Source organism: Saccoglossus kowalevskii, chromosome 10, assembly GCF_978046115.1.
Source record: "Saccoglossus kowalevskii chromosome 10, keSacKowa6.1, whole genome shotgun sequence".
In the NCBI taxonomy this organism is placed as follows: domain Eukaryota; kingdom Metazoa; phylum Hemichordata; class Enteropneusta; family Harrimaniidae; genus Saccoglossus; species Saccoglossus kowalevskii.
This window is the reverse complement of record NC_140650.1, coordinates 34,353,578-34,497,756: the sequence shown is the minus strand read 5'-3', so window position 1 is coordinate 34,497,756 and position 144,179 is coordinate 34,353,578. Positions and strand designations below refer to the sequence as shown.

At 35.8% G+C, this 144,179-nt stretch overlaps 8 protein-coding genes and 1 long non-coding RNA gene across 12 annotated transcripts; 4 read left to right on the top strand and 5 right to left on the bottom strand.

The window, feature by feature from the left end:
- Window positions 1-2,889: 2,889 nt before the first annotated feature.
- LOC144349991 (uncharacterized) lies at window positions 2,890-5,907 on the bottom strand. Its single transcript, XM_085504797.1, has 3 exons — window positions 5,864-5,907; window positions 5,381-5,522; window positions 2,890-4,117 (listed from the first exon to the last, which is right to left on the bottom strand). Exons 2-3 carry the CDS (start codon window positions 5,467-5,469, stop codon window positions 3,019-3,021), a joined length of 1,188 nt encoding a protein of 395 aa, XP_085360923.1. The 5' UTR covers window positions 5,470-5,522; window positions 5,864-5,907; the 3' UTR covers window positions 2,890-3,018.
- A 65-nt stretch (window positions 5,908-5,972) lies between these two features.
- Window positions 5,973-8,431, top strand: LOC144349992 (uncharacterized). Its single transcript, XM_085504796.1, has 2 exons — window positions 5,973-6,085; window positions 6,804-8,431. Exon 2 carries the CDS (start codon window positions 6,834-6,836, stop codon window positions 8,031-8,033), a length of 1,200 nt encoding a protein of 399 aa, XP_085360922.1. The 5' UTR covers window positions 5,973-6,085; window positions 6,804-6,833; the 3' UTR covers window positions 8,034-8,431.
- Window positions 8,432-19,975: 11,544 nt separating this feature from the next.
- Window positions 19,976-28,616, top strand: LOC146738027 (uncharacterized). The gene is made up of 2 exons (XR_014930814.1): window positions 19,976-20,088; window positions 28,446-28,616. It is a non-coding gene; the product is annotated as an uncharacterized LOC146738027 (long non-coding RNA).
- A 20,874-nt stretch (window positions 28,617-49,490) lies between these two features.
- Window positions 49,491-51,938, bottom strand: LOC100375468 (uncharacterized). The gene is made up of 2 exons (XM_002733704.3): window positions 51,594-51,938; window positions 49,491-50,714 (listed from the first exon to the last, which is right to left on the bottom strand). The coding sequence occupies exons 1-2, from the start codon at window positions 51,731-51,733 to the stop codon at window positions 49,640-49,642; spliced, it is 1,215 nt and encodes a 404-aa protein (XP_002733750.1). The 5' UTR covers window positions 51,734-51,938; the 3' UTR covers window positions 49,491-49,639.
- Window positions 51,939-55,844: 3,906 nt separating this feature from the next.
- On the bottom strand, window positions 55,845-63,002 carry LOC144349989 (uncharacterized). The gene is made up of 3 exons (XM_078008350.2): window positions 62,854-63,002; window positions 58,270-58,455; window positions 55,845-58,014 (listed from the first exon to the last, which is right to left on the bottom strand). Exons 2-3 carry the CDS (start codon window positions 58,407-58,409, stop codon window positions 56,910-56,912), a joined length of 1,245 nt encoding a protein of 414 aa, XP_077864476.2. The 5' UTR covers window positions 58,410-58,455; window positions 62,854-63,002; the 3' UTR covers window positions 55,845-56,909.
- Window positions 63,003-79,054: 16,052 nt separating this feature from the next.
- LOC100375169 (transcription factor Sox-3-like) lies at window positions 79,055-81,230 on the bottom strand. Its single transcript, XM_006815160.3, has one exon. The coding sequence runs from the start codon at window positions 80,956-80,958 to the stop codon at window positions 80,419-80,421; it is 540 nt and encodes a 179-aa protein (XP_006815223.1). The 5' UTR covers window positions 80,959-81,230; the 3' UTR covers window positions 79,055-80,418.
- Window positions 81,231-88,345: 7,115 nt separating this feature from the next.
- Window positions 88,346-89,407, top strand: LOC102803254 (adenosine receptor A1-like). Its single transcript, XM_006815162.1, has one exon. It carries the CDS (start codon window positions 88,346-88,348, stop codon window positions 89,405-89,407), a length of 1,062 nt encoding a protein of 353 aa, XP_006815225.1.
- Window positions 89,408-96,265: 6,858 nt separating this feature from the next.
- Window positions 96,266-115,308, bottom strand: LOC100375617 (pseudouridylate synthase 1 homolog). Of its 3 annotated transcripts, none has more exons than XM_085504553.1 (12): window positions 115,230-115,308; window positions 112,435-112,555; window positions 111,856-111,974; window positions 110,550-110,779; window positions 108,628-108,747; window positions 106,251-106,329; window positions 104,806-104,945; window positions 104,191-104,306; window positions 101,166-101,240; window positions 100,892-100,962; window positions 99,941-100,037; window positions 96,266-97,700 (listed from the first exon to the last, which is right to left on the bottom strand). In XM_085504553.1, the coding sequence occupies exons 2-12, from the start codon at window positions 112,534-112,536 to the stop codon at window positions 97,392-97,394; spliced, it is 1,458 nt and encodes a 485-aa protein (XP_085360679.1). In that variant the 5' UTR covers window positions 112,537-112,555; window positions 115,230-115,308; the 3' UTR covers window positions 96,266-97,391. The 3 variants fall into 3 exon arrangements, with proteins under 3 accessions (XP_085360679.1, XP_085360680.1, XP_077864475.1); XM_085504554.1 differs by having other exon boundaries at window positions 96,266-97,697; XM_078008349.1 differs by having other exon boundaries at window positions 112,435-112,598; window positions 115,230-115,275.
- Window positions 115,309-115,477: 169 nt separating this feature from the next.
- LOC100375761 (F-box and leucine-rich repeat protein 13-like) lies at window positions 115,478-137,369 on the top strand. 2 transcript variants are annotated; one of them, XM_085504551.1, is made up of 11 exons: window positions 115,478-115,557; window positions 118,647-118,750; window positions 119,175-119,505; window positions 120,771-121,042; window positions 122,213-122,295; window positions 124,410-124,458; window positions 126,605-126,838; window positions 127,957-128,181; window positions 131,299-131,454; window positions 131,746-131,928; window positions 134,863-137,369. In XM_085504551.1, exons 3-11 carry the CDS (start codon window positions 119,205-119,207, stop codon window positions 134,989-134,991), a joined length of 1,632 nt encoding a protein of 543 aa, XP_085360677.1. In that variant the 5' UTR covers window positions 115,478-115,557; window positions 118,647-118,750; window positions 119,175-119,204; the 3' UTR covers window positions 134,992-137,369. The 2 variants fall into 2 exon arrangements, with proteins under 2 accessions (XP_085360677.1, XP_085360678.1); XM_085504552.1 differs by having other exon boundaries at window positions 115,484-115,589.
- Window positions 137,370-144,179: the final 6,810 nt, after the last annotated feature.

Below are 144,179 nucleotides of genomic sequence, written 5' to 3'. Positions count from 1 at the left end.
AGCAGTGTGTTAATATGTAATGTTAACGTTTAGCAGTGTGTTAATATGTAATGTTAACGTTTAGCAGTGTGTTAATATGTAATGTCAACGTTTAGCAGTGTGTTAATATGTAATGTTAACGTTTAGCAGTGTGTTAATATGTAATGTTAACGTTTAGCAGTGTGTTAATATGTAATGTTAACGTTTAGCAGTGTGTTAGTATGTAATATTCATGAGTTGTATAGTATGTAGAATGATAAAAATAAAATATGATTAAATCACTCAAGTTGTTTGGTCTACCTGTTGGACAATTAAGTATTTAGTCGAAGACTCTGATCACTAACATTTCACTGACATTGCATTGTCATTTGAGTTTCCATTTCATCCTTGAGAGATTCTGTTATTTTAACACCCTATTTTGCGCACAAGGTGGACTTAATACACTTTTTTTTAACTTAAACTTACACCATAGCTTGAGACGCACTTTAAGGAGTAAACTGGATGGGTATTCTTGTTTTTGTTTTTCCCACGTATATTTACCCCTGATTACGCGTTTTACCTTTCAATGTTACATACCATAATCGTATCCATTCCCTACCATCCCAGTAATTCTCGGCAGTACCTGTGTGGTTCGAATCCCATGAACTACTCCCTAAGTTAAGCGACAATTACATTATGTACACTCAAGGCTGAATTCAAACTGAGAAACAACACAAATTATTGTGAGGCTTGTGGAAGTAATCGTCCACGCCGGCACAAGGCCTTTGTCGAATATAGATGTTATACTGCCCTCTGTCGGTAAGAAATATATAGCAGATTTCAATAGACACACTGAAGTTGTATTTAACATCACAATGTCTGGGTATCTTAGTCGATCTTGCCGGACATTGTCAAAATCAATAACAAAAATTAATCTGAAACACATCTACTGACTGGAGACATGATGTTTGGTTGATATCAGCCACTTTTACGCCTGACCGATCGACGAAAACACACTTAAGTAGGAGTTGAAGCACCTAGATGTCGTCATTGGACACCCCGTCCTCCATCGTCATAACACGGTTCTACACGAATGGCTGTAGTGACGTTTTTTCTTATCAACCGAAACAATATGTTGAGCCACCGCAGACAACTTGGGAAATCTGTAGAACTTGAAATAACGTTCCATTATACCTTGCTGATGAGAGGGGGGTTAAAGCGCAAATTGACGAGGAGTATTGAGTAGAGTACAGATACGTTGTTAACACGCTGAAGAGCAGTCGACGTACAACAAATTGGTTATGCATCAATCAGCGTGGCAGTGGAAAGCCGAGATTACGTGTAATGTTACCTTCGAGGAAATTTCCTACTACGAGAAGTACGAGACGGATTGCCGGAGTTAAAATCAAATCACACCCATGAGAACTCTCTCCTATAAAAACTCTCTAGAATTAATTTACCGAAGATGGACTGCTCGTTTGCCTTCTCCATGGTGACAAACCTTACCACTCCCGTGTTCGTGGTAAATCGTACCTGGTGCTAGTTACACGTCCCACTGGACTGTGGATATGAGTGTTTAGATAGCGAATATCGTCATACGAGGGGATTTGGCAAGCTAGTGCTTTGCTTTGATTTGCTCGTTTTGAAACTGAAAGATAATTATCAAAACATATATCTATTCGCATGAAAAAAGAGAGTTGGAAATACAATTGACAAGAAACTTCATCATTGTCTCAAAGTTCTACCCAGTGTAGGCAGCCGTGCAGAGACTTTACTAGAATGTCCATCAGTTCCATGTTGATAGAAAACAATTGTTCACATCACAGACATGAATCAATACATTGAGAACTAAGCTATAGAAAAGGGTTGCACAGAAAACCCTTAGTTATTAAAATGGGACCATTTATCGTAATAAGTCCATCTAACCACTCGCCTATATTATGCATGTTTATGTATATTTGAACCACTTATTTTAACAGGAAAAAGACAAATGCTCTGCGACTCGATCGCCAACCATGGATGAAGCCCAGGCGTCCCCCCTGAATTGACTCGTATGCCGGATTGCAAATGGAAACGACAGCCTGATATTCACCAGTTTAATGGGCACTAGAACTGTTTACACGATTAAACAATAACATTTAATCATATATATTAGAATTCCAATTAACCCGGTCAAATATGACCCTTCAATGGGAGGACTTTTCTCTCTCGGAAACGAGGCCCAATATCGCTATAGTATAATGAGACAGCACAATACGTGTCTCAAACCGGTGTAAAGTAGAACCACTGCCAGAAAATAATTAGCATTATCTTATCACATAATTGTTTGTGTAATCTCATGAATACTAATTGTGGATGACTCTATCATAATATTATAACAACCACCGACATCATCGTGACCAGTACGAGAGATGTACCAGTACGGGAACGTCAGTATTATTCTCTCGCTACAGCGCCATTTACGCATTTTAGAGAAACATAGCTCTATCCCAATTAAATCATGGTGCACTTACTATGTACGCTTAGAGTTCTAGAAAATGTAACTGGAACGAACCTTTGAACTTTAAATCAGTATTTTGAAAACATACTCTGTGATATTGTAAACCCCGCATTTCAATCCATACGTCGGGTCCACACCAAAACAGTATGCACTAGCATGCAAATATTACTTTAATTTTCATGTTGTAAAAACATAGAATTGAAAACTGACAAGTGCTGGAACGTCTAATGTGACTTTTAGCTGAATTAATGTCAGGAAAAAAATATATTCTTCATTTTACTTATTACGTTGGTTACTCGAATTTTTCTAAAACTATTTTGTCGACGAATGCTCGTTGTTATAGTGGTGTGTAACCTATATTTATCATTCGTTATGACGTTGTGGGCGCACTTTACATTCTGAAATAATTCCATGCGACGAGGCGGCATGACTTGTTTTAGATGTATATTTATTGCAAACTTATAAGTACACACAATCTATTGGGTATAAAAAAATAGGATTCTTAAAAATTATAATACGTGGTTTAATAAAATGTTTTGTTTAATCTCATAGAACAACTGTCAATGAAAAAGTATTTCTTTTTGTAGTAAAAAGATCTGTTTAATTTTTTCATATATCATAAGGTCGAATTTTAGCGCTTTAATGACGCCAGAATCTGCCCAGAGACGAGATTTGAGTTCGTCCACAACTTCTCCACGAGAACGATTTCTTTCGTCTGTCTCTAGATGGCGCTCTTTTTCAGCGTCGTATTGATGGTAGTTTTTCCACTTCCCGGAACACATTCGGTAAAATGGGTATTTGTACGCATGTTCAAGCAACTTTAACGTCATGTCCATCTCTTCCGTGATGCCAACTACAGCAAACCACTTTTCTAAATTGTCTAAAACGTGGTCGAGAACAGCGTACTTGTTCTCGTCTGAAGACAATGCCGAGCTCAACACCAACTCATTTCGATACCAGCAGTTGGTGTGTAGGGCTGCTTTTTTGGAGTCACCCGGCTTCAACAACTTTGAAACCATGTTATCATAGAGTTTTGAACAAAAGTCGGGATTATAAAGTAATTGTCTAAAGAAAAAACTTCCTTGATGGACAGCCCACTCATTGACGCTCAATTCTGAAGCATTTCTTACCTGACATTGAGGTTCCATATAGCGTATTTTACAAAACTCATACGAAGATATAACGCGTTCGAGCGGGTCGCGCATAATAGTAAAATAAGAACACGGGTGACTCGTAAAGTCACAGATTCTGAAAGTATGTCCACCGAAGTAAAACTTTTCTAACGATGATTTCTTATTTCTGAACCCGCCACGTAGCCGCATAGTGGCGTAATAACTGGCGGCGTTGCCGTTCCATATCAAACTTGGTTGCTTTACACGGAATCTCGACGATATTTGACGCATACATTCTTTAATAGTTGTTCCACCCGATTTTTGATTGTGAAGAAAAGCGATTGTACCTTGCTGGTAATGTGTATCCGGACACCATGAAGAGCTGACGTCTGGAGATTGTTTTCTTTTTCTGGTGTAAAAATTTGGTAAGAAATTCCGTCGCATTATCCAGGGTAATGACAAAGTTACATCGCTGTTTTGGGTTTGATTATTTTTCTTATCGTTCTTGTTACTCACATGGCGGTGTGAACTTCTTGTGACTTGATTCCTGTTCCCGAGAGATCAGACGATAAAATAGTTAATAGCACAACGATAAAAATCCTCCGTTTTTTACATTGTAAAATTCTTTCGCTGTTTTTGAGAAAAATACAGTATGTTTACAAAGTAATGAGAATATAGCAAATAATATTTAGTCTTTAATATTCTCGTGTAATCAATAATTATGATAATTATTATTGATGTGCATATCAAATTCAATTCGTCATGAGTTATTCTAAGTATATTTGACAATTCTGTATTCAAAATCAGTTGTTTTCACTTTTTTCCACACAAAAAAATTTCAAAACGGAAAGTATTATTTTATGTTTATTGCACTTATTGTTGCCTTTATAAATGTTGTACGAAAATTGTGAGCATTTTTAATCAAAAATCCAGTGTAAATGAAAATGAATCACATTAGAATCTATACTACCTAAAAAAAACATGTTCACTACATTGCCATGAAGTCTGAGACAGTTCGCTAAAGGCACCACGTGCACCATTTGTAGTTCAAATAAAAGCAGCGCCCTCAACAAAGTTGACAATAAATTCACCATATCCACTATGTCAAGCGTGTTGTTTCACTGACAGCTGTTCGTAATACGTTCGTTTACTCATTTTCCGTTAAATGTGACTGGTTTGTGCTTGTTGCACTTGCTGGCGATACCATGGATCACCATGTTGTTACCGTTCTGCGCATGTGCAGCATTGAAATAGCAACAACACGCGCGCGCAAGTGTTGTCTGTTAAAAAGAAAATATATTTAAAGGGCGGTGGTCGTCGCGCCACGCATGCGCGAGATATGGGACTCATATAAACAGAGATGGCGACTTTGACTGTTGCGCAGATCAACGAGTACAAACTGAGACGTTACTAAGCTTTAATTATGTATTTTTTTTGGTGATTGTAAGGTATCGACTGAGTTCCCGGCGGTCATATTCGTACTCGACGATCACCGCGCGACGAGCGTGTTTAATGGAAATCAGAGTCGAGATGTCAAACTTATATACGCACGTTTTGTAGCAGGCTATATATAGACGAGGTTTTTGTTTCGTTTTATATAGTGGGCGATATTCAACATTGGCTCGGTAGAGGTAAAGCGTTTTTTTACAACCACGATGTCGCCTGATAATACAATATATCTTAATCATGCCCGAATTTACGAAGAGTTGTGCATTGCGCAGACTCAGTCTGACATAAAACCAGCGTAAATATATCACTACAGTATCTGTACGATATAGTTTTGTTTATCAACCAACATTACGAGTCTTACCTGCCGTGTTTCTGACGTAGAACAACATCGATCAGCCAAATCAACATCAAGAGAACAGCAAACCTTTTCATACATTTGATTATTTTCATTTTCGGGATAAAATCCCAATCTGTACATCATCATCAATGACGATAGGAGTGACCTGTAAACAACAGCGTATGACGTAGTGATCTGCCATATATAATGTATGCAAAATGGCCTAACAGCTGTGTGCAGACAACAATGTAACATCTGCAAGAGAATTACGCACGCTCTTTTTCGGTGATTTTGTTGTTGTTATAATATTCTAATTGGATTTTTTATGAATTGAACAGAACAGTTATGAGTTATGTAAACTCTTTCAAATCATTCCTAATACCGCAATGTTCCGAAAGGACGTGGACGTCACAGGTACGGTCATATAAAGAATCCACATTAACAAAATGAAAATTCTAAATCTCTGAATTAATTTAAAATAAAACATTAGAATCGTTTTGAAAATACCCTTGGTGTGTGCACGCCTAATCCACATCAACGTGTCACCAGTTGACGATGTAAATCTTAGCGCAGTGTAACATGGTATACCCACAGTACAGCCTGTTACCAATGACGCCGGGATTCTTAAATTGTGGTGAGCACAATTAACGTTCAATTATATTTGCACGTTAGTTTTTGTGTCTGGTAAATTGCAATTGCATGGTATACGAGGAAGTGGCGTGATAGAAGGCAAGTATTCACTGAAGAATCATTGTAGTGTCAACTGTGTTGTATAAATGAATGGGGAAGAGAGAACCATCACGAGTACAGATAATCCTACACCAGATTTACCAGATTATCAGCGTGTGATCATAGTATCCGTGGCATACGCAGGCAATGTGTGTGAAACAAATAATATCAAATAATTACTTTCTCATAAGATACTAATTTCACGTATTTAGCGGGGTTGAGGGATTTACAGCTTATGAAACACGACACGAGCAGTACAAGACACTTCATTCTAACTCTAAAATACATTGTGTTTGCTATACATCTCTGGTATGTGTTTCATTACTAAACAGTGTATGTTACATCGCGCATGATTAACTATTTATCCTGCATTTTAATATTTATCAAACATGTGTTATATGTGTTCACTGAGTAGTCATACTTTTTATATTCGATAATCGATTATATTGCTAAAACCACCCAACATACAAGTAAATCAATACCGCATTGAAAACAATGTTCAAGTATTGACCTGAGAAGTTGCGAATATTTTATTTCAACGGTGTTGTGTTTTGTAATATTCTACGGTTGGGTTGAAAGCAACCATTCCGTAAATCTTTGCACAATAGATGCGAATAGCAAATGATCTAATAATTAAAAAAAAAAACATGACTACATTACAACCAGTCCAACAGCTGTGCTGAATTGAAGCTTACTGAGTAATTTAATTCTGTTGCAGACACGTTTTCATCGTTGAAGTTCGTTCACGATGCCGCGCAATTTGACGTCATTTCTACTGAAAAAAGTTGTTTTTCCTGTTACGTTATGTTGGTTTCTTCTCTGGGGACTGAAATTATGGGGAGATTTAAAAGGAAACTCGCTTTCTTTAGACCGTTTACAAAGAGACAACGAACTTGTGGCGTATGATTATCTTCTATCTGAATACCCGTGGATTAAACGCGGCTCTTGCATTCCAAACTATTATACTCGTGTACCAATGTGGATGAGGAAGGAAATAGGAAAAACTGCAGTGGTATATGTTCACCAGTACAAGGCCGGAGGAACGACAATGAAGACATGTATGAAAAAGGTTTCTGACGACATAAACCTGCAACCTATGCAGCAGTGGTCATTTCCTCGGGCTTTTTATGGATATGGTCATTGGCCACGTGGTATTCTGAGAGGGAGACAACATCTGCATGCGGGGGGCTGGACCTTTGGAGTTTGTAACCACATAGACAAACCTTGCTCTTATTTTACAATATTACGTGATCCGTACGACCTTATGGTGTCGCTCTACCTCGAATACTTCACTGGGTTACCCGTGAAAAAGAAAGACGGGGTGCCCCATACAAGTATTACCATAAATAAATGGGCAAAATCGAAAGGAAGTCACTTCTTCCACCAGTTGTTTACCGATATGAGTATTTGTTATTTACCAAGGTTTAACAGTCCAGGATATAGAGATTTTATTCATGAACAAGATCATCCAACGCTGAGATATGAAGCGGGAGCCGATCTCTCAAGTGAAGAATATAGATGTTGGAAATTTCAACGATTATATATGGAGTATCATTTAAATGTGACTGAGAAAATTCACCTGCTACGTTATTTTCTCGATAATATGGAAAATTGGTTTACTGTAATTGGAATAGTAGAACAGATGGATATGACTTTTACACTACTCGAAGACGCCTATAAACTTCCATTCCGAGACAACTGTTTGAGTCCAGACAATACCATATGGAAACTCAACCTTGTAGAGTCAAAGATGTCATCTGACCCCGAGCAGAACCTTGCTACCATAGCTAAACTCAAACGATCTTTGCTCAATGACAAGGGTGTGCGAGATGCATTGTTCTATGATATTCAATTATATAACAAAGCTAGAGAAATATTTGCTAAACAAGTAGAAATTTATCAGAATAATCACCCAGTTGTTCGTAAAGTTTTCAAACCAATAATTTGAGATAGTATGCATTGCATTTATTGATACTAGTAAGTTGTTTGAACTAGTTAGTCAGAGACTTGGACTAGTTAGTAAGAGACGTGGACTAGTTAGTAAGAGACGTGGACTAGTTAGTCAGAGACGTAGACTAGTTAGTCAGAAACTTGGACTAGTTAGTCAGAAACGTGGACTAATTAGTCAGAGACTTGGACTAGTTAGTCAGAAACGTGGACTAGTTAGTCAGAGACGTAGACTAGTTAGTCAGAGACGTGGACTAGTTAGTCATAGACGTGAACTAGTTAGTCAGAGACGTGGACTAGTTAGTCATAGACGTAGACTAGTTAGTCAGAGACGTGGACTAGTTAGTCAGAGACGTGAACTAGTTAGTCAGAGACGTGGACTAGTTAGTCAGAGACGTGGACTAGTTAGTCAGAGACTTGGACTAGTTAGTCAGAGACGTGGACTAGTTAGTCAGAGACGTGAACTAGTTAGTCATAGACGTGGACTAGTTAGTCAGAGACGTGAACTAGTTAGTCAGAGACGTGAACTAGTTAGTCAGAGACGTGGACTAGTTAGTCAGAGACGTGGACTAGTTAGTCAGAGACTTGGACTAGTTAGTCATAGACGTGGACTAGTTAGTCAGAGACTTGGACTAGTTAGTCAGAGACGTGGACTAGTTAGTCATAGACGTGGACTAGTTAGTCAGAGACGTGAACTAGTTAGTCAGAGACCTGAACTAGTTAGTCAGAGACGTGGACTAGTTAGTCAGAGACGTGAACTAGTTAGTCATAGACGTGGACTAGTTAGTCAGAGACGTGAACTAGTTAGTCAGAGACGTGAACTAGTTAGTCAGAAACGTGGACTAGTTAGCAAGAGACCTGAACTAGTTAGTCAGAGACGTGAACTAGTTAGTCAGAGACGTGAACTAGTTAGTCAGAAACGTGGACTAGTTAGCAAGAGACCTGGACTAGTTAGTCAGAGACGTGAACTAGTTAGTCAGAAACGTGGACTAGTTAGCAAGAGATCTGGACTAGTTAGTCAGAGACGTGGACCAGTTAGCAAGAGATCTGGACTAGTTAGTCAGAGACGTGGACTAGTTAGTCATAGACGTGGAGTAGTTAGTCAGAGACGTGAACTAGTTAGTCAGAGACGTGGACTAGTTAGTCAGAGACGTGGACTAGTTAGTCATAGACGTGGAGTAGTTAGTCAGAGACGTGGACTAGTTAGTCAGAGACGTAGACTAGTTAGTCATAGACGTGGACTAGTTAGTCATAGACGTGGACTAGTTAGTCATAGACGTGAACTAGTTAGTCAGAGACGTGAACTAGTTAGTCAGAGACGTGAACTAGTTAGTCAGAAACGTGGACTAGTTAGCAAGAGACCTGGACTAGTTAGTCAGAGACGTGGACTAGTTAGTCAGAGACGTGGACTAGTTAGTCATAGACGTGGAGTAGTTAGTCAGAGACGTGGACTAGTTAGTCAGAGACGTAGACTAGTTAGTCATAGACGTGGACTAGTTAGTCATAGACGTGGACTAGTTAGTCATAGACGTGAACTAGTTAGTCAGAGACGTGGACTAGTTAGTCAGAGACGTGAACTAGTTAGTCATAGACGTGGACTAGTTAGTCAGAGACGTGAACTAGTTAGTCAGAGACGTGAACTAGTTAGTCAGAGACGTGAACTAGTTAGTCAGAAACGTGGACTAGTTAGCAAGAGACCTGGACTAGTTAGTCAGAGACGTGAACTAGTTAGTCAGAAACGTGGACTAGTTAGCAAGAGACCTGGACTAGTTAGTCAGAGACGTGAACTAGTTAGTCAGAAACGTGGACTAGTTAGCAAGAGACGTGAACTAGTTAGTCATAGACGTGAACTAGTTAGCAAGAGACGTGAACTAGTTAGTCATAGACGTGAACTAGTTAGTCAGAGACGTGAACTAGTTAGTCAGAGACGTGAACTAGTTAGTCAGAAACGTGGACTAGTTAGCAAGAGACCTGGACTAGTTAGTCAGAGACGTAGACTAGTTAGTCAGAGACGTGGACCAGTTAGCAAGAGATCTGGACTAGTTAGTCATAGACGTGGACTAGTTAGTCAGAGACGTGAACTAGTTAGTCAGAGACGTGGACTAGTTAGTCAGAGACGTGGACTAGTTAGTCAGAGACCTGAACTAGTTAGTCAGAGACGTGGACTAGTTAGTCAGAGACGTGAACTAGTTAGTAAGAGACCATGACTAGTTAGTAAGATACGTGGACTAGTTGTAAAATAAGTTGACTAGTTAGTCAGAGACTTGGACTAGTTAGCAAGAGACGTGGACTAGTTAGCAAGAGACATGGACTAGTTAGTCAGAGACCTGGACTAGTTAGCAAGAAGCATGGGCTAGTTAACAAGAGCCGTGTAAAAAAATGGACTAATGATAATTTATTAGTTATTTTTTCAACTTATTATGAGTAGTAGTTTCATTTTTCAATGTAAATTACAAACTAATCTAAACGAATAGTAATAGTAATGACTTTGGAGAACATTTCAGTTATATAAAAATGTTGGTTTTCAATGAAAACGATATTGCATAGAACAAACATGGCTGGGCACATTTTTGTTAACAGTGCAATTGCATATAGGTTAATATCATGTTGTTTTGTGCATTCCAAAATTCCAGGCACATCGGGAACTAAATTTGAAGCTTATTTGATACATTTAGTATATAATAAAAACGAATATATCAAAATTATTTTGTTTGTTCGTTTGTTTGTTTGTTTTTTCTACCGGTGTATCTGTTTGGTGACATACGAACCACAATACATATTACAATGAAAGAGCATCGCTCACAAATAGCATGTTACCTTCATATCAGTACAAATAAAAGAGCAAATCCCACCAGACAAACAGTCCAACATGACGAATGGGCAACCTATAATTGTTTAAATAAGAATATGCACATTTGGCTCCACACGTGACACCCAACATATATCAATCTAAGTCATAATTACCTGGTGTTCCACATGATGATGATGCAAGTGGTTCTCAGTTCTCATATTTGTAATCGTACTACTTTATCATTCCTTGACATGACAAATGGACCGAGAAGAAAAAAATCAATACGGAGAGTGTTGAATATTTCTGTAAATGTGTTGACAATTCATGATTGTTTAATTAGAATAGTTAAACGGTCGGGTATAATGCACAACATTTATTTCGAACCAGTGACCAAAACAAGTCCACAAATCACTCGCTCACTTGGCAGACACATTTACAGATCTACAAATTACTGGAGTAGACTGTCCTCTGTGGACCATCGTAACTTATTTAACAGGATAGTCATAATACTATGTTAGCTAATAAATCACCAGGACCTGATGGATTGCCTGGCGAGTATTTTAAATCTTCTGTAAATATGCTATTGCCATACCTACACGTCTTGTTCAATAAGATCTTTGATTCTGGCGAAATACCAGCTGACTGGTCAAATGCAATCATTATACCTATATATAAAAAGGGGTCGAGGGTTGATCCAGGGAGCTATAGGGCAATTTCACTACTTGATATTTTTGGGAAAATTTTTACGTCAATTCTTAATGTACGTTTAAACTTTTGGGCAGATGCTTTGGGGAAAATAAACGAAGAACAGGCGGGTTTTCGTCATGGATACTCTACAACTGACAACATATTTATCCTTCAGGCAATTGTTCAAAAATATATAACCAAAAAACGGGGAAAATTATACTGCGCTTTCGTGGATTTCTCCAAAGCATTTGATAATGTAGAGAGACAACGTCTTTGGTATGTCCTACTTAAAGGGGGAGTAAATGGAAAGATGTTTAAGGTATTACATAATATCTATGCAAATGTTAAATCATGTGTCACAACTTTAACCGGATATACTGAATACTTTCAGTGTCCTATGGGTGTTCGCCAGGGTTGTATGTTAAGCCCATTTCTGTTCTCCTTCTTTATCAATGAATTATGTAATGAGCTGAATAATTCGGAGCAGCACGGTGTTCAATTATCTCCTGATTTAATTGAATTATTCTGTCTTCTATTTGCGGATGACGTTGCAATTGTATCAGATTCAGTTGTCGGACTCCAGAAGTTATTAGATAAACTAGAATTGTATTGTGAGCGCTGGAGTATGTCTGTAAACTTGGAAAAGACCAAAATTATTGTTTTCAAGGGCGGGGGACATTTATCAAGGAACGAAAAGTGGGTTTATGGAGGGATGGAGGTCCACACCGTCTCATACTACAAATATCTTGGTATTATGTTCTCCTGTAGACTACACTGGTCAATGGCAACAAAACTATTGGCGCAACAAGCGAAAAAAACTTTATTTTGTTCATTTAAAGCTCTGAATTGCTTACGCCCTCTATCCTACATAACCTATTTTAAGGTCTTTGATACAATGATATTACCAATACTAACGTATGGGGCGGAAATCTGGGGTTTTAGAGAGTGCAAATGTCTAGAACGAGTTCAATATCTTGCCTGCAGAATGTTTCTTGGTGTTTCAAATAGATCACCAAATAGTAGTATTCTAGGAGAATGTGGGAGATATCCTATCTATCTGTACTCAGCAAAACGCTGCATTAAATATTGGCAAAATTAATTTCCATGCCAAATTCAAGGTACCCCAAGAAATGTTACAATATGCTATACAATATCGAAAGGTCGGGAACCAGAACAAAACACACCTGGATCAGTGACATCCAAAATTTACTTTCCATTTGTAATATGAATGATGCTTGGCTTGCACAAGAAGTTGGAAATGTTAATGTTTTTATAAATACATTTGTGGAACGATTCAAACAGTATCTTTCTTTGGTATGGCGGGCTGACTTGTGTACTTTAGACAAGTTAGATACTTACTGCCAATTTAAAACTACCATAGAACCAGAAAGATATTTGTTTTCTGTTCATATTCGTACCCATATGCAATCACTATCTCGGCTACGATGTTCATCACATTGTTTACGAATTGAAAAAGACAGAGGTCATCTTGAAAGAGATCAACGTACGTGCGAGCTTTGCAATACGAATTCAATTGAAAACGAGTTCCATTTTTTATTAGTTTGTAATTTTTATAACCACATTAGATGTCTCTATATCCCACACTACTACTGCACCCCACCAACTGTAAATAAATTTATCGAATTACTGAAAACTCAAAATGATGTACTTCTACAGCGTTTAGCTGCGTTTGTATTTAATGCTATGAAACTTAGGAGGGAAGCCGCTGAAATATTGTAAATAATTTAAATATTTTGTATTTACTGTTTTGGGCCGATGGCCATGTATCAGTTAATAAAGATTCTACATAATACTATGTTAGCTAAAAGGTGTGCCAAATTCACTGTGGTCGTGGTCTCTTCCTATACTGTTTATATCAATACTTTTTTCATCAACATTACAGATATGTTTGCTATTTTGCACTAAAAATCTGAATTCATCTTCTGGGATTGAACTTCATATTGAATAGACCGTAAATAGTTTGAAGCGGAGGTGGTCGACATCTGCGCATGTACGGGGATCGAGCCATAAGGGATGATAACATCGCATGCTATAAAACGCATTGACTCATGAATATAGACAACACGTTATGGCCGCCTGCCGCATGCGCTTTAAGGAAACTGTCGTAAATAAGCTTCGCCGGGATTGGCCAGAACAACACATATACATTATCATGGTACCATTATGACGGCCACTTTGACATCTTGTCATTAGTATATATGGAGCTTTGTTTCTGCAACAAAACTCGTTGTAATCTATGCGCACTTTGCCACCATGACATTTCAAGGTGCCAGCTATAAAACGTATTTACGCTTATTATCATATGCATTTTAATGCTTCCCCATAAATGTTATGCTTACTTGCCGGCGACATGGATTAACAAAGTCCTTTAGCTTTTATATCATTTGAAAAGTAATGTTAATCAGCATATAACCATCCCATGTGACGTAACTGTCGAAGGTTTGCCGCTCACATAATATACGAGTATTTGAAAAATATCCCAGAAAATTGTTAAAGCTATTCTGAGCTAGTACTTCAGCTGAAAAAAACCTATGACGACAGTTTGTCACATCGTTAAATATAACAGTGTAATGATAGTTCATTTAGTAGACATTGTCAGCCATGCACGTGCATCAGCTGTAGTGAATTTATTCCCCGTTAATATAAATCCATACGTACGTGTCAAACACTGGACAACTTACACCATAATAAAATTATATTTTGATCTTCAATCATTTTCTTATTTTGTAAAATGCGTAAGTGTTTAGGGCCTGTATGTATTTTCTCGGCGACTTTAAAATATAAATGTATTTTGTACATCTTACAAATAAAGTCTCAGACTGAATGTGGCTTTCAATGCATCTCGAGCCAGAATGTAGTGTCAAGAAGTTATATTTATATTTATAATAAACTAGTGATGGTGAATCTCATGCCAAGTTTAATGAGATGTAATATTATATATCTATATTTTATTAAGTCTTTAATTAATAGTATAATTGTAAACACATTGTTTATTTACAATTGAAATTGATATAGTCTACGTCTTAGGACATTGCTACAACATTGTGTAAATTGGGAACCAAGTTGGACGACTGCATGACATGAGTTAATTCTTGGGATATAATATACGGCGACAACCAACAACACACCAACAACGTGCTTTTCTCTGTTGACTCGGGTCAGAAGGATTTCTAAGGGCATGCCACGTGTAGCCTGGTAAGCCTCTATCAATATGATCAATGGTGATGTCGTTCGGCAGCTAAAAATTATTTCATCATGTTATTACTTTATTATTTTTGTCATGGGTTTTAAACGTTAGTACCAAGCGAGTCTAATATAATATTTGTTTTACCTGTTCACTGTTGTGCAGAGTTTATTGATTAATCGGTTTGTATACTAGTATTTTGGTGACTGATCGCTCTCACTTTGACTCTACATTCTTCCATGTCTTTGACTCCATGCACCTTTGTCTCCTGCTTGCCAGGCCAGTTTGTGTGCTGCATGAGACGCAGGTGGGGTCGAGCGCGATTTCGCCACGTCGGTAATTTATAGAGGTTAAATTTATTTGCTTTATTAAAAAATGTTTGAAACTTACTACTTGTGTCATGTTTACTTGAGAATGGTCACGTGCGATAAATGTTTGACTCCAATCCTGTACAAGATTCAATTTAATTGGCAATATTGTTAAAGAACCCAAACAATAGATGACGTTACCTAATTTAATTTCAATTGCCCATGTGCGTGTATAGTAAAGGGTCCATACGCATGTTGGTGATAGCGGTAAGATTCTTGTGTCGGAAGTGTTTGGAAACTATACGCACCGAGAGAGAGGTCTATTCGTACGCACCTGCTCTGGTTTTGGAAATAAATGGGTCATTGAAATTAAGATAGTAAAACGCGACAAGCTTAGATGAAATACCTGAGCGGTATTGTTCAATATTTAATATATTCCTGTGAGAAAAAGTCAATCTAGGGTCGAGTAACGCCAGTTCTGTGATTAATTAGGGACGAGAAATTTATAATCCTTTCAAGTTTGCATGACTAATCTTCCCATACACTAAAATATATAATGATGGAAGACGGACAATTTGGTAAACTCGAGGGAACCCCAAAGAAGCCTGTTGGTGTTCGGGTTAGTATAAAAAAATTTCATGAAATTGGCATTGTGATAGGTTTGGAAGGAAAAGATTTGGCTAAATATGTTCAAGAAAATGTTTGTGAAATACATGCTCGTGAAAGCTACGAGCGGGTAGAATTTATGGCTCGATTTTTTTGGGGGGAAACTGCACTTTCTTGTTCAATTCAAGGTGAGATTAAAAGATTGAAGTCAACAAGCTAGCTAAGCTAGAAGAAATTGAAGCCGAAAATTAAGCCCGTTTAAAATTGAAGTTACAAAAACATTAGGTCAAAAGACAATTACTAGCGGAAAAAACACGAACGGGATATGATTGAAGCAAAAAAAACAATCTACTTTGGATACAGCTCAAAGTCACCTTGACAGACTCGAAGCCAAACATAAATATGATATAGAAAAGTTGCAAACAATCGCCAGGTTGAACACGATGCCACACTGTTTAAACCCACAGTCATGAACCGACAGGTTTTAGGGAGGAGGATGATATATATAACCCGTTTTGAAGTTTATGCCCAGACTGTTATTCATTGTTTAGTTCGAATAAAGGCAATTTATTTAACCTTATGGGTTCAATTGGCTGGAGCAGAAACTTTCGACTTACTGCTAGATTTGATTTTTTTTTAAATGTTAGTTTCTGTAATCCAGATTTGGTATTTCCTGGCGTGACTGCCGAGGCACTTGCGCAGAGAGCTGACTTGTATCAGGGGTCTCATCACTATGTAAGGCTCCAATCTAAATCTACTAGTGCCACTAAAGGCCCTAGTAAGCTAAGTAGCCAAAAATCGACTTTTAACCAAAACAGTCAGACGAGTCCGAGTCGGCCCGGGGGCAATATACAAACTGGTGAGACCAAAGCCACCTTCCACTGTTGTGGCAGTGTGGGTCATGAGTAAGCCAATTGTGGGTCAAAAACAACTTTTGAAAACGGTTAATAAGTGCAAGTATGATTGAGAATCATAGAGTAATAAACCCAAAAAAGGAGAGATTCTGGAGCAACAGTCCATTGTTATATGCTAAATTATGTCTAAATCCAAATCGGAATCTGGTACGGTAGTGTCTACATGACCCCAATAACAGAATTAATGAGTGGACATTTCAGAATTTCAGAATCTGCTAAATTTCAGAATTCTTTTTCTATGCCGGTCGAGAGAGGACGTGTCAACGGACTTGATGTAGACGTTATAATGGATACTGGTTGTAGTATCCATACGCATACGCAGACATAGTCTGCTTAGATGTTCAAAACCCATATTACACTGGTCCAGTAAAAGCAATTCGTATAGAAGATCCCGTGTACGATTAAATGATGGCAACATTAATGGTTTAGAACCACCTGGATACCCTGACACTGACGAATGTCGGTACCAAAGAAATAAGTTGTCGGAGTCTGGGTAGTGGCATAGGTCAAGAACCCGTGTGCGAACCCGTGTTATTTCGAAGGAAAAAGACGTGACAGTCCCGATTTGCGAGGGGAAAAAGCTCAAAAAGGACGGTATAATTAAGGGCGCAATTCCCCCCAAAAAATGCGACAGTTTCTGAGAGGCCGATTGCGAACCCAAGGGGAGTTCGAATCAGTGATGGTCTAAAAAGAACTGAAAATTCAGTGAGTGCGATTCCCCTACAAAATATGAACCCCGTCAACGCAGAGGAGCAAGGCACTGTGGTAATCCCGGGTGGTAATGGACCCCAGGCCTCCTGTTCAAGGGAGTGATATTAGTGATAACATCAAGGTGAACCCTGAGAGACGCAGGGGGAAACAAACGTTTTTAGCACTCTGGTATCAGCGCCAACAGGTCAGCGGAGTGGAGACCCGTGCACAGGTTAAGACCCGCAACACGGCCTCTATTGCGGGAAGCGCAACAAACACACCCTTCATTGAAAAAGGCCTGCGAGTTCGCCAAAACTGTTAGAGAACCTTTTGGGTTCCAGTATAGTAGTAAGTTTTCATGAAAACAATGGACAATTGTATAGACATTATAAATGCCCCTCTGTTGAGAAAGGGGAGGAGTACAACACAGTTGACAATATCCCATGAGTTTAGGTCTGAAGTAACGATTCGATCATGGCAGGTCATTTAGCAACCAAATAGACGAGGTATAACATTTTATTGGCCTGGTATGCATGGAGATACAGAAAGATACTGCCAGTCTTGTTATCTGTCAAAAGACATATTTGAAAAAATGCGCAAAGAACGTTCTGGAGATTAGGATCGATACATTTCGCCTTGTTGTTCGCATATAGAGAAGCCCCTCAGGCGAACCTTGGCTTTTCGCCTTTTGAGCTTTTGTATGGCCAACGGTGAGGGGTCCTATGACTATTCTTAGGAACCTAAAGAAAAGACTGGAAGCTACATGTAATTTAGCCCAGGTCGATATCGCTAAGTCCAGTAATATTTATAGGCAACATTTTAATAAGAAAGCAAAACCTGTAAATTGACGTGGGTGATCAAGTCCTACCCCTCTTCCCTATCGCAACTGATATACTCAGAATGTAATGGCAAGGGCCATACCACGCTAAGGAGAAAAGTTGGATAATAGACTATAGAATTGAAAAAGATGGAAAACTTAAACTATATCACAATTATGCTTTAAAGTCATGAAATTCGTCATGAAATGAAAAATACTCCAGCCTGCGATAAAACACGGGAAATAATGTTCGTGGAAGGGTTGATCAATAGCCGACCTGTCGATCATAGTATCGAGGGCCCGACAAAAGATTCACATATAAAGCTGGCAGAGTTTGTCTCACTATGATGTGCATATGGGCCCTGACCTATTCGAAAGTAAGATATGCGACATGGATATAGTGAAACTGTAACCGATGCCCTATGTAGATCAAAGGTGGGGTGTCATGAAATAAGACTGACCTCCAACAACCCTATAAAATAGACCTACCATTGTCGAGAGGTTATTAAGAATATTTCGCCATCATGCCAAAGGGCCCTTATAGGCAGGTTAAATTAGGTAACGTCGACTCTCGTTTGTGTTCTTTAACAGGATTGTTCGTGGCCAGCTTCAAGTAAAAAGAGGGGGCAATGGGGTAGCTGGTACAGTTTTACGGGAAATAAAAAGGGTTTTTACAATTTACAAGCAAAAAAGACGTTTTTACAGTTTACAGTGAAAATTGAATTTTGCAGTGAATTGTGTCACCTAGTCGTTTTACAGTTTCGAAAATGTAATTTATCTGACTTTTTTTTATTTGGATGTAAATTCTTGTACGTACCGAGAAAAATGATACATTTTTACAGTGTACGAAAAAATATTTGATTGATTACGTTGTACGTCTAGCCTGTGATTACAGAATTACGGAATTTATTTTTTTCAATTTACGTTGTACGAACAAAAAAATATTGCAATTACCCCCCTCCAAAAAGGACGCACAATATTCAATAAAGCAAGTAAATTTAACCTTTATAAATTACAGACGTGGTGAAATCCCGTTCGAACAATCTCAACCCCACCTGCGTCTCGGGCAGCACACAAACTGGCAAGCAATGAGGTGCACGGAAACAAAGACATGGGATAACGTCAAGTCAAAGTGGCGGCGGTCAGTCACCAAAATGTCAGGTTGAATAAATCAGACTAAACTCAAAAATATACAAATCGAGTAGATTAATCTATAAACTCTGCACACCAGTGAACAGGTAGAACAAATATTAAATTAGATTCGTTTGGTATGAATGTGTAAACCATGACCAAAATATTACAGAAATAACTTGATGAAATTAACTGACAAAAGTCCGATAATTTTTAGCGGCCGAACGACCTCTCCAAGGAATCGAACGGAGCGCGTGGTATGATGAAGGCTTACCGGGCTACACGTAGCATGTCTTTAGGAATATTCTTCTGACCCAAGTCGACAGAAACAAGCACGTTGTAGACTATACTTGCAATTTTCGTACTGTTCTGGTTGTCTCCGGGCACTAATTTTGAAATCTGATGACACGATGGATGCTAAATGTGCCCATCTCGATTGTATTCACACTGCGATATATATAGCAATTTTCCAGGTGCATTCGCGACAGTCTTACAGTGTTACCCTATCATAATATCGTCTGTTAGGAGTTCAAAGGACCCTTACGTTCAAAAGTCTCCCCTGTATATTTTTTATATCTTAATTACTCACTAGTTTATGACTCTTACATTCATATTTTAGCAGAAAGTTGTTTAACTTTATATTATCAACAGATACTGTTGGCGTTTCCTTATTTTTGCGAGACTCAATTTATTATTAATAACTCTTTTTCGTCGGAAACCCCGTTCTACTTCTTCAAACGTGCGAAAAAACCCGTCGATAGTTGACTACTAGCCTGAGGAGTATGAAAATGGCATCATGGGAAAACTTTAAATTTGTCTACCGGAAATCAATGGCCGTTCTGTTGCTGTTGAACCGTTCCGCGAATCTTCCACATAGATTGCTATTTTACATCACTGCGACTAAAAGGTGGGTAGTTATTGCATTCAATTTGTTAACAAATATGTACAAATACTAAATAATGGGAGGTAGGTGTTTCATGATTGTCTTTGGCACTGGAACCATCGTCAGCGACAACTGTCCACGAAGCGATTACGGAGTGCTCGTTTACTAGTGCAGTGATGTGATGGTGTGAGCTGCAGTCCGGGTGCTATGAATTGGGAGATACAATGCAATCAGCAATCATAGCTAGAATATAAATTGTTCATGTTGCTTCTAAAATATGCCCGACAAACAGCTCGTCGCAGTTTAGTCGGTCGCCACTTATCCTGATCATGGAGGTAAAAAACATCCGTGTCCTGATAGACAATCTGCATGGTGCTGTCTCCAGTGTTTTTGTAATTTTGGTAATGTGTTTTGAGAAATCTGATTTTTTTTAAATATGCCTGTGCGTCGTACAGCTCTGAACACGAAAATTAGAAGCAGACTGGCAACGCAAGCCCCATCAAGTCATTCCATGTGTGCCTCCAATTGATCGAATGTACAATGATACGCATTATTAACTTGTCGAGATAAATTGATACACTGTAATACCTCTACCCAAAGGAGGGCAAGTATGTTTGAGTTACAAATTTTGAGTTACAAACAAGTCTTATCATAATTTAAAGGTCACTGTGACCTTATTCAAAATTATTTAATTTGTACCCCATAAAAGTATATACTGAACATTACCATATGTTTTGTGTTATTGATGTAACATTTTCTGTCTGCATTTGGTCAAGATCTAAAGAAAAATATGTTTACTATGAATTTATTATTTTATTCTGTTTTAAAAAGAATGAGAACCTGTTTGTAACATTTTATATAATAAATTTAATTTAAGAAAAAACACAAACTGTACACACTTTATTCTTTTATCCAAGATTTTGTATGATCATATTTTTATAATTTATACTATTTTGAAGTACTGTTTTTGAGTAAACTTAAGGTAGCGAGAAGGGAAATTTTCATTTTTTTTCTTGATTTTTCAAAAATTTATAAAACGGTTATTTTAGACCTTGATACATCACCCCAGGTTTACAAAAGATCGAAATTGCGAAATAACGTTGCTCAAATTAGTGTTTTAAAACACTAGCAGAAAAGACTACAACTGCCGTTTCGTGGATATTTGCATAATGTTTATCTTTGAAAGGGTTTAAATGATAACATCTTATCTGTATACTCTGTTGTTGACGATTCTGATATAACGGGTGATAAGCTTCCAGTTGCAAACAATGCGTGTTTATCTAACGTCCATTGTCAGCATTATTGTCAGTCGAGACTTCGTCGGAGAAACATGGTCATACAGTACTCATTTCGCCCAACCTTCCGCTTTTACATCGACCGCTTATCGCTTAATTTCCGACCACGCGGCCTTGTCCGACCGGAAACCGACCGCATTTTAATCGCGTTTTTTTTTTTTTTCGCTCGCTCGCTCATTGAAAACATTGACCGCTCGCCCAAACACTGAAAACTGGCACATGGGTGGTCGAAATGATGGTTTTGATAGTAAAGTGTGAACATACAACTAGTATTAACTATTATTAAATTCTGTACGACACTTAAAATCTAGTAGTTGTATGACACTTGTAATCGTGAAAGCAACTGAACTGGGACCTCTTGTTACGTGTTTTGGGTGCTTGTTCTAGATGTAATATTTATTTTTTTTATTTTAATGAGACAGTTACGTGAAAAAAGCCTAGGTAACTCCTTTTGACAGAGCAGAGAAACGAGGAAATGTTAGTGATTAATTCCAAAAATAACGATACCGAATCCACATCGGTCCACGTCTGGTAAAATTTGACATTAAATTTTTAAAATTAAGTTACGATCATTGAATGAGCTCGGTTTATACCGTATACGTACCGCAAAAGTGTTCCCACAAAAAATATTTTCGACTAAAAACGGCCACATGCCCTGAAAAAATCGAACAGAGCTTGAAATGTATGAATAATTTATTGAGCTTAAAAGAAAAACGTGTCAAATTTAGTTATAGCCATAACTATTTGATGGCCAGTCGATGAACAATTCAAAACTCAGGATTCACACGGAAGTCCTTCAGGGCTGAAAATCATCGACGCTACTCTGGTTTACTTTATTTCACAACTTGCAGAGAAAACTGATTCGCGTGAATTCTAATGTATCTTAGCCTAGTATTTTCTTTTTGAACTAAGGTCAAATTCCATCAGTTTGTCAAAATATGTTTTTCAGCAAATAATTTTGAAGCCTGTCACAGCACAAAAAACCATGTGAATCGACGCCGGTGATTGGATTGTACGACGACCCTTCAATTAGCGTCAAATATGCTTTGTTACAACATCATTGATTGGCTGAGAGTCACCTGATCGGAGCACGACCTGGGTCACAGAACCATATTTGTCCGTATTATCAACAGGACTTTGCAAAATAACCACACCCATATTTTCAATCCTTTTTAGGGCGGAAGTTGCCAACAATGTTAAAAAAAATCGTGAATTTCATGGATTCGAATAAAATAAAGCAAGCGATTGATAAGGCTGATTATTAATATTTTCCCCGATGCTCTTCGAATTTTTATTTTTTTTATTTCAAGGTAAAAAATGGCTAGTTGAAGTTGCATCGTCTTCAATGCGGTTGTTTCACCGCGAACAACTCTAGCTCTGTTTTGGGCATGGTTTAGTTTTGCGATGTAAAATAAAATATATATTAAAATAATAATATTGATTAATTATTTGGGGTTTCAGCCCACAAATTACGGACATGATCCCCATGAATTACGGTCAATGTTTGTCTTCTCTCGGCTGATTGTCACGGTGTTGATCGACGCCCTTCCTAAACTCAGTATGGAGAAACCAACGGGGATCGACATTCCAAACAAACAATCGAAATTATCAACGAAAGACGAGATTTTTCTAGATATTTACAAACATACTGTCATGACAAACATATGTAAAATTAAAAATACACAAAGAGGTGTAATATTAGGTTTTAATTTAGGCTTAGAAATATTTTCTTTCACTCAGCTCATGCATGTAACTGCCATTTAGCTTTACGGTCCTTCAGCATCGGGGGAAAACAACAGTAATTATACAAAACACATTGCGAAGACTCAACAATCAGGAAAGAAACCCCAGACAACCATGTCGTACTTGTGTTGAAATACATTTTGTATTTCACGTCAGAATATTGTTTAAAATAAAATATTTAGTCCAAGCCAACTCGAAGTCAAAGGGTCAGGTTGCGTGCATATAATTATATATAGTTAAGACAAAAAGTATTTGAACTTTTGTCAGCTGTTCAACATCTATAAAAACCAGAAAGACAATTATAAGACAATGTGAACCTCGAAAATTATTCTGTTAGTCTGAATTTTAAATGCGCGCGCGCGAGCGAGCAGGTGGGCGGTGATATTTCGGGGTTTGCGCGGTCGAAAATAAAGCGGAAATTGTCGGTCGAATTCAACAAGCGGTCGCAAAAGCGAGAGAAAAAGGTGATTCGGAAGCGGGTGGGAGGTTGTGCGAAAGGAGTACTGTAACTTTGCACAACTTTCTTTTAAATCGTTTTATTTTCCAAGTCAATATTCTATTTTACTAATACATTTTTTTTCTAACGCAATGGCGAAGAAAAGAAAGAAAGCGTTGACAGACGAGGCAAAGAAAAATCTGCCACTCAGTGTCGCACTCTGACACAGCAATTTTTTTTTCAAACATCGGCCATTTTTAGATGTCTTATCAGAGACACTTGAAGGATTAGCTTGTTTGTAAATTGTCAGCGTGTACGGTGGGACAGTAATGTTTGTCAGAGGATTATCCCTCGTTGTTCGTTTGCATAACAATGGAAAACCCGAACTTTCCTGGAGTACGGACTCAAATGCCAGCAGTTTTCTTCATTTTTCACGCTCGAGCTTGAAATTATTCATTATCTGACACTCTTTATGAGTTCTATGATATCAGTGGTTAATATGTTTGGCCATTTTTAGTGTATATTTATAATAATGCAGCAAATCTACAGTGTTTTATTAACCAAAACTGTTTTTCGCGTTTTTCTCGAGTTGAAGTTTTGATCGAGTACGACTCATTGGGACCGCCGCCAAATCAAGTGCGTTCGGACTAGGACATTCAAACTCGCAGTTATCGTTCAAAAGATAATGATGGTGCGAAATATGTCTGGGTTTTTAAAGAAAATGCTTTGTCACAGAATAATAGTCTGTTAAAGGTGCCAAGTATGAAATAATTTGGGGACAAAAAAACAAACCTGCATAGAAATCGGAATAATAGGTCTTTTGATTATCGGAGACGCATTTCAATTGACTTGATTACGGACAATGCATGACGTAAATTTCACCAGGAAATTCCGCAGTGTGCTCTCGCAATCGCGGACTTAGTCATTTTTACAAGGTTCGCCATTTTTGATGTCACGTGATAATTATGTAAACAATGTCTGTCCAGTTTGTGCGAACTTGCACCTCTATACTTAGTCTTTTGATATATATAACCTAAATTACTGTTCTGAACGAGACAACAGACAGAGAATGTTTTATTTAAAAACGTCACAAAACCTTCTCGCTACCTTAAAAAACATTTTTTAGAGAAATTTAGAAACAATACAGCAAAGGAAACACAGGCGTACACTATTATGTAACACATATTTACAACAGCATAGTATACAAAACAGAAAATGTTGTATTTAAGTTAAACAATTCTCACATGTTGCGCATCTCCATACCTGTCATAAAAGTGGTATCTCCCAACTGCCTGCGAAACATGTATCTAAACTCCAAAGGCGCGGCCTTTGATCTGATTGAGTTTTGTCTAAACAATCATGTACATTTCATGATCGACCTGATCGCTTTTATCAAAGGTTCTAACTGGCAAATCTGCACGTCTGTGTTTCCGTTACTGATTTATCTGCATGATTGGTTGGAACTCCATTGACAATCCCATTTCACAATGTTTGGTCCAGCATATTGGTTACAAGTGTACGAACAGTCATATCTCTGCCATTTCTATGCCAATCTTCTCCAAACTGGGTATGATTAGTGTACTTATGGGTCCGGTGCTGACAATATATAGTGTGTGTGCTAATTTGCATATTTGTAAATTGTAATGCTTATGGATGAAGTCATATCTCTGGCATGGCTGATATTCTTCACACTTAGCATGATTAATGTAATTATTGATCCGGTGGTGACCATATATAGTGTGTGTGCTAATTTGCATATCTGAATATTATTTGCATATATTAATGTTCATGGACAAAGTTGTATCTGGTGTTTCTATGTTGAACTTCTCCAAACTTGGTATGGTTAGTGTACTTATGGTTCTGGTTCTGACAACATATTGTGTGTGTGCAAATTTGCATACGTTTGCATATATTAATGCTTATAGACCAAATTGTGTCTGGCATTTCTATGCTGACTTTTTCCAAACTGTATTGACTGTCACGCTTATTTTTAAAACTGTTGCTCTCAATTTACAAATTCTCTCTATTCACACTAAAGCTTTTCAGTGTTTAACTTAAATTGCAAGAACAAAGAGTTCAAAAATTTCTAGCAACTACATACAGATTTGTTCAGTGTAATCAACCAGATTTAAAAATAGCATACACTGCCTTATAGTCACTGTAATAGCAATGTAAGGTACCCAAAGCTGTAACTGCTAGTGAATGATTCCAATTTTCCATGAACAGCTTGGGAATCAACCATCTCAGATGGTTTTCTTGTTTTATTTACATATTAAGACATTTGAACAAAGTGATTTATTGAACTTAACACACAAAATCACCATTACCTGTAAATAGCATTTTATCTATTTGGAAACTGTACATGTATAACTAACCGGATGCAACACATACATGTGCGGTCAGAAGGGATTTAAATTTTGAGCAGTCTGTATGAAAAGGGGGATGATTTTTAGCAACGCTGTCGACTTTGTCGAGCGGAGCTTATCATATGAGTGATTGTCCGTCTTCGTCCGTCCGTCGTCCTTGCCAATGTTTTACTTTTTCGACTTCTTCTTGAAAACTACAAGCCTGAATGCTTTGATACTTGGTGTATATGTACCTTGGGTAGATCTCTCTTAGATTTGTTCATTTTGTATTGATATCTTCAATTTTCTAATTTTGGTGAATATTTTTGTCATTTTTGGTAAAAAGTGATATTTTCGGCTTCTTGTTAAAAACCACAAGTCTAATTGCTTTGATATTACATATATAGGTACTACATGTGGACCACTCTCAAATTTGTTCATTTCATGATGTACATAGATCATACATGTTAGGATACATGTTCCTGGCCGTCCGTGAGTTCCTGAGTCTGTCCGTCCGTGTGTCCGTCCGTGTGTCCCTCTGTCCAGAGTCATATTTCAGAATCCTGTGGACTGATCCCGTTCATTCTTTGCATGTGCCTAGTACCTTATGTGGGGCATATGCACATGCCGTGGTTTCGTGATTCGATTCAAAATGGCCGACTGGCAGCCATCTTGTTTTCTGAAAATGTTGTATTTTTGACATGCTTTGTCAGTTGTCATTCAAACTTGGTACATAGATTATACATATTAGGATACATGTCCATGATGATTTATTTCGCAATTGGATCAAAGATTGTTGACTGGCAGGCATCTTGTTTTTTTTATGCGGTATCTTGGACGTGCTCTGTCAGTTTTCATTCAAATTTCGCACATACATGTACTTTATACATGTTAGGATGTATGTCCATGACAATTTGTTTCAAAATCTGGTAAAGGATGGCCGATTGACAGCCATCTGACTTTTTGGCCTTACTACTATATTTCCACAATTTATGTACCATTTTCATTTGTATTTGGCATACATCATACATATCAGTGTGTTTCATAATCAGATCATAGATGGCCGAATAACGACTGTTTTTATTTTTGGCCATATTACTACTACACAGAACACGTGTTTTGATGTAAATAAACAATCTGTTGTATACGCCACTTGGAACTCAAGTTTCAAGGACACGCTCGCGACAACTCCTCCGCTTTAATATGACGAGCACAAAGAGAACTTTGAAAAATTTTACGGGGACTGTGCAATTTTCAATGACTTGTTTTTAATTGTAATTTTATCATATTATTTCGTAGTCATTTTATTTTATACCCTATTTATGCATTTCTTTATTGTGTTCTCGTCATGTTTGCAGTGGATTGTTCAATTTTATGTAAAATTTTATATTACATGTATATGCTGTGCATGAAAAACTATTTATGGATGTACTGTTTTAAATGAATAAATTACAAATTACAATTACAAATTTTGACCTCAAAACAAATCGATTTGTCCATGTTGTCAGCGATTATTTCCCCCAGCACATTTATCATCCCTATCCAACCACATCTGGTCTACTGGTAACTTCACTGTCCCTTACATGTGTTTAACCATTACACAACATAATTTTCAATACGCCACTATTAAACATCTGAACTCTGCCCCCCCCCTAAAAAGCATGGGCAGCAGAAGCATTTTCAAACAAGAGCTGAAGAAAATGCTTCTCAGTGAGTGATATTTATCTATGTACATAGAGCATATTCATTTTAAAAGTATGCAAATTTGAATACTCTTATTAAATAATTTTAATATCATTCATTCATTGTGATGATTGATTATACTATTTACTGGTTGATCTCATTTATTTAATTCATTACTTTTGTTTGTTTACTGTGACTTTTATGACGACTTAATTTTTTTATTTAATATTAAGCGCCATGGACTAGACTAGTCCAAATGGGCTATTTCCTTGGTCCCCACCAGTATTATACAATTTTGTCCCGTACATGAACATGTAAATATTTTGTTTGTATACTGTAAAATAAATAAATATAAATATAAATCTAGGACCAGTGATCATATTCAGACAAAACTCGGCAATCGGATAGTATGGGACAAACGAAAGGTTTTGTTACAAATCTGTGCATATTTAATCAGGGAAATTTGCATTATAATGAATTCTTCTGGTGCTAATATCTCAAAACAAAATCGCCACATACAACCCAGAACACTGAAAATTATATTTCTAATATCCAGATGAAATCACAGATAATTTAAGGCACTTATATAAGATCTAACTAGTTGTTCTTGTCAATCTGTGCATCATTAACTTATAACTTGTTTGTATGAATAAATTCTTGTTCCAATTGTACCTTGATAACTAATCTTAATATTTAAGTAGTAGATATGCAGTAACCGTATGTCAACAAGCTATTCTGATATCTGCATTAGGAGCATATATATTGCATGTTTTATATTATATATTTACTTCTCAAGAAAGCTGGCACAAAATAAAATGTTGTAGTATATTTCTGTACGGTTTAAATTAAGGTTCATTATACATTTCTTTTTATTCACAGGATAAATGCAGTACACCAATTAACTAAGGAGTTGTAATGAAGACCGGATTGGTGGAAATTTGTCAGATCCTGACCCTCCTGAACCTTGCATACATGCAACCTGATATTATTGTTTTGTTTTGCAAATGTGTGTTTAATATTAACTTGAATAAATGATTTTCTCAAATGATACATTTTAGGTGTTTTGTTTCCCCGTCTACTTCACGAATAGTTCAATAATTTATAAAACATGATGTTCAAAAGTGCCCTCAATAAATGTCTACTAATATTAATTAGAAATAAATGGAAGTTCAAAAGTATCTTATTTACGTTCAAAAGTATACTCGTAATATCGTAATGTTATGTATTAGAAGATTTCAATAAATGTCTACTAATATTAATTATAAATAAATGGAAGTTCAAAAGTATCCTATTTACGTTCAAAAGTATACTCGTAATATCGTAATGTTATGTATTAGAAGATTTCAATAAATGTCTACCAATATTAATTATAAATAAATGGAAGTTCAAAAGTATCCTATTTACATTCAAAAGTATACTCGTAATATCTTACAGTTGTTTAATAGAAGATTTCAATAAATGTCTACTAATATTAATTAGAAATAAATGGAAGTTCAAAAGTATCTTATTTACGTTCAAAAGTATACTCGTAATATCGTAATGTTATGTATTAAAAGATTTCAATAAATGTCTACCAATATTAATTATAAATAAATGGAAATTCAAAAGTATCCTCGTAATATCTTACAGTTGTGTAATAGAAGTTTTCAATGAATGTCTACCAATATTAATTATAAATACATGGAAGTTCAAAAGTATCCTATTTACATTCAAAAGTATACTCGTAATATCTTACAGTTATGTAATAGAAGATTTCAATAAATGTCTACTAATATTAAATAGAAATAAATGGAAGTTCAAAAGTATACTCGTAATATCGTAATGTTATGTATTAGAAGATTTCAATAAATGTCTACTAATATTAATTATAAATAAATGGAAGTTCAAAAGTATCCTATTTACGTTCAAAAGTATACTCGTAATATCGTAATGTTATGTATTAGAAGATTTCAATAAATGTCTACCAATATTAATTATAAATAAATGGAAGTTCAAAAGTATCTTATTTACATTCAAAAGTATACTGGTAATATCTTACAGTTGTTTAATAGAAGATTTCAATAAATGTCTACTAATATTAATTAGAAATAAATGGAAGTTCAAAAGTATCTTATTTACGTTCAAAAGTATACTCGTAATATCGTAATGTTATGTATTAGAAGATTTCAATAAATGTCTACTAATATTAATTATAAATAAATGGAAGTTCAAAAGTATCCTATTTACGTTCAAAAGTATACTCGTAATATCGTAATGTTATGTATTAGAAGATTTCAATAAATGTCTACCAATATTAATTATAAATAAATGGAAGTTCAAAAGTATCCTATTTACATTCAAAAGTATACTCGTAATATCTTACAGTTGTTTAATAGAAGATTTCAATAAATGTCTACTAATATTAATTAGAAATAAATGGAAGTTCAAAAGTATCTTATTTACGTTCAAAAGTATACTCGTAATATCGTAATGTTATGTATTAAAAGATTTCAATAAATGTCTACCAATATTAATTATAAATAAATGGAAATTCAAAAGTATCCTCGTAATATCTTACAGTTGTGTAATAGAAGTTTTCAATGAATGTCTACCAATATTAATTATAAATACATGGAAGTTCAAAAGTATCCTATTTACATTCAAAAGTATACTCGTAATATCTTACAGTTATGTAATAGAAGATTTCAATAAATGTCTACTAATATTAAATAGAAATAAATGGAAGTTCAAAAGTATACTCGTAATATCGTAATGTTATGTATTAGAAGATTTCAATAAATGTCTACTAATATTAATTATAAATAAATGGAAGTTCAAAAGTATCCTATTTACGTTCAAAAGTATACTCGTAATATCTTACAGTTGTTTAATAGAAGATTTCAATAAATGTCTACTAATATTAATTAGAAATAAATGGAAGTTCAAAAGTATCTTATTTACGTTCAAAGGTATACTCGTAATATCGTAATGTTATGTATTAAAATATTTCAATAAATGTCTACCAATATTATAAATAAATGGAAGTTCAAAAGTATCCTATTGACGTTCAAAAGTATACTCGTAATATCGTAATGTTATGTATTAGAAGATTTCAATAAATGTCTACTAATATTAATTATAAATAAATGGAAGTTCAAAAGTATCATATTGACGTTCAAAAGTATACTCGTAATATCGTAATGTTATGTATTAGAAGATTTCAATAAATGTCTACTAATATTAATTATAAATAAATGGAAGTTCAAAAGTATCCTATTTACGTTCAAAAGTATACTCGTAATATCATAATGTTATGTATTAGAAGATTTCAATAAATGTCTACCAATATTAATTATAAATAAATGGAAGTTCAAAAGTATCCTATTTACATTCAAAAGTATACTCGTAATATCTTAGTTAGGTAGTAGAAGATTTCAATAAATGTCTACTAATATTAATTATAAATAAATTGAAGTTCAAAAGTATCCTATTTACATTCAAAAGTATACTCGGAATATCTTACAGTTGTGCAATAGAAGATTTCAATAAATGTCTACTAAATTAATTATAAATATATGGAAGTTCAAAAGTATCCTATTTACGTTCAAAAGTATACTCGTAATATCGTAATGTTATGTATTAGAAGATTTCAATAAATGTCTACTAATATTAATTATAAATAAATGGAAGTTCAAAAGTATCCTATTTACATTCAAAAGTTTACTGGTAATATCTTACAGTTATGTAATTTAAGATTTCAATAAATGTCTACTAATATTAGTCATAAATAAGTTTACATTGAAATTCTTATTTTTCAACGAAGTTAAAAAGCATCATTTTTTGGCGTTCTAAAACCTTGTAATATTGCAAGTTTAACAAATCTTAGAAAGGGTATTGAGACCAGAAATAAAAATCGTGCACTGAAGCTCAAAAATTACAGTTGTACCAAATATGTCAAAACTCAAGATTGTTCTAGTTAGCTCATTGATATACTTAAAATAAAATATTCAGATATGTTTTCATGCATAGTTTATCTCTAGAAAATGGGGGAAACATTTATCATTCACCATTTTTCATGAAATTAAACAATCATTAGTATTGTAATTTGCATATTCAGATACTAGTAATTACCACTAGTAATACGGATGCAGACTGCATCAATGTATGTGCCTATCATATTTCGTCCAAATCTGTCGAGTTGTTGAGATAATCCATATTTAGTAATGTGCAAATGAAGCAATTTACATATGCAAATTATCTCTAAAAGTAGGGGCCATAGAAATGATGTCAATGTATATCCCTACCAAATTTAGTTCTATTCTGTTGATGAATGAATCCAAACTTAGTGAAAAAATGCAAATTGGCTAATTTACATATGTAAATTACCCAATAGTAATATTGCCTGCAAATAACATCAATGAGCACCCGTATCAAATTTGGTTCAAATCCGTTGAGTTTTCATGAGATAATCCCAATTTACTAAAGAATGAATATGGAAATTGTCTAATTTACATATTTAACATGAACAGATTTTGTATAAGTATTCATATTTCTTTTCAAATGTCTTCAAATTTCATTTATCTTCCTTTTAGACAACCTCAGAAAGTGAAGTTTATGTGTAAAACGCCTGCATTTGTGGTGAGCAGGCAGTAACATGAATTAAATATGCTATCAGACAGTACCTATGCAGTACCACCTAAGCTTCTGTTCATTGGGACATGGGACCCTTTTGAACGCAAGGACCCTTTTATGGAATATTAATTCAAAAGTGAATATCTTGTCCAAAACATTCAAAAAGTTATTTACATCATTTTGATTGCCGTTTTTATAGAACTGAATTGTCACCCTAATGTCCAATTGTTAGCCCGTTTCGAATAGTTCACAATCAAGCAATTCAGTCTAGCAAACCACTCCAATTGCCTCGTTTAATGCATATTTCATTGATTACCAAAGTGACTTTGCAGTTTTACAATACTGAACAATTTATGACAACAAAGAGATTTAAATTGAGAAACTCAAACAATTAGTGTACACAATGTCCTGCAAAGGAACATTCTGATTGGTCGAGAAATTGGGTTTAACCTTTTTATTTGTATGGCGTTTGTTTTGAATATATGTACAGCAAAATTTCAGAAAAACAATTTTACCAGAAAAATGTTGTTGTGTGTTGTAAGAAACCTTATTCTTAATGTAAGTAAGATTCTTCGGTTGATGACAGGATACAGATATGACAACAGCTTATTGATAGTTGAATAGAATTATTGAAACACTATACAGTCATCGTAACGATAGACTTATATAGAATCTGAATTCAGGCGGAAAGAATATTAATGATATCGTTATAATTAGTAATTTATGATGCGTTGTGATTGGCTACTTTTACATCCGTTTAAGTAATTGAGATGTATGATTAGGTGAGAGGCCAAAGGTCATTTTTTTCGTTCACTGCGAGATCCCGCGTTACTCCATGCTTGTACAGGTCATTCAAATACTAGTACGTCATCCGATCAATTGCGCCCTCTGGAGACGCGACTTTCTAATTCACTACGCGAAAGAGCACTGGTTGGTATATTGTTTGTTTTAATATTTTGATACATTATCCCGCGTGGCTATAGGCACAGCTTGGCAGATATAGCACAATGTAACTGGTATGTTATTGTTTTAGGGGATTGTAAACTGTCAGTCCAATATCTACTAATAAAATAAAATAATAAACTAAATAAATAAAAATCCCTTGCAGTACAAGTAATGAATAAAAAGGCAACAGTCGACAGCTGTTACGCTTCTCAATTGCATCCGCTATGTGGATTATAATGCCACCTACAGTTTATTTGATTGTGTAGATATGACCGTACTAGATTCATACATACCATGTCCTGCTAGTGATATATGAAAGGTGAGTCTTTAAATACTATTATACTATATTTCGCCATGTTCTTGTGTTACATTTTGTTTTTCGAGTCATTTGTCACAGTATGACCTCTGGGTCAAAATTGAGGCCAGGTATCATTCAGTATGATACATTGAACATGCAGATAACGACAACCAGTGGAACCACCAACAAAATCAGTACTCGGGCTAATTATTACATCTAAGGCCTTGAACATAAGCAGTCATTTTTGTTTTGTTTTTAATTTTGTGCCTGTAATTTCGATTACGCGTCTAGTTGAATTGTTCCAGCCGATGGCATTATACAACCTTCGACATAATTCGGACAATACGGGAGAGCAAAAATGGTGGTAGGCCTTCGCAAAAAATGTCACGTTTGAATGGTCATAATATAAATATGGGTAAAATCTTAAATAACATTGCCACTATTCAATGTTGAATGTGAAATCTCGCACGATCGTCATATGACATTATAACTGCACGATTACACGTAAAGTATTATAACAGCATATTAATAATAACACACCATATACCAGCCGATTAATTGTTATATATGAACACGTATATATATATATATATATATATATATATATATATATATATATATATATATATATATATATATATATATATATATATATATATATATATATCAGTTCTTTTTATTTAGATCATGGCAATTTTTTGGTCAGAGCGCCCTCTAGTTTTGTGGAGAATCATGTTCATTTGGAATGCTCTGATTGGATGGAAGTTCAAGCCTAGCAAGGTGTGATAGAATTGGCCTGTTATGTTCAGATTCAAATAAGCATGAACCACTAATTTGACAGGGAAGTGATACTTATAATGCAGCAAGCTGTTCTAATTGCTGTTGTGGTAGAGTTTTTCTATTTTCCTGTCAAATGCATTTATTGGTCCACTGAAAAATGAAAATAATGTTCCCTGTAACTTAGACTCTTATTGATCAAGGCATTTTAAAAATCATGGGTGTTAACTCCCCTCAAGTTATGACCCGTTGTCCCCTACAGAATAATGGTTGCATCTAATATTAAAATAAAGATGGCGGAGTATAGCGTTGATTCATCTCGTTCTACTCTGGATTACTTGGAGTCAATAAAGATCCTAGAAAGTTAGTATTTATATGCCTGTGTGTTTTGTGTTTTTTTTTGTTTTTTCACTGTCTTTGACTTTCCCAGTATGTTTGTTGCTGTTGACAACAATTCAGTCCTCTGCCAGGCTTCAGTCAATGTTTTTCTTCACTACCTACCCAACTCCTAGTCGGGCACTATGTAGCTGGTGTGGTATATTTATCACAGACAGTAGGGCAATTGTCACATTTAGTGCTCCAAGAAAATATTCTCTGTCCATGTGTATTTATATAAATAGGTGCAGTTTCTTTGGCTTGAATAACATTCACTGGCTTCGTACATACAGGTATACTGGTTTACCTGTTTCTAGTTGAAATATAGCCAATCTTATTAACCAAGACAGTTGGACATTTGCCACATGTCACAACACTCATTTCCAAGTGCCATAGCTTGAAACAAGTAGTCAAATCTGATATTGGCTGGAGCTTTAGTTTATATGGACATGGTAAATGGCAAACTAGATGGTCAGAAAGTAATAAAAATAATCACAGCTTTACTCCACCCACCCCACTATGAACTAAAAGGCTGTTTATAAGGCCATGTATGATGGTTTCATTTTTCTTATGGAAAACAATTTTAATTAAAAACTTTTATGCTCCTGTACCCAACCGTGGGGGTTCATCACACTAAACAACAGGTGTCACTATTACTAAGATAAATGTACTTTTTTTTCATTAAAATTACTGATATATATATATATACATACATACATACATACATACATACATACATACATACATACGTGGACAGAGAAATTAAGACACGACTACATGAGTAAGTTGACTCTACAGTACTGTTTCGTAAGGTATGTGGAGTACCTCACTCACCAGGAGTTAAGACTTTATTAAATAAACCACCGAAACAGACTACGTTAAGCGCTACAGATTTGCATAACAATGGAGTGTGTTTACGATATTAAAACTAGTTGTTGCATAGCGACGATTTGGCTCTGTGTCTACAGGAAGAAAAAAAGCTCATTTCTTTTATTTAAACTACAGTAATGTGGTTGGAAAATTATAATATATTTCTCTCTAATACATAAGTTGAAACGTTTGCTTGAAGTATTGTATGGTGCAGCACGCGATAACACTCTCCATTTGATGTCGTAATCGATGTTATTGTCTTTTAATGACCAAGCATATTTACTGAGATATATATAGGAAGGTAGTCGATTATTCTAGGTGAGAGTGCTCGATACTAAACGATGAGTTTGTACAGCAGATTTACATACGTGGACAGAGAAATTAAGTACTGTTTCTTCAGTACTGTTTCGTAAGGTACATGGAGTACATATATATTGGTATATTTATATATATTGCGAATTTCACTTTTCAGAGCCATGTAACGGTGATATATAATCACACTGTTACTTAGCATAAATTCAACCGATACATAGTGACATTCACTCTGTTTATTTTTATATACAGATGTGTTATTAATATGACATTAACACCACTACATGTACGATGCTCGTCATTCCTTCTAAGACGGGTCGCTATTGTTGTCGTGACAGTCGGACTGGTTTGTGTCTGGACGAAGAAGTATCAGGTAGATATCCAGATACAGACACCAATATCACTCCATAAACTTCAAGCGATCTCATGGAATGAAAATCACGATACTGACATCGATGTCGGAAGATTGAATGAGAGCAAGGTTAGCGTTGGTAATGATTCTATGTATGAGTATTTGCTACAAAGATACCCATGGCTAAGACGGGGGAATACAATTCCAAACGCTTACACCAAATCACAGGTACTATCTGAAAAGACCGCTGTCGTATTTCTTCACCATCATAAAGCTGGTGGGTCAACTGTAAGGAGATGTATGCGTGCATTTGACAGTGGGAAAGACTCTGGCGTGTTCTGGGTTATGACACTAAAACACATGTTGACTGGAAATAAAGGAATGTACAGTGACCGCAGCAAACTGTTCGCTGGTGGTAATGCATTAGGGGTATGTGACCACATACGACGTCCGTGTTCGTACTTCACCGTTCTGCGCGAACCACTTACTCGCATGTTGTCAGAGTACATGTACTCCACTAAGAGAATGCAATGGGTTTCAATGAATGGCAAACAAAGCGATGGGCAAAATGTAACATTCATAGAATGGGCCAAACGTAGAGGAAACGCACTATTTAACCAATTGTTCGCCGACATAGAACTCTGCATATCACCCAAATACATGAGTGCTGGATTTAAATCATTTATTGACGATTATCCGTGGACTGAACAGGAGGTGGGTCTCTCCCTATATGAAGACAAAGTCTTAGAATGCTGGAAAATACAAAGATTATATGCAGAGTATCATCTTGATGAGTCTGATAAGAAACTTTTACTGCAGTATTTTCTTGAACACTTGGAAAATTGGTTTACTGTTATTGGTATATTAGAAGAGATGGACCTGACTTTTGATTTGTTACAAGAGGTATACCGTCTTCCATTCAGAGATAGGTGCATACAAGAGGACCATGTGTTTCATTACAACGCTGTACAAGACGTTTATAATTTGAATGATGTAAACAAAGTGAACGTTTCATATGAGGAAACAAGTCACACTCAATTGGACTCTATATCACGTGATTTATTTGGTGATCCTGGGGTAAACAATGCAATGTACTATGACATTCAGTTGTATAATAGGGCACGAGAAATATTTGATAAGCAGGTAGCTATATTTCGAAGGAGCAAATCTGGAGATACTTGAAAACAAATTTACTTTTATATTCCACAGGAGCAGGATATCACCTTGGACATACATTAACAGAAATTTCATAAGCTCAAGTCGTTAAATTGTATTACGTTAGAATACATTGGCATGTGTAATTTTTGTGTAATATTCATCAAAATACAAGTAATTCAATTATTATTATTATTATTATTATTATTATTATTATTATTATTATTATTATTATTATTATTATTATTATTATTATTATTATTATTATTATTATTATTATTATTATTATTATTATTATTATTATTATTATAATATAACCTGTATTACTGTAGAACAAGTCAATTTCAGTTGAGCCTAGTTCAGTGTCAGAACCGTGACATTAAAATGCCCTGTTTGCAAGACACTTCAGGGGCCTAATTTAATTAACGGTTCACACAGATTGTACGCAGTAAGAATAAACGATGTAGCACAGCTGTTATAATTTCTAAATAAACTCAGTGTTCGGATAAGAGTATATTAGGCATCCACAGTGTTTACTTGGTATGATGCCGACGAATTTGTGTGGCTGCATTTTGTGTTCAGTCTTGATTTTGTATATGTACTTGCTAGTATCAATGATCGTCGTTTGGTTTTAGTGTGCTACGTAAACGTATTCTATCAAGTTGAAGGGTTACGATGAATTTAAGCTGGTTGCTATGCGAATACTAGGTGACTAACCGAGTTTTTTGTTTCGACAACAACTTGGCAGTTTCGACAGGTATGTCATTCAAGTGACATATGATATAATAATTTTATTTATTTTTTTATATATCGGCCTCCGGCCCATTACAATCATACAAATTAATTATTGACAAGGAATAAATTATATTACAAAATATGTATGAAAATATAGATGAAGAGGGTGTAGATAATATAAGCACTATATAATAATGTGATGGGGATATATATATATATATATATATATACAAGCTTATTAGGTTATTCTCATTTGATTTTTTATTAAAAACATAGTTATAAATAAATACAGCTAACGAGATAATAATTTGCCTTTTAGAGGAGCTTAATAATTGTACTAGAGTATTTGGGGGTTGTGTCACATTTGGGAGATACTTCCTGATTGTGTCCTATTTTTAGTAAAAAATGATATTCATCATTAATTTCTTGCAAGCACAAATGACAAATACGACCCTCTCTAGGGTTATTATTATGTCTGCCCCTTTCTATTTCTAAGGGGTGGCACGCACATCTTAATCTTGCTATTGCTCTGCGCAATTTTAATTGTGGCAATGACACATAGTTTTCAATCCTAAAATTTGTTTTGTATTGCCTATAATACTGCGTTTTTTCTCCAGAACAGACGTCTATATACCAATCTGTAATTCCAATATCCTTGACCCGTTCACAAAATGTGTACTGGAACATATCAGAGACCCCCACCCCTTGATTAAACCAGACATAACCAAAGAACATATCAGAGACCCCCACCCCTTGATTAAACCAGACATAACCAAAGAACATATCAGAGACCCCCACCCCTTGATTAAACCAGACATAACCAAAGAACATATCAGAGACCCCCACCCCTTGATTAAACCAGACATAACCAAAGAACATATCAGAGACCCCCACCCCTTGATTAAACCAGACATAACCAAAGAACATATCAGAGAACCCCACCCCTTGATTAAACCAGACATAACCAAAGAACATATCAGAGACCCCCACCCCTTGATTAAACCAGACATAACCAAAGAACATATCAGAGAACCCCACCCCTTGATTAAACCAGACATAACAAAAACATCTGAAAAGTTATACAACCATAATATTGCTTTTTGTTAATGGTGGGATCCAAGTTGTGAGCGTCGGTCGTTGGGTCGTTCGCCACACAAACCTAAACCACCGTCCCTCAACACCGTGAGGTGCCTAAACGAACGCCAGAACGCTGTGTTCTCCGTGTTGTGACTTTGAGATGGATTGCGAACCTCCAACAAAGAAAACATCTTTAAGTACTAGATAAGATTGACGGATTGAAGGACAAAAAATGCAAAAAATTATGAGTCACAGGCAGGCAAAATTGTATGCCACCAATAACAACCGGTGTCCCGTAGCGGCGTTTGAATTCTAGCTGACAAAATTGCAGTGAAATTGCATCCGGGTAATTGCCATCTGTTTCAAAGAAACACGGGACAACGCAGAATTCGACGACGATATATGGTATTGTAATTCTCCACTATGGGTAAATAAATTACAGGAGATGATGAAGGTAATTTCGAAAGCTGCAGATTTGTGCCGAGTGTACACCAACCACTGTATTAGAGCGACGGCGTGCAAAGTCTTTCTTTCGGCCGGAGTTGAGACAAGGCATATCATGTACGTGTCACAAAAACGATGCGAAAATCCGATCTTACACCATCAAACTTACCCCAGAACAACGACAAAACTTGTTAGTCATACTGTAACAAAACTTTGGTTATGTGACAGTATGCCTGCGGCTCGTGCATGTATGTCGTCAATTGTGCAATATCTCGTGGTATACCCGCCTTTGGCGGGGGTTATTGCTTAAGTATCTGTCAGGTCATCTGACAAGATTTTATTTTCTCAATTATATTTTCTCAATTTTGTTTATATCGATTACTGTGTTTTTACTGTTTCTGGAGTCTATATCAGTATATTACGCCTGGTTCGTATTGGCCTGGTCTCCGTCTCAATAACAATAAATAGTGATTTTGGGGTAGTATTGTATTGGCGGCGCTACATTGTTAAAAAACGTTTAAATTTTAAGTAATGATTTGGAAAGTTAAGGCGTTTACGATCTATTCTATGCGAAATCTTGCGTATATTTCAGATAAGTAATTAATTTTCACTTCAACACATCCCGACATGCACTGCAAGTTTGATTCTACTTTGAATGCACCTACGTAGTGGTGGATGTTTGTTTGACCGTGACTCACTATGGCAACCTGAGTTAAATAATCATGCTAAACATCCCGAAAGGCTGTACAGTAAACGAATTAAGAGCACGGTGTTCATTGCATACCAATCTGAAAATTGTTACAAGTAAAATTTTTAGCTTGTGATATGGCCATCTTCATATTCATAAGACTTATTACGAACCAGTTGAGCGAGGCTAACAGAGTCGTAAAGTCGGTGTGGTCTTATGATTGGTTGTCGACACATTCTGAATAGGCCACGCTTCCAATTGTGCCGTGCTTTCGGGCATCCGTTAATTATTCGTAAATGGAGTACATTTTTGTAGTTTTCTTCATTTATTTTAGTGATATCAATAAAATAAAAGTAAGTCTTTGGCGAAATTTGAAATAGCAACTAATATTGTTCAAGCTAGTATTTTTTATAGATTTTATTTGTTCATTCTTTTCGTCTGTTTTGGTTTGGTTTTTCAAATCATTTGTATGTGTCATGTATTTCACAAACATTTGTAACGTAATTACTGCGCATGCGTAATAAGCGGTCTCCAGTGTAGTGGTTCGCTGACAGTTGCTTGTTTATCAGCCAGGCAATTATCACTTGAATAGTTGACAATATCGCGTCGTCGACAAGATCGTGTCAACTCTAATCGGATTCTCCTTCCCAGAGTTCCTTCAAGTTGATGTTAGAACACCGAAAGTATCTCTGCCACCACACTACCATTTCGTGATGAGACGCCACGAGACTTCTATTATGTATATTCTTGGCGTGTTTTTGTTATTAGCGAGCTCTCGTGTTGATTTTTTCTTACTGGTAAACAAGTTTTAAAAATAATAATGATTCGTTTCGATTTTTTCATCGCCGAATAGCTAATTAATTGTTTTAAGCCCTTTTAGCGTGATCGCGAAACAATTGACAATTAATTATATTTTTTTGTAAAACAAAAAAGAAGTCCCGACTTTGCTAGTCTAAATAGCTTGGTTACTCAGGTGTTTACTCTGTTTTTCAGGCTAACCGTCACGTCCTGCCGATGACCACTCTCAACACAGAGGGCGTTTGGTAATAACAATACTGTAAAGGGGTTAATTATTCACTGGGTTTTAATTTTGCTTATTTCGCTGACTGGCAAATGCGCTAAATTAAAACCCAGTGAATATGTAAAATGGAGCATAGAACACATTATCTAAATGATAAAACCGTGAATTTAAAACCCACTGAATATGCCTGAAATGCTAAATCAGTGAAATTTAAACCCAGTGAAAATTAGACATTTTACAGTACCTTGCAAAACATAGTCTGCGATAAAATGGATGGTATTTACGTTTTTACTGAAGTCTGACATTAATAAATAGTTTAGATGTCACATACGTTTTTTTACACTTTTTGTAGTACGTTTTCAGATGTAACAGCTACAGGAAAATGGCCGTGGGAGATGGCTCGCTGGTAACACGACTCAAGTGAAGCGCACAATGTGAATGCGTAAACAAACGCGCAACTGGGTTGGCAGCGCGGCGGCGTCAGCAGATGACTACATGACATATAACATATTATTGTCAATAAATACGTTGGATACTAGCTCCTTGTGCAGCAATGGTGACCACGAATTGTTGTGCGTTTTTGTTGTACGCGGCACTACAGTGCTAGCAGCCCAGACCAGGGACATTCAAATCACCACACAAATTTGACAATTTAACTGACGTATTCGAGATGACAAAACAATTAATAACTTAAATTTTTGGGGTATATGAAGAATTGTCTCTGAGATGTGTATCGTCACATCAGGTAGACCAATCTTCATATATACCCAACTCGGTTTCTGTCAGACAACGTGTGAGGACAGTTAAGCGCCCTCTATCACCGAATTATTCCTTTCAATCGTGCCTAATTTTTAATGAATTTTATTTCCTCATTTGTTATTGTTTTCACTTATAAAAGGTTATTAATAATGCTAATAGTATTAATGTTTTGTTATTACGTGAATAAATTCGCTCGTGTTGTATCACTGTTGGCGTAAATTGTAATAGTGGCTGGTTCCAGGTTGATGTATATTAGATGCACAGTCAGCTGGCACACAAGTGCGATATTTACTCTATGGGAACCTCCGCCATCTTGATTACGACATGAAACTACTGTAAATAAATTGACAATTTATTTACTTTTATGCCGTATTCAAGATGGCGGCCCCCATAAAGTAAATATCGCACTTGTGTGCCAGCTGACTGGGGTTAGATGTAACCCATGCAAAATTTTGGCGAGGTGCTGGATATATTAGGTTTCCTGTAAATATGCTATTCGCAACAATATATCATGTCATTTTGTCAGTATTCTTACAATCTGATCGATGGCATTGAAGGGTGCGCTGAACACTAGCCTATTTGACAAAAAACAACGGCGTATTTGTTACATGTGAACTCGAGTGTACGTATTTTGACGCCTATAAACGAATGCACGTAGCTATAATGTACATAACCGCGAACTTTGTAACATGTACGAATTCTAGTATTGTACATTTCCCATAACTTTGTTCAGTGCACGATTTTTAATATTTGTAACACATACGTATGCTAATACTGTACATTACCTAGAACTTTGTAACACATACGTATTCTAATACTGTACATTACCTAGAACTTTGTAACATATACGTATTCTAGTACTGTACATTACCTAGAACTTTCTAACACATACGTATTATAATACTGTATATTACCTTGAACTTTGTAACACATACATATTCTAATACTGTACATCACCTAGAACTTTGTAATACATACGCATTCCAATACTGTATATCACCTAGAACTTTGTAATACATACGTATTATAATACTGTACATCACCTAGAACTTTGTAACACATACGTATTCTAATACTGTACATCACCTAGAACTTTGTAATACATACGTATTCTAATACTGTACATCACCTAGAACTTTGTAACACATACATATTCTAATACTGTACATCACCTAGAACTTTGTAACACATACGTATTCTAATACTGTACATCACCTAGAACTTTGTAATACATACGTATTATAATACTGTACATCACCTAGAACTTTGTAACACATACGTATTCTAATACTGTACATCACCTAGATCGTTGTAACACATACGTATTATAATACTGTATATTACCTAGAACTTTGTAACACATTCGTATTCTAATATTGTATATCACCTAGAACTTTGTAATACATACGTATTCTAATACTGTACATCACCTGGAACTTTGTAATACATACGTATTATAATACTGTACATCACCTAGAACTTTGTAACACATACGTATTCTAATACTGTACATCACCTAGATCGTTGTAACACATACGTATTATAATACTGTATATTACCTAGAACTTTGTAATACATACGCATTCCAATACTGTATATCACCTAGAACTTTGTAATACATACGTATTATAATACTGTACATCACCTAGAACTTTGTAACACATACGTATTCTAATACTGTACATCACCTAGAACTTTGTAATACATACGTATTCTAATACTGTACATCACCTAGAACTTTGTAACACATACATATTCTAATACTGTACATCACCTAGAACTTTGTAACACATACGTATTCTAATACTGTACATCACCTAGAACTTTGTAATACATACGTATTATAATACTGTACATCACCTAGAACTTTGTAACACATACGTATTCTAATACTGTACATCACCTAGATCGTTGTAACACATACGTATTATAATACTGTATATTACCTAGAACTTTGTAACACATTCGTATTCTAATATTGTATATCACCTAGAACTTTGTAATACATACGTATTCTAATACTGTACATCACCTGGAACTTTGTAACACATACGTATTCTAGTATTGTACATCACCTAGAACTTTGTAATGCATACGTATTCTAATACTGTACATCACCTAGAACGTTGTAACATACGTATTATAATACTGTACATTACCTAGAACTGTGTAACATATACGTATTCTAGTGTTGTACATTACCTAGAACTTTGTAATACATACGTACATACGTATTCTAGTATTGTACATTACTTAGACCTTTGTAACAGATACGTATTCTAATACTGTATATTACCTAGAACTTTGTAAAATATACATATTATAATACTGTATATCACCTAGAACTTTGTAACACATACGTATGCTAATACTGTATATTACCTAGAACTTTGTAACACATACGTTTTCTAATACTGTATATTACCTAGAACTTTGTAACACATACGTATGCTAATACAGTATGTTACCTTGAACATTGTAACATATACGTTTTCTAATACTGTATATTACCTAGAACCTTGTAACATATACATATTATAATACTGTATATCACCTAGAACTTTGTAACACATACGTATGCTAATACTGTACATCACCTAGAACGTTGTAACACATACGTATTATAATACTGTATATTACCTAGAACTTTGTAACACATTCGTATTCTACTATTGTATATCACCTAGAACTTTGTAATACATACGTATTCTAATATTGTACATTACCGAGAATGTTGTCCTATATACACAATTCAATACTGTACATTACCTAGAACTTTGTAACATATACGTATTCTAGTATTGTACATTTCCCATAACTTTGTTCAGTGCACGATTTTTAATATTTGTAACACATACGTATGCTAATACTGTACATTACCTAGAACTTTGTAACACATACGTATTCTAATACTGTACATTACCTATAACTTTGTAACACATACGTATTATAATACTGTATATTACCTTGAACTTTGTAACACATACGTATTCTAATACTGTACATCACCTAGAACTTTGTAATACATACGCATTCCAATACTGTATATCACCTAGAACTTTGTAATACATACGTATTATATCACTGTACATCACCTAGAACTTTGTAACACATACGTATTCTAATACTGTACATCACCTAGAACTTTGTAATACATACGTATTCTAATACTGTACATCACCTAGAACTTTGTAACACATATATATTCTAATACTGTACATCACCTAGAACTTTGTAACACATACGTATTCTAAGACTGTACATCACCTAGAACTTTGTAATACATACGTATTCTAATACTGTACATCACCTAGAATTTTGTAACACATACGTATTCTAATACTGTACATCACCTAGATCGTTGTAACACATACGTATTATAATACTGTATATTACCTAGAACTTTGTAACACATTCGTATTCTAATATTGTATATCACCTAGAACTTTGTAATACATTTGTATTCTAATACTGTACATCACCTAGAACTTTGTAACACATACGTATTCTAGTATTGTAAATCACCTAGAACTTTGTAATGCATACGTATTCTATTACTGTACATCACCTAGAACGTTGTAACACATATGTATTATAATACTGTACATTACCTAGAAATTTGTAATACATACGTATTCCAATACTGTATATCACCTAGAACGTTGTAACACATACGTATTATAATACTGTACATTACCTAGAACTGTGTAACATATACGTATTCTAGTGTTGTACATTACCTAGAACTTTGTAATACATACGTACATACGTATTCTAGTATTGTACATTACCTAGACCTTTGTAACAGATACGTATTCTAATACTGTATATTACCTAGAACTTTGTAACATATACATATTATAATACTGTATATCACCTAGAACTTTGTAACACATACGTATGCTAATACTGTATATTACCTAGAACTTTGTAACACATACGTTTTCTAATACTGTATATTACCTAGAACTTTGTAACACATTCGTATTCTACTATTGTATATCACCTAGAACTTTGTAATACATACGTATTTCTTATACTGTACATCACCTAGAACTTTGTAACACATACGTATTCTAATATTGTACATTACCGAGAATGTTGTTCTATATACACAATTCAATACTATACATTACCTAGAACTGTGTAACATATACGTATTCTAGTATTGTACATTACCTAGAACTTTGTAACACATACGTATTACAATACTGTACATCACATAGAACGTTGTAATACATACGTATTATAATACTGTATATTACCTAGAACTTTGTAACACATTCGTATTCTACTATTGTATATCACCTAGAACTTTGTAATACATACGTATTCTAATACTGTACATCACCGAGAACTTTGTAACACATACGTATTCTGATACTGTACATCACCTAGATCGTTGTAATACGTACGTATTCTAATACTGTACATCATCTAGAACTTTGTAACACATACGTATTCTAATACTGTACATCACCTAGAATTTTGTAATACATACGTATTCTAATACTGTACATCACCTAGATCGTTGTAACACATACGTATTATAATACTGTACATTACCTAGAACTTTGTAACACATTCGTATTCTAATATTGTATATCACCTAGAACTTTGTAATACATACGTATTCTAATACTGTACATCACCTAGAACTTTGTAATGCATACGTATTCTAATACTGTACATTACCGAGAATGTTGTCCTATATACACAATTCAATACTGCACATTACCTAGAACTTTGTAACATATACGTATTCTAGTATTGTACATTACCTAGAACTTTGTAACACATACGTATTCTAATACTGTACATCACCTAGAACTTTGTAACACATACGTATTACAATACTGTACATCACCTAGAACGTTGTAACACATACGTATTATAATACTGTATATTACCTAGAACTTTGTAACACATTCGTATTCTACTTATGTATATCACCTAGAACTTTGTAATACATACGTATTCTAATACTGTACATCACCTAGAACTTTGTAACACATACGTATTCTAGTATTGTACATCACCTATAACGTTGTAACACATATGTATGCTAATACAGTATGTTACCTTGAACATTGTAACATATACGTTTTCTAATACTGTATATTACCTAGAACCTTGTAACATATACATATTATAATACTGTATATCACCTAGAACTTTGTAACACATACGTATGCTAATACTGTACATCGCCTAGAACGTTGTAACACATACGTATTATAATACTGTATATTACCTAGAACTTTGTAACACATACGTATTCCAATACTGTATATTACCTAGAACTTTGTAACACATACGTTTTCTAATACTGTATATTACCTAGAACTTTGTAACACATACGTATGCTAATACAGTATGTTACCTTGAACATTGTAACATATACGTTTTCTAATACTGTATATTACCTAGAACCTTGTAACATATACATATTATAATACTGTATATCACCTAGAACTTTGTAACACATACGTATGCTAATACTGTACATCACCTAGAACGTTGTAACACATACGTATCATAATACTGTATATTACCTAGAACTTTGTAACACATACATATTCTAATACTGTACATCACCTAGAACTTTGTAACACATACGTATTCTAATACTGTACATCACCTAGAACTTTGTAATGCATGCGTATTCTAATACTGTACATTACCGAGAATGTTGTCCTATATACACAATTCAATACTGCACATTACCTAGAACTTTGTAACATATACGTATTCTAGTATTGTACATTACCTAGAACTTTGTAACACATACGTATTCTAATACTGTACATCACCTAGAACTTTGTAACACATACGTATTACAATACTGTACATCACATAGAACGTTGTAACACATACGTATTATAATACTGTATATTACCTAGAACTTTGTAACACATTCGTATTCTACTATTGTATATCACCTAGAACTTTATAATACATACGTATTCTAATACTGTACATCACCGAGAACTTTGTAACACATACGTATTCTGATACTGTACATCACCTAGATCGTTGTAATACATACGTATTCTAATACTGTACATCATCTAGAACTTTGTAACACATACGTATTCTAATACTGTACATCACCTAGAATTTTGTAATACATACGTATTCTAATACTGTACATCACCTAGATCGTTGTAACACATACGTATTATAATACTGTACATTACCTAGAACTTTGTAACACATTCGTATTCTAATATTGTATATCACCTAGAACTTTGTAATACATACGTATTCTAATACTGTACATCACCTAGAACTTTGTAATGCATACGTATTCTAATACTGTACATTACCGAGAATGTTGTCCTATATACACAATTCAATACTGCACATTACCTAGAACTTTGTAACATATACGTATTCTAGTATTGTACATTACCTAGAACTTTGTAACACATACGTATTCTAATACTGTACATCACCTAGAACTTTGTAACACATACGTATTACAATACTGTACATCACCTAGAACGTTGTAACACATACGTATTATAATACTGTATATTACCTAGAACTTTGTAACACATTCGTATTCTACTTATGTATATCACCTAGAACTTTGTAATACATACGTATTCTAATACTGTACATCACCTAGAACTTTGTAACACATACGTATTCTAGTATTGTACATCACCTATAACGTTGTAACACATATGTATTATAATACTGTATATTACCTAGAACTTTGTAATACATACGTATTCCACATCACCTAGAACGTTGTAACACATACGTATTATAATACTGTACATCACCTAGAACATTGTAACACATGCGTATTCTAATATTGTACATCACCTAGAACTTTGTAACACATACGTATTCTAATACTGTACATTACAAACCAATTTAAATATTTTACATTTCTAAGCATGTACTTCTACTATTACTACTTCTGTGGGATCTGTGAAAAACATTTACAACTAGAGTTACTGGAAGAATAATGTTATTTTATTTTTTACAATGCAATAAACTCATTCTTAGATTATTTCCGATTTCAAGAAAAAAATACATTTTATTCGAGAATTCATACATAGAAAATGTTGATCTTTGTTTTTGTAATATCAATATTTTTGTTGTTTATGGACCTATTACCATATCGATTGAGAATTCAAGTTATTTTAAGTTGTTGTAGTGCGCTGTTGATTTATTTAGTAATTCAGATTTCACTGAGTACGTTAACTTTGGTTGCAGTTTATATGTGTCATGATAAAATTCTTAGGTATCCAGTGAATTGTTTCGGAACAGAGGTAAATCATGTTTATTTCAACAATTTGAAGTGTTCTTCAATCTGTTGTTTGGCAGATATTGTAGATTGTCACGCGAGTGATCAGTGATTAAATAGCAGAACATTAATCTGATTGGCTGTTCCAAATACACGAGTTTGTTCGATACAACACTAAATATATAATTTCATATAATAGTAAGAGCACGAGTAGATGATATCTCATAACATTGGTATATGATAATACACCACGAGATTAAGTATTTGAAATCGAATCTCAGATTGTACAGAAACTGTACTGTGTTACACTGCGTCACTTCTTTACATATATATGTACATATATGGAGAAGTATTCCATAATAGGACATGAATTGAATTGCTACAGCTTTGCTACTCTTCCACTCGCGATTGATGTTCAACATTGGTGAAGTAAATTTGTTTCTGACTCACAAATATTTCCTGAATTTTCTGATATATTCTGATGTCGAAGTAAAGAGCTTCGAATACTTCTTGGTCGGCGAGAAGCTCTCGTTTCAAGTCAACTAGCAGTTCACTTTGCGATAGATAGTCACCTTCCGTTTTGAAAACCTCTTGTTCAACGGTGTCCAAACAAATCTTTTCAAAAGGTAACTTATAAGCATGTTGCAAAAGTTTCAGAAACGTGTCATACTCTTCAGTAATTCCAACAACACCGAACCACGTTTCTAAGTGTTCCAGAACAAAATCCAAAACCTTTAATTTCTCTTGTGAATCCATGATATGATCCAGATACAGTTTATTTCGATACCAACACGGCATAGTTGCAGCGGTGGGATCGTCTGGTTGTCGAAACGATTCAATTGTTGACAGGTAGGCTATGCTACAAACGTCCGGTTTGTGGAGCAATTGTCTGAAAAAGAAACTTCCCTGACGCATCGCCCATTCCTTCAGCGTGAGTAATTTTCCTTTCGCGCTCCGTGCTAGGCATGGCAACTCATTGGCACCTTTACAGTACACGTAAGATGCTATAATACGTTCATATGGTTCTCGTATGACCGTAAAGTAGGAACACGGTTCATTGGTATAATCGCAGACACCCATTGTGAAACCGCCAAGATACATCTTCTCAAGCAACTGATTGCTCCCGTCACCGCTCATCTCTGAATAGAACTTTGCAACGTTATTGTTCCATACCAGTGTTGGTTTGGGTAAAGACACATTGGCGGCAAGCAGTGACATACACTCTTTCATCACACCTCCAGCTGAATTATGGTTATCCACAAATACAATAGATCCGTTGGCGTAGAAGGAATCGGATGGCCAGCGGTTAGTACCAGAGAAGACTCGTCTAGTGTAGAAATTCGGAAGATAGTTCTTCTGCATCGCCCACGCATAGTTAGTCATATATGTAGGCGGGTTATCCTTGTACGTGTGGCTTGAAAACAACGCTGACTGTTGATCGTTGTATTTGTTAATGTTGACATTTCTATAATAAAATCAACATAATGTATACGATCAATTGCACCATGTTACAGTCATTATAGTCGTGCAGTGTATTTTCGGATTTTGTGAAAACATTGGTGTTTTTTTTAAGTATTGTTTTGCAACAATACATGACATATTGTTTTTGTTTTTTCAAGTACAAAATATGTTTGTTTGTTTTGTTTTTTGTGGAAAACGCCCCGACAAAATAATGTGAGTTTTATAGTTATTAATCGACGATAAAGTATTATTTCATGAAAAAACAAATTATTTCACAATAATTCATGTCAATTATACCCACATTCTAAGTACATACTATTTTTTCACAACATGTTACCAAACGAAATTGTGAGATATGATGACATGGGTCGATTGTAAGTTGGTCAAAATAGAATAGAATAGAATAATTTAACTTAAATCCAAATAGTGGTACTATAAAGACGTCGTGGTGTGTATCTGTTTGTCACTCAAGTGAGTGAATTACTTATTTTTAGTAATATACGGAAGTTATTGGATTTGTTCATACAAAATCATTTTGTTCGCTTAAAGGATTAAAAGGGTATATTCATTAAATTTAATAGTTGCCATGTTTCATGCTTATAACGTGACAAGGGCCACATAAAAATGGATCTTGAGAATAAAAAAAATAATTTTGTATAAAAACGTACATCGACGCTTAAAAGGTCATCGACATAATTAACACATCAAATGTACACCAGCGCAATGCGTTATAATTATATTATTTTCTGAATAAATAATACGTCCTAGTTTTTGTAGCTCCAATAATATTATTCCCAGTCATGTTTAAATGCGTGGATTAATAATACCTCAACGGGTTTCACATCAATAAATATAACGTAAACAGCATAAATATAATTCTTACCTTACTTCCGGAACCATTTTATCAATTTTCCTGTATGACACAGCAAGAACAATTAAGGTAAATATGCTACCAATTAAAAATACCAGGTTACCAGGGTTACGTGGAAAATGAAAACGCATATTAGATATAACGAAACTCATATTGCCACCGATCTCTTCTTGGCAGAGATATTAAAAGCTGTATTATGCGTCACACTCACAGTCCTATGGATTGAGTTTACGTTATAATATTCATGATTGACATCTTATGTCCCAGTGGTTAGTCAAAGTACAATACAATCCCCATCTTCGGTAGATTCTCGCAGCTTCAACATTACAAACCTCTGCCAGATTTGATACATTCGGCAGCATTCGTTTTTTTACTATGGTGTTTTACATAATCCTTTGTAAAAATACATCCAAAATATAATTGTGCTGGTGACATGCGCACATGTCACATCTGTGATGTAGATTAACTCGTCATGATATATAATTGTATAAAACTGTACACGCTGGCAGTTATCCCGATGTGTGATCAGATATGCGATGTACGTGTAATTTACAGCGTAAATAATACACACATAGACACACTTGTATGTGTAGTTTCAAGAATCTAAAATTATTTCCTAATTTTGTGTTTTAACATGTACGCCATTTAACATGTGCGCCATTAGGATGACGTGTTTGTGTGACCAGCTGTTACATGCTTGTTTCATTTCAATAACATACATAAATAGTCACCAATATGTGTTTAATAACGCTGTGTAAACACAAATATATTTAACTGAATCGATTGTTTGTTTGTTTGTTTGTTACATTGTTTTCTGATGTTCATATTCTTGCTTGAAGAATGTAATGCAATCGATGTGAATTATGACGTCATCTGGTGGGAGTACATTGGCAATGGGACTTCATACTGCATATGTTTACCTAATATAATGTTGCCAACGAGCTGGTACACCATAATGCATTGCGCCATTACAGACGCTGAATGCCCTTCGTTACAAGCTTCACGTGACATTAGAAAATGTATTCAACCTCCAAATTTAATTAGCTCTAAGAAATATATTTGGAAATTGTGATTTTGAAAAATTCTTTCTTTCATTCATATATTTTTACATCATCGCCCGACGACATCACCAATGCCCAGAATGCATTTCGGGCTCGGAAAATAGCAATAGCGGCGTGGCTGGAGTCGGTGCCCAATCCAGGAATTAAAGCGGGAGGGTCGTCACCTGCACACGCGGGGGAATTGAGTCCCAATCGACGATAACAACACACGCTAAAAACGCAAAGAATCATGGGTAGACGTTTGTTTGTAAACAATGACACGCCATGGCCATCTGACGCATGCGTAGGTGACGACCCTCCCGCTTTATGGTACGTTTATGATATCAAACCAAAGAATCAACACAGTGGTTATATCTTGTCGCGGATTGATTAAGTACACTGTATTCCAAACGCGACTAGCTATTTAATATAGCTGTAGATAATTTAATATTTGAGTTGTGAACATTTGCCCATTACATCATACAAAATATCAACTGCTATTGAAATTACTATCATTATTAAATATACATGTGTGGGCAACCTTATCGCAGTAGATTGTAATATAGTATTGTCTTGTGCACTAATCATTTTGTCAGAAATTCGAATAAATGCTAGCAAAAATGTAAATAAATGAGGCTAGAGTGCGCCGACCGATAGCAAAGAGCAAAACTTGTTTTTATTTCTAGTCAATGAAATGGCTCTGAATTCCAATTTATTAGCCCCCAAAAATAATAAAGTGCAAGCAAAAAACAATAAGAAAGTCGAGATAGTGGCACTCGGTTCAGAGGCAATTCAGGGTTGTGCTGTCCATAACGGAACACATTAATATGACCTCTTTATTTCATACCATTCATTGTTTTTTTACTTTCAGAAACTTTATTTTACTTGCATATGCACTCTTCATTCGTCTGTGTTTCGAATACGTGCCATAAAATGGAACAAAATAAGTTGCAAATTAACCTTAGTGATAATTATTGAAACTCCAATCTTTCAAGACTGGTGATCTGGCCAATATCCACGCCGAAAATTGGGATTTTGCAAGTGACAATGTACAGTAATAGTGCTGGGAATAAAATATAACTGAGTGTTTTGTTGGATTGCCGACGTCACAGTCACGACGAAAACAGTTTTATTCTCAGTACAGTGCAATTTTACTTACCGATCAGAAAATTCGGCTGAAATTAATATCTAAATATGCCAACCTGGGACACATGAAATTCTGTCATGACCACCATAGTGACTTTTTGATTTATTCACTGTCGTGGCCACTGTCTAATTGTGCATAATTACGACAGTTGCATTTGAATAATGATTGCTAGCGCAATTACTGTTTCCTTCACTCAAATGGAAATTGGGCAAAGTGTTTGTACGTTATGCCAACTAGCGGTTAAATTTGGACTTAACGTTGACATAATGAGTGAGACCTAGACGGAGAGATTTTCCCCCTGATAGAGTCCTAGACGGAGAGATTTTCCCCCTGATAGAGACCTAGACGGAGAGATTTTCCCCCTAATAGAGACTTAGACGGAGAGATTTTCCCCCTAATAGAGACCTAGACGGAGAGATTTTCCCCCTGATAGAGACCTAGACGGAGAGATTTTCCCCCTAATAGAGACTTAGACGGAGAGATTTTCCCCCTAATAGAGACTTAGACGGAGAGATTTTCCCCCTGATAGAGACCTAGACGGAGAGATTTTCCCTCTGATAGAGACCTAGACGGAGAGATTTTCCCCCTGATAGAGACCTAGACGGAAAGATTTCCCCCCTGATAGAGACCTAGACGGAGAGATTTTCCCCCTGATAGAGACCTAGACGGAAAGATTTCCTCCCTGATAGAGACCTAGAAGGAGAGATTTTCCCCCTGATAGAGACCTAGACGGAGAGATTTTCCCCCTGATAGAGACCTAGACGAAGAGATTTCCCCCTGATAGAGACCTAGACGGAGAGATTTTCCCCCTGATAGAGACCTAGACGGAGAGATTTTCCCCCTGATAGAGACCTAGACGGAGAGATTTTCCCCCTGATAGAGACCTAGACGGAGAGATTTCCCCCTGATAGAGACCTAGACGGAGAGATTTTCCCCCTGATAGAGACCTAGACGGAGAGATTTTCCCCCTGATAGAGACCTAGACGGAGAGACACCCTAATCGGGTACACGACAGCGTAAATAATGTTACAGTACTATTTTGCTATTGACACTGTTCCATTTAAAACCAGTCAATTGTGACATATTTGCGATGGCGCACAATTACAGAGATTGGTGCTTTTAAGGGGTTACAACCCTCTACCCCAAGATGCTTGTTTTTGTTCAAAATATATTTAGTGCATGAAATAACACTCAGTGTCATTGGCTTTCTTTCACATACATTGTTTAGGCCTGAAGAATGTATTGTCTCATTCTTATCTATTTGCTTGTACAAAGTAACATCCACTTTAGTAGTAAGTAAACTACGTACTTGGAGTATCAATTTCCCCTACCCTAGAGATCTTCAAGTATTTGTTCTGTGGTGTAATTTCCGTTAGAAAGCATGGTTCAGTATTTTCTATTCAAACATCCTCTGTTACCTTCTCCATACTCGCCCTAAGTTTAGTCACAGTCCCTCAACGGTGTGGAGGGACTGTGGTTTAGTTAAAGTTGGCTGCTGAGGCTGCAGACGACGAAGGGATTAAACAACTGTAAATAAGTGTAGTGAAGGACGAGAATAGTAACTTGATAAGTAGAAAAGAAGAAACGAAAGATGGAATGACCACTTCAACTTGAAGGACGTTTTAAACAGAAAAGATCCCGACCATCTATCAATGATGATGATGGAAATTATGAGCATATAGAAATTGAAGAAATTGATATCAGAGAACCAAGTAGAGTTGAAATAAGGAATGCAATTGAACAGTTATTGAGATGGCACCTGGAGTTGTTTGAATTATAGCAGAACTCTTTGAAGCAGATATTAACTTTGCAACAGACAAAGTTTAACAGCTTATTGAAAAGATAGGGAAAGAATACCTATGAAATGGAAACATGGTTTGATAATAAAACTATCTGGGAAAGGAAATCTCAAACAGTGTAAGAATTCGAGAGGAATAACACTATTACCAATCGTAAGCCAACTCCTGAGCCGAATCATCATAAACAGAGTAAAGAACGGAGATGATACAAGTCTCAGAAATGAACAGGCTGGAGTTCGGACGGGAAGAGGCACAGCAAAACAAATATTACGCAATATTATTTAATTATTTAATGGTAAGCAACACTAAACGTTAATTTTATTGACTTTGAAAAAGCATTCGATTCTGTGCACCGAGACAACCTGTGGAGAATAATGAGAATGTATGGTATACCAAAAAAGTTAACATGTCTTGTGAAAGCTTTTTATGATGACTTCAAAAGTGCAGTGATACACCGAGGGAAAACATCGGAAAGATTTAACATAAAACAAGGATGCAATATGTCGGTGTTTTTTGTTTCTCATAGTGCTCGATTGGATAATGAGAGACTGTACAAAATAGCGAAACAGGTTTTTTTTGAAGATGTCAACGAATTTGCATACCTTAGTGCAACCTTATCAGGAGGGGAATGGGAGACATGGAAAACTGTATTATAAAGGGAAATGCATTCAGGCAGCTCAATAAAATATGGAACACCGCATTGACATACGGCCCAGAAGGAAACGGATAGACCCAAAACAACTTGACGACGCATTGTTGAGATAGAAAAAAACAAAGTTGGGTGGAAGTCATGGACGGAAGCCAGAGTGGCAGCAGCTGATAGGACGAACGGAGATTAGGCATCTAGAGGATATATAGATAGATAAGTGGTTTTAGAGCGTTCAAATCAAATCAAGTCAACCAGAGGGCGCCCTTTCCATTCAAATACCTCTTAACTTGTATGTGGGACCGCACGAATTTTACAGCAAAAACCATAAACACTGACTGTTGAAATTGTTGTTTGTAGGAAGTACATACCAATTGCATTAAAGTAAGAAATGTTTCACAATTGTTCACGTAATTCAACTGCCACCTTGGATTTGCATCCCCAAACATGAAAATAAAATTAAAAGTAACATTAATTTAAAACAAACAGTTACAGTGGTATTTTTGTTTACTTTTACGTAATCTATCTTTTGACAGCCTATTAGTCAAACACAACATATATCACATTGAATAATAACACTTTATGGCATTTCCCTTTTACCTAAATTAAAAAATGATGCGACAGTGACCTTTACATCTAACTTTGTAAGCCCCAAACCCGCTTACCTTTATGGTTGAACATCATATTTTGTTCTACTTATGTCAGACCATAATCGGTTTTAGGAATTCTAGAGTGAATCTCCTTTTGGTTTACGTAAATTTCCTTCGCCTTTTCATAAATCCTCAGATCGTAATAAAGAATCTCTCGCACCACAGGATCTGACATAAGTTGTCTCTTAAGTCTGGTCACTATGGCACTTCTGTTTAAATTGGATTGTTCGCCTTCGGCTTGATATGCGTGATAATTACTATGACCACCCCCACAGAGTTTAACAAAAGGAAGCTTAAAAGCGCCTTCAAGAAGTTCAAACGTTTTCTCATATTCTTGTGTAATACCAATCACAGCAAACCAAACATGTAAGTGGTCCAATACATACTCCAGCAAATCCAGTTTGTCTTGGGCAGTGGCAAGACTATCGATCCAGAGTTTGTTTCTGTACCAACATGGTATGTCACGTGTTGGCATGCTCACGTTCATTGCTAATCTTATTTTTTCAATTTCCGAATCAAATTTTTTTATGCATATATCTGGGGTGTAAAGGAATTGTCGAAACAAAAAACTGCCTTGCACAATAGCCCATTCCTTCAGACTGGCTATCCTAGCGTCGTCCACTCTGCATTGGTAGGCTCCACGTGCGTCTTTGCAAAATTCATAGGAAGAGATAAGACGATCATAAGGATTTCTAATAACAGTAAAATAACCACATGGCTGGGTCGTGTAATCACAAATTCTGAACGTGTGTCCTCCAAAATAAAACTTTTGTAGTTTCGTATCATTATTATTATTATCGGCAATTTCGCTGTAATACAATCCAGCGTTCTTGTTGCAAACAAGCACTGGTCTTCCAACTTGACACGTTCTTGCTAGTGATCTCAGACACTGTTTCGCTGTCGTTCCTCCCGATTTCTGGTTGTGCATAAATACAATAGTTGCATTTGAATAACTGCTGCTCAAATAATCACTGTTTTTTTCAGTCAAATAGAAATTGGGCAAAGTGTTCGTACGTTGTACCCAGGGAAATTTGTTAAGTATTCTCTGATAGAGGGCGTTTTTGTCAATGTTCGAAACAGGGTATTCAGCTGATAAATTGTGAACGTGCATCTTCTCATTGATTTGTTGTTTGTTTGTGTGTTTCTGAAATCTAAAGAAAAGGAATAGTCAATGTAAGTTAACTTGAAGGTAAGCATATTTAGTATTTGTTCAATATTTACATACGACGGTATAAATATTCACAATGAAAACGCAGTCATTATCGCTTTATTTGCTCAAGCTCACCTAATACCCGGAAAAAAGTCTGCAATATTTGAGTCAACAGATAAAAAATAGACAATATTTTGACAACATGTGATCCATGACCAAATTAGTATTTGGTTGTGTATTGTTCTCAACCACCTACCTGGTTGTATCATCCAAGTATGTCAACTCTATCCAATTCCAGCCAAATCCAAGCTGGAGTACAAAGGCAGCCACCACGAGAAGTACCAGACACTTACATATTTTATTCATTGTATTTTTGTATTTCGAATAAAAATACATGAACAGTCGTTATTCTTCTTGACTATTAAAAGTGTGGTTGTAAATTCTGGTAAAATATAAACAAAAATAATGAGTTCACCTATATTTCTTATTTAATGGCATCTCGTCAAAATCTAGTGTCGTGTGAAATTAAACAGAATTACCCAGACAAGCGAATTGAGCGAAATATAGAGGTATCGGAGGTATTAATATTTTAAATATATATTTATCAATGTAAGACACTACAATAACACCAAACTCGCAACAAAACAAATATGATTACCGTATATACAGTGCACACACAGTGCTGCCCCAGTATGTTTTCACTACTTCTACCCACGTTTATTTTCATCTACAGGATTTTTTCGGCGAAGACGGTATACCCATGGTCACATCATAAACCACATATTTATTTGAAATCGCATCTTTTTTCGGAATAACTGAAGAAAATTAGGGCGGAAAGGGCACTTACTGGGTGGAACGTTGCAGACAACATTAGTACGGAAAGGGCACTTACTGGCTGGAACGATGCAGACAACATTAGTACGGAAAGGGCACCTACTGGCTGGAACGATGCAGACAACATTAAGTACGGAAAGGGCACTTGCTGGGTGGAACGTTGCAGACAACATTAGTACGGAAATGGCACATACTGGGTGGAACGTTGCAGACAACATAAGTACGGAAAGGGCACTTACGGGGTGGAATGATGCAGACAACAATAGTACGGAAATGGCACATACTGGGTGGAACGTTGCAGACAACATTAGTACGGAAAGGGCACTTACTGGCTGGAACGATGCAGACAACATTAAGTACGGAAAGGGCACTTGCTGGGTGGAACGTTGCAGACAACATTAGTACGGAAATGGCACATACTGGGTGGAACGTTGCAGACAACATTAGTACGGAAAGGGCACTTACGGGGTGGAATGATGCAGACAACAATAGTACGGAAATGGCACATACTGGGTGGAACGTTGCAGACAACATTAGTACGGAAAGGGCACTTACTGGCTGGAACGATGCAGACAACATTAAGTACGGAAAGGGCACTTGCTGGGTGGAACGTTGCAGACAACATTAGTACGGAAATGGCACATACTGGGTGGAACGTTGCAGACAACATTAGTACGGAAAGGGCACTTACGGGGTGGAATGATGCAGACAACAATAGTACGGAAATGGCACATACTGGGTGGAACGTTGCAGACAACATTAGTACGGAAAGGGCACTTACTGGCTGGAACGATGCAGACAACATTAGTACGGAAAGGGCACTTACTGGCTGGAACGATGCAGACAACATTAAGTACGGAAAGGGCACTTGCTGGGTGGAACGTTGCAGACAACATTAGTACGGAAATGGCACATACTGGGTGGAACGTTGCAGACAACATTAGTACGGAAAGGGCACTTACGGGGTGGAATGATGCAGACAACAATAGTACGGAAATGGCACATACTGGGTGGAACGTTGCAGACAACATTAGTACGGAAAAGGCACTTGCTGGGTGGAATGTTGTAGACAACATTAAGTACGGAAAGGGCACTTGCTGGGTGGAACGTTGCAGACAACATTAGTACGGAAATGGCACATACTGGGTGGAATGATGCAGACAACATTAAGTACGGAAACTGCACTTACTGGGTGGAACGTTGCAGACAACATTAGTACGGAAATGGCACATACTGGGTGGAACGTTGCAGACAACATTAGTACGGAAAGGGCACTTGCTGGGTGGAATGTTGCAGACAACATTAAGTACGGAAAGGGCACTTACTGGGTGGAACGATGCAGACAACATTAAGTACGGAAAGGGCACTTACTGGGTGGAACGATGCAGACAACATTAGTACGGAAAGGGCACTTACTGGGTGGAACGTTGCAGACAACATTGAGTACGGAAAGGGCGCTTACTGGGTGGAACGTTGCAGACAACATTAGTACGGAATAGACTCTTACTGGCTGGAACGTTGCAGACAATATTAAGTACGGAAAGGGCACTTACTGGCTGGAACGTTGCAGACAACATTGAGTACGGAAAGGGCGCTTACTGGGTGGAACGTTGCAGACAACATAAGTACGGAAAGGGCGCTTACTGGGTGGAACGTTGCAGACAACATAAGTACGGAAAGGGCACTTACTGGCTGGAACGTTGCAGACAACATTAGTACGGAAAGGGCACTTACTGGGTGGAACGTTGCAGACAACATTAGTACGGAAAGGGCACTTGCTGGGTGGAACGTTGCAGACAACATTAAGTACGGAAAGGGCACTTACTGGGTGGAACGATGCAGACAAAATTAGTACGGAAAGAGCACTTACTGGGTGGAACGTTGCAGACAACATTAGTACGGAAAGGGCACTTGCTGGGTGGAACGTTGCAGACAACATTGAGTACGGAAAGAGCACTTACTGGGTGGAACGATGTAGTCAACATTAGTACGGAAAGGGCACTTACTGGGTGGAACGTTGCAGACAACATTAGTACGGAAAGGACACTTACTGGGTGGAACGTTGCAGACAACATTAGTACGGAAAGGGCACTTGCTGGGTGGAACGTTGCAAACAACATTGAGTACGGAAAGGGCACTTACTGGGTGGAACGTTGCAGACAACATAAGTACGAAAAGGGCACTTGCTGGGTGGAACGTTGCAGACAACATTAGTACGGAAAAGGCACTTACTGGGTGGAACGTTGCAGACAACATTAGTACGGAAAAGGCGCATTAGTACGGAGAGGGCGCTTACTGGGTGGAACGATGCAGCAAAAAAAATCTCCGACGACGAGTCTCCACAGGTCGGTTTTCTGTCCAGAACTTGCCGACTCATATTGTCACAAAGCGCCGGCTACCTCAAAACGTGCCAATTTTGTCGTAAATGATTTCAACATGGAGACCACGCCACCAAAATACGTGAGCATAAAAGTTCAGAGGAAAAACGGAGGAATTGTTGTAGACTGGTACGCAACTGACGTCGGCCAGGGAGATGTGACGTTTACACAGCTATACGAGAGATTGGTAGCGGCAAGCGAGTTTCGTCCAGACAACTTTAAGGACATATTGTCCAGAGTCTGCAACGATGAGAGAAATGGGAGAGGAGTGGAGGTGTATGGTGGCCTAAAAGATGGTCAGGCGACAAGTCAGTTCGGTTAAATCAGTGTGGCCTTAGTATGGAAAGGGCACATACTGTGTCGAATGTTGCAGACAACATTAGTATGCCAAGGGTGCTTATTCGGTCGAAGGTTTCATTGTATTCAGTGATAGGGTCTGTAGAAATTGATAGTTATAACTGATCATTCTTTCAAGTCGTTTATAACCAAGTATGTACTGATCTCTCGAAGAAGTTTTCTATCTATTTTTAGTCAATAGGTTTATCCATTTTAATTTCATTTATTTGTTGCAACCCATTTAAATCAGGGTCCCATCAATAGAAGTACACACATAGGAATAGATCAATTAGAAGCAGCAAAACACATGTCTGAAAGTACAAATATTTATGAAAAGTTCATTCTTTGAACAATTTCAAAAATGCTATCATTTTTTTATATTTTCAACTACCTTGATGTTTCTTTCCAAGATTGTTTGTAGTGAATTTTGTTTTTATTAAGTAAAAAATGGAAATCGATACGAATTATTCAAATTAGATAATATGGCTTTTAATGTTTTACGGTTTATTAAGTTGATTATGTTTTGTCATGATCACACTATATTGAGAATGTCATTTCTCCCATAATTAATCGTGCTAATATTTTAGGGTAATATTTCTTATATTACCATATATATTAATTCATGCATAGAATTATTTGAAACAAAACATATCACATATATTGAGTAAGCAACAAACTGTAAAATTGTATCCCAATAACAAGTCCATAGATCGTTTAAAATGTTAGTCTTCCAAAAGTATGCTAGTAACTAAATAAAGAGTTCGAGTTTACGTTGGTTGATTGATCGACCACTGCTTTGCTTGTATACGACCTTGACTGAAGCTATTGAGTTCAGTAGTTATTGGAGTGAACGAGAATTGTCCCCGAAGTACCTAAGTGACTATTAAAACAAGAAGACGAATTTTACTGTCACGACTATGCGATGTTACATGTTATAGGAGAGAATTGTTTATACGTGTGTAAAATTATAGTGATTTCAAGCTCAAACAAATGTGATTTAAGTTGTGGCTGATTTTAGTATATGATTACGGGTATATATCCGCTGCTACACAAGCAACAATAACCACGGCGTGTACACCAGAGACCATAATCTGGAAACCATGCATTGAACTTAAAGCAACGAATCAAAGGTTATACCTACATCCGATTGATTAAAATGCTAACGTCATCGTATCAACTGAAAACACAAACATTTGATGTTTCTCAGCTTCGGTTCATTCCCCCTTTTTAACCTTATGGCATTTCCAAACCGTCGGTGGCAGGTGGAGACTATCATCATGCTAGACACATACCTTCGTTGTCCAGTAGTTACCAAAACATTCATCAAATATAAATAAAATGGTTAGTTCATCAGAGGATGCTTTCCTGTCAGTCACAAGTGTGTCGTTCATAAGGCGTGATATTTCAATATCAGTACAGGTAAAGTATCGCGGCAGTCCCCGTTTCATCGGGGCTGTGGTATTATTCAAATTAAAATATTTGTATTTTAATAACGGCTGCTCTCAAATGCAAATGATTATTTTGCAAATGCAAATGATTAAATTATTTATTTTATTTCTACATGAATGGTTCCCACATTAGATGACATTTTATGGGTACATTTTAAAATGATTGAATAATGGTAATTTGTCTGTATTATGCTCGTGCCATGTCAAATATATTGAAACAAGGTCGAACAGTCAAACCATGGTTAAACATAGTATTTATGTCAAACCATGATTAAACATAGTATTTATGTCACATTGTTTCATTATTTGTGGATTAACATTTCATCGTATCTGTGTACTAATTTACTACGTACTAAGAGTTGAAATATTATGAACTAGAAGTAGTTTGACAACAAATGCATTTATTATTACAATGATTGTATTAAAAGTGTGTAGGAGCAAACGAGAGATGATGACGTTGTGTTTGTTGACCTTATTAATGCAACTATACCGGCTGATATATCTATAGTCTCACTCGTTCACATATTTATCAGCTCTGTAGTTTAGTCTCTCTCTCCCTCTCTGTCTATAATCTGCCTAGGTGTCAGCTGCGCGTGATATGTACCAATTGTTGATCAACCAATGAAGCTCGTTTTGCTTCATAATCAGCCTGGGGTTTTATATTAATTACACTGTGTAATATAAATTGAACAAAAATCTGGTGAATCTTTAATTTAAATGAAAGTAGAAAATAAACATCACCGATAAACAAAAATTGTGGCCGTACATGGTTTTTTTTTCTTAATATTTTCAAACAAGTCTGACATATGAAATGAGCACTAAATGACAAGAAAAGTAAAAAATATTCATTGCTACGAAACGCAAGTACAAAGGAAGACAACATAAAGCAAACTTACAAACTTGGTTTTAAAAAACAGGGAATACGCAAATGGTAATTAAAAATTTTGAACTACTTAAAAAATACAACGATTATTCAGTGGAAAAGTACAAAACCGCAGGCAAACGAATTTGCGGCGAAAGAAAAACAAATGTGACAGATCGGACATACCGAAAACACAGCACCAACAAATCAAAAAGAAAAGCCGCCAAACGCAATTGTTGAAAGTGTTAGTTTAAATTGACCAGACGTGCAGCACGAATGCACAACGCTGCCCTGATGCGACGACCAAACATGATATTCCCGTAATACCGTGTTGGTGTTCTTAATACCCAAAGTAGAATATTCCTAAACTGGAATCTATGATAATTACCACTGAGTAAAAATGTATGTTTTTTTTTTCATTAATTTAATCACAGTCCCTCCCAGTGTTTAATGGCTTAAAGTGGGTATGTCGTCACTTGCGCATGCGTCAGATGGCCATAGCGTGTCATTGTTTACAAACAATCGTCTACCCATGAGTCATTGCGTTTTAAGCACGCGTTGTTACCGTCGGTTGGGACTCAATTCTCGCGCGTGCGCAGGTGACGATCCATCCGCTTTAAGTAACGCGAGTCTGTACTTTTTTATTGTTCAATGTTTTGATGGTAATTGGTACAATTCTATAAGTTAGAGCACAGTCCCTCAGAGGGACTGTGGTTAGAGTAAATAATTGTACGCTGTATGCGAATATATATACATTCTCCCAGTCACCCGTTCACGGTCATCGTCGTGTTTGAGATATTGCATGTATGATATCCTGATAGGGAGGTTCTCTAACAATATAGAGATATGGACATTATTGAGCAGCCTGCCAGCAGATTAGTGTGAACAAATTCAGTGATGGAATGCTGTTGTATCGGCAGCTGTTACGAGCTTGAGCATAGGTCGATAAGAACAACAAAGTGTGGACGAAATGTCTATGAACATTGTTTTGGAAGTCGCGCCCTCTAGCATTGACACACTTTGTTGACGTGAAAATGACGTATGCATGAAGATGGGCATCGTCAGAATCACACAGTTTCACTAAAGCCGGTCATTCATAATCGGCCCACGATGTTGAGGCTTCAGCCGAATAAATGGTCCTTGGCTGGTAAAGATGGAAGTTAGGTGAAATTATGTTCTGTACGTAGCATAGAACTTTTGAATTTAATAAACCATTGAGAAAATAGCAATTCTCTCATAAATATTTGTTTGCAATGATGGGGAAACACTAATCTAAATTACCGACGCTGTGAACGGTCTTCTCTCTTCTATTTGCGTCAGCAAAACTCGTGGATAGAGGGTGTGACTCGTAGGAAAATTGTATTGAAGTAGAGGGCGTGAATATAGGAAATGTGTATTGACGCAGAGGGCGTGACTTATAGAAAAGGAGTCTTGACTTCCTGCCTTATTTGCCGATTAGATGCCCTGACAAAAAGACACAGACGACCATAGAACAATGTTTCTTATTTTTCTAGGAACAAATATTTAAAAAATGATGTACTCATTGGTTGTCAACCTGCGCAAAGCCGACTGCTATTCAGACAATCAGAAGAGAATCAATCAGCGACGGCCTTACATTTCCCTTACCCCAGGGAAGTGTTCTATGTTCTTTGTGTAATTAGGTGTTCACATTTTGTTTTACAATGAAATAACAAATGTCGTTGAGGGCGGTATATCAAATGGGAATGCCAGCTATTAACATGCGAAATCAAATCTATGAAATTTGATGACTGTTTTTTAAGATATGTGAAAACTATGTGTTTTGTGCAAATTAGATAATTAATATGCACATATTTAACATCTATATACTAAATGTTATTGTAGTACATGTATTATGATTAATTGTTGAGATATCGATAGAAAAGCTAAAATTGACTGATTACTAGTATTTTTCAAATCGAGTAATGGACATAGGCATACAGACAGGATAACCACGAATATTCTCGTCGTTTGCCTCGCACACTAGAGCCAAAAAACGACCAGATCTAGCTTTGTTTTTACCGTCACCCAGAGTTCATCATTACCGTTCTGTGTATGTAAGATCAACGCAAACGAGAATGTAGTTTCTCATTGGGTAGACCAAGGGGATACAATTATTGACGACAGAAAACATTGAACATGACTACAATTTTCACTTGAACAGTCTGCAAATATTTGTTTTATTTAATGGACGTATTTTCTGACACTTCTGCTACTCGGATGACTATAGTGTTCGTCAACTACAACGAAATTAATGATGTCTTGATCGGGTTCTGCCAGGTTAAAATCACATAACAGTTTACATGCCTTATCCAGTCACCACCAACGTTGAGAAGATGGAAACACCATTGCGGTCATTTTAGGAACTCGTTGCAGCGGGAGATTCAACGCCTCGTTCGTCGCAGCGGGAGATTCAACGCCTCGTTCTGGTTCTACACAGCGTCTTATGCCGCACAAATGGATGTTATTGGGCTGCCCAGTGTAAAAAGGAACCCCATTTATTACTTCGTCTTGGTACCAAATTACTAGTGCCTACTTACTGACAATGTTCTTACAGTCTCCGTACTCTTTCTTAGCCTTCAAAAGTAAAATACACTACTGTAACAATCCATCCAAATTTATGGGAAAACCAGAATTGTAATTGTAATTGCATACATGGAGGTATAAATATACGTCCATGTTGCATATGACATGGTGGGAGTGTGTACAAATCCTCAGCAGTTGCTGGGTTGGCGTGGCTTGCTGTTGTATATCTGGTAGCGTCGCTTATGTGTGGGCTTCGAATACAAACACAACCTTCAGCACCATCAATGTGGTGAAACCTCATTGACGGTGCTGAATATCACGTTGCATAGAACGTAAACTTCAATTGATCTCATTGTGGTGACGCATGCGTTGTGAAATACGGAAATAAGGTCCGAAACATGCGCACTGCGTACACAATATGCTAACAATTTCTTAACAAGGTTATGACGTAGACATATCTCATGAATATTATTTGAAAGTGAAATTATTAATAGAAAGCATTTAGTATGAAACGCCGGAATCGCGTACACTCGGTCTTGACTCTCACTCTATCTATTGTGGTTATTTGAAGACTGTAAATGCTTTCTATCATTCCAAACTGGTCGCCAAATTTAACAACTATTTCTGTGGTTTAAACTCAATTCTAAATGAGCTACGGCAAGCCTCAGTAGGTCTCGATTGTATACAGCGCCACCAGAGGCTGCTCCCGGCTTCATGCGTCCAGGACAGATAAGAAATAACTCTGAGCACGGCGATTGCCTTTACATACATACACCATGGAGGATACTAACGGAGTACCTTCCATGTACCCTGTGGTTTGCAGTGTTGTGTATAGACAGAATAAAGGGACTATGACTATACCAATATATGTACACTATGGTTTGCAGTGTTGTGTATAGATAGGATAGAAGGACTGTGACTATACCAATACATGTACACTATGGTTTGCAGTGTTGTGTATACTAGTAGATAGGATGGAGGGACTGTGACTATACCAATACATGTACACTATGGTTTGTAGTGTTGTGTATAGATAGGATGGAGGGACTGTGACTATACCAATACATGTACACTATGGTTTGCAGTGTTGTGTATAGATAGGATGGAGGGACTGTGACTATACCAATACATGTACACTATGGTTTGCAGTGTTGTGTATAGATAGGATAGAGGGACTGTGACTATACCAATATATGTACACTATGGTTTGTAGTGTTGTGTATAGATAGGATAGAGGGACTGTGACTATACCAATACATGTACCCTGTGGTTTGCAGTGTTGTGTATAGACAGAATAAAGGGACTATGACTATACCAATATATGTACACTATGGTTTGCAGTGTTGTGTATAGATAGGATAGAAGGACTGTGACTATACCAATACATGTACACTATGGTTTGCAGTGTTGTGTATACTAGTAGATAGGATGGAGGGACTGTGACTATACCAATACATGTACACTATGGTTTGTAGTGTTGTGTATAGATAGGATGGAGGGACTGTGACTATACCAATACATGTACACTATGGTTTGCAGTGTTGTGTATAGATAGGATGGAGGGACTGTGACTATACCAATACATGTACACTATGGTTTGCAGTGTTGTGTATAGATAGGATAGAGGGACTGTGACTATACCAATATATGTACACTATGGTTTGTAGTGTTGTGTATAGATAGGATGGAGGGACTGTGACTATACCAATACATGTACACTATGGTTTGCAGTGTTGTGTATAGATAGGATGGAGGGACTGTGACTATACCAATACATGTACACTATGGTTTGCAGTGTTGTGTATAGATAGGATAGAGGGACTGTGACTATACCAATACATGTACACTATGGTTTGCAGTGTTGTGTATAGATAGGATGGAGGGACTGTGACTATACCAATACATGTACACTATGGTTTGCAGTGTTGTGTATAGATAGGATAGAGGGACTGTGACTATACCAATACATGTACACTATGGTTTGTAGTGTTGTGTATAGATAGGATAGAGGGACTGTGACTATACCAATACATGTACACTATGGTTTGCAGTGTTGTGTATAGATAGGATAGAGGGACTGTGACTATACCAATACATGTACACTATGGTTTGCAGTGTTGTGTATAGATAGGATAGAGGGACTGTGACTATACCAATACATGTACACTATGGTTTGCAGTGTTGTGTATAGATAGGATGGAAGGACTGTGACTATACCAATACATGTACACTATGGTTTGCAGTGTTGTGTATAGATAGGATGGAGGGACTGTGACTATACCAATACATGTACACTATGGTTTGTAGTGTTGTGTATAGATAGGATGGAGGGACTGTGACTATACCAATATATGTACACTATGGTTTGCAGTGTTGTGTATAGATAGGATGGAGGGACTGTGACTATACCAATACATGTACACTATGGTTTGCAGTGTTGTGTATAGATAGGATGGAGGGACTGTGACTATACCAATACATGTACATTATGGTTTGCAGTGTTGTGTATAGATAGGATGGAGGGACTGTGACTATACCAATACATGTACACTATGGTTTGCAGTGTTGTGTATAGATAGGATGGAGGGACTGTGACTATACCAATACATGTACATTATGGTTTGTAGTGTTGTGTATAGATAGGATAGAGGGACTGTGACTATACCAATACATGTACACTATGGTTTGCAGTGTTGTGTATAGATAGGATGGAGGGACTGTGACTATACCAATACATGTACACTATGGTTTGCAGTGTTGTGTATAGATAGGATAGAGGGACTGTGACTATACCAATACATGTACACTATGGTTTGCAGTGTTGTGTATAGATAGGATGGAGGGACTGTGACTATACCAATACATGTACACTATGGTTTGCAGTGTTGTGTATAGATAGGATAGAGGGACTGTGACTATACCAATACATGTACACTATGGTTTGTAGTGTTGTGTATAGATAGGATAGAGGGACTGTGACTATACCAATACATGTACACTATGGTTTGCAGTGTTGTGTATAGATAGGATGGAGGGACTGTGACTATACCAATACATGTACACTATGGTTTGCAGTGTTGAGTATAGATAGGATAGAGGGACTGTGACTATACCAATACATGTACACTATGGTTTGCAGTGTTGTGTATAGATAGGATAGAGGGACTGTGACTATACCAATATATGTACACTATGGTTTGCAGTGTTTTGTATAGATAGGATAGAAGGACTGTGACTATACCAATACATGTACACTATGGTTTGTAGTGTTGTGTATAGACAGGATGGAGGGACTGTGACTATACCAATACATGTACACTGTGGTTTGCAGTGTTGTGTATAGATAGGATAGAGGGACTGTGACTATACCAATACATGTACACTATGGTTTGTAGTGTTGTGTATAGATAGGATAGAGGGACTGTGACTATACCAATACATGTACACTATGGTTTGCAGTGTTGTGTATAGATAGGATGGAGGGACTGTGACTATACCAATACATGTACATTATGGTTTGTAGTGTTGTGTATAGATAGGATAGAGGGACTGTGACTATACTAATACATGTACACTATGGTTTGCAGTGTTGTGTATAGATAGGATGGAGGGACTGTGACTATACCAATACATGTACACTATGGTTTGCAGTGTTGTGTATAGATAGGATGGAGGGACTGTGACTATACCAATACATGTACATTATGGTTTGTAGTGTTGTGTATAGATAGGATAGAGGGACTGTGACTATACTAATACATGTACACTATGGTTTGCAGTGTTGTGTATAGATAGGATGGAGGGACTGTGACTATACCAATACATGTACACTATGGTTTGTAGTGTTGTGTATAGACAGGATGGAGGGACTGTGACTATACCAATACATGTACACTGTGGTTTGCAGTGTTGTGTATAGATAGGATAGAGGGACTGTGACTATACCAATACATGTACACTATGGTTTGCAGTGTTGTGTATAGATAGGATAGAGGGACTGTGACTATACCAATACATGTACACTATGGTTTGCAGTGTTGTGTATAGATAGGATGGAGGGACTGTGACTATACCAATACATGTACATTATGGTTTGTAGTGTTGTGTATAGATAGGATAGAGGGACTGTGACTATACTAATACATGTACACTATGGTTTGCAGTGTTGTGTATAGATAGGATGGAGGGACTGTGACTATACCAATACATGTACACTATGGTTTGCAGTGTTGTGTATAGATAGGATGGAGGGACTGTGACTATACCAATACATGTACACTATGGTTTGCAGTGTTGTGTAGAGATAGGATGGAGGGACTGCGACTATACCAATACATGTACACTATGGTTTGCAGTGTTGTGTATAGATAGGATAGAGGGACTGTGACTATACCAATATATGTACACTATGGTTTGCAGTGTTGTGTATAGATAGGATGGAGGGACTGTGACTATACCAATACATGTACACTATGGTTTGCAGTGTTGTGTATAGATAGGATAGAGGGACTGTGACTATACCAATACATGTACACTATGGTTTGCAGTGTTGTGTATAGATAGGATAGAGGGACTGTGACTATACCAATATATGTACACTATGGTTTGTAGTGTTGTGTATAGATAGGATGGAGGGACTGTGACTATACCAATACATGTACACTATGGTTTGCAGTGTTGTGTATAGATAGGATGGAGGGACTGTGACTATACCAATACATGTACACTATGGTTTGCAGTGTTGTGTATAGATAGGATAGAGGGACTGTGACTATACCAATACATGTACACTATGGTTTGCAGTGTTGTGTATAGATAGGATGGAGGGACTGTGACTATACCAATACATGTACACTATGGTTTGCAGTGTTGTGTATAGATAGGATAGAGGGACTGTGACTATACCAATACATGTACACTATGGTTTGTAGTGTTGTGTATAGATAGGATAGAGGGACTGTGACTATACCAATACATGTACACTATGGTTTGCAGTGTTGTGTATAGATAGGATAGAGGGACTGTGACTATACCAATACATGTACACTATGGTTTGCAGTGTTGTGTATAGATAGGATAGAGGGACTGTGACTATACCAATACATGTACACTATGGTTTGCAGTGTTGTGTATAGATAGGATGGAAGGACTGTGACTATACCAATACATGTACACTATGGTTTGCAGTGTTGTGTATAGATAGGATGGAGGGACTGTGACTATACCAATACATGTACACTATGGTTTGTAGTGTTGTGTATAGATAGGATGGAGGGACTGTGACTATACCAATATATGTACACTATGGTTTGCAGTGTTGTGTATAGATAGGATGGAGGGACTGTGACTATACCAATACATGTACACTATGGTTTGCAGTGTTGTGTATAGATAGGATAGAGGGACTGTGACTATACCAATATATGTACACTATGGTTTGCAGTGTTTTGTATAGATAGGATAGAAGGACTGTGACTATACCAATACATGTACACTATGGTTTGTAGTGTTGTGTATAGACAGGATGGAGGGACTGTGACTATACCAATACATGTACACTGTGGTTTGCAGTGTTGTGTATAGATAGGATAGAGGGACTGTGACTATACCAATACATGTACACTATGGTTTGTAGTGTTGTGTATAGATAGGATAGAGGGACTGTGACTATACCAATACATGTACACTATGGTTTGCAGTGTTGTGTATAGATAGGATGGAGGGACTGTGACTATACCAATACATGTACATTATGGTTTGTAGTGTTGTGTATAGATAGGATAGAGGGACTGTGACTATACTAATACATGTACACTATGGTTTGCAGTGTTGTGTATAGATAGGATGGAGGGACTGTGACTATACCAATACATGTACACTATGGTTTGCAGTGTTGTGTATAGATAGGATGGAGGGACTGTGACTATACCAATACATGTACATTATGGTTTGTAGTGTTGTGTATAGATAGGATAGAGGGACTGTGACTATACTAATACATGTACACTATGGTTTGCAGTGTTGTGTATAGATAGGATGGAGGGACTGTGACTATACCAATACATGTACACTATGGTTTGTAGTGTTGTGTATAGACAGGATGGAGGGACTGTGACTATACCAATACATGTACACTGTGGTTTGCAGTGTTGTGTATAGATAGGATAGAGGGACTGTGACTATACCAATACATGTACACTATGGTTTGCAGTGTTGTGTATAGATAGGATAGAGGGACTGTGACTATACCAATACATGTACACTATGGTTTGCAGTGTTGTGTATAGATAGGATGGAGGGACTGTGACTATACCAATACATGTACATTATGGTTTGTAGTGTTGTGTATAGATAGGATAGAGGGACTGTGACTATACTAATACATGTACACTATGGTTTGCAGTGTTGTGTATAGATAGGATGGAGGGACTGTGACTATACCAATACATGTACACTATGGTTTGCAGTGTTGTGTATAGATAGGATGGAGGGACTGTGACTATACCAATACATGTACACTATGGTTTGCAGTGTTGTGTAGAGATAGGATGGAGGGACTGCGACTATACCAATACATGTACACTATGGTTTGCAGTGTTGTGTATAGATAGGATAGAGGGACTGTGACTATACCAATATATGTACACTATGGTTTGCAGTGTTGTGTATAGATAGGATGGAGGGACTGTGACTATACCAATACATGTACACTATGGTTTGCAGTGTTGTGTATAGATAGGATAGAGGGACTGTGACTATACCAATACATGTACACTATGGTTTGCAGTGTTGTGTATAGATAGGATAGAGGGACTGTGACTATACCAATATATGTACACTATGGTTTGTAGTGTTGTGTATAGATAGGATGGAGGGACTGTGACTATACCAATACATGTACACTATGGTTTGCAGTGTTGTGTATAGATAGGATGGAGGGACTGTGACTATACCAATACATGTACACTATGGTTTGCAGTGTTGTGTATAGATAGGATAGAGGGACTGTGACTATACCAATACATGTACACTATGGTTTGCAGTGTTGTGTATAGATAGGATGGAGGGACTGTGACTATACCAATACATGTACACTATGGTTTGCAGTGTTGTGTATAGATAGGATAGAGGGACTGTGACTATACCAATACATGTACACTATGGTTTGTAGTGTTGTGTATAGATAGGATAGAGGGACTGTGACTATACCAATACATGTACACTATGGTTTGCAGTGTTGTGTATAGATAGGATAGAGGGACTGTGACTATACCAATACATGTACACTATGGTTTGCAGTGTTGTGTATAGATAGGATAGAGGGACTGTGACTATACCAATACATGTACACTATGGTTTGCAGTGTTGTGTATAGATAGGATGGAAGGACTGTGACTATACCAATACATGTACACTATGGTTTGCAGTGTTGTGTATAGATAGGATGGAGGGACTGTGACTATACCAATACATGTACACTATGGTTTGTAGTGTTGTGTATAGATAGGATGGAGGGACTGTGACTATACCAATATATGTACACTATGGTTTGCAGTGTTGTGTATAGATAGGATGGAGGGACTGTGACTATACCAATACATGTACACTATGGTTTGCAGTGTTGTGTATAGATAGGATGGAGGGACTGTGACTATACCAATACATGTACATTATGGTTTGCAGTGTTGTGTATAGATAGGATGGAGGGACTGTGACTATACCAATACATGTACACTATGGTTTGCAGTGTTGTGTATAGATAGGATGGAGGGACTGTGACTATACCAATACATGTACATTATGGTTTGTAGTGTTGTGTATAGATAGGATAGAGGGACTGTGACTATACCAATACATGTACACTATGGTTTGCAGTGTTGTGTATAGATAGGATGGAGGGACTGTGACTATACCAATACATGTACACTATGGTTTGCAGTGTTGTGTATAGATAGGATGGAGGGACTGTGACTATACCAATACATGTACACTATGGTTTGCAGTGTTGTGTATAGATAGGATAGAGGGACTGTGACTATACCAATACATGTACACTATGGTTTGCAGTGTTGTGTATAGATAGGATGGAGGGACTGTGACTATACCAATACATGTACACTATGGTTTGCAGTGTTGTGTATAGATAGGATAGAGGGACTGTGACTATACCAATACATGTACACTATGGTTTGTAGTGTTGTGTATAGATAGGATAGAGGGACTGTGACTATACCAATACATGTACACTATGGTTTGCAGTGTTGTGTATAGATAGGATGGAGGGACTGTGACTATACCAATACATGTACACTATGGTTTGCAGTGTTGTGTATAGATAGGATAGAGGGACTGTGACTATACCAATACATGTACACTATGGTTTGCAGTGTTGTGTATAGATAGGATAGAGGGACTGTGACTATACCAATATATGTACACTATGGTTTGCAGTGTTTTGTATAGATAGGATAGAAGGACTGTGACTATACCAATACATGTACACTATGGTTTGTAGTGTTGTGTATAGACAGGATGGAGGGACTGTGACTATACCAATACATGTACACTGTGGTTTGCAGTGTTGTGTATAGATAGGATAGAGGGACTGTGACTATACCAATACATGTACACTATGGTTTGTAGTGTTGTGTATAGATAGGATAGAGGGACTGTGACTATACCAATACATGTACACTATGGTTTGCAGTGTTGTGTATAGATAGGATGGAGGGACTGTGACTATACCAATACATGTACATTATGGTTTGTAGTGTTGTGTATAGATAGGATAGAGGGACTGTGACTATACTAATACATGTACACTATGGTTTGCAGTGTTGTGTATAGATAGGATGGAGGGACTGTGACTATACCAATACATGTACACTATGGTTTGCAGTGTTGTGTATAGATAGGATGGAGGGACTGTGACTATACCAATACATGTACATTATGGTTTGTAGTGTTGTGTATAGATAGGATAGAGGGACTGTGACTATACTAATACATGTACACTATGGTTTGCAGTGTTGTGTATAGATAGGATGGAGGGACTGTGACTATACCAATACATGTACACTATGGTTTGTAGTGTTGTGTATAGACAGGATGGAGGGACTGTGACTATACCAATACATGTACACTGTGGTTTGCAGTGTTGTGTATAGATAGGATAGAGGGACTGTGACTATACCAATACATGTACACTATGGTTTGCAGTGTTGTGTATAGATAGGATAGAGGGACTGTGACTATACCAATACATGTACACTATGGTTTGCAGTGTTGTGTATAGATAGGATGGAGGGACTGTGACTATACCAATACATGTACATTATGGTTTGTAGTGTTGTGTATAGATAGGATAGAGGGACTGTGACTATACTAATACATGTACACTATGGTTTGCAGTGTTGTGTATAGATAGGATGGAGGGACTGTGACTATACCAATACATGTACACTATGGTTTGCAGTGTTGTGTATAGATAGGATGGAGGGACTGTGACTATACCAATACATGTACACTATGGTTTGCAGTGTTGTGTAGAGATAGGATGGAGGGACTGTGACTATACCAATACATGTACACTATGGTTTGCAGTGTTGTGTATAGATAGGATAGAGGGACTGTGACTATACCAATATATGTACACTATGGTTTGCAGTGTTGTGTATAGATAGGATGGAGGGACTGTGACTATACCAATACATGTACACTATGGTTTGCAGTGTTGTGTATAGATAGGATAGAGGGACTGTGACTATACCAATACATGTACACTATGGTTTGCAGTGTTGTGTATAGACAGGATAAAGGGACTGTGACTATACCAATACATGTACACTATGGTTTGTAGTGTTGTGTATAGATAGGATGGAGGGACTGTGACTATACCAATACATGTACACTATGGTTTGCAGTGTTGTGTATAGATAGGATGGAGGGACTGTGACTATACCAATACATGTACACTATGGTTTGTAGTGTTGTGTATAGATAGGATGGGGGGACTGTGACTATACCAATACATGTACACTATGGTTTGCAGTGTTGTGTATAGATAGGATGGAGGGACTGTGACTATACCAATACATGTACACTATGGTTTGCAGTGTTGTGTATAGATAGGATGGAGGGACTGTGACTATACCAATACATGTACACTATGGTTTGCAGTGTTGTGTATAGATAGGATGGAGGGACTGTGACTATACCAATACATGTACACTATGGTTTGCAGTGTTGTGTATAGATAGGATGGAGGGACTGTGACTATACCAATACATGTACACTATGGTTTGCAGTGTTGTGTATAGATAGGATAGAGGGACTGTGACTATACCAATACATGTACACTATGGTTTGCAGTGTTGTGTATAGATAGGATAGAAGGACTGTGACTATACCAATACATGTACACTATGGTTTGCAGTGTTGTGTATAGATAGGATGGAGGGACTGTGACTATACCAATACATGTACACTATGGTTTGCAGTGTTGTGTATAGATAGGATAGAGGGACTGTGACTATACCAATACATGTACACTATGGTTTGCAGTGTTGTGTATAGATAGGATGGAGGGACTGTGACTATACCAATACATGTACACTATGGTTTGCAGTGTTGTGTATAGATAGGATGGAGGGACTGTGACTATACCAATACATGTACACTATGGTTTGCAGTGTTGTGTATAGATAGGATAGAGGGACTGGGACTATACCAATACATGTACACTATGGTTTGCAGTGTTGTGTATAGATAGGATGGAGGGACTGTGACTATACCAATACATGTACACTATGGTTTGCAGTGTTGTGTATAGATAGGATGGAGGGACTGTGACTATACCAATACATGTACACTATGGTTTGCAGTGTTGTGTATAGATAGGATGGAGGGACTGTGACTATACCAATACATGTACACTATGGTTTGCAGTGTTGTGTATAGATAGGATGGAGGGACTGTGACTATACCAATACATGTACACTATGGTTTGCAGTGTTGTGTATAGATAGGATAGAGGGACTGTGACTATACCAATACATGTACACTATGGTTTGCAGTGTTGTGTATAGATAGGATAGAAGGACTGTGACTATACCAATACATGTACACTATGGTTTGCAGTGTTGTGTATAGATAGGATGGAGGGACTGTGACTATACCAATACATGTACACTATGGTTTGCAGTGTTGTGTATAGATAGGATAGAGGGACTGTGACTATACCAATACATGTACACTATGGTTTGCAGTGTTGTGTATAGATAGGATGGAGGGACTGTGACTATACCAATACATGTACACTATGGTTTGCAGTGTTGTGTATAGATAGGATGGAGGGACTGTGACTATACCAATACATGTACACTATGGTTTGCAGTGTTGTGTATAGATAGGATAGAGGGACTGTGACTATACCAATACATGTACACTATGGTTTGCAGTGTTGTGTATAGATAGGATAGAGGGACTGTGACTATACCAATACATGTACACTATGGTTTGCAGTGTTGTGTATAGATAGGATGGAGGGACTGTGACTATACCAATACATGTACACTATGGTTTGCAGTGTTGTGTATAGATAGGATGGAGGGACTGTGACTATACCAATACATGTACACTATGGTTTGCAGTGTTGTGTATAGATAGGATGGAGGGACTGTGACTATACCAATACATGTACACTATGGTTTGCAGTGTTGTGTATAGATAGGATGGAGGGACTGTGACTATACCAATACATGTACACTATGGTTTGCAGTGTTGTGTATAGATAGGATGGAGGGACTGTGACTATACCAATACATGTACACTATGGTTTGCAGTGTTGTGTATAGATAGGATAGAGGGACTGTGACTATACCAATATATGTACACTATGGTTTGCAGTGTTGTGTATAGATAGGATGGAGGGACTGTGACTATACCAATACATGTACACTATGGTTTGCAGTGTTGTGTATAGATAGGATGGAGGGACTGTGACTATACCAATACATGTACACTATGGTTTGCAGTGTTGTGTATAGATAGGATGGAGGGACTGTGACTATACCAATACATGTACACTATGGTTTGCAGTGTTGTGTATAGATAGGATGGAGGGACTGTGACTATACCAATACATGTACACTATGGTTTGCAGTGTTGTGTATAGATAGGATGGAGGGACTGTGACTATACCAATACATGTACACTATGGTTTGCAGTGTTGTGTATAGATAGGATGGAGGGACTGTGACTATACTAATACATGTACACTATGGTTTGCAGTGTTGTGTATAGATAGGATGGAGGGACTGTGACTATACCAATACATGTACACTGTGGTTTGCAGTGTTGTGTATACCTGGGATTTATAACAACACATTCAAGTATTATAATATTCGCGGTATTTTACACACGTTGTATACTAGCATGGGCAAATATTGCATCAAAAAGGTTCGTCGATTTAAAGGTCCGTGGTTGTCGGGCATCGCGTGTTCGAACTTCGTGTAAACAATGTATTTTACATGCCCTATGCTATGTACGTCGCTAGAGTTCCATATGGAACAGGACGCGGTGCGACGATCACCGACGATAATATTGAACCAAAGTACCCGAAAATACCGACGACTAGACTGTATTTATTGTTTTTATTTATTGTGAAAAATAGTATTGCGAATATGAATAATACATGTGAAAGGACCAATTGTAGAGGGTACACTAAAATCATTCAATTTTATACATGATTCTATTTAATCCTAATATTAATTTGCCGCATTAGACCTGCCTATTCTATTTTCAACGTTGCGAGTATACCTATAAAACCACAAACTCAATGTTTCGATGTGTATTCGGTGACGTCAGTAAAATTACAATATTTAACACAAGTTCGGAATACAGAATAATGGGACTTCGGCAAACTTTCTATTGATCGTAAAAAAAATATTTAGCTGCCAAAATGTAGCTATGTTCCTCAAAATGTGTTGATTTACGTCAATGGGCAGTTAACCAAAGTAATATTATTAAATACTATATTGTGGGGCCTCTAGAGTGTATTATGATCAAACCAACAAAAAGTGAACATTAACGATGTTTCACACATGCTCTGAAGAACTCAAATATGACAGGTGGTAAAAAATACACAAACAATGAAAACGTTACAGATGGTATTTTCCAGATGGATTTTTTTGTTGAACCATATAAGATATGCAACCATGTTAAAAATATGACAAATTCGATCTAATAGTATACCCCCTCTCCAGTAAATAATTCACAGCGACAATGTCCTTGCAAATTCACACAATAATTCAAGCTACTAATTATGATGCCGTGACTGACATTTCCTATGCTATCTATTTCATTTACAAAAATTATCGGTGAATTTTCGGAGAACGTCAAGGTCACACAAGTCTGGCGCAATATGAAGACAGTGAAGATAAAAAACATAACTCCCTGCGAATAATATACATTATTCATTCGTGAGAGCAACACCTTGGCATAGAGGTGAAAGGTTAACCTAAATTGAAGACCTCCATACCAGGCAAACATTACCGAAGCGAACAGTTTATCAAAACACCCGGGAAACCATTGCCAGTAATTCACACAAACCGCGTGCTGCGGTGACGCTGTTAGTGATTGGCATGTCAGTATGGCAATGACACGCCCATAACCATTATCACCACGCGGAAGTGGTCATCACAGACAAAGGACATACGCAAAAGCCATTTAGAGATTGGCGGTTATTCACTGTTAAAAAGTCACAATGTTAGATGTGCGTTCATAATAATAAAATGCATTCGTACGTTATAGTACGTAAAGAGTTGGGATGTATTTTGGTAACGGCAACACCACAGTGGATAGGCAGTGTGATCGCACTGTATTTTACAGGTTTTTCGTCACGGCCAACGTTGGTGAAAACAAAACTGACACAATAATCTCGGGCGTGACATGAGTAAATTCAATGTTCAGTGTGAACTAAATCAGAGGTCACAATCATACGCTCATGTCGATTTATCCTCTGCAATTGTAGCAGTACCTGGTTCCGCTGTTGTGACTGCTTCTGTTGTTGGTGGTACTGTGTTCTGTCCACTGATTCCCGCATTGTCAACGACCTGCAGTAGCATAATCGAGTAAGGCGCCACCGCCGCCGATGTTGTTCCCGGCAAGGCTGTCACAGTGCTCGTAGACGCGGGTTGAACGCCGGGTTGGACGATGACACCGTTGTTTGTTGCCGAGCTAGCGGCTGCAATCATTGCCGCCGCCGTCATTGGACGATTACTCTTCCCTGGCGTCACTTTCCGCTTGCGTTTTGGTTGGTATTTGTAATCAGGATGTTCTTTGGCGTGCTGTTGCTTAAGACGGTTTGCTTCGTCGATGAATGGTCTTTTTTCCATCTCAGTCATCTGCTTCCATTCAATCCCAAGTTGTTTGCTGATCTCTGAATTATGTAGTTTTGGATTAATCTGTCGTACCTTTCGCCGCTGGCTCCGAGACCATACCATGAACGCATTTGTAGGTCGTTTAATACGCTGGTCAGCCATTTTGTGTTCTCAATGGAATGGCGTACTGCTTTTATTATAAAGAGGAGTCGACCGATTAACACAGTAACATGAATATTCATGACATCAACCCAAACAAGGAGACCATGACCGGAAAACGCACATCTGTTGTTTTATTTACTTTAATCATTAACAGAATATTAAATATACATGTATTGGGTTGGGCGATGCATCGGATTATGGGACTGAATGTTAGTGTAGATTTGTAAAAGCAATCCCACATATTAGAGGAGGGCAAAACATCACCCTGCGACAACAGATTTAAAATAAGTGAAGGAAAACAAAAGTATATAGTTTTATAATTGTTACCCCTCAATCATATATTATTCTTAGTATTATTAAACTTATTAGTATTAGTAAAACATGTTAACACATTACATTTTACTTTTATATTTTCTTTTTCTTTATTATTTCATTATTATTATTATACTTTGTTATACTTTTATTGCTACTGTACTGATAGAAATACTGTATTTCTAAAGATGCAATAAATATTATTATTATTATTATAGAACACTACTGTCTGTCAATAACTTGTCAATAGTTCCCTGTTCAGTGCGCAGAGCCAAGAATTCGTGAAAATGATGTACACATGTCTGAATCCATGCTTCTATAGTAGCATAGGTCACTAGAAACGCTTTCTATGGAGGTATAATAGAATGTTTGGTAATCGTACAAATGAATAAATAAATCTAATCTGTACACGGTAATATTCATAACAAATATTCATATACGTCTTTCATATATATTACAGTGACCTGATTTCCATACATGTGAAATACAATTAGAATATTCGAAACTTTAAACCAGGGTCTACCTAAATATATATATATATATATATATATAGGTTTGGTGGTTCGTCGTACGCCCTTCTTTCATTTGTAGGTCGGTATTTCCATTGCCAATAAACTATCACGCTACCTTAAATATGTCCATGGTATAATTCACCACAGAAATCAACAGAACAATAACTAGAGCATGGAGGTAAAGTTTTTTACCTCCATGGATAGAGGTACTGTGGTGTGACGTCATGGTGAATATTAATAATAACTTTATTACACTACTAAAAAACCTTCAGAGGGTTTTTGTATGGTAAGGAACATAAATACATACAATACATAAGAGATAAAAAAATAAAAAAATATTGATGCGAAAACATGTGTATTCGTTATTTTGGACAGTTCAATTCATACAGTGTGCATCACTGATTTTGTTAACGATATGTCGTAGGACGTAATTGTATCTACCTTTAGCATAGACTTCACTATATGCAAGCCTAGTTATTTTTATATAACTTACCTTATTAATCACACATGGCCTTACATTAGTGAGTATTGTTTATTTAAATCACCAACACGTGACCATTGAAGCTGCATACATATACATGTACATTACCATGATATTTGATGAGCTTGTAAAATCGAATCACGAGCACAGTGACAGTTAAAGCCTTGTGACCGCGTGTGAATGTGAGAAAGAATAGGATCCAATGTATGTGCTTAAAACTCCCATGGCTGTTTTCAAAACAACAGTGTTGATCAAGCGGTATTTACATGAAACCTGGCTGCTATTCTTTTACTAGGAATGAAGGTCACGTGTTTATCCCAAATGCAATGTCAACCCGTGTTGATTTCACGTGACACAACAGAACGCGTCATTTGTCCTTTCCGTTGCTAGCAGGACTGTGGTTCCAAATGAAATAATAGCTCACATTTATGTTTATTTATTAATAACTCACACATACGGCGGTTATTAGTAAATAAATATAAATACGTACGAGTTAAAATATATATATCGACAAGAACTCAATCGATAAGATATAAAACACTTGTGTGCGACCGAATTTGTGTTGGCAAATGGTGACAGAAACTTTCTACATTCGCATGCATGCAACGATTGAATTAAATCGATATATTGGAAAATATGCAAATATAATCTTGCCCGATTTATACATGTAGTAGTATTAGAATTATGTTTCTGTGAGACTTATTAAAGCACAGGGCTGTATGGAAAAGATGTGAGCCATCTATCGGCCAGAGTTCGTAAAAACGCAAAGCAAATTGACTTGCCTAGTATACCATTATGTCGTGTCGTTGTACCAACCTATCAACAAAATCGATTAATCATGTCCGAGAAACTGGTTAAAGAAACATGAAAATAAAACTAAAATGGTTACCAGTCGACCATTTTGAATTAAATCACAAAACTTACTCGCGTGCATCAGTAACCCCTATCATGTGTAATGTTCATACTTAGTTTTAATGAATTCGGCCCAGGCATGTCTGAGTAGCAATTTACGACATACCCAAATCTTGTGATTTCATCGAATTCCAATAATTTGCTATTCTCGGAGATGTTCATCGTTTTAGTACTATGGTCCATGTCGTTTGACACAAATGAAAGAGCAAAATGTGCAAAAAGTTTGAAGTTCATTTATTTATCGATTGTATTTAAATAATCATCTTCGTAACCTTTCAGTTGTTGTTTTATGGGGTCGATGAAATAGGAGGATAGATAAGCATTAGTGTACATAGTGGATGGAGGCGTAGTTTTGACTAATTCTGACCCATGAATTCTTGGTGCAATCCCCCGGGAATGAGCGAGGCGTAGTTTTGGACTTGAAATTACCCATGAGTTCTTGGTGCAATCTCCCGGGAATGAGCGAGGCGTAGTTTTGGACTTGAAATTACACATGAGTTCTTGGTGCAATCCCCCGGGAATGAGCGAGGCGTAGTTTTGGATTTGCAATTACCCATGAGTCTTGGTGCCATCCCCCGGGAATGAGCGAGGCCTAGTTTTGGACTTGAAATTACCCATGAGTCTTGGTGCAATCCCCCGGGAATGAGCGAGGCGTAGTTTTGGACTTGAAATTACCCATGAGTTCTTGGTGCAATCCCCCGGGAATGAGCGAGGCCTAGTTTTGGACTTGAAATTACCCATGAGTCTTGGTGCAATCCCCCGGGAATGAGCGAGGCGTAGTTTTGGACTTGAAATTACCCATGAGTTCTTGGTGCAATCCCCGGGAATGAGCGAGGCGTAGTTTTGGACTTGAAATTACCCATGAGTCTTGGTGCCATCCCCCGGGAATGAGCGAGGCGTAGTTTTGGATTTGAAATTACTCATGAGTTCTTGATGTAATCCCCCGGGAATGAGCGAGGCGTAGTTTTGGACTTGAAATTACTCATGAGTTCTTGGTGCAATCCCCCGGGAATGAGCGAGGCGTAGTTTTGGACTTGAAATTACCCATGAGTCTTGGTGCAATCCCCCGGGAATGGGCGAGGCGTAGTTTTGGACTTGAAATTACCCATGAGTTCTTGATGTAATCCCCCGGGAATGAGCGAGGCGTAGTTTTGGACTTGAAATTACTCATGAGTTCTTGGTGCAATCCCCCGGGAATGAGCGAGGCGTAGTTTTGGAGTTGAAATTACTCATGAGTTCTTGGTGCAATCCCCCGGGAATGAGCGAGGCGTAGTTTTGGACTTGAAATTACTCATGAGTTCTTGGTGCAATCCCCCGGGAATGAGCGAGGCGTAGTTTTGGACTTGAAATTACCCATGAGTTCTTGGTGCATCCCCGGGAATGAGCGAGGCGTAGTTTTGGACTTGAAATTACTCATGAGTTCTTGGTGCAATCCCCGGGAATGAGCGAGGCGTAGTTTTGGACTTGAAATTACCCATGAGTTCTTGGTGCATCCCCCGGGAATGAGCGAGGCGTAGTTTTGGACTTGAAATTACCCATGAGTTCTTGGTGCAATCCCCCGGGAATGAGCGAGGCGTAGTTTTGGAGTTGAAATTACCCATGAGTCTTGGTGCAATCCCCCAGGAATGAGCGAGGCGTAGTTTTGGACTTGAAATTACCCATGAGTTCTTGGTGCAATCCCCCGGGAATGAGCGAGGCGTAGTTTTGGACTTGAAATTACCCATGAGTCTTGGTGCAATCCCCCAGGAATGAGCGAGGCGTAGTTTTGGACTTGAAATTACCCATGAGTTCTTGGTGCATCCCCCGGGAATGAGCGTTTCTCGTTAAAGCTTCAGTGCTCTAATATATATGTGGTGGTCTCAATGACACGAGGGAAATGTTCTGCATATCCACTAAATGCCACCTCGGTTGACACTCTTGATTATTTAAATTCTATTTTTTGCGTAATCAGCATTGTTGTTAATCCCCCATATACACGATCGTAAAATCTAGCGTTGTTTCCGTCGATAGTGGCAATTCACGTTAGAGACCTTGGCACGTGCCGAAACTCGGGACCGAGTGTCAAAACGTGTGTGTGAACGATCGGGCCGAGTGGCACGTGCCAAAAACAAACTCGATCTAGATCCCGATAGATGCTCGGGACCGAAACTCGGCACTAGCCGCGATTTGCCGCCTGAACGCTCGACACGAACTAAAATCACGCCCTCGGTGTTGAATTTAAGAGTACATATACTGATTCATACTAGTATGACATGACGATGGAAGAAAGTGCAGTTAGATATGGTCGGATGCTGTAGTAATGAATAAAATGAATGCAAACCGTCGTCAGCGTCGAATATTCACGTGCTGCTTCAACCGTTTTTTCTTGAAATGCTCGATAATTGTTTTTGAATCTTCTTTGCTGTTCATGTGCACGGTGACTCAGGCTCGTAGTAAATGCTATAACAGCAAATGGAAATAATTACAATATAGCAATTATTATTATCATCATATGCGTATCATTTTCCATGTTTGGGCCAACAGATCGACGAATGAGGGCGTGATTGCGGCAAGAGCCGAGTCGGTCCCAAGTCGTTCCTGACTAACGTGAACGCAACTGCTGTAATATCTCTGCAAACACAAAGATTAAAAATGTCGGCTCGTACCGAGATCCCGTAACGTGAACGTAGCAGATGTATATCATCTCATTTTTAAAATAATGTTGTCCGCTTTGTAAATAGTTGACGTAAGTATTGACTCCCTTCACCTTCAAGAAACTCATTTTGTAATCAGTTTCTAGAAAGTAGATTTGTTGTAGGCTGAGTCATTTTCTTCAGATAACAATGAAAAGAAATTGAAATTTGTGTTCGAAATGTGTATAGTGTGTTAGGTTGCATCCGATATCTACTTGCAGATAAAAAATATAAGACTTCATTCTCGTGATTTGTAGCAAAACAAACCTTATATTATACAAACCAATGGGAAGCCGGGACTTAATCGGGAAACCTTGCCTGTTGAGAATCAGTTGAAGAGACAGGGCGCCCTCTGTTGTCGCAGTAAAATTCTATCGGGGCTCGTCGTACAAGAAAGGAAATGGGAGAGAAGCCTAGTAATACAACCAAAAACGAACGTTTACCAGGAGATGTACAGTGTTGACTGGGCATACTTGCAGTTCATGTTCAGTTGGCTTTTCTTGGCACAATATTGATAATCTCGACGAAATCCTGTTCATTTCATACCACAACATCCACAACAATGTAAACAAATTATCTGCTACCTTATTTTAAACTTTGAATGCACAATGTTATCACACAGTGAAGTAAGTAGACTATCTGTTTCAAATAATGTGTTCTTAAACTTGAGTTTCTATTTTTATAGCTCAATGTCGAAATACCGACTCATGGCGCTGAGATAGACTTACTTCGTCACAATTGACCATCTTCAAACGCGCACATTATTGCAACGTCGTTAAATTTGTTACTGAGTTATCAACGATCGTCATGGTGTTTCAAAACATTCCCAACCCAACTACAAAAACTGGCCTTCTTGATTTGTATCTTACGAAGACTGTGCTATTGTATCTTACGAAGACTGTGCTATTGTATCTTACGAAGACTGCGCTATTGTTCTCTCAATGTTTCTAATGCAGTCATCAATGGCTTACGGTACCGTTTTGGGATAACACCTCTAAGAAATATGGTTTCCGTACGAAATTGTATCGTTTCCTAATTATTCTGACATCGCCGGGATAGTTTTATTACTGCTGGTGTATAATAAGTTTATAAAACAGATATATTTATTCTTTATAATGTTAAATGTTGCAAATGATCTCCCGAGATGAGATTGAAATTGAATATTACGATCATTATGAAAAGGAAAACTGGCAGTTCAGTTGATTTTCTCTAGTGAGATTATCGTTTTCATCAGTCGGCATCTATCAAACATGACCTCGCGTAACGACGTCACATGACAAAGTCAGGCTCAAGGCAAACAACCTCTCTACATAATAATAATAATAATAATAATAATAATAATAATAATAATAATAATAATAATAATAATAATAATAATAATAATAATAATAATAATAATAATAATAATAATAATAATAATAATAATAATAGACCTTCGAGGGGGACTGTTATAAACCAGGTCACCAACTTTTGGATTTTTTTTTACACAGAACGAAATATATTTATGGAAAAACACTGTTTGAAAAAAAACACAATATGAGCAGTTCATGTTTAAAGCATTATTTCAACTAATAATCCGTGACAATCTTTTATAATTACACATGATATGTAACATTTCTATAGACTGCTAACCCATTTTTTTGTTTGAAACTGTAAAAGTCAACGAAATCTGATTATACGATTTAGTCGCCATGGACGTACTCTTGGGTTGGGGATTACATCAATCTCTATTTTGTTACCAACTACAAAAAATACACTCAAAATGGAAGACCGAGAAAACATCAACCATGCTCCAAATCTAAGAACATTTAAGAACTGCAAGATTATACAGAGATAAGAACTGTATTGAGGGAATATATATCACCTTTATACAGAATTAAGTCTTCGTGGATGATGAAAAACAAATACCTACTTAATTGTAAATATTTGCTCCAGTTGTATAGAGCATCCGAATACCGCCAGCCAATGAATAATATTAGCATATCGATCACGAATGAATAACGATAAATCGCCAAATGTACTGTATACTAGTACAGCACATAGTTTACATTGTGACGGCTGTGAATCGCCCAATCATACTAAGCTTCGCGGATACTCCAGTTGGAGTCATTTAGACAAGTTTTCAATATTCTCAATTTCCCATGCCAAGTTCTGATTGGTTGATACACGTGTATGTGCGTGCCATCGCGGGAAAAATTTCATCGCCGCCCCAAGCAATGCTACTACAGTGAGAGTAGGCAATCATTTACTGTGTTAATATTTAATTTGGTGCTTTATAACCATTATTGTAGGTGAGCTGACTTTATAATCTGAGTCACCTTACTGATATAAACGTGTATTTATACGGAAGTGAGGTGTGCTAGTCGTATCTCGGTGGATGGAGATATCGAAGAGAAGTTACAACAGTGTCGCTGATTTCTCAAATGATCACTCCCAGGACCTCTATTGAGACATGGGTAATGGTGGAATCGAACATTACAACCATTCTAACGGACATGATGACGGAACCGCAGCCTACTTATCACCCCGAGAACAACTACAATCACTCGAGCTTCCCGTATGATCTTAATTTTGTGTTCAGCATGCAGAGATATCACATGATCATTAGCTCCATCATGTGCGTTTTCGGGTCGTTTATAAATTTCTTCGTCATATTAGCGTTCCTTCGCTGTAGACGACTTCGCAGCGCAACGAACTGGTTCGTTTTCAGCCTATCCATGTCTGATTTCACCTGTAGTGCTATCATAACGCCTTCGGGAGCCGTGTACTACTTCGTACCTGGTTTAGCGGACAATACTTTCTTTTGCGTCTTTTTCAACGGACTCCGACTCGTCATCCTCTACTGTACCGAACTGCTTAGCCTCCTACTCATCGCAATTGATCGATTCATCGCTGTGACTCGACCTCTCAAATACCGACAAATCATGACAAGAGAGCGGGCAAAAACCATGGTGGCACTAGTCTGGGTGTTCTCCTATGTTTTCGGATATGTTCCGGCAGTTGTGGACACAGGCTTAAATAGTTGGATTGATCTATGTGATGGATATTTTAAATACAGCACAATTTTCTCACTTATATTTGTGTATGGTCTGTTCACTTTTTCATTTTTGGCTATCCTAGTGATTTATGCTATCGTCTTCGTCAGGGCGAGAACACAACTGAAGCGGAAGATCGGCGACATGTCGAACGGAGAATTGAAAAAGAAAGTGTCGAACAGCGCGACCGTTGCAAAGACCATGTTTGTTATTGTAGCTATTTTTACCATTGCTTGGGTACCGAATATGACGATAAGTCAAATATTACTACATTGTGAGCAAGTTGAAATCCGGGGACAAGTGTTTTCTCAGTGTAGTAACAACATAAATCACAATCTCGCCCTTGGTATGAAGTATTACTCATTGACCTTTGTTGTAATAAGTTCCGCGATCAATCCGCTTCTTTACTCGTATCGTATCAGACTGTTGAGAAAAGAAGTTCGGAAACTGGTGTTGTGCTGCTTGCCCAAGAAAAGACAGGTAAATGAAGCACATCCGGTCGGAATCAGTATTATCTCTAATTAAAGAGATGTTTGTGATCTGCCAAATACAATCTACATGGACTGAACACACCACACAATGAATACAGCGCCGCCTACTGTATTTTTCATAAAAAGAAATGGATTAGAAAAGATTTGAAAATGATGGAATGTTTTGTTTCTTATAAATCATGATTTGTTACTAAAATTGCCATAGCTCACCACGATCCTTCAGTATTGAAAATAGAAATACGCCAATCGACTCTTATAAGATGGATCAATTGACAAATGTTCTATTTTTAAACAAATTGATTGCGTCCTGGAACGCAGTTAGCATGTGTTTATTACCAAGTACGTAATATGACACGTATTTTACACGTGTCGCCTTCGTGCTGTAACCGAAGTGTGTTGATTTCTCAACCACAAAGGTCATTTCGGCTCAGTATTATACTGAATAAAAAACACTATGGCTATTTAACTGGTACCTACTTTCAAATTTATTTAAGCAGTTTATTTTGGTTGAACGAACTAATACGTAAAACGTTGACGCCGATAGGTAAATGATAGATGAATTGTATGTTATCATGTATCTTGGAATTGTGTACTTTTATTATGATATGGAAACGTATATTTGATAGAACCACTATTATTATGTTAAGACACCAAATGCTTGATTTGAATATTTATCTATAATGTGTTGTATTTGTGTGTCCAGGCTACAAAACCTGTACACACGCGTACATACTGGAATCCTGGAAAACTTTAATGTATACGCAGCGCGATGTGTTCAGTGGCAAACGAGTTGTTATGTGAATAATGCTCTATATTTACGAATAAACTACGTCTTTGAAACCTCATGGGGTTTATTCAATGCAGTGACATTCCGTTGTAGATATAATGTTCACAATGTGTATATGTGTGTGTATTTACTACGTATGAGAATCAATAAAAAACGACTTAGTAGTAGAAATTGCGGACTTTTTATCGGTCAACGATTATTTTGCAATACAGGGACGTCCACGACTTTTCTTCCGATCTAAAGCTAAAAAATGGAAACTAGATTAAAATTGAGATTGCACTCAGGCTATGATAATCATGCAATATTACATGTAAGTACGAGCACAGATTACGAGTAACAAATCTTTAATGTGAGATTGATCAAAAAATATTATTTAAAAAACAATTATATTTCAATTTTTCCAATCAGTGTTTCTACGGATATTGTTTCCTTCACATCTAGGAAAGTTTAAATTTGACGCATTTACGACCGATACTTTATAGAGTAATATTCGACGTATTAAGATATAGACGGGTGCAGGTGCGGGCACTCGTAGTCCTAAAAAAACATTTTTTTTTTAACAATTTTTCTACGTAGACAAACTTAGCTTCACACTGTTAACATTTCAGAGCTCTGCTCCAAGTGGTACATACTAAAAATAGTGCTCAAATTAACTTGAAAAGAACAAAAATGCATTTTGTTTGAAGGCTCTGCATCGTTTGCAAGGATGTGAATAAATAATGCAAATCATGAATTGGAATGAGATACCAGAATCTTCGTATAATTTACAATTAACAAGTCATCTGAAGATTACACAACCCCCACTTGTCAGATGTGATTATATAGTTGGCTATGAATTATACAGTTTGAATGTATATGTATAAAATCGGGTAGGAAGATTAAGTTGAAAATCAAAAGTATGTTACTCAAAGTTAACAACTAGGACATCTCTATTAAATTTGGTAATATTTGCATCAATTTAAAAAAAAATGAGTCAATATTAAATAGTGGTCTTTGTACCAAGTCTTTGTACCAAGTCTTTGTACCAAGTCTCTTTTGTACCAAGTCTCAGCAAAATCGGTCCAGGCAGCTCCGAGAAATGATGAGGAAGAACCCCAAAAAATGGATTTTACAGGATTTTGACATTCAAAATGACCGCCAGGCAGCCATATTCAATCAAATCAGGAAATAAATCCACGTGAATATGTATAGCTCCTCAATGTGTCTTTGTACCTAGTATCATTGAAATCAGTCAAGGCATCCCTGATAAATATCAATGGACAGACACAAGCCATGATTAACAATCAAAAAATGGCTGCCAGTCGACCATAGTTTATCATTTCAAAAAAGTAAAACAACGTGCATCTGTATGGGTGGTCCTTTTGTCTTTGTAACAAATCTCAACAAAATTAGTCAAATCATCTCCGAGAAATGACGATGGACACACAAGGACCGAATTTGAGAATCGAAAAATAAATTGACGTGCACATGTACGGTTGACCACTGTTTCTTTGTACATGTACTAAGTTTCAAAAAAATTGGTCCAGCCGTCTCCGAGAATTCACTTCGGACGGAAGGACTACAAGCCCGCTCCCGGACATTGTCCAAGTGGGGGCCAATAACAGAACATTTTACAGAAAAGGTATTGGTTTGTTTATGCGAGAGTTATAATCAGTGTCTGTAAATTTTTCATTGGATGAATAATGATGCAAAGTAGCTGTTCTCTAAACTTAAATTTTACAGGTGATCACTTAAGTACTGCGTTGTTTCCAGTGACACTCCCACAATACGTTGGTGCCTTGTTTTGTTGATAGTGTGTTTTGTGTTTTGGCACATTTATACAAGACTTGTATAAATGTGCCAAAAAGGGTTATCAACGTAATTGAACTTGCTTAACTTTTTATAACTTCTCGCGCCATTGTTGGGACAAAACATAATATAAAACAGTCTGGTCATTTTTTAGAAACATGCCATTTATACAGTGTGAACATTCCATTCATTCATATTTTCATTAAACACAATCTCTAAGAACGAATTTAAGTTGAAACTTTTCCTTTTCCAACTCAAAACCCAAACAGAGAAACTTCGTGGCATTGAAGAGTGAACATAATACTCGCCCCCACTGTGAACATATGCACCAATAGTATCTGTACTCAATCACTCAATTAACTTCCAACCACCCAAAATACTATATTCTGTTAATGCAACAAGGTTGATCTATCACTTCCACCAGACGACTGGAATACATGCATATCGGTGCAAATAAATCATGTTTACCTTTGCTGTCGTGACTGGGTCAAGCAGTTAATGAGCTGAGAGTCTTGTAATCTGTCATGTGTCGATGAATTCTAGAGTGATTTGTTACCAACCCAACTTTTCAACATAGAGTTTCAGTCTAATTTATTGAACAATAAATCTTGAAAAACAAGTGCTACGGAAACAAAAACACATACACCTTTCCCCTGCTTGTAAATCATTCCTAACACTTTCATATCAATAAAATGCATTATAATTTTAGTAAAATTCATCTCAGAACTAGACAAACATTAATACGATTATTTGACACTGTCGTTACACAATTAGTAGAATAATTTGTTTTTCTCTTGAACAAAGGCTACTTATATCCTAAATTGTTTAGTATAATTGCAACACTACATGGATGCTTCGGATAACATACATGTGTAACATTTCGAAACCTCTTCTGTCACGGGTAAAACGTCTTCCTTGTGTGAACACACATTAGAATGTCGACCTTTAAATTGATAACGCCTGCAAGAATGTCACTTAATTCAAGATAGATTTCCCTGGGTGTGTCATGGCCAAATCCATTCATTAACTAAATGCATTCGATAGTTGGCTGATGAAGAAAGTAACTCGTCAAATTGACAAAATCTTCTTGAGGTTTCCTTGATATTTTGATAGTTCACAGAGTACACAAGTCATTATAGATGTCGAATGAATAGAGTTTGCTGTAGACATAAGTGTACAATTTAACGAACAATTTCATATGACCCAAATGGACACAAGTATGCCATTATGAATTTGATTGGGAGGTTAACACCAAATGTAGATATCTGAAAAACGGTCGTGGATAGGTTGACAGTGTGTTTTTTTGTTGGAGACCAAAATGGTAACCTCATAAAATAAAATAAAAACAAATAGATGTATATATACATCTTCCATTACGTTGTGTCTTGTGCACATTTTGAACAAACTAATCGGTCCAAAATGAATCTGTACAGACAGGCTAACACTCCTGACTACGTACAAAGGAAACTAATGTCAGAATTAGGAGTCCATGCGCCATGCTTTAAAATGGCAACCATTTTGTGAAAACAAATTAGAAAGCTGGAATAAATCTTTGAAAATTTTCGAAACAGATATGGGTTACATGTAATTTGGAACTGAAGTTGGTCACCCCTAATCAGAAACGCCGAGTTACGCGTAATTGTGACCTGGAATTAGATACCTGTAATTAGATATATTAAAATATGTATTGTTGTCTAAAGTTCAAATGTTAAATGTCACACATTTCTATACGCTAACTTTAATATTTATGAATAATTGTGGAGCTTCGTGAGCCATGAACTAGAGCAAGTTGATTCAATTTCAATCCACCAATCATCGACACCGACTCAATTAATATGCACGTACAAGTGTGTCGTCTACTAAAAGCCATTCCAGCAAACCCAATTTAGAAGACACGGGATAACTATAAATTGCATTAAGTATAACCAACTGACCCACTAGTTAGACACATGTATGCTATAAATATTGGCGTTCAGTCTATCACATGTAAAGCCAACTTGCACAATTATTTCGCGTATTTTTAGGGTTTATGATACTACTATTTTTAGTGCCTTAGACTTGTAATTGTTTTCTATTTAATCAGTTCGTTGTTCGTCTATTTAAGTATATACATACACTACACGTACATTCGTGTTTTACAGATCACGGAAACCCGTGAAATGTACTAATTGGAAGCCCGCAAATCTAACTCTTTGAAGGCACATTCCCACTGACATTGCTTATAACACCCTTGTTATTTTGTTCAATAAATCAAGATAATATCATATAAATGATTATCCACGTATCACGATTCGTATACAATGCAATATGTACGCATAACACGTGATTTTTTTATCAATTTCTCCCACTCCTATAAACTGTAACGAGAAAGACACGATTCGTTAGTCACGTGAATGAAAGTACCTCGTAACCGAGGCATTTGTTTTCGCAAGTTTTTGTCAAGATCGCAATTATAGCCCAGGAAAGCAACAATTCAAATATATTATGATCATCTATTTCTCAAAAGATCAGATTCTAATCAGAATACTTTAAACTTCTGCAGCCCATACTCCTGAAAATGTAACGTTCGTGTTTGTTTAGCTTTGTCCAAAGTTTTCATGAATGATTTGTTCACGTGGATTGTTATGTTAATTGTCAGGCGTTTGTTTTGTTTTCTCCAAATTTCTCTGCAAGACTCTTATTTTACTAACGCGATTTAAATAATTACCTTTTTAATTATTTAATGTTTATTATATTTTAAACATTATAAAACATCATACTACTACGATGCATTTACCTAAGAAATATTTTGGGGCCTTGATTTGAACAGAACGTCCCATTGACACAAATATTATTTAGTAAATATTTGTATTTATTTATTTGTATATATACCTGCGAGTGTTAAGCCAAACTTGTATCAGCCCTTTAATATAGTCGAACTCGGCAACCAGTAAGACCAACTACCTTACTCAAGTAGGACATTAATTCAACTGAAGTATCAGAAATTCATATTCACATTATTTTTACTCGAGTGTTTCAGTAAAGTCTGGCAGATAACGTCATGACCACTCAACTAGATTGCACTGTGCCCTCCGTGTGAACCGTGACCGACCCAGGGTTATGATGGATTGCCAAGAAACAACGGAGAAAGCGATATCTCATCTAGTAGCCGCAAAATCAACCAATGTTTTCTTTCATTTGCCATACTACCCATATCATACAATCTTAATAACTCGCGGTCGTTAACTCTCCGTACACAGCAACCAGTGAAACTAAACACTCATATTAAAGTATTAATTTACAGCAATTTCATATTCAGCTCATTATTAAAGTGGTACAAGTGGAAGTGACACGATCACTATACCAACTATAGCGTCACAGGCAACTCAAGTATATATTCATAGTGCTCACTCAGTCATACCCGTACACTGAGCCATAATCGTCCCAGAACAGATGGTGTTTAACAGTAATATAATGCACGATCTGTAGTCTAAATACATTATATTTTCTTCTTTCTCAAAGATTGCCATTTTAGAATGGATCAAAAATTCTATTGGGATTCCTGCTGATATCCCAATTTAAAAAGAGCAAATTACACAACTAAATAAATATAGCATATTCTGGGATTCTTCTTAAATTTAGACGAGTGATGCCAGTGTACTTCTATCACCACTAATGAAATATCAGCATGACCATGAATTTAGGAATCAACAAGCTTCGAGTTTGAATAAAGTTTTGCCTACATTTATTGAAATGACTGCTTTGAGGTGAAGTTGTTTTTAACAGCCAGGGTATGCTTCTATTTTTATTAGGGGAATGAAGAAAATGATCAAAATTATATTGAAAAGGCACCATGGGCGATCTCATTCACATTACAAAAGGTCACATACAAATGAGTGTTGCATTGTGACCACTCTCTATCAAACACCTGTCATCACATTTCACTTATCTATATGCCTTGATAATCATATGTTGCATTACATATTACACATGCAGTACAAGTGATACTGAGCTATGTCCATACCTTGGTTAACCCCCAAAGGTGATGGCTAAAATGGTGATTGCAGATAATGAATTTAAGGGACAGGAACAGGATGGACGATGAATTGATATGTGGAACAGTGTCCATGAAGTGTACCATCACATTCATCCAGTAACTAAACAACTGTATGACTGCATCTCCATGAGGATTGCTTGACAATTACCCAAATGTGTTCAAACATGCTCTCAAACATACAAATATTTTTTTTGTATTATTATTCTTCAAGAGACACTTTCAAAATACCTTCGCCAGATTAATTATGCCTGTAATTCCAAGGAATTTATTAAAAAAGCAAATACACAAGATTAAATTTTATTTGAAACCATAAGTTGGTAAATTATGCAAATTGACAATTTAAAATAACATATTTTGGTTCAGCAAGGTAAGAGGGTGGATATTTATGTAACACTATTAAATCACAAAAAAAAGCACAGCAACCTTTTAGAAACAAAAGGTTAGGGTCACAGCTTGTGTTTATATGTTCAACTAAATAATATCAATGGCCAGTACTGTCAAAATTTGCACAGAAGTTCCCTATGCGATTTTGTATATTACTACAGAAGGGAAATAGCCAGGAACTTCAAACTTGGCACACAGACTCCCTATATGTAATCAACATAAGATGACAATTTTAGAGGACATACTACATATTTCCATTAGTCATCAAATTTACAAAATATATAAAGTTGAACAGTTAGAACATGCCAGAGATATTGATCTATATATATTTCGTAAACTTGATAACTAATGGGGACTATATCAGCCATTTTGAATACAATCTGTAAAACAAAATGACATGCATAATATCCCATGTTAAATTTACATATTAATGTAGAACAAAATCTGTCCATGCACGACAAGATCCTGAATTGCAGAAATGCTTTATTTTGATGAATTTTCAATACTAGATTGTTCACCATTTGGCCGCATTGAATATTATTATACATCTGTCATCATAACGCCATAAGTTACAGCGTGCTGTAATTTTGCAGTATTGCACTGGGTATTATCATTCTACCATATTAGGAAATGGGAGTTCCAAATACTGTAAATTTTGAACATGATTGTTCATGGAAGGTCAGAGTTATTGCTTTGCAACTGCATTCATTAAAATGAAAACTGACCTAAAAAACAAGTGACGTGCATCACTCATAATGTCTAATGTATGCAGGTTACTTGTATTTGAGATATTTGTCATGATTGTTTCCATGGAAACACTTTGTGATTGAAACATGACTGGGGTGGGGGCGGGAAAAATATTCTTAGATTATTTGTATAAATAATTAGAAGCAAAAGTTGATTACCATTTTGAAAATTAATTCCATCTTACTCATGCTTACTGTGTAGAAGCAAAAATTATGAGTAGAAAATGACGAACCATAAAAAAAACTCTCCAAAATTTTTAATTTTTAAAAAAAGTTATCATTGTGGTATTCCTTCCGCTGTACCTGCTTCTGTTAACACAGTGTTGTCAGTTGATTTGTTGTTTTCAGTACACACAACAGAGTGCTCTGAATTTGAACCATCTTTATCCTGAAGGTTTGTGTTTTCATCTGATGATGTACAGTCAGTTTTCTGATTTACATGTACTTTATCACTATTACCCTCATTTTTCACCTTGTTCTCCTCAACTGAGACACTTTCTTCATTCTTAGCATGTATTGATGGGCTTGTCTCTTTCTGCAAATATACTTCCTCTTTTTCTCCCATCTCAGCTGTTTTTTCACTCTGCTACAAATAAAGAAAAAATCAATTCAATTAGGACTTTCAAGTTAGGGTTGCTTATTTATGTTATAAGACTGTAGTATTTGGATTGATCCTACTCCATAGCATGGACCTCACTAGTACGATACTATGAACTACCTCACTAGTACGATACTATGAACTACCTCACTAGTACGGTACTATGAACTACCTCACTAGTACGATACTATGAACTACCTCACTAGTACGGTACTATGAACTACCTCACTAGTACGGTACTATGAACTACCTCTGTCGTGGATGCTCATCCACTTGTGTTTTTCCTCATTGATTCATATTTGTTCTTGTTTATTCAGTTTTATTCTTTCGTATTCGTAATTTAGTTATATTATTAGATCATGTTTTGCTTTATCTATTCCTCTTTATTTTGTTCAATTACATGCTATATTAGCTGAGATACAACAATTGAAAGTTGTTACATGCCTGAAACTATGCCGTAATGCATGTATCTCTATTATATACAATCCAATTAATAATAATCAATAGACAGCACGAACGCAATAGGAATCAGTTGCAAGGTCGATTTTAAGCTGATGTGCCAATATTGAAATCCAATCACTGTGTTTCCCTCCTATTTTAATCCATAGGTGTGAATCCTGCTCAACCCTATAAAAAGGGCATTCTATCGTGTATTTATCAGTTGCCTTCTTGTTACATTGTAGTTTCTTTGTTGTAACATCGCCATAATAAACAGTGTATTGTTTAAATGTACATAACGCTTCCTTTATTGTAACTCTATGATCCAATGCATGCAGTTTGAACCTGATCGAATGTGAGCGAATATCATCCACAACCTCACTAGTACGGTACTATGAACTCTAACCAAATGAAAGTGTATAATGATGAATGCCTGGTCTAATTGGTGCTGATTAGTACACTAAATAAATTGATCCCTCAGGACATGGAACACATTCATTGACAGATACATTGAAAGAACTTAATGACTATAAATTGAAACCTTTCAGAGTATGACACGCGTTTTAAATTTTAGAATGATTACTATATGTAGCTGGTATATTATTTGTTGAACTTTATACAGACTAAATTCATCTTAAGACAAGAGATACATTTTTCAAACATTTTGCATCCATGTAAAAATCACAAAATAATGTAACAGTAAAGATTTTGAGGATGAGATTTCAAGGAATTCACAGTGAATATATACACACTCATTTCAAGTGTTAACACATAGTTCAAAAAGGAAGTTGAAAACATTTTTTTACTGGATTCTAAGTTAGATGATTTGCAGTACCAAAAGGGAGCACTGCAATTCAGTGGCGCCACTAAGTGTGTGTGGGGGGGGGGGGGGGGGGGGGTTGATGGGGTTCTCCCTACCAGGGTGTGGAGTTTTTGATAATTCTAAGTTAAAATGGAGCATTCTATGGCTTCCTTAGGGCCAAAATTACTATCAGACAGGTCACAGTTAAAGACTGTGGCCACATGTGATCTCTGGTCAATCAGAATTTTATGGTTGCCAGAGGATCTGCTCCCCAGGGTAAGGGGGCGCATGGCCATGGCATGAGGGCGCTGCACTCATGTTCCCTTGTTTAAAACAATCTCCGAGTACTGTAAACTGTTGCCACTAATTTTGACAATTGGATGATTTAATGGCATTCAGACAAAAGTAAAAAATCATTCACACCTTGTGTTATATAACAATAGGAAAATTGTCATTGTTCAAAATTTAGTGATTTTTAATGACTCATTTTTCTGGTGCAAAATTAAAGCAGTTTACAGTATCACTATCAGCAAAACACTGGGAACATTAAGAAGTCTACAGTATATAGTTATTAAATAGGAAGTTATAAAAGCATGTGATATTATTATACATCTGTCACCATAATGCCATAAGTTACAGCGTGCCATAATTTTACGGGGCATTTTCATCCTATCATAGGAAGGAAGAAAATACGAACTCCAAATATGGAACAATTACACGCGTAAGTGTCCTCTAATAATAATAAAACAAACATGGCTGTCATCTGGGTTTGACCGGACTCCACACAAAGAAGTTTGTTGATTCTGTTCTAAACTTTTTTGAATTTCGGCATTCCAACGATGTATCCTTGGAAGGAAAAGATGTATGCACCTAGACAGTACACCGACCTCTGCCGTAGGTCGGCCGATACTCCAGCTGTACTGCCTACGTGCATACTTTGCGGTATTCTCGTAATAACCTTATATGATTGGGTACACAAAATACCTACTTGGTGAGTGTTTATATTAAGATGTGCTGCCCTGTAAGAATCCTTGTCTCTTGTATCATATGTATGTAGTGGTAATGATGTCAACCATTTCATCATACTGAGTATGTGTTGTCATGGAAATGGATAAACATATATAGTAATAACATAATAGTATTGATAATAATGTCAAGTTTTACATGAAGACAAATATTTATAAATGCAACAATTTTGGTTTTCAAAATCATGTGTAAAATATCAGTGTTGCTCCATGCCATGTTAGAAATGAGTTCCATGTGATGTATATAAAGCATACACTTGTTTACATAATATTCAACATTACGCTGCACACCATGTGGTGTTTTAATTATTTGTTTAAAATATTTGGGATTTTATCTTCTTCAGGGCCTAAATGAAACAGTTTACAGTTGTAACAACATTGAATTTATGTTTCTATGGCAACAAGAATTTTAATCTTCTTCCAAAGCAATACACTCCAAAATGGAAACCATTTTTATCATGTTTATCCCTAACAAATATTTTAAGAATATATTAGCATGTTTTGGACATTTGAAATCAGCTGGAGTAAATAATTACCAAGGAAACCAGATTTACATACATCGTAAACCTGAAATGATTCTATATATAGATGAAGAATGAATTTCACTTTTTATACCGTGAAATCAGAAATTATTGATTGTATATTCAAATAAATAGAAATTTGTAACATCGCTAACAATCCATAAGCCATACATCAGTTATAGTGAACTGTAAAGAAATAGTTATGTAATTAATTTTAAGTTTGTAAATCTTTCTGTAACTTTATTTGCCAATAATTGTATTGTAGGATGAACCAACACGAGTGATTACTGCAAAAACAAATAAAAAACATTCATGAAGTATGAATTTAAATAATAAAACTCATCCACTGATCCAACTCATTTCAAATGATGCATGAATTTCATGGAAGGATACGATTTCTCTTTGATTTCTGTTTCAATTATAGATGGGTAAATATGTTCTTCTTTAAACTTCCCAATTGTTTCCTGATAAGTTTGGAAAAAAAGAAAAGTTTTCAGACAGTCAGTTAACAAGAGCCACAACTCCATAATACTGGCAACAATGCTTTGCAAAGACCTTTATGAATATGCACCCACACTTTTCATGCATGAAACACAATTCCTGAACATATTATCTATAACAGTTATAAAAATATTTAGCCAAATTCCTTTAAAAATGATGTCATCACCTCATACTGCTCCCAAGTTAATGCTTCATGAATACCATCATTACCATATCTCTTATTGTAGCCATCAAAGTGAACCTTGTACAGAGAAGAAAAATGAAAATGTCAACATCAATCGATGAGCTCAAAATAAAGAAAAATTACCAAGCGACAGGGTTCAGAATTTTGGACTTGATTTTGAACTCAGAGTTGAAAGTAACGTTATTGTGAACGCACACATTAGTCTGTTTTCACATAACAAATTGAATCCCTAATTTACCTACATAACATGTACTACACAATTTATTCAAATCAAATATCAAGTACCTTGAAAGCAATTCATCTGTTCAATTCAGTGTTTTTTGTTCTACAGTACAAATCACACACAGTGCAAGATGGCAGCACATAATGGTAGAAGAAAATGCATTGAATGTTACTACACTTACTCAACTGAGAATCTGAAGTGGGTACTAATTGGTCATTTAAACAGTTATTTTGGAGGGAAATTGTTTTTGACTTATGACCGGGGAAATACGGTATATCTCAGCACAATCCCTGTTAAAATTTGAACTTTTTTACAACCTTTAACACGTTACCTGATAGAATATATTCAATAAAACTTCAATCAGTTTTTAAATTGTGTTATATAAATGTCTACTATGCCGACTTTATCCTGTGATGCAATGTGCAAAGCAGTGAAAAATTGGCAAAACCAAGCATGTTGGCAACCACTGTCTGAAAATTGAAACAGGCCGGCATACAGGATTGGATTTTAAAGACAGAATCTGCAATATGTGTGACAATGACCATGTTAAATAAGAACAACATTTTGTCTTAAATTGTCCTCATTACAATGAAATAAGATTAAAACTTTACATTGTAGTTAATAAATGTATACCAAATTTTGACAAACTTAGTGGTGATGAAAATAAATTCATATCATTACTAAGTGATGAGAAAATGTCAATTCCTTTAGCACAATATTTAAACAAGCTCCACTGTTAGCAATGCACATTACAATTAAAGAACAGATATCATTAGAACATGAACAATATGTATAGTATCAAAGCAATCAGACTTGCGGTTTTCAACAATATTGGAAAATATCACTTTTTACTAAAAATATTCACCAAAATTAGAGAATTGAAGTAATCATTACAAAATGAACAAATCTGAGAGAGCTCCACATGTAGTACCTATATATGTAATATCGAAGCAATTGGACTTGCGGTTTTTAACAAGAAGTTGAAAATATCACTTTTTACCAAAAATGACAAAAATATTCACCAAAATTAGAGAATTAAAGATATTACAAAATGAACAAATCTGAGAGAGGTCCACATGAAGTACCTATATATGTAATATCAAAGCAATTGGACCTGCGGTTTTCAACAAGAAGTCGTAAATTTCACTTTTTACCAAAAATTACAAAAACATTCATCAAAATTAGAGAATTAAAGATATCACTACAAAATGAACAAATCTGAGAGAGGTCCACATGTAGTACCTATATATGTAATATCAAATTAATCAGACTTTAGGTTTTTTACATGAAGTCGAAAATATCACTTTTTACCAAAAATGACATAAATATACACCAAAAATAGAGAATAATAATATAAGACAGCAGCACCTTCATAAACTAAGCCAGTAACACATTCCTTGTATACAAATTTTTATCATTTTTTTCTTTATGCTTGATGTTTCTTTACTTTTCATGCAGTTATTTTTCTTTTACTAATATCTTATTTGTAACCCTTTTCATCCCCTGCAGGGGATGTTGTGTGTTAATAAATAAATAAATGTAAAGGTACTTGAACTACTGAGAATTGATAACTGTGGCTCATGTTGTTACAACACATAACTACAATCACCTAAGATACTAGTATATACTTAGTACTCTGCTATAGCTGCAATGAATCACAACTGCCATATAAAAAGTATATTCACATTGACTCCACGAGTTTGTTTTTAAAGAGTCACCATAAGAATCAATTTTTGATATTATTGTCTTTTGAACAGAGGCGGTCTGGGGCGGTCAGAGGCAGTCAGAGGCGGTTAGAGGCGGTCAGAGGTGGTCAGAGGCGGTCAGAGGCGGTCAGAGGCGGTCAGAGGCGGTCAGAGGCGGTCAGAGGCAGTCAGAGGCGGTCAGAGGCGGTCAGAGGCGGTCAGAGGCGGTCAGAGGCGGTCAGAGGCGGTCAGAGGCGGTCAGAGGCGGTCAGAGGCGTTCAGACGCGGTCAGACGTGATCAGAGGCAATCAGAGGCGGTCAGAAGCAATCAGAGGTGGTCAGAAGCAGTCAGAGGCGGTCAGAGGCAGTTAACAAGACAGCTAGAGAAGTTATCGAGACAGTTAGAAACAGTGAACAAGACAATATATTGTAAAGTAAAATTGTCCAGTATTGGTTCTTCACTTTTTATCTTTAAACAAACAAATTACTTTAAACAGTCATACAAAGATACTTGAGCTGTATCAGTGTACCGATAAAGTTTAAGCATCTCTCATATAACTATTTCCAATCATAAAGTTGCAACTCATTTCAGGCACCTGGGAATTCCCACAGGAACTAGTCTTTATGAGCGGTACAATTAATCTATGCACATAGATAAAATAAAACAGAAATGGATTATTTTCAATATTACAACCAAAATTGATATATTTGTATCAATATTCATGGCCTCATTAATTATAGCTAATTGCTAATTGTTGGAATTAAATGACAAATGTGCTCTAATAAAAGTAGTTCTCACATGAAACCATTTGAATGTAGATATATTGTTGTTTTTATCACGTTATCTGATTTTAAATTCACTAATATAAAAATTGTAACTTTATTAAGATACATATTAATACCAATATAATTTCAGTCTGTAACACTGAGCAACAGTTACAATGAATTACTGGCACCGTAGAAACCAATGAAAACCACTGGAGTAAGAAAATGTTCCAATTTAACCCAAAAAGTTAGATTCTCACAGTGACAATCAATTCTCAAGTCAGTCCCAATCTCTATAATTAGCGGTAATCCAACAAAATACTACTATACATACATTTTCCAGCATGAGCCCCAAGGACGGCGCCTTCGGAATGTCCATCTTTCCTGCTTCCCAGCATTTGTCAAGAGTTGATTTGGGCGCTACTCCCCTAATAATGGCTATTACTAGACCTACACAGAAAACAATGAAGATATTTATACATTCTTAAAATTCAAGGTGTTTTTTAATAATTATTAAAATTAACTTGTTCAATTAAATACATTCTTTAAGATCTAAAATAAATCTTAAACATATTATTAATGATTGTTATTTTACAATATTAAAGTTTTCTATTTCAAATTTTAGTTTTGACCAGATTACAAGTTATACCAGAAATGATCTAATGAAATCATCTTGTTGTTGAAATTATTATATCAATCAATTTATTATATATATAAATAATTGAATCAATATAAACATAAATATCATTTGATGCAACACATCAAAGGAACCAATCAAAGCTAGTGTATCTGAGAAAAATTAACCTAGGTATTATAAAATTATTTTTGTTTACATTCATTGTCTGAATTAGTGCTGCCATTTTTTACACAATGACCATCAAACATCATAGAAAACTACTATAGTGAAAACAAAAGATCTACATTTGCTGCCACTAGAGGACATACTCACCAATCATCTTTCTTATTTGATGAATCATAAAACTTTGTCCAATGATGGTTATAACAACAAACTCTAAACCACATCGGACAAATGCCTGGCTGACATTTAACTCCCTCATAAACCTCATGGCACTCTGTTCTGTAAAGGCTCTGCCATACAAAAATGGAAATACAAAATGATGAATCTGCCAAAAGATAGGAAGCATAAAATGAGGCTGTCTGATTTATAATATGTTCAGTATTCTCTCCAGACTCCATGCCAAGCATTGAGGCTAATTTGCATAACAATATATCTAACTAGCATAATTTAATTTGCATAACAATGAGTTTCCCCAACAAACATTGTGATATAACAACAACAATAAAAAAGAGATATTTTTATTCTCATATATTTCAAGTCAAATTAAGTTTGAAATAGAATAGCAAAAAAATGGAAATACTTATAGCCAGTCAGGAAATATATTATCAATGGCTAGGTAACATTGTTTTGTGTACATCTTAGAAATTACATCGAAATCGCCAACGAGATGTTGTTTTTAAACATTGTGGAAAAACATGCACTCTGTGCCGCCACCTTTGTTACCTTGATTGGAATCCCCCAGCATGCATCGGCCACAATGTAACAACATGCATTACGCCCTTAGGGCGGCATTCCTCGGTACTGAGGCACTCTATGAATGAGATATTTCTAGAGGTCAGGGTTCATTTTTTCTTCGGCTGTCTGGTCTGCAGTTGAATAATTTTTAATTCGATTTATTTACAGTTTTCTTTCCAATGCGACTTAATTTCACTTGTTATTTTTTTTAATTCCTTGTAATTAGTGTCACTGGCGATGGAGTAGTAAAAAACGCAAATTTAGATAGATCATCCTGACGCAATGGGCAAATTATCACTATTTGTTTTTGGATTTGCAGGCTCCTTGGCAACTTCTTGTAGACTTCTGTATTTATTACTGTCTTTGTATGGCTAACAAAGGCAGAATTACTTTTTGAACAATACATGTTATTGTTTTAAAGATGTGCAAGACGAGGCTGACACTTGTAAACAATACAACAACTTGAATAAGCATAGCCGACAGGATTTCAAGGATCGTGGCGAAACGAAAGTGACACGGCTGTTTATCTAAGCAACGGGGGCCAGCGGTGCTTGAAATGCCTGGGAATAACACTGAATTGTTGATTGATACTAAGACTAGAATCTATGGTGTGCACCACCTGTATGATGAAATGCTAGCATGAATGGTTAGTATTTAACAACAGTATCCAAGATGATTTTGATGAAGACAAATTCAATCAACAATCATATTTATAGTCAGTATCTGACTTACTGCATTCAGTGTACAGTATTTTGTCTAGCAGACCTTAGTCAATTCTAGGCACCTTCAAGAACATGACAACAGTTTTACATAGATTCAAACAAAATGAAAGTTGAAACAAGAGTTAAAATATTTCTTACTTTCCGGATGTGAAATTATGAAAGTTGTGTGTTCCTTTGTAGCAATTCAAAAGATCCTGAGCTTTTTGATGCACTTCATCTGAAAGTAAATTCACAAATATTTACATTTATTTTTTTTGTATTTATAAACACTTGCATATTCTGCAAAGGAACAGAAATGGTTACAAAATCAAATGAAAGAAACAAAAAACACTCAAAATTTCAATACAAAACAAAACTCTATAAAAACTCTTATGTGCCTATTATCCCACAGAAGGTGGTTTCAAATATTTATACTAAAATTGTCATCAAATTTGTTTTGATTGAAACTGAAAAACAATTCTCCCAAAATTAACATTTAAAGCTGTGATGTACACGTTTTTAACTAACAGACGAATGGGCTAAAATATCACAATTTGGGAATTATAACATTGACAATGACTACCATAATATCATAGAATGTATCAGTACGTAAATAGGGGTGTAAGTAAGCAAAAATGTTGCATTGGATTGAAATATCCATATTATTCTTGAAATTCAGTCTCAAACCAATCTGAGATTTTAGCTAATAAAATAAATTCAGGCATCCAAGATTAGGCAACTGTAGACATTTAAAATCAAATAGTAATAACAAGCAGAATTGTTCTAGAAACATGCAGTGCATAACAGAGCAGTTTTGATATAATTTCAACAAGCCATGCATGGCACAGTCCCCTTAGTTATCACATTTAAGATATATAGTTTTGTTTATAGTAATATAGCTGGGGAATATAACCATGACAGGAATATGATTTTTTAACATTAAAATGATTGACAGTTGTATCTGATCGTCAAACAAGTACATGTCCATATTGAGAGATATTGCTCTGGAACAGCATTCAAAATCAGCCATTTTGAATACATGTATATATATAACATGATGTATAACGAATATATAAAATTTAAATATAATAAGTCAAAGCATTTAAGAGATATGGCTCTAGAAGCCCAATCATTAAAACAAAATGGCCGCCATTCGGCCATCTTGAATCAGATCTTGAAACAAATTGACGTGCATATGTATAATATCATGTATGATGTATGTGTGAAGTTTGATTGTGATTGGTCCAGGCATTACGAAGATACAGGTCCGGACGCACGCACAGACGCACGCACAGACGCACGCACGCACGCACGGAGGTCAAAACATAAGTCCCCGTTTTCGGACTGCGTCCGAACGGGACTAATAACTTTATTCATTTTGGATAGGACATAGTCTAATGTTATTATAAAAAACAAACAAAAGTAATGTTTAAAAAAAAGAAGTAAAAAGTGGTCAAAGGAACCAGGTTACCTTACACAAGCAACCCGATATTGTCACGATATGAACAAATAACACATCACATATGTCTTTATTCATAAAATCTTTGAAATTTATGCTAACTGTTAATTTTGTTTGTTGTTTTATTCATTTATTGTTGTCTGCCATAGTTGTTGTTACTTCGTTGTTTTTTTTGTCCATAAATTTTGTAATTTTTTACATTACGTCAAGTCAAATAAAAGACACTAGTGTCTTTGGTCAAAGAAAGTATTTTATTCTATTCTATCACAGCTGGTAGTTTTCGAGACAAATTCTAAAATGCAATTATTGATGGACAATTTGATGATAGTAAAAAAAGTTGTGATAAGGATGTTACAAAGTATGAAAATGATTTGATATATTTTCATGACCAAACATGTATTTACTAAGCTTACAATCAAAATCAATAAGTTGGCAGAGCCATTTTGATTCTGGGAAGATTGGATACTAGATAACTGGGCTATATCATAGGTATATGGTTATACACTAGTAGTACATGTAGACCTGGTGAGTTAGATGAATTAAGTATAAGGAATAAGAAAACATGTCTTTGGCATCATAGATAAGAAGAACAGATGCGTAACCATATATAGTCTCTACGATTTAAGTATTATGCAACATCCTGCTACCCTACAATTTCTGTTTGCACAAATATTGACATGTAACAGTATATAGATGCTTAGTTTTAACGATTAAATCAGTTGCTACTCTGTGTTCTAATTAGGCACACCTCGTCTTAGTCTCCCCTACTCCACGACCCAAACCTTTCCCTACAAACATAGACCCTAAATGAATAGGACTTGAAACAACACATTTATATTAAAGCAAATAAACTAGAATGCAGTGACTTGTACCAACGCATACATGCATACAGACACACAAGACACACATTTCAAAGACCCCCATTGAGTGCTTAGCACAAAGCTAGAAGTCAAAAAAGGCACCATCATTCTACCTACACCTAATGTGTCATAACAACCATGACAAGTTTCTTGAAGTCTTTCTTATTTTAGTATTGAATCAATTATGTGACCACAAATGACAGAATTAACACCTTACCTGTAACTCGGTAGTTTTCGTTGCAATTAGATGACAATGCGAACGTTGGCATAAGGTACGAGTACGTTCTGTGGCTACAAGTATTCTTGGCATTGAAACCTCCAGTGGTACGCTTATAAGCTGTGAATTATAAACATTTGGAGACAATTTTCAAAGATTGCATTTCATTAAAATAAATTTTTAATACACATTCTGAAAACAATTTTCCCTGACTGAAAAATTGTATTTCACAATAGTAGTTTACAGCGGTATAAAATATTGACATTGCATAAATGTATAATGTACAGGGTTATATTATGTATAATGTACAGGGTTATATTATGTATAATGTACAGGGTTATATTATGTATAATGTACGGGGTTATATTATGTATAATGTACAGGGTTATATTATGTATAATGTACAGGGTTAAATTGTGTAAATTGTATAGAGTTATATTATTATAATTTACAGGGTTAATTTACCAGAATTGACTATTTGCTTGAGAATTTATACTAGAACAGATTTTCTTGTTCCAGCCTTAATTGCATTGTTTATTTCAGCATTCTAAGGATGCATTCTTGCATTATTTGTTGAATTTGATTGAAACTTCAGGATTTCAATTATACGAGAAGCGTTTATATAAAAGTAATGTGTGCTGTATACTTGAGCTATTTTTCCCATATTTTGTACACTTTTAAATTACTTGATTCAAAAGAAAAATAATTTGTGATGAAAATGATTTAAGCATTTGAGCAGGGTCACCCAAAGTGTGGACTCTTTTCAGTGGGCTGAATCTTGAGCAGCAGAGTGTGGTTGCCGGAGTGATTCACGTCCCAAATTTTGATTCCCTTTACTCCTCTAAATAAAAATACCCTATCTAACTGCTGGGATCGAAAAATGTCAACAATTCCTTTCTGGAGCGTCTCCTGTATAAATAGTCCTCTACTCTCCAAAATTTGACAACGCCACTAGCCCAAAATGGACTTTGATTGTATCAATAATTATTTACGTCACTGTACATAAACTTGAACTTAATAATATTCACTCTCGGACCACTACGCAAATAGATGGAAATACGAGTTACATCACTCATGAAGACTGGTGATTCATTTGCTGTATTTAGTGTTCATTTCTATGTAATAGCCATTCTCAATTCTATGTGTGAAATCATATCGCTGGTGTGGAAGGCAAAGGCTAACAGTTACTTTTGGTTCTGCTCCTCTCTTGACACAGGCAACCGACTTTAGCATTTTTTTTTTATTATTCTGATGTCTTCTTGGTCGCATTTTATATATAACAGACAGGCAGTAATAAGTAAGTATTACAAACGTAAGTAACGGTACGAGACATATTCAACATTGGAATCTGAAAAACAGGTAGGATCTGAAGATCATCATACAGCATTAGTTAATAAAATTCACATTACAATTTATGTTTCCGCATGAAGTTACACGTTATCATTATAGAAAGGAAAAATAATGATTTCTCTTGTTCAGGATATATAATAAATTCTCTAATTAATATTTAATGGGTATTTTTGTGAGTGTACCTGTATGTATTAAAATATGTACACCATTAAAATGTTAAAAACCTCAAGTACAACCACAGTACACATGCAAAGTAAACAAAATTATCAAGAAGGATTTGTTAGAAATTTGCCAACATGCTGTGACATTATATCTAACGGTGGGAATTGCCATGCCAGTTCTAAAAATGTGAACAAATATTTTTGGAAATAACACTGATCTCAATATATGCCCATTATTGTTGCAGAAGGTTTATTTCATATTGCAATTTTTTTAAATTTTATGGAATCAAAGTAAATCATATATCCAGCTCACTTTTATTGGAAATGTGCTTTTAATACAGAGATATGGTAATTAGCCAACTATGAAGTATTCTCAAGTTTTATTTTTATTGGGAAGGGTCTAATACTCACTTATCACTCGAATGGAAGGCGGTAAACTGTTATTTATTTGTTCCACTGCATTGTCTACCAGCATCATTTTGAGTGATACAACTTGACGGACGGCAGAAACTCCTTTATCAGTTCTTGCACATCGTTGGAATTGCATCTTTTGTGGTATATCAGCATGACTTTGTGGAACCGCTCCCGCTGTTACTATAGCTTTAATCAAGTCTCCCTCTATTGTCTCTACTCCTTTATTCCTGAAATGGATACAATTTATGCCATGAATTTGGAATGTACTTTTTATTATAGGATACATGCATCTAATGAGTGACCAATGATTCAAAATTTATTAGAGTACCGGGTAGTAATTTTCATGAAAATTCTGACACAAGTTTAAATACGACTTCATGTCCTGAATTTTGATACAAAAAATGTATTATATTTATCACATATATCCGGTTTTCAACCGTTTCCTCAGAAACACATTCATAATCTGTGTATGCATGAACACAGTTTTACTGTCAGTTTATCGCCTGCATTCATTCATTCATGAGTTGTCATTATATTTTCTGTTATAGCAACATATTGGCAACCATTTCACACAATTGCAATTTTTTTCTATAAATGGAATTACAAATTTTATGAAAAACCAGAAAGTGGTACAGTGAGGGAAATTAATCTCACAAATTGCCAAGATAGTTTTGGGAGAATTAGAAAAAAGTCTACATATTCAACAGTCTGTGTGCAATCAGAATCATTGTCAGAAATAACATAAGGACACACACTGAAAGTCTCAGGAGTTACATTGCTGCTAGTACACAAGTGGGAATGCTTGAGTTTGTTACGCATCTATTGACTAAATTCCAAAACTCTTTATTGGCCATCATCTGCTGCTACTGTTTTCCAATGTAATCAAAAAACCCCAACTTTCTTTGGCCTTCACTGCTATCATCTGCAGCTAGAGCCATGGGGGAGAGCTTTCAAGAGCTAGCAGACAATGACACTCGCATAAACTACCTGGAAGTACATATTTTTTATGAAAAAACATCTGAAACATTTGCACATAATTTGGGAACAATATTTTAATATGTTTCGTCCTGAATGAATGCCAAATGTAAAAGTAGTGCCGACCACAGAGTGAAAATATAAAATAACACCTTGATTGGTACGGTGACTGGTATCTTCATTTAGAACACCACAGTAACATTTCCACGCCAATAACAACAGATTGCAAAACAATTGCCACAAGACAGTCACAAATATGTAACTACTTATTGATGATAACAGGGAAACAATGGTCATTACATGAAGAGCGCCACCTAGAGTCACTGACCTTTGCATTCCCATATAGCCTTTACCACTGTAAGAGAGTAATAATACAACTTTTCTTTTTGCTTTTCTTTTATTCTGTTCAGCATTCTGTACTGTTTCTTTTGGTGCAGTGTCAGACACCTGTGTAAAATCAAATACCAAAACAAGAATTTTTCTGTTTACAAAATCATTTACAGGGTTCAGTTTACACAGGGTTCAGTTTAGACAGGTTTCCAGTTTACACAGGGTTCAGAAACACAATATAGTATTACAAGTAGGAAGACATCAAGGAACCATTTGAGTGCCCGAAATTTAGTGCTAATATTTTCAATGTAAAATGTTAAATTTAAAAGTTAAATTCTGGTTCTAGGAATACACCGCATTGACTATCAGAGTTATATTTAATCAGCATACATCATTTGTCAACCAATTATAGCCTGCATTACAGAAAGTGGCCTGTAACACAAGTTTTGATTGGTGATTCGTGATCATACAAGAACTGAATGAAATTTGAATATTAGATTATTGGTCAAATTGAGTTCAATAGTGCATGGCACAATCTGCCCCAAAATGGCCACAAACAAGAAAAAAACATACATACACTCTTTTCAGTTCTTTGTTTCTTAATGACAACATCAGATTCATTGTCTTCAGCCACTGGTCTTTTCTCGCCCACCACTGGAATTGATCCACTTTCTGCCATTTTGAATGGCTGCCTGAGACTGAGAGATTTCAATCTGTATAAACCTTGTACCAGTTTTCTTACTATCATGAATACATACAGAGTCAGAGTGGCAACTTGGCAGTTTACCAAACAACCTGTACTGGAACGACAATGCAGTTATTTGTTGGTTTTAAAATATAATACAATGTATTAATTAATATAGTATATAAATAGAGGTTTTTCAATAAATAAATAAATATTCAATAAATAACCTAAGACTATAATACTAGACTTTTTAAATCATCTTAAAGTACACATACTAAGAAATATTGATAAAATCAATGTTCGAAAAAATATCTAATGAGAATATTATATAATATAAATTATTCAATAGATTAGAACAAAGATTCTCTGAGAATATGTGCATGTGCATACAATACGTGCATGGTTCTGCCAAATGCATTCTCTCTTCTGACACTATTTTGAAGGTAACCATGTATTATTGTAAGCTTGTGTTGGTAAATGTTGCTGGCAATGTACTGTAAGAGGCTGAGCATATTTGGTTGAATCACTAAAAAATGTAATCTACAACCAAAATTCAGTATGTAGAATTATTGTACTGAGTTTCAACAAAATCATGCAAGACACCTCAGAAACAAACAGTTGTTAATATGATGTTCCCAAATCATCTTTAATCCAGTATCTATGATCCTAATACAGAGCCTTGCAATAAATGATTTCAAACACACTTACAGGTCGTCAATTGGACAAATTTGATCAAGTCAAATAGCACAACCTACAAGTATAGTACTTATGAGCCAAATTTCATCTGAATCATATACATAGTAGTGAGCACATAGACATGAACAAAAACAAAATGGTCACCAGTCGGCCATTATTCTTGAATTTTGACAAAAATATGACATTCACCTGTAACTCACTATGCAGGACCATGATACAAAGCTTGAATGTTCCTCTCCAATAGATGGTTCCGGCCATTTTAACAAACTGCAATTTCAGGTTTTTAGCCAAAATGGCTGTCAATTTGACAATCTTAAGCAGGTCACAAAATAGCACATTATATGGTATAACCAAAGAATAAAGTATTTGTGTACTAATTTCAAACTGAATCAGGTGATGTATTAGTGAGGAATAGGCATAGAAAAAAAATAAAAACAAAAGGGTTGTCAGTTTGCTATTTTTGTTTGAATTTCAAATCACTTATTGGTATGTAGTTTACATATCAGCACTAAGGAAGACTAATGAGGAGCCTCGTTGTAAAATACAATAAATGACTGACAGTAGAAAGCATTTTTGAAAGCCAATTTTTTTTATTAAAATCTTTATGACCTGTCAATTGCTTGACTTTGTATCATATTCAATGCGCAAGATCACAAGCTTTTTTTTGGTAAAATAAGATTTCTAAACTGATGCAACAAAACATGACTACATGTTTTCTGAGCACAAACCTTGTTCTAACATTTTTATGTGGTGTGAATAGATGTGAAGTATAATGCACCAGAAGACCAATTGTTCAATAATATTTTGTAGCCGGGAAATGGAATAAAATGACTGACATTTTACTCCATATTTAATCAAACTTAAAGTATTCTATTAATTCTCAAACAAAATAACGATTTACATTAGCAAACTAGTTTTACAACTGAGTTTTTACAGTATTCAGGGCATGGCACTCGCATTGCTTCTCTGCTTTGTCTAACATTTAGTGGTGCTTTGAGGAAAGCCGGAAACAGACTGACAGGAAGTGGCATGGCTACATCTAGGAATCTTTTTTTTATTTCTCTCAAAGACTATTTGTTATATAATTTTTTTTTACAAATGTCCATTTCAGGGCAATAAAAACCCAAGTGTAAGTCAAGTATGAGACAATGTTATTGGTCAAAAGCAGTCACATAATATTAATAATGTGATAAATATTGATATTGGCCTTTTCAAGCGTATTTCCTGCCTCTGGCATTTTATGTGTCATTTTGTGTTTTACCATTTTACTGTTCTCTGATGTCATATCATAAAAACACTTACAGCGGGTACAAATAAGATTTATATGAGAAGTTAGAAAAGTCCCCATGAATATTGCAATATACTGAGAAACTTTCATATTGGCAAAATCAGATGATCTACTGTTTTTGAAAACATTTTGCTACATTTTGTAACAATCTTGCTTCCCCAGGCACAATGAAATAGATAGGTCCTAACGTTTGAAGTTATAAACTTTATTTTCACTTGTGATATGGTGTATCCATGCTGTATTTTCACTTGCAGATCAGTTGTGAAAATAACTCCCATATTACACTGACATCGCATTCTGACATGTTATGCTGGAATGTACATACATGTACCTGAGCTACGAATGTACCCGCTGCCGATAAAAGGGATTAAAAAATTCGTATTTTAGATGCCAATGTTGCAATTTTGTAGTACAATTTCACAGTTTCCAAACATTAACTGGTTAAATTTTCAAATCAGCTATCATATTGATTAAATTAAGACTCTGTTTTACATCTCGCATGCGAATAATTACTGTAAACAATAATTTACTCTACTCTAGAACTCAAATGTTCTTTGATTCACGGATTGGTTATTATAATATTTACGTTACTTGCCCTGATTTGAATTGCGGACATTTTGTTCCTATTTAGTTATCTGTTATGTATGCATATATCTGGTCACATGAACAACACCATAAAACTGTAAAAAAATCTGGTGGTTACCTTGCAAGCGAATGACAACACGTGTGAGAGTAAAATGTACAGGAAACAGCTGATAATTTATTGTGGTAGAGGGCGCTGTTGGACTGAGCCATTTTTTTATTCAGGGTAATATTTCATATGGAAGTTCTGATAAAAAAATTCAATTCAAGTCCACAATTGACATTCGTTTATGACATCAGATCATACATAGTAATTACTCGGTTTACAATTCAATTAAAAATCAAGATAACTCCTTTTTAAATAATGGTATAACCCACTTCCAAGATGGTGGCTGACAATGTAAATCCGTGAAGTACCTGAACTGAAGCTGAAATCGGAAGATTCCAACGTGAGTAAACGGAATATTTATGCAACTTTCAGGTAAATTTGGTATCCAAGCGACTTCTATTCAAAAAGAATAATTTAAAGATTGAGTCCTGAATTGAATAATAGCCCCGCCTACACCAAAATTGTTTGTCCTTGTCATTTAATGACTGGGTGACTCAGATCGCTAAAGATAGCGTATTTCTTGCTGGCTGTATAAAACTGGTATGCATATTGTGGGCGGGGCACTTGTACGAGGCAGGCGAACAGACTCATTCAGACTTAAAATATCAGGTACTTATCAAGGGGTTAATTGTGAACCGGGAGGGGGGGAGATTCTGGGAGAATTTTTTGTTTGTTTTGTTTTTTTGGCAAATATTTTATTCATTCATGTATCCAAACTCTTTTACTACATGTATATGCAGTCATGGTTTCCCGACAACCAAAACTGCCAACCCACCAAATATGGACCCCCTAAGTTGTTCACTTTCAGCCTGAATCGACCAAACATCAAACCAAGTTGGATTTTAAGGTAGCAGGATAGTTTTCTTGCATGAAAAATGTAAACACCTATAATCGGAATAAATTTTACAAGAAACCATACAATCTATATATGTTTAGAAAGCTCTTGACTTGTATTTTCCTACTATTAATATTTTGTGAACATTGTGTTTGTTTTAGCGTCACGTGACTCTGAAAATCAGCGGGGCTGATAATTTAACTAACGTGAATAAAATTTCAATTGTCATCTCTACAGTCATTCATGCGATCAAAAACTTTACACTGTTTTGAAGCAAAGGTCATGAAGTTTAAATCCGTATTTCTATTTTTTGCATTAAGTTTTTTTTTCTTTCCGAAAATCACAAATTTCAAGCACGTTTTTTGGTGTTAAAGTTAGAGTATACTGGTGGTTTGCGCGAGGTTTGTGAAAAAACGCAATAGAATTTTGCAAATATGTAAATACGGATATGAAGCCAACATATCCAAGAGTAAGAAAAGTTAAAAGGCGACATCGTAGCGCTATTCACTGAAACGCCATTTAAAATTAGGTCAACGGTAATTGCCAAAAACCGAACACCGAGAAATCGGCACTTTTATGATTTCAAACTTCAATCAACGTTAACTCCCGTTTTAGGAGCAAAATTTACATGGGCTAATTGTAAATGAAATGCTTTGAAAGTTGTTTTCAGGAAAAATCATGAACCGACATTTATATCTGTGATATTTTTTGGCCGTTTTCTTTCACGCTATGGAGTTTTGTGATGGTCTGTGCTGATAACGAACGGTGACGTCATTTATTAAAGCTTGGATTATGCAAAGTGGGCGGTTCTGTTTGTTCGCTTTCTTTTTCTTGGAAATTTTCGCGTGCTTACTATCTCGTCCATAATTAGTGAATGACAACTAAACTAAAGAATTACTGATAACCCTCTCCTTCTTTGCATATTTTGCACATTAATGAAGGAAGCTGCCCTGTTTTTTAATTGGTGTGAATAGAATAATTGTAAAATGTGACCCAGTGATGTATGCCGGCATGTAGCATTTCCTGTGCTATTAAAAATCAAATCCCGCAAAACAGAGTTTTACCGTCGCAGTAACCTCCGGTCTTATACTTGTAGATGAATCTCTTCAAAATTTAATTGTAACCGGACTCACTGTTATCATCTATAAAAACTACCTAGATTTTAGATGATACTTTTATTTTTTACCGAAGTCGTACGAAAAAGTCAACCCTTGCCTTGCGTGAAACACTGGCCCACTATCCGATGTCAAGACGTCGGCCCCGGGGGGGGGGGGTCACGCTACTATTTCGTTGCCGTGCATTTTGTTCGCATGAGCACATTAGATAAAACAACCAAGTATTTATCAGACAGATTTATTACATGTAACATAATTTACGAATTTAGAAAAACCTAAGCATGCAAGTATGCCTACTTGGTGAAAACTCCTCTGAAAAATGGATTATATAAACCAGGTCCAAGCATATTCTTATCATTGATCAACCTTTACATGTAGTTTGCGGCCTGTTATCAGAATTTTCATGCAATGCATAGCCACCACAGATGACCGTATTTTATTGTTTGCAACCATATTTTGTAAAAGGGAGCCCCCTCCCAATGTAACTGCATTACTTCTGGACTAAGAAAGTAACCCCGTGGTCAGACACCTTTCAATGACAAAGCCAAGAAAAATATTACAGAAATTTATTGTAAGTTTTTATTCTGTTAACATATAATTACATTGAAGTGGTACATTCATGTACTTTTTTGTTTATTCAAAATTTGTTGTTCAAAAGCGATTGTTTTGTCTTTGCTGTACTTCCTGTCTAGAAAGGCAGCAGTGCACACATCTTATCAGCTGTGTGTAAACTACAAACAGATATCTTATCAGTTGTTTGTAAATAGCAAATAAAGAAAGTGGCTCAACTTAAAACTATTTACCCTCAGTTCAGTTATGTTTGTAAACCATGCATATTAATGAGATGCACTAGTTTGGTGTACACTGGATAAACAAAAACTTGGCCATTTGTTTGCACACAAGAAAAAAATCAGTTTACTTGTACAAGATATTTTTTTTCAATAAAATAATAACATCAATGTATGTAGCATGCCTTAGGGAGCTATTCGTGTGATTTTCAAAAAAAATGTGAAAAGTGCCCAAAAAACTATTCTGCTACCTTTAGCACAATTTTGCTCACCAAATCAAATAAAGGGATCCTTGTCGTTAACAATGAGCAAAATTTTCTCTTGAAACAGAATAAGTGTTGGGCAGCTGAAATCTAGGACCCTCAAAATATTCATCAAACTCATGAAATAGATTCTTAGTGGTATATGTAGAACACCTTGTGAATTTAAATGCATTTTACTTACAGCAGTGTGTGCCCACATAACTTTCTTACCGGTAATTTTATTTTTAAATTTATAAACAAACTCTGCAAATGAATCTTATAAATTTGCAAGATTTTTCCACCAAACTTCATGTATTAATAGATGTACAAACAATACGGAACATGGAAATAACTCTGCACGAAAATAGTTGAAAAGTTATATTGAAACATACATGTAAGTTCATTTCATAAAAGTATCTTTTTAACATGTTTTTTTTTCCCTTTTGCAGAATAACTTTATAAATTTAATACCGAGATATGTCAGAAGCTAAGAAAGCACTAGAAGGCATGATGTGATATTTAAAATTATCATGTACATAAATGCTGAAATAAGGTCAGAATATTGATTCAAATAAATTAGTGTACAATGCTGATAATACTTCAAATAAATGACAAAATACTTATAATAATGATGTATTAAAATCATTCATACCTTAAAATTCTAGTTTGCTATTAATTCCGAAAATTGCCACGTGCAATGAAAATGGCAATACTATTATTAATCATTTTACTAATTCAAGCTAAATATTTATCAACTCATATGACAGTTACACTTTGATTACCATATACATTAATATTGGTAGAATGTAAGTGGTATCGACCAAGCTAATCCACGTTGAATTTGAATGGTGACTTCAAATGAAAACAATTGAGTTTATAAATATCAAGTACAAACATGGCTTTGTTGATTGCAGTGTAGATTTGATACATGTATGTATTAAATATAAATCTATTTAATTTTCCATCAACCATACCAGAATAAAAAGATCCTAGACGCATTAATTAAGATGGTAAAGAAACTTTCTGACCTGTGCTTGGAATGTGTTGGAACAAATCTGGACACAATCAGTCGTGTGGGGAATTTCCTTCCAACAATATACAAAGAATTGTTATTGGAACGCCTGGCTTGCCATGATAGACTCACCCCAGATTATCTAAGACATATCAGTTATCATCTGTTTTCACCAGCATTGACCAGGATATGTTTTTACAAATGCCAGCAAGTCACAGACGATGTACTCAGAAATATTGAAAAGTCCTCTTGTAAATTGCAGTCAATTACAGTACATGGGTGCAATGAAATTTCAGGTGAGTAAATTGTGAATCAGAAAACATTTTGTAGAAGTGAAATATTCAAGGTCACTGTGACTATCACAAGATTCTTAGGCGCTCATAGTGACTATTGCAAGAATCTTAGGGGTTCACAGTGACTATTGCAAGAATCTTAGGGGTTCACAGTGACTATTGCAAGAATCTTAGGGGCTCACAGTTACTTTTGCAAGAGTCTTAGGGGTTCACAGTGACTATTGCAAGAATCTTAGGGGTTCACAGTGACTATTGCAAGAATCTTAGGGGCTCACAGTTACTTTTGCAAGAGTCTTAAGGGTTCACAGTGACTATCACAAGAATCTTAGGGGCTCACAGTGACTATTGCAGGAATCTTAGGGGCTCACAGTGACTATTTAAAGAATCTTAGGGGCTCACAGTGACCATTGAAAGAATCTTAGTGGCTCATAGTGACCATTGAAACAATTTTAGGGGCTCACGGTGGCTATTGCAAGAATCTTAGGGGCTCACAGTGACTATTGCAGGAATCGTAGGGGCTCACAGTGACTATTACAAGAATCTTAGGGGCTCATAGTGACTATTGCAAGAATCTTAGGGGCTCACATTGACTATTGCAAAAATCTTAGGGGCTCAAAGTGACTATTTAAAGAATCTTAAGGGCTCACATTGACTATTGCAAGAATCTTAGGGGCTCACAGTGACCATTGAAAGAATCTTAGGGGCTCAAAGTGACTATTTAAAGAATCTTAGGGCTCATAGTGACTATTGGAAGAATCTTAGGGGTTCACAGTGACTATTGAAAGAATCTTAGGGGCTCACAGTGACTATTGCAAGAATCTTAGGGGCTCACAGTGACTATTGCAAGAATCTTAGGGGCTCAAAGTGACTATTTAAAGAATCTTAGGGGCTCATAGTGACTATTGGAAGAATCTTAGGGGTTCACAGTGACCATTGAAAGAATCTTAGGGGCTCACAGTGACCATTGAAAAAATTTTAGGGGCTCACGGTGGCTATTGCAAGAATCTTAGGGGCTCACAGTGACCATTGAAAGAATCTTAGTGGCTCATAGTGACCATTGAAAAAATCTTAGGGGCTCACAGTGACTATTGCAAGAATCTTAGGGGTTCAAAGTGACTATTTAAAGAATCTTAGGGGCTCATAGTGACTATTGGAAGAATCTTAGGGGTTCACAGTGACTATTGCAAGAATCTTAGGGGCTCACAGAATTGTTTTCATCCTGTATGCATTGATAAAAACAAGTGGTTCAACCTTTTTATTATTTCCAGATGTTGGAATAAAGTCACTTGTATCAAATCAAGATGAGCTGCACACTTTAGAGTTAAGAAAGCTTCCCCATCTAACCTTCCAAGGACTTCAGCATGTGTCATCTCCTGTCTTGCTGCATGTAGATTTGAGACAGTGTGCAAAACTAGAGAATGATGGAGTTCAAATCTTGGTAACAAACAATCCAACGATTAGAACATTGTTAATTCCATTCTGTGGTAAACTCTGTGATGAAATTGTAATACATATTGCGCAGACACTACTGTCAAACTTGGTGAGTTCAACATAATATCTTTACATGCAGGTGAATGGTTACCAAAATTCAGTGAGCTAATTAATCATCAACTCTGACAAGAGAAAGTACCCAAAATGGTAAAAAAAAATGTTCCCAATTTGGCTACATTGTCTATATTTCAGAAATTCAATTTAACACCCTCTGTCAAGCTAAATGTATAGGTCTATTAGGATATCTGGAAAAGTGTGATATAAAGTCAAAATTTGCTCATCATGTATTCTTATGCTTTCACTATTTACACTACCGGTAGTAATTTTTTGATAGATTTGGAGGGCAACATTCTTGAATAAGTGCTTGTCATGGATGAATGAGTAAGTTATTAATGCAACATGTATGCAGAGTTCTACCATTGACAGTGCAGGAACTGTTTTATGATGGAAATTTAAAAATATTCAAATTCCATCAAGAACTAGCCCAACACAATAAACCAACTTCTAAATATCGATTTAAGAATTTTACTTAATGCTATAATGTACCTGTACAGGCATTGTAATTCATCCTGCAAACAGTTGCTGTTTCGAGACCACTCTGTAGTAGGATGTTGACTTGTTTCGAGACCACTCTGTAGTAGGATGTTGACTTGTTTCGAGACCACTCTGTAGTAGGATGTTGACTTGTTTCGAGACCACTCTGTAGTAGGATGTTGACTTGTTTCGAGACCACTCTGTAGTAGGATGTTGACTTGTTTCGAGACCACTCTGTAGTAGGACGTTGACTTGTTTCGAGACCACTCTGTAGTAGGACGTTGACTTGTTTCGAGACCACTCTGTAGTAGGACGTTGACTTGTTTCGAGACCACTCTGTAGTAGGATGTTGACTTGTTTCGAGACCACTCTGTAGTAGGATGTTGACTTGTTTCGAGACCACTCTGTAGTAGGATGTTGACTTGTTTCGAGACCACTCTGTAGTAGGACGTTGACTTGTTTCGAGACCACTCTGTAGTAGGACGTTGACTTGTTTCGAGACCACTCTGTAGTAGGATGTTGACTTGTTTCGAGACCACTCTGTAGTAGGATGTTGACTTGTTTCGAGACCACTCTGTAGTAGGATGTTGACTTGTTTCGAGACCACTCTGTAGTAGGATGTTGACTTGTTTCGAGACCACTCTGTAGTAGGATGTTGACTTTAATCTTGCATTATTTATTTCAGGAAATTCTTGATATTGGTGGTTTATATGATCTTGGTGATGGTAGCGTAAGTGTCCTTGCACAGAAATGTCATAATCTGAAAAAGTAAGAACCTTAGTATTTGCATTAAACAATCCCAAGTGACAAATTATAATATAGTATATTAATATTACACATCTGTTACCGTAACGCCATAAATTTTGCGGTATTGTACTGTGTATTTGCATCCTACTAAATTAGAAAATACGTACCCTAAATATAGAATGACAACGCACATAAGCATCCTCTAATAATACAAACAAATATGCAGCCCCAAGCACGAAGTTTGACTGGACCCCACACAGAGAAGTTTGCTAAATTTGTGAGGTCTCGTAATGACAATAGAAATTATGTTTTGGTTATTTTTGACTCCCATGTGCGAAGCACACAATGGGAGTCTTAGACTGGCGCAGTCGGGGCGATTAATTTGTTTTTGTAGTTTATATAAAATAAAAAAATTCGCGAAATGGAGGTGTTAGCACAAAATCCCCTGTAACTGCGAAATCACCCCGACTGGTTTATTCTGCATGGCCCTCTATCGACACTGCAGGAACCCGTCGATTTTTCAATGGGTAATTATGTTAATGAGTGTTCTAATTGACAATCATCTAAGTCAATCACAACGTCTCTTCAACTGACCTCTGACCGAGAAGACGTCGGCTGATCGTAGCAGCCGTTTTTTTTAATTCTACAACTACTACGAGTTACTTTTTAAGTCTATTTACGACGACTACGACAAACTCAAATTTCAACGTGCAGCCATGTTGGGTCTGCAATGTGACCTTTACCATGTTGACCTCATTATGCACGTATTTCCGCGCCCACCTCATTATTATATGTGCATCATGAATATTTAATAGTAATGAATTTCCAGCAGAATAAACCAGTCGGGGTGATTTCGCGCTAACACTTCATTTCGCGAATTTTTTTATTTTATTTAAACTAAAAAAAAAAAAAAACTAATCATCCCGACTCCGCCAGTCTATGGGAGTCTTTGCAGTTAGTGTGTCTGTATGTGTGTCTGTCTTTTCCACCGATATCCCAAAAACTATGCATTGATTTTTGATGAAACTTGGTACATAGATGCTCTGGGCCAATGCGCAGATTTGATTAGGTTTTGGTAAAAATCCATGCATATTAATTACCTAATTTGCATAATAATTAGCTGATTTGTAGCTGTTCCATGACTGTTCCACTGATATCTAAAGAACCACTCATTGGATTTTGATGAAACTTGGCACATACAGTATGTACTCTGAACTAATGCGCAGATTTGATTAGTTTTGGGTAAAAATCAGTGCATATTAATTACCTTATTTGCATAATGATTTATCAATTTTCGGCCTTTCCACTGATATCTCAAGTACTAATCATCACATTTCAATAAAACTTGGTACACACATGTCATAGGACACTGCACAGACCTGATAGTTTTTAGGGTAATATCAGTACATATTAATTACCTAATTTGCATAATTAATTAATTTTCAGCTTTTAATATTTTAATATATTAATATTTAAGTGGTAATTTAAGTAGTAATCACATTTCTTACTTAATGACTATGCAGAGACCTGATTAGTTTGTGCATATTAATCTCCTTATTAGCATAATTAGTTAATTTTCAGCTTTTCGCCTGATATCTCAAGTACTATACACATTTTAATGAGACTTGCGACAGATCTTCTCGGACTATGCAGAGACCTGATTAGTATTGGAGTAAATAATTGTGCATATTAATTACCTAATTAACATAAGTAATTCACAATTTTTGGGTTCTATTTTCAATGAAATTTGGTACTTAGATATTACATTATGCAGACTTTATTAGTTTTACATTGCACAGACCTTATTAGTTTTACACTCAAATCTGTTCATATTAGTTATAATATCTCAAGTACAAGTAATTTTGAATTAATTTTTAATGTGTCTCCAATACATACGGGAGTTCTTTCTAAGCCTTCTTTGATTTTGTATTAGAATGTGTAAAAACCAGCCCTTCTTTCACTAGCTGTGCTCGTCTATTTTCCAATGTAACCACCTATTGGAAGAATTATCTACATCACTGTATTTATTTATCAAAATAGAAGTTTTTGAAGGTTGTAATGTACCCATGATAAGTGTAAAATTTTGTACATCATTCTTACTCTAATATTTATTCCCAATAAATTTGATCTTTCAGATTAGTTCTTCATGGTTGTAGCAGAGTCACCAAAGAAGGTCTTAAACAAGTAAGCATGATTCATTTTCACAGTTCTATGTGTGATGTATGTATGCTCTAAGCTAAGTATATTTAAAGTGCATAATATTTGTATGCCATCTACAGCACAGCTGTCACATAGGCTTTGACTTATTAGACTTCAGGTTCATATAAACAGCTGTCACATAGGCTTTGACTTATTAGACTTCAGGTTCATATAAACAGCTGTCACATAGGCTTTGACTTATTAGACTTCAGGTTCATATAAACAGCTGTCACATAGGCTTTGACTTATTAGACTTCAGGTTCATATAAACAGCTGTCACATAGGCTTTGGCTTATTAGACTTCAGGTTCATATAAACAGCTGTCACATAGGCTTTGGCTTATTAGACTTCAGGTTCATATAAACAGCTGTCACATAGGCTTTGACTTATTAGACTTCAGGTTCATATAAACAGCTGTCACATAGGCTTTGGCTTATTAGACTTCAGGTTCATATAAACAGCTGTCACATAGGCTTTGGCTTATTAGACTTCAGGTTCATATAAACAGCTGTCACATAGGCTTTGGCTTATTAGACTTCAGGTTCATATAAACAGCTGTCACATAGGCTTTGACTTATTAGACTTCAGGTTCATATAAACAGTTTAGCTTCATTTCAGTTTGTCTTTGCTTTGCTTCGCTTCAGTGTTGCGTCAGCATCACTTGCAGCGCCATTATACGCTGAAGTTTTTGTGATCAAAATATGTTTTTAATGAACACAACTACATTGCGTAGCAGCAAATGATCACGGTTGCGCAATCCGGTCATGCTGCGTTTCACAATTGTTAGTTATCACTCAGCAGTGATTATAATAACGTACAAAAAATAAATTTGTTGAATTGTTATGAAATACAAATAAAATTCAACTTAGTTTCATCGTAAGCAAATGATTCCGGTCTCGTATAAACGCTCGATGCTGTAGGGTATCCGCCATGTCCTTTCACTTGCATGAGTTGACCTAAATCGCTAATTAACCAATCAAAATGCTGGATGATGCCAACGTGTTCAGATTACCATAGCTTATTTAAATATGTTAATGTTATTGAATGCAACGCGGAAGAGATTTGTCTGTGTTGTATAATCTTTTGGCTTGGATTTTGATGGGAAAATGGCATGATTTTTTTTTTTTAAATCAAAAATTAATTGTTTCAAAAGATAAACTGAGCATTAAAAGAATAATTTAACATTTTTTACAGTGATAACATTCTTACCCATTCACGCTAGTCACAATAAATATACTCTTGAATAAAAACTTAAATAGACTATTTCAGGTGTCAGGAAAGATTGAAATGTCTGAAAAATTATGCCAAAATATTTAAAATAAAACTTTAAAAACTGCTGAAATTTTTTTTCAAAAACCCAAACTGCAGTTTAATGGCGCAGGGCAAATTTACGGCAGAATCCAGGAGTATGAACTTGTATGATTTGCGAAGGCAACTTAAACTGTGACTACTAGTAGTGTCATACTACTAGTAGATTTGAAGTGTCGTTCAGAATTTAAATTAATATAGATTTAATTTCCTTCTTAGTGTTTCTTTGGAATAAAAATGAGGATGTGGAAAAAACCTCATCAGCTTTAATTAGGAAATATGTAACTGATTTATGGCAATATAGAAAAGAAATGATGAATGTAATTTAAAGATATGTATTACTGTTTTCATGGTGCCGACACAAAGGTTGAATGAACATTATAACAATCTCAGTATTAACCAATATCAAAACATGTTTTGTTGGGTGAAGTGAAACTATAAATTGGTCGCTTATGACAACATTAATGTAAGTTTAAAATGAGCTTGAAGTGAGGAATGGCATCTAACTTATTTTGCCTGCATTGAACAAAATTGGTCATGAATGAATCAGACCAATTCAGTGATAAGTCATTGGTGGTTATTTGAAAGGAAACATTGTATTTTTATGGTGTCGATAGGCAGGTAAAAATTAAAAGTTTTGAGACACACATTTTTAGAAAGTGTTCAGAACTGGGAAACTTGAATCTCTGAGAATTGATTATTAAAATAGATGTGCTATGATTCCTAATTTTATAGGGTAAAATTTCTACATCTGACAGTACCACTTAAAGCCCAACAACTATCAAGTAAGATTTGTAATTGAAATATGCCTATGTGTTTTCAGATTGGAAGTAATTGCAAATATCTTCAAAACCTAGACCTAGCATACTGTTACAAAGTGAGCTCCACTGCAGATTGTGAAGGTTTGTTACATTTACCAAGCAGTCTAGAAGACCTTTCATTATGTGGAATACAAGTCAACGGTCAACATCTTCCGGATATCCTGTGTAGACTGGTACACTTACAAAGTGTCAAACTCTGTGGGATAAGTACTCTGAGTGATGAAAACATGGAAAAGGTGAGACAGCAGCCACTTGTCTGAATTACTGTAAAGGGGTTAATTATTCACTGGGTTTTAATTTTGCCTATTTTGCTGACTGGAAAATGCGCTAAATTAAAACCCAGTGAATATGTAAAATTTAGCATAGAACACATTATCTAAATGATAAACCGTGAATTTAAAACCCACTGAATATGCCTGAAATGGCAAATCAGCAAAATTTAAACCCAGTGAAAACTAGTCATTTTACAGTATTAGTGAAAAGTGTAATGAATAAAAGCATGAAACTGGTATAAAGGCTGGCTCGTTCACAGTCCGAATAATCAAAGACCAATCTTGATACAATTTGTTGGAACTTATCAATGTAGTTTGTACAGCCTTGTATTCTTCTGTAAGATTCATCTGATAAGAAAAAAGCTGTACCTTCAACATATGAGTTTTGAGTAAATAATTTAATAATTTTTACACTGTACAATTCAAAACTAAATAATAAGAAATGCTCTGTGCTTGTAATGCACAAGTTCTTAGTAAATAAATACTAAAACGCCATACTTGCAACATAAGAGTTATAAGTAAATCATATAATACTGGCACAAGGTTAAAACTAAATATATAAAAAATAGGTTGTCATTGCAACACAAGAGCTATTAGTTAATATAAATGAAATAACTGAATATAATATGAGGGTATTATGAGGATACCTCAAAGTATGCACGAAGACAGTACATCGAATAGGGATTTATAAAATAATGATAATAAATTTGTATTAAGTGATGCTCACTGCATCACACACCATTTTAGAATACATGAAAACAAATCACATTAACCAACAAATTAACTGTTTTATAAAAAAGAAATTCAAAATACTTAAAAAATAACTTTACCATTAAAATCGAAATTAAATGAAAAACTGTTTTCTAAACAGATGATTTTTCAGATTTCTCTTTGATTGACTGATGAATGGAGGGTTGAAGTTCATTTCCCAAAAGGACGGCATAATTGCTAAAAAAACAAAACAATTATATGTTTTTGAATCTTGTCTTTTCAATAACATATATATTTATTATATTATTCATATGTATTTATTATATTATTCATATGTATTTATTATATTATTCATATGTATTTTTCCCCAGATATTCAGTTCATTAGGTCCACAGCTAGATCTGGTAGATCTAAACTGTTGTGGTGGTGTTGTCACCGATTCTATTCTCCGTTCTATGGTCAATCACTGTAAAAATTTACAATCCTTGGCTTTGTCATTTTGTACAAAAGTTAGTGGTGAGACCCTGTATCCATTGTTAGAAGACAGGAAGAGAGCTGAAAATATTACAACACTGGTATTAAGTGCCTGTATGTCGGTAAGTCGTAACTATTTGATACATTGTTAGGGAGATGAAATCAGACTAGACTAGAAAGTCAAAGTAAATAACATAGTATGTCAGGTTTTCTATGTTCAAATCAAATTACCCAGATTATGATTAAGGTATAGATGCATGTTCGTGGGCACTCGAAGTGAATTTTTTTTTTTTTTTTGCTTTTCTTACCCAGTCTTGGCTAGATAGTGTTGAAATTTCGGAGCATTTTCAATGCTGGAACATGCCCAAAAATGGATTTTAAAATATAGGGAATCAAGGCACACGTATGTGATTAAATGTCCCGAAAGTTTGTTTACGTTGCTCTTTGATTGACAAGTCACTGTTGATGTTATATGCAAATGAGTTGCTGGCCTCAGTTATGGTGCGGCGATGTGTAACTTCCTGTCCGCGACCCTGTTTAACTTACCTCAAGCGCTACCAACTAGTCTTGCAAACTACAGAAAAGACAAGACGTAGACGCTTCCAGCATGCAAGCGGAATACAAAAAACATACAGTTGTAAATGATAAGTAAACTTTTTCACCCTTATCTCGCAACATGTCGACAACTTCTAGCCTGGCAGCTTCCAGTGGAATACTGTTAAATATTGTTTTTCACGCATTTTTTTCTCCGAAGGCATTATAAATCTGACTAATTTTACATTTGTTGTTTTGCTGTAACGATCACCGTGCTGATAGCATTGCGATGTAGTAGTGGATAAACATCATTCAGACCATTGTTGTGCTGTCATCGATAACTAACTTTTCAGTGGCAAAATACACAAACGTGAAACGCTCGGTTACTTAAAAATAAAAAATACCCCGCTAATTACAGAAACATCGGCAACGAGATGCTGTTTTTAAACACTGTGGGAAAAATCACGCACTCTGCGATGCCATCTTGGTTACCTTAATCGGAAACCCCCTTGTCAGCTAGCATGCATCTGTAGCGATGTCGCAAAGTACGTTGTACTGCTGTGTTCGGCGACCTCTGGTACTATGGCACTCTATGAATGAGGTATTTCCAGAGGTCAGAGTTCGTTATAACTTTTATCGACCCTCCGCGTCTGCTCGTAGTTGAATGAAACCTGTTTCGATTTACAATAGTTGTCTTCCATTTCGACTTTTTCTCACCGGCGTTTGAACGATTGAGTACAAAAACTGTGAATAACCATTGTGTCGCAAAATATTACGGCCCATTTCAACCTAGCCGTCTAACTTCACACGATCCATTTCACCGGAGATCCTGAAAAACTGGGTCATACGGAGTATTTGTTAAAGGTTTGGGGAAAGGTAAATTTAGACTCAACCCACCCAATGGGGATTGCTATGTTTGTATAACTGTATGAATATCTCATCGGCTTTACGTAATCCATTGTGCCCCTCTCTAAGTGGAAAAGATAACACGACACCATGACAGTTTTCACGCAAGGTTTTGACTCCGCGGACAATTTTACGTTCGTTTCCCTAGTATTCTAAATATTTTTATTTTATTTTTTTATCTGACGATTGAACATCAGCAAGCGTCGGTGTATGATAGATTTTGGCATGTCGTCGTGATGCAATAGCCATTTTTGTGGACGATTAACGTCACTTTCATAAAACAGCCATTATCTCCGTTCGTGTTTTCTGGTTGGTCAGAGAGATTGAAAATTAATTAGCTCCCACAGTTTTTGTCAGTTTGTCTTGACATTTTCACACTATTTTGACAACGTCTCTACGAACAAAAGGACGTCTGGGCTTATTTTTAAAGCTTTGCATTCTCGGACAATGACATTCGAAGTGTGAAATACTGACCGGGATTGACTATACTGCACACATCCTGCTTGACAACTTTGTAATATGAAATATGAAAACAAAACATACTAAATATACGCCTGGACGCCCATTTGTTAATAAACAACTGATAAACGTTGTGTGAAAGTTTCACTCAAAATAAACAAGAATTGTGTGAGCTATTTAGATTTGAACTTCCATGGTAAACTGAAAAACACAAGTGGAGATAATGGCTAATTTGCATAACCATTCACTCATTAAGAAGTTTGCTAATGCTCATAATTAAAATGGCTGTAACAGTTCCAAATTGAAACCTATTATCGTTTTGTAAAAAGTTAAACATAGTGCATAATATGGAGACCCCGTCATTACTTTTTTTTCACCATTGATTATTTATGTACAGCCTTGCTAAGATTGCACTTTGCTGATTGACTGTTTTTGACTTTTGCAAATTAGTAAATTGAACTACATGTATATGCTTACCATAGATATCCAAATGTTTTATTATGTGTGACTATTTGGGTCAAGTATTTAATGAATTTGATAAAGAAACTTAAAAAGAGGCAACACATAGCTTTGTTTAATCTTTATAAATGTAAATAATCAAGTGTCTTGAGTGTATATCATTCTCATCATGATGATGAAAGATACTATGGATAAGATAAGCAATGAATCAAGTGCAAAGGAAAGAGTCTCTGGAAGAACTGGTTCATCAGTCTGTTTGCCAGGTTCATCAGTCTGTTTGCCAGGTTCATCAGTCTGTTTGCCAGGTTCATCAGTCTGTTTGCCAGGTTCATCAGTCTGTTTGCTAGGTTCATCAGTCTGTTTGCTAGGTTCATCAGTCTGTTTGCTAGGTTCATCAGTCTGTTTGCCAGGTTCATCAGTCTGTTTGCTAGGTTCATCAGTCTGTTTGCTAGGTTCATCAGTCTGTTTGCCAGGTTCATCAGTCTGTTTGCTAGGTTCATCAGTCTGTTTGCTAGGTTCATCAGTCTGTTTGCCGGGTTCATCAGTCTGTTTGCCGGGTTCATCAGTCTGTTTGCTAGATTCATCAGTCTGTTTGCTAGGTTCATCAGTCTGTTTGCTAGGTTCATCAGTCTGTTTGCTATGTTCATCAGATATTCACAAAGCGTGCATTGTATGTGTCTTGCCTTCTTGAGCAGCACCATAATCACTTTTCTGTGAATTCTGTGATGCTATTGGTCAAAACAAGTTGACTTAAAATGGGAACTTGACCACATAGCTTTATACACATTGTCTACGCTTGTATTATAAATATATCATCATATTAATCATGTCATTCTTGGATATGATAAATTTATATATTTTTTATTCTACTCTTTGTTCAGTTTTCTTATGAAGTGTTATTAGCTATGTCCGAATCCTGTCATAATTTGGAACGAGTGGCTTTAGCGGGTGTGGGCTGTGTTGACGATATCCTACTTATGACATTAGCACTACATTGCAGAAAATTGAAAATGGTTAATTTTAAAACCTGTAAGCAGGTAAGTAAACTAATTCATATCTTCTAAAAATATAGTGGAAAATAATATAAAGTTACCATAAAAATATCATCAAATATGCATGAAGCCAGTATACTGATTGTATAACAGGTTGATATTGTCATGTATCTTAAAGTTCACTTTCAATACAGTCAATACATCAGTTAGTCAAATCCATTTCACTGAAGCTATGGTCGATACCAGGGTTGCATTTGTGATTGGGAATAAAGGGTCCTCAGGACCCACTTCTTTCAAAATCAGTAGGTTTTTACAAACTTTTATCGTTAATTTCAGGTGACTGATGCCGGAATCTGTGCTATTGCAAGAAATTGTCCACTGGAAGAGGTGGTCTTATCCGGAATCCATAGCCTGACAGATAAAAGTATTTTGGCTATTGCTAATAGCTGTCCACAGTTGGACTCTCTCTATATGTCAGGATGTGCTTTGATTACTCCAGCTGCAGTCAGGTATTTAGAGGTGAGTTTTCTAATTTATATTCTACTTTCTATGGTTATTACAAATCTGCTGTTTGTTTGTTTTTTGTGTACACTTTACGTTTCTCTATGTTATCATTCACATATAATAGGCATTGAAATTTAAATGCCTCTCGTCCCCATATTTTTGCAATCAGTAAATTTCATTTCAATCCGTTTGGGAATACTTGTATAATTCAGTAATCTAGCTGTTGCCATATTACCGTTAAAGTCCTAATATAAACCGCATACGTAATAGTAACCACACCCCCAATTCCGGCTTCAGGATTGAAGAGTTCTTAACAAAAATTGAAAACCTGAAAAGTACCTATTACTAACCGCACCCCCAATTCAACAAGACCGTGACTGACTTCATTGTTTCAACCAGCTGGTCCAAAATGGCATTGTTCCTAATCCTATTTATTTGTTTCGACAACGTGCCTAAAAATAGTCACACCTATTTATTGTTCAGCGGTGATAGGATGTCAGACACGCAATGAAACTGCTTTTATTCTGGCGGCAACCTCTGTCAATACTCTTTCTGAATACGTCTGTGTTTCGTAAGTTTTCGACAATGAGCTGTTATCACCGTAAAAGTGTTAAATTCTTCTTCAATACTCAGTTTATCTTTCGAAAACAAAAAATTTCTTGATTTACAAAAAAAATCATGTCGTTTTCCCATGGAAATCAAAGCCAAGACATCGCACTACATTATCGGTAAATCTCTTCCGTGTTCACCCTGAGGTCGCTGAACTTTCATTAACATATTTAAATGAGCTATGTAATTTGGACACGTGGGCACCATCCAGCATTTTGATTGGTTAATTAGCGACATGACCTAATCGGTCAATAAAACGTCACGTGTGCATTCAAAAACATGGCCGGTATCGTATCGACCGTTTACATGTGACTGAAATCATTCGTTTACGGTGAAACTACTTGCATTTCATAACAATTCAACGGATTTATTTTTCGTGCGTTATTGTAATCACTAATGAATAATAATTGCCAATTTAAACACTTTGAAAACAAGTAAGTTATTCACTTGTGAACCACAGCATGGCCGGATTGCGCTACCGTTCTGTGATCATTTGCTACTAAGCAGTGCATTCGTGTTTGTTTTTACTTGAAACTTCTGTTAGAATATACTTTTCGTTAACAAGAAAATTAAAAAAAAAATGATTACATTAAATATAGTGAGTATTTTTTTATCATGTGTACAGTTTTTTTTGATTGACTGTAACTGTGACATTTCGTAACGCCTATTTTAGAACCAAAGTAAAGCCTCTCACTCTTCCCTGACGCCTATTCAAGAGATTGTACGGTGTATTGTTTGTTTTGTGCAAGTGTTGTGGGCAAAAAATGACCACGCCCATTTAGTGATTGCAATATGTACGTAATAGAAACCGCACCCCGAACTTCAGCTTTTGATCCCAATTTTTAAATTGATACATTGTAATATAGGTTTATATTATGACTTTAACGGTACCATGCTTTTTTAGAAGCACATAATATTATTTGAACATCCTGGGTCTATTTAAATAAATTTGATTTTTGAATATAAATTAATTGTTGTTGAGAAATTGTTGATGTGTGAACGGTAAAACAGTAAAAGCCAAAAAAACTTGTTTCACATGGTTCTACTAGAGCCAATATAAAGAAATCTTTTGTTGTTTATACATACTTTTATTGGAGGTGCACTTCTAGTACAGCAAATACAATATTTACTCTTTAGAAGCATATACACTTATAGACATAATTAGTCCTCGTTCAGACGCAGTCCGAAAACGGGGACTTATGTTTTGACCTCTGTGTGTCCGTGCGTGCGTGCGTGTGTGTCCGTGCGCCCGGACATGTATCTTAGAAATGCCTGGACCAATCACAAACGAACTTCACACACACATCATACATGATATTATACATATGCACATCAATTTGTTTCACGATCAAAATTCAAGATGGCCGAATGGCGGCCATTTTTGTGCTAAAACAACCTAAAAATCAACCATTTCTCGGCTGTTTACAGATGGATTTTGTTCAAACTTGGTATATACATTAGACATTATGGAACCTTGCTGCAAATAATTTTGTTTTTCAGATAAGATTCAAAATGGCCGACTGGTAGCCATTTTGTATTAATGAATGTGGTTCTCGTGCCATATCTCTGACTTGCTTTCACTGATTATGTTCAAATTTTAATTATTCATTATACATCATGTCATAGATAGACAGATATATTGGTTTGACGATCCTATTCAAAATGACCAAATGGTGGCCTTTTTTGTGCTAAACAATCATCAAATATCAAGCATTTCTGGCATTTATGGATCGATTTCGTTCAAACTTGGTACATGTATTAGACATTACAGGTTCCTGATGCACATCATTTATTTTTTTCTCAGATTGGATTCAAAATGGCTGACTGGCGGCCACTTTGTTTTAATGATTGGGCTTCTAGAGCCATATCTCTTAAATGCTTTGACTTATTATATTTAAATTTTATATATTCGTTATACATCATGTTATATATATACATGTATTCAAAATGGCTGATTTTGAATGCTGTTCCAGAGCAATATCTTCCAATATGGACAAGTACTTGTTTGACAATCAGACACAAATGTCAATCATTTTAATGTTAAACATCATCATAATCATATTCCCGACATGGTTATATTCCAGCTATATTACTATAAACAAAAGTATATATCTTAAAATTGATAACTAACGGGGACTGTGTCATGCATGGCTTGTTATTTTAATGATTATACTATAAATGTAAATTTTGGTTTGTGTTTTTTTATTAGAGATGTGCTTCTAATAGAGTAAATACAGTGTATCACTTCTTATCAGTATGTCATCGCATTGATGAAATTTGAAAGAAAAATTGGCATACGAGTTTCACTGCAGTATATTGTATGTCACTTTGTTTTTTCAGGATGTGTGTATCCAACGTGTGTTCATTGAACATCGGGTTCCTAATGCTGATCCAAACACGGTTATGGCAAAGAATCTAGACACCGGAGAATATGCTAGAATTGACTTTTCAAAATTTACACATCTATAAGGTCATCTCATTTGCTTGCTGAAAATATTAATATCAAATAATAAAACTGGATGAGTAGCTGTACCATTTTAATTATAACATCCACACAGCATCTAGTAGCTGTCACAAGCAAACTATCCAAAAAAATGCGAAAGAAATGCACACATTGCTTTCAATGGAAGGGTACATTTCCATAAAAACAGGTGATTCTATTCAGTGCATTGTTATACATATCATGCGATGATGAATGTATTCTTTAAATGTTTAATTCTGTATAGCCATGCCAACTAAATCCCTCATTAGAGCAGGGATTATAGATACTGACTACCAGTACAAAAGTCATGGTTCAAACCCAGCGTGGCAAACGTTTTTTGTTGGGGAGAAAGATCCCTCATTTAGCTTGAAAATTCTCAGCTTTTTTACCTGGCCAAGCTCATTAGTTCAGAAATGCTTGACACTAACAAGTGGGTGAATTACAAATCTACATGTGCACAAACTAATATATATATGAAACAAACTGTGGTTCTTGCTAGTATGCATATGTGGTGATTACCTGCACATGAAAGCAGCTGTGGCAATTACTAATCTACTGTGTCGGATTACAAATTTGATGTAGAGACAAAAACCAAGGGTGAAGTAAACACACAGCCAGAGCAATGGGTTACGTCACCAAGAGTGGTATAAGTGCAATAAGTGAATCCAATGTCTCAGTTACAGTGTGTATTATAGATGTATATATTTATCATGTTTTGTAACTAATGCTTTGACCCCCTATTAGTATGTACAATTATTATACTATCGCCAAGATATAGTTGTAAGTAATTTTCCAGTACATGTACTGTAAAATCTGTATTAGAAGCCACGACTTCTATTAAAATGGTACAATGCAACAGATAGGATGCGGCTTCTATAAGAGCATCTAGACATATGAGAAACAATGAATTTTTGGTTCTCAAATGTTTAAAAAGAATGGGTGCGACTTCTATTTGGGATGCGGCTTCTAATACAGATTTTATGGTAATTTTTTTTTTAAAAAGGAAGAAATTATGACTATTTGATTCAAAATTGAAGGGCAATGGTAATCATGTTACGTCTGTGCAAGGTTTGTAAACAGTAATGTGTTCTCCCAGTGGCAAACATGAAAGCGAGTTTTAACCTGGTCATGATGTGCACACAATACCAACTTTGATACCTTAAAGTCCTTCTATGTATTACAGGCATCCCAGGAATTTACTAGTTAAAAATTGTTCGTGTCTCTTTTTTTTGTACACATTGACCTGCGCAAACATGTGTTCTATACATGTGTCTCATGCATACGTGGAACTATGATCTCCACCCTTTAACAAAGAAATTGCACAAAAAGACTTAAAAACTATGTGACATAACATTTTTTTAAATGTTCAAAAGATCAATATTTAGTTTAGTCAAATAAAAATAGATCCATTTATTATAATATAAAAATCTATCTCAGATCTATTTTATTGCGATAATGTCTAAATATTCTTAAACAATCTTACACTGTTCAGATTCATAGCAAGGGAAGGTAATAATTTCCTTTATAGAATATTGCATATCAATAAATCTGACGTCTGTCTTCTGTATGTGACAGTCTGACCTGTATATATCTTGAGGAAGAAGTCGACTTGAAATTTGGATGGATGTTAAGATTTTGTTAGTCTACAAATATTTCTTATAAAGTCACAGGTGTACGTAACTGACCTCATTTTAATTAGGTTATGGTCTAGTCACTTGCTTTGGCTTCGACGTGATACTGTATGAAGCAAAGAAATAACTCAAAAAGTATACACATTTGTCGAAAATTTCTTTAATCATGAATGCAGAAATTTTTTTATTCTGTTTTGCCTATTTTTATTTATTTTTTATTTTTTTGTACATCTGACTTTGGGGGAACTTTGTCAGTTCTACTGGGAATGTGTGAATGATGGATGCTCGTCTGATGACAGTGAATATCCTAATGCCATTTGTCTTTAAGTCTCTATCATATGATGTAGTATGATTTCTCAGAAGAAATATCAGAAAGATTTAACAGTGACATTCAATGTCTATAACTGTCACCTTGTACAAACAGTTTGTACATGTGGAAGATCTGTAATTGAATATTTACATTTTATATACACTAATTGTTTTACTTTATCAGATAAAATTTTTAGTAATATATTTCATCTTCTATTTTACTGTGATGTCATGTCAATAATGTATTTTTAACTGACAAAATTAAGTATTTATTTATTAAAATATTGTCAGTGCTTGAGTGAAAATTCTCTGTCGTAAAAAGTATAAAATATAAATAGAGTCATGTGACTGATGTCCAACTTCTATATGTATACAACAAATGTATAACTACTACGACATTAAAAATATTTTCAGAAAACATGAAAGTCAAGTATTTTGTTTATTTAGTAAACTTTGGAATGTTATATATTGATGATCCATTAACAGTTACAGTAGACAGTATGAGGTATTCTCATATGAGGCTGTATGTTTCTGAGTATATACCACATTATTATACATCTGTCACCGTAACGCCATAAGTTAGTGTGCTGTGATTTTGGGGTATTTTACTACTATATAAAGAAATGTGAACTCCAAATATGGAATGATTACTTGCATAAGCGTCCTCTAATAATAAAAACAAACTAGGCTGCCACAAGGCTTTGACCAGACTCCACACAAAGAAGTTCACTGATTCTGTTCTAAACTTTTCGGATTTCAGCATTCCCTTGGTGTATTCTTGGAAGGAAAGGATGTATAATAATAAGGTTATTACGAGAATACCTCAAAGTATGCACTCAGACAGTACATCATCACATCGACCTTCACTGCACTGTGGTCAATACTCTCGTTGTACTGTCTTCGTGCATATTTGTTAAGTGGAGGAAAAAATCATTGCATCATTTGAAATGTATATCGTGTGTCAAAATTCGAACTGATTCATGACTGACTTTGGTTCGTAATAGCTCACACTTCCCTACTGGTAAAACCCTGAATATAATTCAGAATTAAACAGTCAATCTGTTAACATTTCTTGATTTATTCTACTGATATCTATAAACTAAAGGTAATGTGTTAGCGAAATATGGGGATCTTTGTGGATACCCTGTCTGCATGTACATCTGTCCCGCCATTATCTCAAGATCCATTCATTGCATTTCAATGAAATTTGGTACATAGATGCTCAGGAACAATGTGCAGATGTGTTCTGTTTGGGGTAAAAATTTGTGTATATTAATTACCTAATTTGCATAATCAGTCATTTTTTAAAGCTTGATTGATTCTGTTGGATAATGCCCAGACCTGATCAGTTTTGGGTAAAAAAATTGTGCATGTTAATCATCTAATTTGCATAATAATGGGTCAATATTTTGTTATTGTTATAAATTTTCACTTACAAACATTTTGTTAATAAATTTAAAATTCGCTTTTGTTTTGTAGATTGACTGTAAGCTAACTTACCCTCAAGTTTGTTGACAATAATGTAGATGATGTTTATGTTTTTATTTTGGTGACATTTAGTTCATTTCCAAAATAATATATTCCCATTTCATTTATGCTTGCTATATCAACACTGGCCCACAAAAATGTCATTGATTATTATTATGATTATTTGGGTGATTATCAGATGTTTAAATCAAGAAAACTTAACAGACTGACTATATGAAAAAGAATAGTTCATTGTTTCATTCCGGTTTAACTCTGTTTCACTGTAGACAGTAAATTTATTTACATTTGATGTGTATTTCGGTATGGGTGGCCAAAAAGAGGAAACTATAGTTTTGTAATAACAACCAGGGCAGTGAGCAATGATGTCATTTTGAAAAGTTCCAGTATTACTCAATCAGCCAATAGAAACCTCATTTCTGTTTGAAATTGTTAAATTTATAAACATGTATAAAAAATGAAAGGAATGGATTTGTTGTGTTGGCAGTATAGCGTTAATTATTACTTAATGATTACTACTAATATTATTAAAATCAACTAAGCATAAGGGGTCCAGCCACAGGGGCCTGTCAACTGACGGCGAATCACACTTTGTGTACTCTCACTTGAGAGTTGACAAACCCTTGTGGATCCAGCCACTTTCAATGTAAACCTGTGACTGGAACCTTGATATTGCCTACTCCAAAATGTTCTATAATTTAATTATCGCATATTGAAGGTCGGCAGTAATCGTGCCGCGTCCTGTTCGATGTTGTACCCATAGCGACTTATACAACGCGAGTAAAATACATTGTTTGTTTACATGAAATTTACACACGGTCGTTCGGGCATTGTAGTAGATTTTAGAATACGGAAAATTTAGATTTCATTTATACGCTTCCAATCACATTTACGTACACTTTTTTCACAACAATTGTCAAATTTGTGATTTTACTTGGTATTTGGGTTGATTTCAGTTTATTTTCCTATATTTCATAGTCATATCACTGGGTAAAATCCTCTCTCTCTCTGGGTTCTCCACACTTGTCAGAGGGGAAACTCGTCTCGTCTCTCTATCTCGTCCCCTTGAGGTACGGGATCGGGAAAGTCACTTATACTTTACAGTCAAATAAGACACACACAACGAAATACGTTTCAACTCTCGTCTTAGTCGGTCATTCGAGCACTCTATAAGACACGGCGCCCTGGGGAAAAATCCCCAAGACTATCGCAAGGCTGACCCAAGACTCTTTTAGACTGCGTCAACACTCGCCCCAAGGCTCTCCAGGACTGCACTTTAGACTGCGTCCATCGTGGAGTATTCGCCAAGACCGACTCAAACTCTCTTTATTCATTTTCAAAACTCTAACCAATTACAAAACAGTAAAAAGACTCTAGGGCGTAACCTTCAATCATAAAGCCAATCACACTAAGTACTGAATACGTCATAGTAGTATAGTATAGTATATTTTATTTGGCACGAAATAATGCATTGAATTACATTATCAATGGTCAATAAACATACAAAAACAAGTAACAAACATCAATAACAAATAAAACAATAAGTAAGCAAAGAAATATAAAATATTAGTAGTACATGTAATAAGAAACAAAAGTAAAGTTTAGATATTGTTAGACATTATAATTTGATGGACAAATTTTCCGAGACTGTTAACAATGAAACTATCATTTGAGGTAAATATTTTTTTAAGTAAGTTATCCTTGGATAATTCTTGAATTTTTTCATCATAAACCGAAACCATATTTAAAAATTCTAAACGACTATTCTTAATTTCAATATTTTCACAGTCCATGAATGCATGAGTTTCACTGCCAACAGCCCCTAGATCACATAGTGTACAAATTCTTTCTTCTGGAAGTATTCCTTGATATCTCAACTTTTCAATTGGAAGTGAATGAGCTGAAATTCTAAATCTAGTTAAGCTGGTTCGATGTTTTATATTTTTCATAAGATCCAGGTATGGCTCAAATTTGAATGCTAATTTTATTTTGTTGTATGTTCGTAATTTGTTATTTTCTGTTTTTTGTAGACTTTGCAACCACATTTTTTGTACATACAATTGTTTTAACTTTGTTTTAAAATTTGAAATATCAATCCCAGCTACACTAGTTTCAGTAATTTCAAGCAGTTTATTAATAAATGCTGTCCAAGTATTACCGGTGCTATTTTTTTCTTGGTTGAAAGCAGAACACACCAATTCATTACATTTATAATTCTTAAGTCTTTTCCAGAATTTCAGCATATGTGTGCAGAGTTCAATAATAATAGGGTAGCATCCCAACTCTGCTCTGACAGCATTATTGCTTGCTTTCTTATGTACACCCAAGACCTGCTTACAGAATTTGATGTGAAGCTGTTCAAATTGGGTTTTGTCACTAAACAATTTTTCAATGAATGCTTCATTAGTAATAATACTATTTTGTTTTGTTTTGTACAGTTTAAAAGTGAAAGCACCCCATACTTCTGACCCATACATGATAATTGGTAACACTGTACTTTTAAAATGATGTATGGCATTTCGGGGGGAAACAGTGTGATTCCCTAAATTTAAAGTTTGTCTAAGTGCACCCAATGCACGTAATGATTTTTTAGCTAAGCAGTCTATCGCTATTGTGAAATTTCCACTGCTTTGAAATGTAATTCCCAGATAAGTATATGAAGATACTATTTGAATTTCCTGATCACCAAAATAGAAAACATTGTCAAGAGTTCTCCCCCTTTTATTAAAAATAATTATTTTTGTCTTATTAATATTTACATTTAATTTCCACATCTCACAAGACGTACTAAGTTTGTCTAGGTTATTTTGTAGCCCTTTGCTTGAATCTGATACCAATACTATGTCATCAGCAAAAAGCAGACTGTTTAAATCTGAGTTCCCTAGACTTAACAGGTTTGAATTAACACTATCCGATAAGTCATTAATGAAGACATTGAATAGAAGGGGACTCAAATTACACCCTTGTTTTACACCACTACTAGATAAAAAGGAATCAGTGCGGCCTTGATTTGTTTTAATTGCATATCTGGTGTCTAAATACATAGTCTTAATCAAATGGAAACACTTTCCTGTTACACCAGCTTTGAATAACTTATATAACAGACAATTTCTCCAAACACTATCGAATGCTTTACGCAAGTCAATAAAACAAGCAAATAAATATGAAGATTTACTTGCCTGATTTATATACTTATTGATCAGTGATTTTAGAATGAAAATGTTATCTGTTGTACGATGATTTTCACGAAATCCAAACTGATTATTTTGAAAGAATTTCGTATTTTCAAGAAAACTTTTTAACCTGTTGTTCATGATCGAATTAAATATTTTTGAAATACAGTTTGAGAGGGCAATGCCCCTATAATTATTTACATCTGAAATGTCCCGTGCTTTATGGATGGGTACTAGATAGCTTGTGTTCCACTCAGTGTAGGGTAGCTTCCACTTGACAATATTTGGTTGAAAAGTTTTAACATGATAATAATAATGTGGGAGTACAACTCTTAAACATTGATAAATAAACTCATTAATAATAGAGTCAGGACCAGATGATTTCCCCACTTTTGTCTTTTTGATAGCATGAATAACTTCTTCTTTACTAATTTTTTTTATCTAGCATTGGGTTATCTGTGGAAGTCAAATCAGTGTTTTGTATATAGCTATTTACTTTTAATTCGATATCTGACCTTGACTGTCCATTACTGACATTATATAGGGATGAAAAATGATTTGTCCACTCTGTTGGTGAAATTGAAGGGGCTTGTTTTTTGTTGCCAGGGTTGGTGAAATCATTAATTTCTTTTGATTAATCGTTCACTACATTAATAACTATGGATACCAACTGTCAGAATCTTAGTCAGAATAGCGGCGGTTATCTGGTAATTAGTTCCAAATCACTGAGCCAAGTTCCGTCCAAAACTTCAAATAGGCCTAAACGATGACAGACATAATAACACAGCAATTCGCTCGTAATCAACTAATTAAGTCGGTTAACAGATACGCAAAAACAAATTCATGACAGTCATGTCAATTTGATAAACTAATCAGACCAATTCTCACATAATTTAAAATGAATTACAATCTGGGAAATTACATTAATGTTTTGGATAATAATCAAAGAATATCAATGGCTAGATTCAGGACACAATCTAGCCATTGAAAAAGGCAGACATACCAATCCAAAAACCCTATTAGAAAATAGAATTTGTAAACAATGCCCATTACAGGAAGTTGAAGACGAATTACACTTTCTTTTAGTTTGCCCACGATATCAAACAGATAGAAATGATTTTATTTCCAATATTTTATTCCCCAAAGAAATCATTACCAACCTGCAACATTTCACATATTTAATGAAAAAGGAACTTTTAGGGGAATTTTTACATAAGTCATTCATTTTAAGAAATGAGCTTTCTTTGCATATAATACTTTGACTCTTTTTTTCTATTTTTTACGTTATCATACTTTGATATTATTTTAATCACTTATATATTTATTGCTGTAAACCAATAGAACATTTGTACTTCTAAGGATGCAATAAAGTTATTATTAACCATATGGCAGTGATGTATGGGGAGATGAAATTACACTAAAATCACCAATTGAAGATGTACATATAAAAGATCTTCGTTTTCTTTTGGGGACATCCAAAAACACCACAACAATTGGTTTATACGGTGAACTTGGACGTTACTCATTGGAGACAAATGATAAAATATTGTAATCGTGTAAAGAACTCGTCAAATCTATTATTAAAACTAGCTTTCCAAGAAAATAAAGAAATTAATAGTAAATGGTACACCAATATAGATTCCCTTTTGAATAACATCAACCAGTCTAACCTGGTCGACAGCAATGAAATTCTAACAGCAAAGCAATTAGGACAAATTAACAAAAAATATACAAACATCATTCATATCAACTTGGAAAAGTGAATTACATAACGACAATCGATCAAAACAAAATGAAAAAAAAAATTAAGAACATACAGAGAATTAAAAAAAAACAATTTTACTTTTGAAATCTACCTTGTTGCCATGCAAAATAATGAGTTGCGCGAAAATTTAACTAAATTCCGCCTCAGTGACCAATAACTTGAAATTTGAGACTGGCAGACACAAAGGAATACCCCTTGCTAATAGATTATGCAACCTTTGTGATCGAAACGAAGTAGAAGATGAGTATCACCTAATGATGTCATGCCAAAGATATACCCCGAAAGAAATGTCGTATTCGAAATGGCAAAAACCAAAATCCAAAACTTCAAAAATTTTCCACCAAAGACACAATTCATAGCCTTGCTAAAAAACAGTGGCCTAACACTCCCTGTAGCAAGGTACCTAAAGAAGTGTTTTGAAACAAGACATCAATCCCAGTAACAATCTTCTTTCAGTGTTTAAGTTTTGCATTTTGTTTTCTATCTATCGTAGTATCATGATTTTATACTTGCTATTCTCTATAATGTATTAGCTTAGTTTGTTTTATTTTATCTATTTACTTTTTTGTAACCTTGTATTCCTTCTTAAAGTTTTGTAACCATTGCCAATCCTTTCGGGGAATGTGTAAGTGTTAATAAAATTATTATTATTATAATGAGCCAGTAATTGTTTGTGGCAATAAACTTTTAGTCTTAAAAGGGGTTCGGTGGTGTAAGTGACAAGCAAAACTAATAATAATAAGCACCGACACAACCTTCTTGGTCGGCTCATATACAGCAAAGGTGTGAAACAGATGAAAAGTGGCAGTGAA

Excerpts from the sequence above, each read along its gene's own strand:
- LOC144349991 (XM_085504797.1), bottom strand. The coding sequence starts at position 5,469 with ATGAAAATAATCAAATGTATGAAAAGGTTTGCTGTTCTCTTGATGTTG. Across the intron at positions 4,118-5,380 it reads CTACGTCAGAAACACGGCAG|GAATCAAGTCACAAGAAGTT; the intron begins GTAAGACTCGTA and ends TCTCGGGAACAG.
- LOC144349992 (XM_085504796.1), top strand. The coding sequence starts at position 6,834 with ATGCCGCGCAATTTGACGTCATTTCTACTGAAAAAAGTTGTTTTTCCT.
- LOC100375468 (XM_002733704.3), bottom strand. The coding sequence starts at position 51,733 with ATGAGTTTCGTTATATCTAATATGCGTTTTCATTTTCCACGTAACCCT. Across the intron at positions 50,715-51,593 it reads AAAATGGTTCCGGAAGTAAG|AAATGTCAACATTAACAAAT; the intron begins GTAAGAATTATA and ends ATTTTATTATAG.
- LOC144349989 (XM_078008350.2), bottom strand. The coding sequence starts at position 58,409 with ATGTATTTTTATTCGAAATACAAAAATACAATGAATAAAATATGTAAG. Across the intron at positions 58,015-58,269 it reads TACTTGGATGATACAACCAG|ATTTCAGAAACACACAAACA; the intron begins GTAGGTGGTTGA and ends CCTTTTCTTTAG.
- LOC100375169 (XM_006815160.3), bottom strand. The coding sequence starts at position 80,958 with ATGGCTGACCAGCGTATTAAACGACCTACAAATGCGTTCATGGTATGG.
- LOC102803254 (XM_006815162.1), top strand. The coding sequence starts at position 88,346 with ATGACGGAACCGCAGCCTACTTATCACCCCGAGAACAACTACAATCAC.
- LOC100375617 (XM_085504553.1), bottom strand. The coding sequence starts at position 112,536 with ATGGCAGAAAGTGGATCAATTCCAGTGGTGGGCGAGAAAAGACCAGTG. Across the intron at positions 110,780-111,855 it reads GGCTATATGGGAATGCAAAG|GAATAAAGGAGTAGAGACAA; the intron begins GTCAGTGACTCT and ends TATCCATTTCAG. Across the intron at positions 97,701-99,940 it reads TTAATATAAACACTCACCAA|CAGAGTGAAAAAACAGCTGA; the intron begins GTAGGTATTTTG and ends CTTTATTTGTAG.
- LOC100375761 (XM_085504551.1), top strand. The coding sequence starts at position 119,205 with ATGGTAAAGAAACTTTCTGACCTGTGCTTGGAATGTGTTGGAACAAAT. Across the intron at positions 124,459-126,604 it reads CCAAAGAAGGTCTTAAACAA|ATTGGAAGTAATTGCAAATA; the intron begins GTAAGCATGATT and ends ATGTGTTTTCAG. Across the intron at positions 126,839-127,956 it reads GTGATGAAAACATGGAAAAG|ATATTCAGTTCATTAGGTCC; the intron begins GTGAGACAGCAG and ends ATTTTTCCCCAG.